The sequence below is a fragment of the Chiloscyllium plagiosum genome, unplaced genomic scaffold (genome assembly GCF_037043375.1).
Source record: "Chiloscyllium plagiosum isolate Xiang-an unplaced genomic scaffold, Cpla_swu_hap1 HiC_scaffold_8, whole genome shotgun sequence".
NCBI lineage: Eukaryota > Metazoa > Chordata > Chondrichthyes > Orectolobiformes > Hemiscylliidae > Chiloscyllium > Chiloscyllium plagiosum.
This window is the reverse complement of record NW_028270146.1, coordinates 50441899-50586077: the sequence shown is the minus strand read 5'-3', so window position 1 is coordinate 50586077 and position 144179 is coordinate 50441899. Positions and strand designations below refer to the sequence as shown.

Here is a 144179-nt window from a genome sequence, read left to right as displayed (position 1 = left end):
AGAAACTTGGTGCTACAGGTTTGGCTCTTGTCGCATTCTTTCAAGGCTTCATCACCCTGACCAGGATCCAGAATGAAAAACTGGTCAGTGCACATGATCTCTGAAGATTTCTGCACTACCTGTCTGCTTCTCTAGGACGTTCTGACAGTCACCCACTCCCTATGTGCCTGATTGCTTCTAACTTACGGTGTGACCAGCTCTCTCAACATCTATTCACATCTTTCTCTGCCTCCCTAATGCACCTCAGTGATTCCAGCTGCTGACTTGAGCTCCAAATCCCATAGCTCAAAGTTGTGCGTCCAACAACACTTTCTGCACTTGGGGTCATCTAAGTCTTATGAATTGTCCACGACTCCACAAATACATGAAAGCACCCTGTCTTTTGCTCCCTCTATGCTCTCACACTGTCAGCACATAATCAGTGCCAATGTTCCCATCCCTGAATTATCATCCAATGATATCTATTGGTAATAGCACAAGTACAGATGTCAATTGAACGCATAAAGAGGCTTGGTTGTGATATCTGAACACTACAAATAGCGAGCTGTGTCCTCGCAACTACAATGCGTCCTCACAACCAGTGAGTTATGTTAGCACTATTTAAAAATGAGCAAAGGTACAGCTGGAATATGTGGGCAGTTCTGGTCACTGCACATAAGATGGCACTGGGACTGGTGACATTGTACGCTTTTCACTGTACTCAAGTACAGACGTACATGAGTTAAGTACATGTGACAATAAAATCTAATTCTAATTCTAATTACAGGGTAATGTGATCACATATGACACTTATAAATATGTTTGGAGAACTGAAAAAAAGTGTTTGATACATTGGGATTGTTTCTCTTGAAACAGAAGAGGCTGTGTGGAGATTTAATTAAGATTTAGAATTTATGAGAGGCCAGGATAGAATGGATTGGAACAACTTATTTCTCTTTGCAGAGAGATATAGATTTATAGTAATTGGTAGAAGGGCTAGAAGTCTGGAAGTCTCTGTCTGAAAAGAAAGCAGAAATCCCTTCATCTTTAAAATGGATTTGGATATGTACTTGAACACTTACAAGGTTATGGATTACAGAGCAATCAGAGAAAGACTATGAGCTGTTTTCCAGTTGGCACAGGCAAATGGTCTCTCATGTGCTGCAAATTTCCATGATTTTATGATGCAGTGGAAAATTTCTCAAGAAATCATTGGTGGCAGGATATTAGATAATTTACTCTTTGATATCCGGACTCAACCAGGCATATAAACACCAGAGATAAAACTGGGACTGTACCCCAGTGAGAAACATTATGCTCAAGAATGAGGAGTGAAGAAGTAACCATGAAGACTCAATCATTTCTGCTTTAAAATGAGTCTAATTTTATTTTTCCCTTTTTAGTTGCTTATTGGTCATATGGAGGGGGATGTGTATTTCATAACCGAGGCTGTGGCTTCACTGATAAGATAACATCTATCATGAACAATCTAAATAGAATTATTTTCATTCCTTATCTTGGCAAAACAGAACATCTAGCTATTTCCTTTTCATCTAAGCACTGCGGGAAATCACATACTGAACAAGCATTCCTTTGACAACTAGACTGATATGAATGATCAAGTGATTCAAACTATAACCAATTAACAAATACTCCAACATTTCCAAACATGTCAACTAGCATAGAATCATTTTCATTCTTGCATTAAGTTTGATGTGCTTTGAACTGACTGAGGTGATGTCTGTATACTAGCACCAGAAAATGAAACAGCTCCTGATTTCAGGCACTGCAGTCAGCACTTCCCCAGTGGTGGAGCTGAGTAGAGATTAGATTTGCCTTAATCCTGAGAAAAATCGACTGCTTAGTACCTGGGTGGCACAAGATGCAAGAAGCCTCCTCAAAAAGAGGCAATGTGGTGGGTTCACTGGCCAGACAGCGGCTGCAAACCATTTTGTCTCCACAAGATTCTGCCCATCAGCTAGGTCGATTTAATGAGAGGTTGGTTGATTAGTGGAAGGTATTCATCACTTGTCTTGAACCAAAAACCATTCGGGGCCCACATTCACATGGGGCTGATGAACTTCACGTGGTAACAGCCTGCCTGGTTCAGCACCTGAAAAAATTAGATCACTTCTTATACCAAATTGACCTGTAGATGAATTCTGAATGTGCAGAGAAGTGAGTCACAGGGTTGACAGGAGAGGACAATGAACTACAATATTGTGGAACCAGAAGGAGTATTCCTGTTCTCTGTCACAAAGCCAGACTTGTACAATCAAGAGGTCTAAAACCTGAAGCCAGTGTTCTGCTCACTTTAATGAAGAGCCAATTCAAAATGATGACAATTTTCTGTTGGAATTGTACAACTGCCAACCAATTTCATCTTGTAGTTATTGCAACCCTATCATCAATGATTTTGGCCAATTGAAACCAGTCTGATTGAATTCATTATTTGTTTAATTAATTCTTTGAGCAGATCAGAAAAGGTCCATTCTGCCTCCACATCTTCCTCAGTCTGAAGGTACCACAGTACTATAATCTTTAAATAAAGGTAGCATTTCTATTGTATAAAGTATCTGCTGACATTAGTAGTTATATTTGTTGATTGCCATGCCAAATAATTCAGTTTAACACTTGAAAATGACAAATAGTTACAATGGACAGAATCTTACAGGGCTATGGTTAGCTTGGTGGCAGAATCAGACTAGAAGTATCTTGCTGCATCATTTAGGTATTTTTAATCAACCTGTTCAAACAGGTTTATGACACAATTATGGGGGGGATGTGGCTTGAACCCAACTGCTTCCCACATACTTGTGTGCTGCTCCTGTTCTTCTCTGTGCATTTGGATCAAGTCTCTGTTTGTTAACAAAATGGATCCTCTCCTGACTGAACCTGAGCAGGGGCCTGGTCTCAGGCAGTCATTTTCTGACTGGGCATGAGCAGGGGCCTGGTCTCTGGCAGTTGTTTCCTGACTGGGCATGGCAGGGACCTGGTCTCAGGCAGTCATGTTCTGACTGGGCCTGAGTAGGGGCCTGGTCTCAGGCAGTTGTTTCCTGACCATGCCTGAGTAGAGACCTGGTCTCAGGTAGTCCTCCAAATGCCAGCAGCCTGGAGCATTTCCTCCTCAGCTAGCTGCGGAACAATTACAGTGAAGTGCTCACAGACTGTGCTTCCACAATTTCCGAAGCTGACGTTCCCACCAAGGTATCAGTACCTAAGCTGATGGAACGTGCAGGATGCAGCCTTGCTGGTGCTTTCCCTGAGGCCTCGGTACTTTTGCCCGCAAAGGTTGAGGAACTAACTTCTGGGGGAGCTGGATGTTTGATCGAGGAGGTGGTAGACATGCTAGTAGTACCTGCCAGATATAAGACAGTCAAGGCAGTATAGCCAATTGGTGGAGGTGGTGTGTAAGGGAGCATTCTTCCTGCTGAGTTAATGTGAGAATTACCATGGAGTGAAGAGTGGTTACTACACAGGTTGGTGGGACATGGAGTTTTCAGCACCCCCCACAGAGTGGTCTCTCATGTAGGATGAGTAACTTAATGTAGACAACAGTACAGGCCCCTCACTGTTACGGTCTGTCTTCTCCTGTAATGAGAGAAAGGGAGGAATTGAGTGAGGTGAAGATGGGTGTGTGGCACAGCAGCTGGTGCAGATAGTGGAAAGGTGGTGATGTTTCTGAGGGAGAGAGTAGGAAGCGCAGAGGGCATGAAGGATAACTGGTGTGGATCGTTAGAGTGGGTGACAGCAACTGAGGGAAGATGTTGTAGGCAATAGTGAGAGTGACAGCATTGATGCATGATGGATAAAGCAATAAAGAAAGACTAAATATGAGGTGACAGAAAGAAGGTTGTGGCACTTATCCTGGTGTAGCGAAGAAGTGGCAGTGCTGGCCTGGTTGGTGACCTTGGACTGAGCTGCGAGGTCTGGTGGGTGGCCTCCTCTGCTGGTCCTTTCCTTTGCACTACTTGCTCAACCAGGACCAACAGTTCCCTGTTGGAGAATCATGATATCATCTTCCCTTTCTCCAATGTCTTCTGGAAATAGCCTTGACTGATCAGGGCAGCTTTGTAATGCCAATGCTTGTTTGGGTGCACAGGGGCCTTTTAAAGATGGCTAGGCCACAAGGGATTCTGTGCTTTTTGATGGCTATCAACAGAGTGACAAATTGCTCTCGGAATGGCATGTGATAAGATGGAATATGACAGGAGCCATACAGGTGAGGTAGGTTGTTAATGAGGCAGCTTGGAAAGATATCTTGAGAAATCCAATGATAGAAATGCCTCCACACACTCAATACAACTTGGACCTAGCCAAATAAGTAAATAAGGCAATATAAGTTTCAACCTAATCTCTACTTTATTGCAAAACAGCAATTTACAAAAACAGCAAATAATGCTTGATAAACGCACTTCTTGACATTTGGAACAAGATAGCAATGAAGACATTTTGACAAAAATAATTGGCACTGAAACCCTTTAGGTATTCAAAGTGTATATAAAAACAGCTGTCTTATTCCCAAAATGGAAGTTAACCAAAGGTAAACATTAATAAAACCAATGAACTATGATTCCCAGAACTATAATTACAGAATACTGTTTGCTAAATAAAGCCTGAGGAACACCCCCCACACAGACTCTCACTTCAAAAAGCCAGCTGCAATACAAGATACAGACGGACTCTGAGCATTAAACAATGTTATCAATGAAAATTGCAGACTCTTGATAAAGTTCCTTATTTCTAAAATTTTGAACATATAAATTAATTTTTTTTCCTTCTTAAATAAAGCTAATATCTAAAATAAAATCACGATCATGTATAAGGATTACATTTTAATATGTAGCCAAAATATTTGACTTATTATTAATGGAAGTAATAATTCAATATGGAATGAGAATGCATATATATACAAAAATATAACATATATGCGTGTTACATATAATGCATATTATAAATGAGGCTTTTGTTGTTTACCTACTTCCTAACAAATTTGAATTTTCTCCAGGTTAGAAAAATAAAATCCCTGAAAGAGGTGGTGCCACTTTCATCACACTCTCACCTAAACCAGTGAGATTCTCAGAATAGATTGGTCAAAAAGAAAGTTAGGACAAGAACGGTCTACAGACTTAGAGTGTTTTAAACTCTGTTTATCATACATTAATAGTAAATAGCCAGTAATATCTGCAAAGAATATCACTCAGGACTGGAGGAAGCTAATGCCAACATTGAATGCCAACTCTCTCTAACAGTTAGCAGCCCAAGTCATTCTTCTACTTCACCAGGATCAGGAAAACTTATCCTCTGTACACAGCTATTAAAACTATTACACTTATAATCCTTTTAAACCAAAACTTATATAATAGTCCACACACTACACTCTGGTTTAAGAGTACATTGGGAATTTGCACTTTTGCTATCCAGCTGTCTTAGATAGAATTATTTCCATGTAAAATTTCAAAGATTCCCTTCTGAAGAAGAATGACATCAGACTCAAAATATTAACTCTTTCCTTTCCAACATATGGCCAGGCCTGCTGAGTTTCTCCAGCATTTTCTGTTTTTTTTTCTTTCAAATTTCCAGCATCAATGGTATTTGCTTTTATTCTAAATACCTTTCCTCATACAGGCTCATACCCAAATCTCTTCCTTACCATTTGGCACAAATGTGACTACCGAAAGGTTCCTTGTTTACCCTATTTTCTTACACAAGATATTGGTGGACAATGCCTGCCAGATATAGGTCTCTAAAGGTGGACCAAGCTCATCTGTACATCATATAAGAAGACCTTGGAACACAGGGGTGCACTTGGGGGTAAATGGTAAGGTTGGCAGCATGTTGCCAGTACCAAGAACACCTGCACCATACCTGACACAAATGTCAATCCCCTTCTTGCCATCATCATAAGCAGCAGGCAGAGCATGATCACTCATGTTCATTTCTAGAATCCTTTTAGGCAGAATCTCCAGAGCAAAGGCAAACACAGGAGAAGGAGCGAGAGAGTGATAAATAACATGCTTGCAATCTGTGGAATTTCTTGCCCAGTGAAGCAGGTGAGGCTACCTCATTAAATATTTTTAAGGCAAAGATAGATTTTGGAACAGTAAAGGAATTAAAGGTTATGGTGAACGGGAGGGTTAATGGAGCTGACTGCATGAAAACATCAGCCATCATCTTATTAAATGGTGGAGCAGGTTCAAGGGGCCAGATGGCCTACTCCTGCTCCTATTTCGTATGTTTTTATGTTCAATGTCACAACTCAGTGTGCAGCAGGAACTCCCATACAGCACCCATGTTGGTGAATTCCGTTCATCAGTTCAGTCACCAGTAAAATGTGGGATATTCTGGAATTCGGCTCATATGTGCGGCACCATGTAAAGATCACTAACATCAGCTCATTTTCACTTCCCTTCTAAACCTAACAGGGCCTCCGTCAGATGCAATGGTAGGCTAATGGTGGTGGATGTGTGCCACACCTGCTTCACTGGGCAAGAAATTCCACAGATTGCAAGCATGTTATTTATCACTCTCTCGCTCCTTCTCCTGTGTTTGCCTTTGCTCTGGAGATTCTGCCTAAAAGGATTCTAGAAATGAACATGAGTGATCATGCTCTGCCTGCTGCTTATGATGATGGCAAGAAGGGGATTGACATTTGTGTCAGGTATGGTGCAGGTGTTCTTGGTACTGGCAACTTGCTGCCAACCTTACCATTTACCCCCAAGTTGCATGCATTAGAAAGTATTGAGGCTTTGTATCTGCCCATTCCTCATGCTTTTTCGGCTCTGTCCCTTGTGTTGCTAACATTACTGGTCACTTTTAAGCTAAGAATTAAAAGACTTCAGCAGCTTCTATTCTTTCTTCTCCAACAATCCGACTCCACCCACCTCAATCTCCTCGCCCAATATGTCTTGGGAAGAGATACTGGAGCATACTTTAGATATAGTCTGAGCTGAATTCAGGAAATAATAAAGATTTAGCAGCTTCTCATGTAGCACTTCAGACATCCCTCCCTGATACACTCATGACTGATGAGCACAATACAGTCCATTTTCTTTGTCTTTGTACAATCATTGGACTATCATACCTTGTACTGGCCCAAAGTAATGGATGACAAGAATCTTCTCTCCAATTACTGTGACATCTATCACAATTCAGACAGTCATATTTATTTTATTTGAATTTGTTTGGAAATTGCCGGCCTCTTACATACTAAGATCATTAAAACAGATCACAAGAGCGAAGGATATATTTTAAGAGCCAGTAAGCCTAAAGCTGAGATGTCATTCTCATTACATCAACCCAATCTAGATGTTGTTAAACAGAAGGAGCTGGAGGAGTGGAATCTATATTATTACAAGGAAGAGTCCCACAGGCTGTAGCAATAAATTATAGAAATTCTGTTGGTCGATTATGAGCGATGTATTGCTGCCCTCAAGGCATGCTCTCTCACAAGTTGACCATTTGCTCAGAAACCATCGTTTCCCTTGATGCTACTGCCATGAGAATTGAAATAGTTCTTCAGAGATTCAATAGCTCAATAATTTAGTGACATTGGCCTGGGGTAAAAATATTTTTGAGAGCATCATACATTTGTAATTTCGAGTAGCTAGCCTTCTCTTCCTTCACTTACCATTGGGAAGTGGAAAAGGCAATCAAAGATTCACAGAGCAGAAGAAGACCATTCAGCCCTTCATATTTGGAACAGCTTTATGACTCGGTGCCATTCTTCTGCATTTATCCCATAACCCTGTGTATTCTTTCTATTCAAATAATCCTCCAATTCTCAGGGTCTCAATCAAACTGATTTCGACCACACATTCAGGCAATGATGTTGGACCCTTACAACTCACTGTATATGAATTTTTTTTCATATTGTGTTTGCTTAATTGTCAAATCACTTTATAACTCTGTATTCTTATTCTTGATCCTTTTACAAGTGGAAATAATTTTCTACTTTTCTACCCTGTTCAGGCTATTCATGATTTTGAAAACGTCTATTGAGTAATTGTAAAGGGCTCAGCCAGGTGGGCTTCGTAGCATGGGAGTTCCCTGATCGGGGCTGTTAGTCTGGTCCAATCAGGGAGCCCTGACTGACAGGTATAAACAGGAGTGTCTCCGTGGACCACGTGTATATTGGATGTGGGCGTTTGCACTCCCTTTTTGATTTTCTCAAAAACCTCCTCCTCTGCTTTTGGTTGCACTTCAGTCCCACGCTCCTGATCTTTGGGCACCCGGTACGGAGGAGGGAGGGCAGGTCTGAAGACCTCCTCGTGGGTCTGCTCCTGGGCCTGGCCAAACTGGCCATCAACAGGTCCAGGCAGCGGGCTGTGGAGGGGGTGGTTAGGGCTGACTGCCTGCCCCTCTTCCGTGGTTACGTTAGGGCCTGGGTGTCCTTGGAGAAGGGGAATGCGGTGTCCATCAACACCCTGGAGTTGTCCAGGGAGAGGTGGGCGCCGCAGGGAGTGGAGTGCATTATTTCCCCCTCCAACTCTATTTTGATTTAGTCCCTACCCTCCCCTTCACTGTTTGATCACACAGCACTGCCCTTTGATGTGAAGGGCAGTGCCTGTCACTGGCCACTCAGGTGTTTCCTATCTTCCTGGTGGTGGAAATTGAATAAAGATTTGTGCACCTTGTGTCTCTCACTGTGTCTCACACCTACACACACACACACACCATGGGTGCTGGGAAAAAATAAGCACTACCGCAGTTCGGCAGTAGTTCGGGGGTTTAATATAAAAAAAGAGCAGGAGTAAGAAAAAAAAGAAAAAACAAAAAAAAAAGAAAAAATAATAAACAGGAGTGTCGGACATCCTGCTCACTCTGAGTGCTCATTCTGAGGGGATTGGATCAGTGCCAAGGACTCTCCATGTATAATTAAAGGGTGTCTTGGATATTGGCCTCTGTGGAGTTATTTCACTCTCAACACAGACTGAGTAGCAATCATATACAAGATGCACAAGAGACACTGGCAAGGCCAGAAATAATTGCTCAACAGATATCACCAACTTGGGGGAAATGCAAGATGACGGCGATCTGAATAGATCAGCCTTGCTGAGATCTGCACCCCAACCCATGATAGTAATATTTTTTCACCCCCCCCCCCACCGCTTTTGCTTTTTTTTGGAAAGAATTTGTTAATACAACCATTTAAATCCTTTCTCAAGTGTGCGAGAATGACTAAGGAGAAGCAAATGGCCAAGTCTCAACATTCGGGACCCTCGAAAACATAGGGCGAGCCCAAGACTGCTACAGGGGAAGCAGTGCAGCTCCCCCTGCAGCTGTGAAAGAAATGCCTGTGCAACAGAACATCGTGGAGGAACTCGGAGCAATCCTAAGGCTGATCCAGGAGATGAGGGAAGAGACTCGTAATCAACTGGAGCCCATCTCAGCCATGCTGTAAAAGCACAAGAGGGAGTTGAAAGGGCTCGGGAAGCGAGTTGAAGAGGTTGAGACTGAGGTCGAGTCCTCGGCGGGGCATATCCAGGCCTTTGAGAAACTGGTTCGATAACCTGGAAAATAGAGGTAGGAGGAAACGTATCCGTGTAATTGGCCTGCCATAGGGAGTAGAAAGTAGGCAGCTAGCAAGCTTTTTTGAAGACTGGTTGCCACAATTTCTTGGCTGGGATGCTGAGGTGCACCGGGTGAAGGTTGACAGAGCTCACTGGGTTGCGGTGCGCAGATCCGGTCAGGGTCAGCATCCCCATCTGGTTCTGATACGGTTTCAATGCTGCAAGGACAAGCAGAGAGTCATGGAAACTTCGAGAAAGTTGGGGAGACATCTGCATGCACTGACCTATCAGGGCACTGAGATAATGTTTTTACAGGACTTTTCTGTGGCAGTGATCCACAAGAGGAAATTGTTTGATGAGGTAAGAGAAGGCTAAAGGACCTCAGTATTCAATATTCGATAAGATACCCAGCAGTGCTTCGTATTACTTATGAGGAGACTATGCGGTCGTTTGATTCCTTGGAACAAGCCAAAAACTTCCTAGACACTTTAAAATAATGTAGATGTATTTATGGACATGGACAATAGTGTCTTTTTTTTTGTCTTGCTTTGATTTCTTGTACTTCACTCTTGTCCCAAAGAAGCTGTTTTTGGTGGGTTTTTTTTCTCTCTGAGCTGGAGTGGTATTGATATATTGTGGGGGGTGAGCAGAGTGCTCACTGCTTTTGTTATACGTTTGTGTTTACAATGTCCTTTGTTTGGTTTCTTCCATTGCTTGGGTTTGGGGTGCGGCTCGAGCTGGAAGGGGGGATGGAGGTGTGTGTGGGAAATGTAAGCACCCTCTATGGGCATGGGTTAGAGTCCCTCACTAAATACCTTTTGTGTTTTGTAATTAAGTTTTTTTTGGTTTTTTGTAAATAGGCTCTATGAGTCTCCTTTTGAGTGTGCTCAGCATGTTGCAAGAAAAACTGTTCCCCTCGGCAGGTCAAAGGTGATTGCAAAGGATCATGGTTAGCAGCATTCTTAAATGGTGCACCTGGAATATCAGAGGGATTCATTCGCCAGTTAAAAGAAAAAAGGTGTTGTTGAGCCTTAGAAAGGAGAGGGTGGATGTTACCCTGTTGCAGGAGACTCATCTTAATGACAAGGAATAGTTGAAGTTGCAGCAGGATGGGTTTGAGCGAGTGTTTTTCTCGTCTTTTAGTACGAGGAGCAGAGGAGTGGCAATACTCCTCCAGAAGGGTCTCCCATTTAATTTTATACATTGTGTTAAAGATGAGTAAGGTCGGTTTGTTATTCTTAAGGCCCTTATACATGACCAGGGATATAGTATTTTGAATGTCCACTGTCCTCCAGCCCATCCTCTTAAATTTCTGATTGATGCATTGTCTAAGCTGATGGGCTTGGTGTCCTACATATTATTATGGGGCGGGAGGGGGAGAATTTAATTGCCTTATGAATCCTGTGCTGGACAGAATGCCTAAAGGCCCCCCGCAAAGCTTTCTTCATAATCCAAGCATTTGGGTCATCTATGTGTACAACTGGGATTGTTGACGTTTGGAGATGTTTACACCCTACGGTCAGAGATTTTATGTTCTTTTCCAATCCTCATAAATGCCACACAAGTATTGATTATTTCCTAACTCCCGTGGATTTTTTAGATTTGGTGGTATCCTGTTTGATTGGGAATATTGCCAACTCTGACCATGCAGTGTTGCATTTAATGGTTAAGATTAAGGGTGATGCAATGGGCTCACGGTACTGGTGAATGGATCCCTTCATCCTCAAGGACAGCAGGTATGTAGAATACTTTGAGGGAATTTGAAGCTTTTTTGGCCATCAACTCAGGTACAGCTAGTAATCCGTCCATTCCTTGGGAGATGGCTAAGGCCTATGCTAGAGAGATAATTATCTCATACTCGGCCAGTCAGAAATGACAGAAGGGAGAGCAGCAGCGTCTGCTCGAGACACGACTGAAGGCAGCTGAGACGACATATTACAGTAGAGCGTCGGTGACTAAGCTGCAGTGGATCACAGCTCTCCAATCTACCTTAAACTCCATGCTAACGCATAAGTCAAGGAAGAAACTTTTCTTTGCGAAGCAGAGGCTTTTGAGCATGGTGATAGGCTGGGTAAATACTTGGCATATTTGGTCGGGAAGAAAGATGCCTCCCAGTCTATTGCTTCCAAAAGGGAAGGGAATGGAACTCTTACTTTTGATGTTAAAGAGATCAATGAGGCGTTTTGGAGGTTTTACTCTGAACTTTACCAGTCTGAGGGCAGATGGGATAAAATGGAGTCTTTTTTTGAGAATTTGGATCTTCCTGGTGTGTTGGCTAAACAGGTGTCTCTTCTTAATGCTCCGTTAATAGCCCAAGAGATACAGGAGGCAATGAGGCAACTTCAAAATGGTAAGGCACCAGGCCCTGATGGCTTTCCCAGTGAGTTTTATAAAGAATTTGTAAACATACTGTCAGGGCCGATGATAGACATGTATAACTATTCATATAGTCGGGATTGCCTCCAGCCATCCTTGAAAGAGGCTAATAGCTTTCTTATCCTCAAGATAGGGAAGGCCTCAGAAGACTAAACTTCTTACAGACCCATCTTGCCTTTAAACTCTGATTTTAAAATTTTATCGAAGACTCTGACATTGAGATTGGAAAGGGTATTGCCCTCTATTGTTAAGGAGGATCAGATGGGCTTTACAAAGGGTCGCAGATCTTCTAATAATGCTAGGAGACTGCTTAACATGATTCAAGTGTGCCAGCAACGTTCAGTTCAAGGGTTGGTGGTTTTCTTGGACGTGGAGAGGGCATTTGTCTGGGTGGAATTGCCATATATTTTTTATACTCTGGAGCGGTTTGGTCTGGGTGAAGTGTGTACTGGATGGGTAAGGGTCCTTTACAGTGATCATCTGGCAGCGGTTCTCACTAATGGTATAAAGTCTGATAATTTTAACATTGATAGGAGCAGTTGGCAAGGCTGGCCCCTCTCACCTTTGCTTTTCACATTGGTGACTGAGCCGCTGCAGAAGCCATTCGTGGGGACCCTGATAAATCTGCCCGAAGGGTGGGGTCAAAGGTACATAAGATCACATTATATGCGGATGATGTTCTCATTGTTCTTTTGAACCCGGCAGTTTTGGTGCCCTGTTTGATACAATGTATTCATTCACTTGGCTTTTTCTTAGGTTAGGAGATCAATTTCCAGAATCGGAGGCTATGCCTATAGGGAGTCTTAGGGGAATACCGGACGTTGAAGGTGGGTTCCCCTTTATGTGAGCAAAGGGAGGCTTTCTTTGTTTGGCCTCTCTGTTCCCCCTAGTTTTGATCAATTATTCAGGCTAATTTTGTTTGACAAAATTAAACAAGACCTTCTAAGATGCGGGCCCATCCAATATCATGGCTAGGTCGAGTTGCTCTTATTAAAATGAATGTTCTTTCCTTGCTTTTTCCTAGACAAACGTTTCGGAAATTAACTGGTTGGTTTAGTCCTTCTATTTGGCGCCATAAGCAGCCCTTTATCAAGCTTACAATATTGCAAATGCCCCAGGGTTTGGGAGGAGTGGATCTCCCGGATGTCAGACAATATCAATTGAGCTCCCTTCGATCTTTTGAGTGTGATTGGGCCTGTGAGGACTCAGCGTCGATATGGTTGGACATTGAGGCCTCCCAGGCAAAATGTCCTCTTATTAACCTGTTGTTTCTGGACACAATGAGGATAGTTGCGGAACATTGCCGCAATCCAATAGTTATTAACACTGTCAAAGCATGGAGGGCAATGAGACAGATGGAGGGTAATATGTCTAAAACGTCTTTCCATACTCCCATAGTTGGTATGCCAGGTTTCCGGCGGGGACAATGGATCCCGGGTTTAAGTCCTGGGCGAATAGGGGAGTCTTTTGTTTGGGTGACGTGTTTGAAGATGAAACGTTAATGTCATTTGATCAAATAACTCGTAAGTATGGATTATCGAATAGGGACCACTTCCGTTTTTTTTAGATCAGTGATTTTATCCGAAAAGAGACTATGCCTCTTACTGAGTGTTACAAATCTGATACGGAAAGGAGGGTGCTTCAGGCTAAGAGCACTCCTTCAGTGAGGACTCTCTATCGTTTGTCAAGGGGAGGTTCCTTGGGCAATATCGAGCGATTCCGGGAGGTCTGGGAGAGAGAGTTAGGGGTGGAGATCACTCTGGAAACTTGGGGGGACATTTGTGAGAGTGTGAAGAAGATTTCGATATGTAGTAGGATGCATGCTATGCAGTTAAAAATTCTTCATAGGGCTCATCTGGCCCCAGATCATCTTGCAAAATTTAAGCAGGGAGTGTCTTCAACGTGCTCCAAATGTAAAATAAACACGGGTACCCTCACTCATTGTGTATGGTCCTGCCACAGGTTCCGTGCATACTGGAGCTCTGTGGCAGAATAATAGAGAGGGTCTTGGGGACCAAAGTCAAGGTGGACCAGATTTCTCTTCTCCTCAGTTTGCCGAATTTATCTCCTTTAGATGTAGATGGGAAAAAGCTTTTTAGCATCCTCAGGTTTTGTGTGAGGAAGAACATTCTGATATGCTGGAGGTCTGAGAACCGGCTGGATCTGTTGGGGTGGCATAAGTTAATTATGGAACACATTCCTTTGGACTGTCTTACAAAGGTAGTGCACCTGAAAATGGACAATTTTTATAAGACGTGGCAGCCCTTTTTGAATTATTTGAAAGCAGATCGGCCAGCCATTTTAAATTAGGGCTTTAGTCTAGTTGTGGTGGTTTGGTTTAATAAGCCTACTGTCCTGAAAAGAAGAATTTCTAGCAAACGTGGGTTTAATAATTGATGCTTTCAAAGGTTGAGAGGTAAGGTGTTGTTACACTGAGAGGCGTTATTTATTTACATATTTATTTATTGATGTGTAATGAGTGTAATTGTGAGTTCTTTTGTAGAGTAGTATAATAGTTGGTTTATTGTTGTTTTTGTTGTTATAATTTTACATTTTCATATTTTTGTAATTTTATAAATTTGTAAAGAAAATTTTTTTCAATATTAAAATATTTTCTAAAAAGATAACAACAACTTCAATATTTATGTACCACCATTAATGAAATGGAACATTCCAAAATGCTTCATACATGTACTATAAAATAAAGCACAACACCACATTGTATAAGGGAATATTGGGTCTGATGAACAAAAATGTGGTGTCGGAGCCATGGGAAGGGCCCTGCATGGGTAAAAGGCATGATCGACACAGAGTCAAAGTCCAGTGATGTACAACGTTCGGCTAGGAGGCGACAGTCCTGAACAAGCATGTGGACCATATGAAAGCTGCAACCTCACAAACAATGCAGGAGCAAAAGCTGCCTAGCTCCTCGACAGCCTTTCTGATTGTTCTGGAAACTATACTTTCTCCCAATCTGTCAAGTGTTGAAGATCAAATCCAAGATGGAGGATGGGAAAAATTTCTGGCTGTAACAGCTCTCCTTTTTTGAGGTATTTTATGTGTTGGGGGAGATTTCCTCGAATTCCAGGAGCAGCAATTACTGCTTTATATGCTATTGCATTTTTTTGGAACTTTGGAGAAAAAAACAAGTCTAAACAACGACACTTTTAAAAGGGAGGGGAACAGGCAAAGGAAGCACATGGTGAGGTCAGTGTAGGAGAGAGAGAGAGAAAGAAACCTATACAGCTAACTGACTGAGGAATGAACCTGCACAGTTGCTGTCTTTGATGTTTGAATTCATGTATCGCTGGACATTGGAGTGCATCTGGGAAAATTAACCTAAGGAACAACTTTTCACGTAGAGGGTGGTGCATGTCTGGAATGAGCTGTCAGAGGAAGTGATGGAGGCTAGTACAGTTGCAACATTTAAAAGGCATCTGGATGGGTATATGAATAGGAAGGGTTTGCAGGGATATGGGCCGGGTGCTGGCAGGTGGGACTTTGCACCTGTACTTTATGCCCCTATTCATAAAATGTAGGATACAATGTGCTTTATTTACAGCTCTCTCCACCTATCCTGCAACCTGTAATGACTTGCTTAATCAAGGTGTGGATTACTAATAGATTTTACAAAAAGCAAGGATACCAGTTATGACCCCATGGGGAACTCAGCCCAAAAAAACCCATTAGCCATTATTCCATGCTTCTTTTCAGCCAATGTTTAGTTTTTTTTTAACCCCCACACTACCGCCTAACTGCGGTAGTGCTTATTTTTTCCCCAGCACCCATGGTGTGTGTAGGTGTGAGACACAGTGAAAGACACAAAGTGCACGAATCTTTATTCATTTTCCACCACCAGGAAGACAGCCAATGTTTAATTTTTTTTTATCTTTATCATGTTGACACTCCTGTTTTTTTTTATTTTAACCCCCCCCCCCCCCACACTACCGCCTAACCTCGGTAGTGCTTATTTTTTCCCCAGCACCCATGTTGTGTGTGTGCAGGTGTGAGACACAGTGAAAGACACAAAGTGCACGAATCTTTATTCAATTTCCACCACCAGGAAGACAGCCAATGTTTAACTTTTTTTTTTCTTTTTTTCTCTCCCACACTACCGCCTAACTGCAGTAGTGGTTATTTATTCCCCCTGCACCCATGGTGCATCTCTTGCTTATGTTTTTTTTAACCCCCACACTACCGCCTAACTGCGGTAGTGCTTATTTTTTCCCCAGCACCCATGGTGTGTGTGTGCAGGTGTGAGACACAGTGAAAGACACAAAGTGCACAAATCTTTATTCAATTTCTACCACCAGGAAGACAGCCAATGTTTAATTTTTTTTTTTAGGCAAGCCTCAGGCAAGTCCCAGGTAGGCCCTTGGTCGCAGCAGTAGTGGGGCAGACCTGTTTGGGGAGGGTCCCCAAGGCAAGTCCCATGCAGCCCCAAAATTGAGTCCCAGGCAGCAGCAGTGGAGGTCCTGGGGAGGGGTCCAAGGCGGGTCCCAGGCTGCGGTGGTGGAGGCGGGCCTCAGACAACAGCAGCAGTGGAGGCAGGCCTCTGGTAAGTCCTAGGCAGGCCCTTGGTCACAGTGGTGGGGGCAGACCTGTTGGGGAGAGTCCCCGAGGCAAGTCCCAGGCAGCCCCAAAATTGAGTCCCAGGCAGCAGCAGTGGAGGTGGGCCTCTAGTAACAGCAGCAGTGGTGGAGGTCCTGGGAGGGCCCCAAGGCAAGTCCCAGGCAGCAGCAGTGAGGTAGGCCCCAAGCAGCAACAGCTGAGGCAAGTCTGGGCAGGGTCCCAGAGACCAGCAGTGGGAGTGCTGGTCTCTCCTTCTCCTTCTCCTTCTCTCTGTAGGGCAGCTGGTCTAGGGATAGTCGCCTTCAAGGAGAGTCCTTACACATACACTCACAATAGGCAGACACCCGGGTGGCCAGTGACAAACACTGCCCTTCACATCAAAGGGCAGTGACACTTCCCTTTTTTTTAATTTTTTTTTCTTCTTTTTTTTTTTTCTTTTTTCTTTTTTTTTCCCCACACTACCACCTAAGTGCGGTAGTGCTTATTTTATCCCCAGCACCCATGGTGTGTGTGTGCAGGTGTGAGACACAGTGAAAGACACAAAGTGCACAAATCTTTATTCAATTTCTACCACCAGGAAGACAGCCAATGTTTAATTCACTCATGGGACATGAGCTCATTGGCTGGCCAATATTTATTGCCAATCCATAGTTGCCATTGAGAAGGTGGTGGTGAACTGCTTTCTTGAACTGCAGCAGTCCATGTGCTGTTGGTAGTCCCTCAATACCTTTAGGAAGGGAATTCTCAGAACAATTTGCCACTGCCTGGATACCCCAGAAATGACAGGTCTCCCTGGCCCCAGCACCATTTTTAAATAAAGACAGCTGTACACCCATATTCCTGGACAAGCACTGTCAGTCTAGAGCCGCCCTGTGTGGGGTTCCTGACATTTGCTCTAGTCATGGCAGCGAAGGAGAAATCAATGTCCTGCTTTGTGGGCATAGCCTAGAGTCCTAATGGATGGAGTGTGTAGATACAAGACACACTCTTACCCAGACCTGTAGTGGAGGCCATAACAACAGACCATGCCAGCTTGATCCGAGGGTACCACCAGGTCAATGCATTCTCAGCCATCCGGAGGAATGCACAGTACTGTAGGAAGGTGATCAATGGCCTTCTCTGCTTTGCCAGGGTATGTGCCACCATCTTATCACGATACCTCACACTCCTTCCAACTCAGCTATCACACCCATCTCCCACCAAGTATCGTGCTCTACCACTTTCACTACTGAGTGCAAGACCTTCCCACTCTCACTCATCCCAGACTCCAACATCACTCATCCTGCATGCCCTCTGAGCTGCCTACTCAATCTCTCGTGACATCTCCCCACTTGCACTGACATTAACATTTGTGTCACGCATTTTCATCTCCTTTAATACTGGCCTCTATCTCATTCCAGTAGGCAAACACACCAGCATAGGAGAGAAAGTAACCATACAGCTGGTGAACTAACTTACATTGGGCGCCCCACTCCTTAGTGGATTGGGAATGTGTCATGAGGGGTCTTAAATCTAATGTCTGGCAACATCCATCAATAATGATTTTTCAGATTGTGTCATGCTCTCTCCGATTAAACACTTGATGGTAAAGTCCTAGGGAGTATTGCTGAACAAAGAGACCTTGGAGTGCAGGTTTATAGTTCCTTGAAAGTGGAGTCGCAGGTAGATAGGATAGTGAAGAAGGCGTTTGGTATGCTTTCGTTTATTGGTCAGAGCATTGAGTATAGGAATTGGAAGGTCATGTTGCGGCTGTACAGGACATTGATTAGGAAACTTTTGGAATATTGTGTGCAATTCTGGCCTCCCTCCTATGGGAAAGATGTTGTGAAATGCGAAAGGATTAAGAAAAGATTTACAAGGATGTTGCCAGGGTTGGAGGATTTGAGCTACAGGGAGAGGCTGAACAGGCTGAGGTTGTTTTATCAGAGACTGAGCATTGACCTTATAGAGTTTTATAAAGTCATGAGGGGGTAAATCGACAAGGTCTTTTCCCTGGGGTGGGAGAGTCCAGAACTAGAGGGCATATGTTTCGGGTGACAGGAGAAAATATTAAAAGAGACCTAAGGGGTAACGTTTTAACGCAGAGGGTGGTGTGTGTGTGTGGAATGAGCTGCCAGAGGAAGGCTGATGTAACTCAGCACATGACTTTGTCATTGGGAAGCGAGAAATCGAGAATGAGGCTGCGAAGAGATAGATTTCAGACATGCCCAAGAGAGAACCTGCTATGTCCAGAGGTATACAAGAAAAGAAGCAAAAGTTAGCAAACATTTTTTCAAAATTAATGATGTACACCTGACACATAAAAAGCCATTTTAACACCTATAATAGAGTCATAGAAATGTACAGCACAGAAACAGACCCTTTGGTTTAACTCATCTATGCAGACCAGATATCCTCACCTAACCTAGATGAACGATGTTTGGACATTCCTGTAAGGAATGCTAGTTAGGTTACTTAAATCTGGTTGAATTTCAGGATGATGTAACTCAGCACATGACTTTGTCATTGGGAAGCGAGAAATCGAGAATGAGGCTGCGAAGAGATAGATTTCAGACATGCCCAAGAGAGAACCTGCTATGTCCAGAGGTAAATAAAGGAATGTAACAGTATTGTAATTGAAGAGTCTTAATGAGAAATAGCAGCCTCAGGACAATATAGGAGCAGATAACACAGGCCAGAGATACTCTAGATTGGTAAAGCATATTGCCAGCTTGGGGGATAAAAACCCTCTAGAATCAGGATCTGAAGTTAAAACAGATCACAAGAGACATGACTAAAACAGGAAGACTCCAAGAGTAAGACAGGACCAAGGATAACTTCAAAAATGTGTAGCTGAGAAAAAAAAAGCAGGCAAATTTCCCTAGCAAATGGAGAACTTCAAAGGACTTTAAAGCCTAGTGACAAACTGACAATGCCCATGGAGAGTTAAAACATGGAATTGGAACTCTTATAGTAAAAAGGGAAAATCTAAGAACTCACTCAGAGAAAGAGTCTGTGAGGATGGAAACCTCAATCAGTACAATCTAATAAACCTTGCCAGCGCCTCAACCACTCAATGATGCAAACGACCCTTAACAAGGCCAGTGGGAGCACAAAAAGTAGCAGTTTCAGTGCAACATAGAACAACTTCAGGATTTTACTTGAAGCAGTGCCATCAACCATTGCATTTTTACACATTGTAAGTCTCATAGCTGATGATATTCTGGAAAGGCAAAGTTTAGAAGGAAGTTCTTCAGAGTTTCATGTAGGTATTAAAGCATTCAGCATTTAGCCCCAAAGAAATGCAGTGATAGAACAATAAGACTTTATCAGTGCTTTCAGGGTTTTGGAGAATCAAATTAAGCATTTGCAATGCATTTATATGATCTAACAGGATGTCATCTGATCTATGAATTATGGATCTTGAGGAGTGGGCAGCACGGCGGCACAGTGGTTAGCACTGCTGCCTCACAGCGCCAGAGACCCGGGTTCAATTCCCGACTCAGGCGACTGACTGTGTGGAGTTTGCACATTCTCCCCGTGTCCGCGTGGGTTTCCTCCGGGTGCTCCGGTTTCCTCCCACAGTCCAAAGATGTGCAGGTCAGGTGAATTGGCCATGTTAAATTGCCCGTAGTGTTAGGTAAAAGGGGTAAATGTGGGGGAATGGGTGGGTTGCACTTCGGCGGGTCGGTGTGGACTTGTTGGGCCGAAGGGCCTGTTTCCACACTGTAAGTAATCTAATCTAATCTAATCTAGATCATGGAGATAATTGTAATGATGATGTTCATAATGACATTAATGACTATAAAGGCAATGTAAGTAAGTAAAAGGAAACTGTTAGAATAATGTAAACCAGGTAGAGAGAGAGAGAAACTTACGGGTGATGTGGCATAATGAGATGCCTGTAAATCATGATGATGTGACTAATCTCATGTCTCTGAAATCCAGTCCAGAATGAACATGTGAAGACAGAGGTCTTAGACACCACACTAGAAAATTGTTTTGGAAAACCTACTAACTACAAATTTAGATAAAGTAGAGTTACAATATATAAGATATTGAAGAGCATTACATAGAGATAAGAAGCAAGCAGCCTTGGGGACAGTGTAAAAACAGAGATATACAGCCCAGAGATATATTAAAGTGGTATCTAAAAGGGCAGGTAGTCGTACTGGCCCAAAGCACAAATGGCAGATTTAGGTAGCTTTCAAATTGTACACTTGAAAATTCCATGAGTTGTCAATGGGACAAATGATGTGCTTCTTTGAAATTTCAATTACTGGCTTCCCAACTGATGCACTAGAACTTCCCCTCTGACCACCTACTTTATCCATCACTCTTCTTTTATGATTCTTCTTAAAATCCATCTCTTTGAATGCCTTTGCTACTCCCTCCTTACGTCTCCTCCTTTGAGTTGGCATCCATTAAGGTTCAGCATATTGCTTGTGATATGTTTCTATATTAACAGTGCAGTAACAAGGTGGTGTATTTATTAAAAATCATAACTGTTTATCTTTCAGACTTCAATTAACATTCACTGCTTTGTCTCTCATTGTTGTTCCACATCTTGTCGGTGGATAACTGTCGTTTAGGGCATTTGCCTGGAATCTGAGACATGTCATTACATCAGTAAGAACAATATAGTGTTACAGGATTCCAGATGACATAATGGAATCCGTAAGTGGTTAATAGTCATATATTCAAAGAATCATTGCATCATTACTGATAGCATGAAAATGAAATGAGGCTTTAACAGGCAGGCTCATGCTGTTACTCATCCCGAAATGCACAGACTGTAAAGAATTAAACAACAGTAGATTTGCGTAATAAGGCTATAGCTAATGATCCATCAGTTCAATACTGAAATGAGAGCTTTAGCTGATTAAATGATGAGGCAGCAGCCAATGAGTTCAATTAGGTTCAAGTTACCTAATTTTGGTATTGAATCTGCTATATTATTCAGTGTAACTACTGGAATACAGTCCATGACAAGTTGGTTATAAGGATTTGCCCTTTTAGTTATCCTTCTTATTAAATTGTGATTTCTTAAGAGCAATTTTTCTTCTGATATTTTATCTTTACTTTCCATGAATTTAAAATTTGTTCAATCTAACTAGTATCTGTTTTGAGCTAAAGTATATACTGGTCTGCAAAGCCCTACCCCAAGCCTGCCTTGTCATTTATTTTTGTCTAATTAATTCTATCTTTCTGTTAGCGACTACTTGATTTGATTAGACCATGTTATACATATTTAAATTAACAGATTGCTCTCTATAGAAGTGAAAGTATTTGTCATTTATTAATATTAAAAATTAAAATTCTTGTCATCTTTGTTGTAGAACAAAAGGACAATTGTAAAATGTTAGTTACCATCGTGTGTGGTGACTGACACCAGATGCTATTTGTTTAACACATTTGCAGTTAGCACGACAGAAGTCTTTAATCTTTGTAACATGATCAATGGTTTGCTGGAGTCAAAGTCATCCTCGTGGTATTTCTACAAAAATAATCTGTACATTTGGTTATTGTTTAAAAGGCCATGGTTTTACTCAATTTTAACTTTCTTGTTTAACTAGTCAAATCTCCTTAACGGGAAAAAATGATAAGATCCAATTATTAATTCATAGTACACACAAATCTCATACCACATAATCTGATAAATTGAACTGTCAGTTTAGTTAATTAATAAATTATTTTAGTATTTTTAACAACAGTTGACGTAAGTGCTGCTGATAATTTAAAATGATTTTGAAGTCATCTCATTAGGACAACTGGTAAATGCCTAAAACTGACTCCTCCTATGATGTTTTATCTTCTACTAAAAGTGTCAAATGCAGTCAAATTGTCATTTACTATTGATCTGTTCCTTCTTATGGGCTCTATAATTTATCCTTCAAATATTCATTAGCTTTTAAGGGACTTTGTTTCATGCTCAAGACTTAAACAGGCCAGTGGGTGATACAAATCTGTTTTGTCCCAATCTATGTTATATTGTTGAAAGGTGGGTGGAACTGCAAGCTTGAGTAGATAAATGCTTAGCAGTAATGAATGTTTCTATTGTTTCTATTAGCAGTTATATATTTCTAGAATTCTGGATTTAATGTATGTTGAAATCCTTTCGGATTTGTCTTGAATATTTCCTGGGGCTCAAATCAGCTGTATGTTCAGTAAGTGACTCTGTTCTTTCAGATCAGGAGTTCAGTTTTATGGTCCAATCCCTAGAAATGTAATAGCATATCAAGCGAACTTTAATAATGAAATGCGTTTTTATGTGGGCTAAATCACACAAAGATCCAGGTATGAGTGTTTCCTCTTTTCCATAAGGCAAGTAGAAAGAAGAAAGAATAAAAATGTACATTTATTGAGACAAGTTATGCTAATGAAAGGCACAAGGAGCTTACAGCACATGGTGCATTTTCAAAGTGCCGTTTTCATTATAATGTAGGGATATAATAGTCAATTTGTACGCTGCAATTCCAATAAACAGCTGAATACCAAATGATCTTATTCAGGCTTGTTGAAGAATAAGTATTGCGCATCAAACTATGGAACATTCCCTTTCTTTGAAATAGTGGTCTGGGATGTTTAATGTCCCCTTAACGTGACAGGCCCTGGCTAGCAAAAATGTAAAGGCATAGTGCTAAATATGGAGGGATGATGGGAGGGTGGGGATGGTAGAAATTGGTTATCATTTGCATTATTATCTGAATGGGTTCAAAATTCCTACTTATCTTCAGGAAGCAGCTGGCAGGGCATAAGATGAATGAAGTCCTAAAAGTCCCAAACTATTCAGTCCAAGAGCTCTTGACATCCGCACTGGATTAGAATTGACTCCTGTATTCTATCATAGTGTTGGCAATGTTCTGGGGTGATTTTAAATAAACTATATTCACAGAATACTTAATCTTTGAAAAATGTTTAAAATATCAAAAAAATCACGAAATACAAAACATTGGGTTGATTTAACCTTGTATCATGCGGTATTAAAGGGGCAGTAATATTTTTAAACTGAAGCCAGGGGACTTCTGTCAGTTTAAACTCAGTGCAGTTTGTCCTGAAAGGAGCAAAAAGTATCTATTTCAGATAATTCTAGAATTTGTTTTGCCATTCTAGATGAAAATGGAAGGAATCTGAACCTTGCCTTCCACTTCAGTTTCATGAGTGTGAGATAGAAAAGTCTCAAACGAGGTAGCATCTTTTCATAGGGCTGGGAGGGGTTAGAGTCATCCCCAACAGCATCTGCTCTAGGATCACAATCATCTTTCTTACACACCTACCTACCATTGTCACAGCAGCTGCTTTTCACAAGCCAGTATTAGTAGGCCTCGAACTGGTGAACTCTTTAAGATGGATGTCTGCTGATCCCATGACAATAAAGCTGAACCTCAAAGATTACTTCAACATTTCAAGAAAAAAACGTGTCATGATACCCAATATTTTTTACAAATTTAGAATTCAGCTTGAAACTCTCTCCCCTCTTGGAAAGCTAGATTTTTTCCTTTTTCAGAGACTGTCTCCATCTCCCCACTTTCTCACTACGTACTCAGTTTTCTCTCTCTTCAGCAATCTATCCAATTGAACCTTACACAATGGTACCCTTCTTCACTACACTATCTCTATGGTCTTTTTTTGTGTCCTTCCTTTTCTCTCCTTCCTCCTGAGTTCCAAACATATTGTTTCACACTCTTTGTAAGAACAAAGTGTGTTGAAATGAAGTCTTGCTTACACTACCTCATTTTGTCTCAGACTTATAAACTGCTTGAATGAATTAATAATATTTACTTCAATTATAAGCTGCTCAACAGCACCCTTTGGTTAAATAAAAACTCCTGTTCAACTTCCTTTTTAATTGTTTTTATTTTCCACTTCCCCATAATATTTGAACTCTTCAATAGACATCAGGTTGGGGAGGGATTTGAGGCTTAGGGAGAGATTGAATAGGCTCGGGCCGTTTTCCCTGGAATGTTGGAGGGTGAGGGGTGACCTTACAGATGTTTATAAAATCATGAGGGGTATGGATAGGTAAATAGCCAAGGTCATTTTCCTGGGATTGGGGAATCCAGAACCAAAGGGCATAGATTAAAGGTGAGAGTGGGAAAATTTAAAAGGGATCTAAGGAACAACTTTTTCACACAGGGGGTGGTGCGTGTATGGAATGAGCTGCCAGAGGAAGTGGTGGAGGCTGGTACAATTACAATATTTGAAAGGCAGCTGGATGGTTATATGAATAGGAATGGTTTAGAGGGATATGAAGCAAATGCTGGCAAATGGAACTCGATTAATTTAGAATATCTGGTCCTGCAAAGAAAAAGCCCAACTTCTTCAAGCTTTTCTGCGAACTTCAGTTTCTGATGACCCCAATGATCTGTGTTGCTGTAAACAGCAACATGTCCTTTTTAATGATTAGATGAATAGCGCTGTGTACAACTCTCCAGATGGGGCCTGGCCACTGCCTTACACAGAAACCACACAACTGCTTTTGATTTGTGCTCTTGCCCTTTGCTAATGAAATACAGTACCTTATTTTCTACTTTTATTACAGCTAAGGGGCTATATTTTCCTGATTGAAGAAAAACACAGGAGAAATGTCTGCTTTTTGTTTAGAATTTATGATCCTCTGATGGAATAATATGAATGTGCCTGTTTCGAAATGGATTATTCCAGAGAATGTGGTTTCATTAGCAGGAACAAAAAGAATAGCAGCCAAATAAAATGTAGCCAGAATAATGAACTGATAAGACTTTTCAAGCAGATAACAAGCGTGTAAATGTGGAAGTGATCATTAATCTAACACTGAGTGCATTGGATTTGTGTAGATTGGCAGAATGAAATGCGAGAAAAGCTCGGTTTCTAGACGAGACCCTTGAGACGATATTTAATGGCTATGATGGAAAAATGTGTGCACATATTTGCTGGGAGAGAATGGCCTCAAATGTGCTAAGCAATTTGTCATGGAATCTGCATACTCTTCATGACTCAAAGTAGTTCGTAGAAGGTTCAGAACAAGTTACGTATTTTTGAAAGTGAACAAATGTTGTTATTATGTTGCAGCAACAAAGATGTCATGGTACGTTTGAAAATAGAAAAATTATGAAAGCTATATTATACAAGGTGTAATAAGATTGGCAACCTACTACAAGAAGGAAACTTTTGTGTGGCTTATCAACATATCTCAATCTCTGTTCATCTTTATGGTTAAAGGGGAAAATGGTATGAAAGTAGAAGACACAGAATAGGCCAGATAACGGATCATTTGAATAGCTCTTCTATTTGTTTTAAAATAGTGATGGAAAAGGATAGACCAGATCTAAAAGTTGAAGTTCTAAATTGGAGAAAGGCCAATTTTGACGGTATTAGGCAAGAACTTTTGAAAGCTGATTGGAGGCAGATGTTCGCAGGTAAAGGGACGGCTGGAAAATGGGAAGCCTTCAGAAATGAGATAATAAGAATCCAGAGAAAGTATATTCCTGTCAGGGTGAAAGGGAAGGCTGGTAGCTATAGGGAATGCTGGATGACTAAAGAAATTGAGGGTTTGGTTAAGAAAAAGAAGGAAGCATATGTCTGGTATAGAGAGGATAGATCGAGTGAATCCTTAGAAGAGTATAAAGAAAGTAGGAGTATACTTAAGAGGGAAATCAGGAGGGCAAAACGGGGACATGAGATAGCTTTGGCAAATAGAATTAGGGAGAATCCAAAGGGTTTTTACAAATATATTAAGGACAGAAGGGTAACTAGGGTGAGAATAGGGCCCCTCAAAGATCAGCAAGGCGGCCTTTGTGTGGAGCCGCAGAAAATGGGGGAGATACTAAATGAATATTTTGCATCAGTATTTACTGTGGAAAAGAATGTGGAAGATATAGACTGTAGGGAAATAGATGGTGACGTCTTTCAAAATGTCCAGATTACAGAGGAGGAAGTGCTGGATGTCTTTAAACGGTTAGAGGTGGATAAATCCCCAGGACCTGATCAGGTGTACCCGAGAACTCTGTGGGAAGCTAGAGAAGTGATTGCTGGGCCACTTGCTGAGATATTTGAATCATCAATAGTCACAGGTGAGGTGCCGGAAGACTGGAGGTTGGCAAACATGGTGCCACTGTTTAAGAAGGGCGATAAAGACAAGCCAGGAAACTATAGACCGGTGAGCCTGATCTTGGTGGTGGGCAAGTTGTTGGAGGAAATCCTGGGGGACAGGATGTACATGTATTTGGAAAGGCAAGGACTGATTCGGGATAGTCAACATGGCTTTGTGCGTGGGAAATCATGTCTCACAAACTTGATTGAGTTTTTTGAAGAAGTAACAAAGAAGATTGATGAGGGCAGAGCAGTAGATGTGATCTATATGGACTTCAGTAAGGCATTCGACAAGGTTCCCCATGAGAGACTGATTAGCAAGGTTAGATCTCATGAAATACAGGGAGAGCTAGCCATTTGGATACAGAACTGGCTCAAGGGTAGAAGACAGTGGGTAGTGGTGGAGGGTTGTTTTTCAGACTGGAGACCTGTGACCAGTGGATTGCCAAAAGGATCGGTGCTGGGTCCTCTACTTTTTGTCATTTACATAAATGATTTGGATGCGAGCATAAGAGGTATAGTTAGTAAGTTTGCAGATGACACCAAAATTGGAGGTGTAGTGGACAGCGAAGAGGGTTACCTCAGATTATAACAGGATCTGGACCAGATGGGCCAATGGGCTGAGAAGTGGCAGATGGAGTTTAATTCAGATAAATGGGAGGTGCTGCATTTTGGGAAGGCAAATCTTAGCAGGACTTAAACACTTAATGGTAAGGTCCCAGGGACTGTTGCTGAACAAAGAGACCTTGGAGTGTAGGTTCATAGCTCTTTGAAAGTGGAGTCACAGGTAGATAGGATAGTGAAGAAGGCGTTTGGTATGCTTTCCTTTATTGGCCCAGAGTATTGAGTACAGGAGTTGGGAGGTCATGTTGCGGCTGTACAGGACATTGGTCAGGCCACTCTTGGAATACTGCGTGCAATTCTGGTCTCCTTCCTATCAGAAAGATGTTGTGAAACTTGAAAGGGCTCATAAAAGATTTACAAGGACGTTGCCAGGGTTGGAGGATCTGAGCTACAGGGAGAGGCTGAACAGGCTGGGGCTGTTTTCCCTGGATCATCAGAGGCTGAGGGGTGACCTTATAGAGGTTTACAACATTATGAGGGTCATGGATAGGATAAATAGACAAAGTCTTTTTCCTGGTGTCGGGAGTCCAGAACTAGAGGGCATAGGTTTAGGGTGAGAGGGAAAAGATATAAAAGAGAACTAAGGGGTAACTTTTTCACGCAGAGGGTGGTACGTGTATGGAATGAGCTGCCAGAGGATGTGGTGGAGGCTGGTACAATTGCAACATTTAAGAGGCATTTGGATGGGTATATAAATAGGAAGGGTTTGGAGGGATATGGGCCAGGTGCTGGCAGGTGGGACTAGATTGGGTTGGGATACCTGGTTGGCATGGACGGGTTGGACTGAAGGGTCTGTTTCCATGCTATACATCTCTATGACTCTTACAATATATAAAGAATCACATTTTGCAGTAATCTTCTGTTGTTATATGACAAAAAAACTATAGTTCAATTGTTATGGTCGCAATGGGACATGTTATGGAGTAATTAGGAGGCTGGAGTTATGTTCCAAGGACAGGGATTTAATTTCAGTTCAGTAAATAAGTTTGGAATATGAAGCTGGCCCCAGTAATGGTGATCAAAAAACTGTTAGATTTTCATGAAAATTTATCCAGCTTACAAATGCCTTTTAGGGAGAAGGAACCAGCAATCCATACCCAGTCTGACGTATTGTGACTTCAGACACACAGCAATATAGTTGGTTCTCAACTGTCCACTAAAATTGATTAGCAAATCAAGCTGTTTCAGAATGCTTGACAACAATGGGAAGTATGCTAGATGGATCACTCATCATCAACCTAACCACTGGACTTGACCAAGACATAAACATAAACCCCTTGACTCTGCAAAAATCCTCCTCATTAACATCTGAGAATTAATGCTAAAATTATAACAACTTTCCCACACACTTATACCAACAAAAGCATTCAGCCAATATCCTAGACTGTTCCATTACCAACTGTGGGTGTGTCTTGTCCCAACAACAAGACAGACACTGGACTAAAGGAAGTGTCAGTGAATCAGGTCAACTGTAGACAAGGAAACTTTTGTTAATTTCAACTATAACCCTCTAAACTGGTGAATCATTATTCCTCCATGTTCAAGTTGGAAATAGTACCGAGAGAGGCAGAGATACAGAGTACACTGTAGATAGAGGACTTGAGTGTCTGTCGTGAACGACATCATGACCGACTGATTTGGCCTAATCCTGAAAGACTGAGTTCACGACTGGGCCAGGTGGTGAGGGAAGCAATGCAAGGAGAACCTGACTTGACTTTCTCCTCAACAATTTACCTGGTACAAGATATGCCTGTTTGTGACAGAAGTGGTAGCAATGACTGCCAAAAATTTTTTTTGTACAAGTTTTGTCTTCACAATTAACACATCCTCCATCTTGTGGTGTGGCTTTACCAATGCACTAAATAGGATTGACTCAGAAAAAAGTCAGCAGCTTAAAACTGGATATCCATGGATACTGTAGATCATGAGAAGCAATATTTGTAACCATGGCCCAGCCTATCTCTCATGCTATCTTTTTATGAGGCCAGGTTTCCAACTTGACTTAAAGAGAAGTATCAGATAGAAGCAGCACCAGCCTATGAGGATTGGAAGGTTTAGAGAATACAACAAAGGCGGACCAAAAAACTGATAAGGTCAGGGAGAATAGAATATGAATGCAATCTAGCAAATCAAACATAAAAAAGGACTGTTGGAGTGTTCATAGTTATACATAAAGGAAATATTTCACTAAAATAAATGTTGGCCCATTACAGGCAGAGTCAGGTGAATTTACAATGGAAAATAGATAAGATGGTAGAGAACCTAAATGGTTACGTTGTGACTGTCTTTACTGAGGAAGATACCAGATCTTCCAGAACTAGAGATCTAAGAGATTAGAGAGAATAGGTAGATGGAAAAAAATAACTTGAGTAAGAAGATTATGTTGAAGAAATTGTTGGAGCTGAAAATTGGTAAAACCCCAGAATCTGATGGTCTACCTCCCAGAGCATTGAAGTAGATAGCTATAAATGTTGTTGACGCATTGGTGATTATCTTCCAAATCGCTATAGATTCTGGAATGACTCCTGTGAATTGGCAAATGATAAATGTCATCCATCTATTTAAGAAGAGACAGAGGGAGAGAAAATAAGGAACTACAAACCTACTAGCCTTACTTCAGTAGTAGGGAGATGACTAAATCTAAATCTAGATAAATGGAAATTTGGTTGATAATAACTTTATTGGGCATGGATTTGCAAATGGGAAATCAAAGTTTGACAAGCTTGGAGTTGTTTGAAGATGTTATAACAAAATTAATAAAGGAGAATCAATGGATATAGTACATTTAGATTTTCAAAAGGCTTTGATAAATGCCTCCAATAGATTGGTTAGAAACATTAAAGAATATGGGATAGGAGGTAACGTACTGGTGTGGATTGATGATCAGCTAACAGGTAGAAAAGAGAGTCAGAATCAATAGGTCATTCTCACGTTGGCAGGCTGTAACTAGTGGGCTATCACAAAGATCAGTACTTGGGGCCCCAACTGTTTATGCTATATACTAGTGACTTGGTGTTGGAGCCAAATGAAATATTTCCACATATGTATTAGATACAAAGCTACACAGAAATGTGCATTGCCAGGCAGATTTGGAGGTTTTGGATCAGCTTAGTAAATGGGCAAGAACATGGCAGCTAGAATATAATGTAGAAAAATATAAAATTATCCACTTTGGTAGGAGAAACAGATGTGCAGAATGTTTCTTAAATGTTAAGAAGTCAGAAAGTGTAAATGTAGAAAAAGATCTCGGTGTCCTTGTCGATACATCACTGAAGGCTGATATGCAGGTGTAGCAAGCTATTAGGAAGGTTAATGGAGTGACAGCCTTTAATGCAAAAAGAGATTTTAAGTACAGGAGTACTGAAGTCTGAAACAAACACAGAGAATGCTGAGAATCTCAACTGGTCTGGCAGCATCAGTGGAAAGAGAAACAGAGTTAACATTTCAAATCCATTGTGACTCTTCTGCTTCAGTTGTATAGGAGCTTGGTAAGATTGCACCTCAAGTACTGTCTGCCACTTTAATCTCTTTAACTCAGGAAATATTTTATTGCCATAGAGGGAGTGCAACAAAGGTTCACCAGATTTGTTCCCCTGTTGGGGTACTGTCCTTTTGTTGGAGATTGGGGTCCCTTTAAAGTTGAACCTACCTAGTACTTACTTTGTAACATGAAATTTCATTTAAATACTATTACAGCAGTAGCTAACTTTTCAAATCTCTAATATACGAAAGAAAGGAAAGACCATAAGGATCACCAATGTCATGGTTGAGGTTAAAGATTTATTTAGCACCATACTACCCTATTCTCAACATATTGTTTGGCAAAATAAGTTTTGTTATTAGAAAGAATGGTATGATAACTCTCAGATGAAGGTAGGCAAGTGACAATGGTCATCCTTGCACCATGAGTAGCTGGCAATGGTCATTGGCTAAGAGGGTTTAGGTAAGTGATTGACACAGACTAGACTGCCAGCTGACAAAATAAGGTTTATCAATAGAAGTAAGTGGGACAAGAAACAGGAGAGAGAAAGAGGAAGAGGCAAACGGAGAAGACCAGGAGTGAGTATGATATCAGTGTGAGGGAAGAATGGAAACTCTCACTACCAAAGCCTATCACCAAAGACATCAGGACATGAGGGATGAATATGTCATCACTCCCAAACCACCACCCCTGCTCCTCCATTCTACAGAATGACATCAGGATCAGTAACACATTCATGTCTGCAATCTCAATAAGCAACAGCACAGGCAAAATGTGTTAAATATACAGTGATTACCCATGTTCAATTAACTTAAAAAAAGTTCATTCTTCTGTTATTTTAAAGCAGGTTCTTCTTTCATTGTGTTAAAAAGATTACATGTGCAAAAAATGAACAATTTGTATGTAATTGCACAATGTCTCCTGCAAGTGTATGAAAGATCTCATGAAGGAGAATGGACAGTGATGCTGACTCCCTATCAGTCACAACATCAGCTAGTGTGGGTCGGAGAAGGGAAGTTGAACATGAAGGCAGCCAGAGCAGCACAGATAGTCTCAATCTTGGAGAGAAAGAAATTCATAACCTCTTTGCAATTGATTTTAACGTGAAGTAGAGGCTACTGGGGTGAAGATTTTAAAGGAAGTAATTTGGAGTAGAAGAAAAACTTGATTAATTCTGTTATATTAGATACTGTTGGCAGGAGATGGAATGATGATTCTTTATCTGATAACGTTAGGTGTGATGATGGATGGTTTTGGGTAGCATCATAAAAATAGATTTTAAAAAATCACATTCCATGTTGGCTTATTTACAACAGCTTATTCTGATTTTCTATTAAACTTCATTGTACGAAAAGATCTGGCAATCAATTATCAGAGGAAATGAAACATTTATACAGAAATTGAAACCAAAAATATAACAAAGACAAGTACTCATATTTAGATATTTATCTGAAGTAAATATTATGTATCTAAATAAAGGTAATTTGTTCTTTGCCTAATCCTTTAATTACTATGCAGAGCTACTCAAGGGACTCCTGTTGGTTCTGTAATAAAGACAACAGAATGCATCAAATCTCTAAACATGATACATTTTCACTAAAGAGTCATCAGCCTTCTGCCTTAAATCTGTAAAGGCAGTTCTCTTAATCTATATTGATGATGCTACTTGATTATGTTACTTGAAAGCAGGCTGCTGAAATTTTATGCACTTATAAATTTTAAATCTTTATTACTGGGAAATATTGCTTGAGGCCACGGATAAACATATACATATAAACTAAAAAGAGCTTTCAGACCAAAAAGACAGGTTCAATTAATCTGCAAGGTTGGTATAAAAATATCAAAAGTTCTCCAATATCTTCAAAATCTCTTGATGTATTTCAACTGGTTGGTGAGTCAATAACTAGAGGCATATAATTAAAACATTCCCAAAAGATTAAAGTGCACTATTCATGAGTTGTTTGGATATGAAATGCTTTTCCGAAACAATGATGGAAGAAAAATTCATAACAGCACCAAAAAGGAAATAGATAACTTCAAAAATTTGGTAAGACTGTAGGGGAAGCCGGGGCTAAATTGGTAGTTATATCAATGCAGGAGCATTGGAGCAAAGGGTTGAATTAATTTTCTAGCACCAAAAGAAACCAATGATTAGCTTCCAGTATAGGAATTCAACTGAATAAGGTAAACTGAACTTTAGAACAGCATAGAGTCATAGAAATGTACAGCATGGAAACAGACCCTTCGGTCCAACCCGTCCATGCTGACCAGATATCCCAACCAAATCTACTCCCACCCGCCAGCACCTGGCCCATATCCCTCCAAACCCCTTCCTATTTATATATCCATCCAAATGCCTCTGAAATGTTGCAGTTGTACCAGCCCTTCACCACTTCCTCTGGCAACTCATTCCACACACGTACCACCCTCTGTGTGAAAAAGTTGCCCCTTAGGTCCCTTTTATATCTTTACCCTCTCACCCTAAACCTATGCCCTCTCGTTCTGGACTCCCCCACCCCAGGGAGTCTATTTATCCTATCCATGCCCCTCATAATTTTGTAAACCTCTATAAGGTCACCCCTCAGTCTCTGAACCTCCAGTGAAAACAGCCCCAGCCTGTTCAGCCTCTCCCTGTAGCTCAGATTCTCCAACCATGACAACATCCTTGTAAATCTTTTCTGAACCCTTTCAAGTTTCACAACATCCTTCCGATGGAGACCAGAATTGCATGCGATATTCCAACAGTAGTCCAACCAATGTCCTGTACAGCCGCAACATGACCTCCCAACTCCTGTAATCAATCCTCTGGCCAATAAAGGAAAGCATACCAAACGCCTTCTTCACTATCCTATCTAACCGTGACTCCACTTTCAAGGAGCTATGAACCTGCACTCTAAGGTCTCTTTGTTCAGCAACACTCCCTCAGACCTTACCATTAAGTGTATAAATCCTGCTAAGATTTACTTTCCCAAAATGCAGCACCTCGCATTTATCTGAATTAAACTCCATCTGCCACTTCTCAGCCCATTGGCCCATCTGATCAAGATTCCAATGTAATCTGAGGTAACCTTCTTCGCTGTACACTATACCTCCAATTTTGGTGTCATCTGCAAACTTACTAACCATACCTCTTATGCTCACATCCAAATCATTTATATAAACAATTTCCCAAACTATTTGCCAATGTGATCCCATTTTAAATGAACATTAATAAACCCCAGATACCAATAAAAACAAAGCAGCAGCATTGTAAACTTTCATACTTAATTACCAAAGGTTGCATTTTAAACATAAAAATGTCCATGAAATACCTAAGAAATTCTGTGTTTTTAAAGTATCTTATAAAAGTGCTGGTGGTTTATGTATTCATTGGGCTTAATGACGATTCACATGCATTTGTGACAGTCTCAAAATCAAGCAGGGTAGATATTCTGGACCTCCAAACTCTGACATGACATCCAGAGTTGCTCAATATAAAGATTTGATATGGACAAGTGTGCTAAATCCAGCTTCACACAGGTGTGTGCTGACAAAAGGAACCAATCACTTTCAGAGCATATGGTACATTGTCAGGATAATTGACCTTCACACTGAACCAAACTTCTGACAGAGAAACTCCAGAACTTGTTCCTTTTTCAAAAATCAATTGATTAAAATTTAAATAAGCTGCTCAATTTCCATTGAGCACATCCATATCACCAGCTTTGTACCCAGTTGAACTTTGACACATTTAAACTGGGGCTGAGGTAGGGAGAGCAAAAGAATGTAAAGAGTGCTTCCAGGTGGTTGAAATGGTTGTTCATCACAGGAATGGGACACTGTTTCATTTTGTTGTCTAATAGAAACTTGGGAAGTTATGGAAAGAAGTAATACGCTGGTAATAAATAGAAGCAGGAACAGGTCATTTGGTCCATCAAAACTGATCTATCAATCAATAAAATCATACTGATTTGATTCTGGCATTAACTCTACTTTCTTGCCTCCCACACCGTCTGCTGGCATTCGCAGCAATCTCCAGCCAGAAATTATATGTGGACGATCCATCTCAGTCACCTCCAGTGGTCCCCAGCATCACAGATACCAGTCTTCAGCCAATTTGATTCATTCCACATGATATTAAGAATTGGTTGGAGATACTGGATACTGAAAAGTCTGTGGGCCCTGATAACATTCCAGCGAGAGTATTAAAAACTTGTGCTCCAGAACTTGCCATTCCTCTAGCCAAGCTGTTCCAGTACAGTGACAACACTGGCATCTACCAACAATGTGGAAAATTGCCCACATATGTCCTGGATACAAATGACACACCAAACCCAATCCAGCCAATTAACACTCCATAAGTCGACTCTCAATCATCAGTAAAGTGATGGAAGGTGTCATCAACAGGCTATCAGCAATGTCCAGCTTGGCTTCTGCCAGGGCCACTCAGTTCCTGACCTCATTACAGCCTTGTCCAAACATGAACAAAAGGTGTGAATTCCAAAGGCGAGATGAGCCCTTGACACCAAGACCACGTTTGACTAAATGTGACATCAAGGAGCCCTCGAAAAACTGGAATTAATGGGCATCAGGGAATAACTCTCTGGTCGAAGTAATACTTGGCACATGGAAGGATGATTGTGATTTTTGGAGGCCAGTCATCTCAGCCCCAGGATATCTCTGCATGAGTTCCTCAGGGCAGTGCCCTAAGCCCAACCATTTTCAGCTGCTTCATCAATGACCTTTTTTCAATCATAAACTCAGAAGTGGGGATATTCACAGATGACTGCATAACGTTCTGCACCATTCATGACTCCTCAGATACTGAAGCAATTCAAATGCAACAAAATCTGGACAATATCCAGGCTTTAGCTGACAATTGGCAAGCAACATTTGTACCCCACAAATGCCAGGCAATGACTATCTCCAAGAGGAGATAATCTAACCTTTGATATTCAGTTGTATTACCATCAATGAATCCTCTAATAACAATATCCTTGGGCTTAGCATTGACCAGTAACTCAATTCGACTCACCATGTAAACACAGTGGCTACAAAAGCAAGTCAGAAGCTCGGAATATTGTTGAGAGTAACTCACCTCCTGATTCTCCAAAGCCTGTCCGTCATCTACCAGGAGGAGAAAGTGAGGTCTGCAGATGCTGGAGATCAAAGTTGAAACTTTATTGCTGGAACAGCACAGCAGGTCAGGCAGCATCCAGGGAACAGGAGATTCGACGTTTCGGGCACAGGTGCATTCCTGAAGAAGGGCCTGTGCCCGAAACGTTGAATCTCCTGTTCCCTGGATGCTGCCTGACCTGCTGTGCTGTTCCAGCAATAAAGTTTCAACGTCATCTACCAGGCACACGTCAGGAGTGTGATGGAGTATTTCCCACTTGCCTGGACGGGTGCAGCTCCAATGATAATCAAGAAGTTTGATAACATCCAGGACAAAGCAGTCTGCTTGATATATACCATATCCACCAACATCCATTCCCTCCACCACCAGCACTCTGTCACAACAGTGTGTACAATCTATAAGATATACTGCAGAAATTCACCAATGATCCTTGGACAGCACCTTCCAAACCCACGACCAGTTCAACCTAGAAGGAGAAGGGCAGCGGATACATGAGAACACCACCACCTAAGTTCCCTTCGAAGTCACTCATCATTCCGACTTGGAAAGATATCAGTGTTCCTTCACTGTTCTTGATCAAAACACTGGAATTCCTTCCCTAAGAGCATTGTGGGTCAACCTAGACCTACAGCGGCTCAAGAAGGCAGCTCACCACCATCTTCTCAAGGGCAACTAAGGATGGCCATTAAATGCTGGCCAGTCAGTGACGCTCACATTCCATAAGTGAATAAAAAACACAGACTCATAACCCTCATCTCACATGAGGATCAAAAATTCATTAAACTCAGCCTTGAACCAGAATCCACTTTTCTCCGGGAAAAGGAATTCCAAACACTAACAACTCACCCAAAACAAATTCCTCCTCACCTTAGTCTTAAGTGGCAGATTTCTTATTTTAAATTATGCCACCTAGTTCATGATTTCCCTCATCCACTCACCATCTACCCTGTTCAATTCCCTCTGCATCTTATATGTTTCAATAAGAGAACATCTCATTTTTCTAAATTCCAATAGATGCAACCTGCTCAAATATTCCTCTTAAAACATGTCAGGAATCAGCCTGTTGACCCTTTTCTCAACTGTTTTGAATGTACATCTCTTTTCTAAAAGAAACTAAAATTGTACACGAACAATAGATAGAATGGAATAGCAACTTATTATCACGTATTTTTATAAAAGAAAAGTGAAAAGTTTTATAAGTCACCATACCACGGCAACTGTAATAATGACAAAAGTCATGGATAAGAAGAAGAGAGAAAAAGTGAAAATTAAGGCAAAGTTCATCTCACATCAATTTCAGCTCGGGGAAAGCCAATTAAAATTATGAATGTTGCTGCAATATCACCTCATCAATGCCCTGAATAATTGTAGTGAGACGTGTCTACTTTTTGAACCCCTTAAAGGCCAAAATTCCATATGCCTTCCTGATTATTTGCACGCTAACTTTTCAGATTCATACACAAGAATCCATCAGATGTTAAGACCTTAAGACATTGGAGCAGAAGTAGGCATTTGATCTGTTCTGCTGTTAATGAAATCGTTGCTGATCTGACAATCCTCAAATCCATTTTTCCTGCCTTTTCCATCTAATCCTTGGTTCCCTTAATGGATGATCATGTGCTGCTATTGTAATATTCCAAAATGAACAGTCTCACATTTCCCCACATTACACTCAAAATCATGTGCACTCGCTTAACTTACTTGTATCCTTTTTCATATTTTTATGTTCTCTTTACAACTTGATTACCTACCGATCTTTGTATTGTCAGCAAATTTGGCTACAATACAATTTGTCCCTTCATCTGAGTCATTACAATATAATGTAAATTGTTGAGACCCCAGCACTGATCCCTGTGGCATGCCATTATTTACAGTTCACTAAGCTGAAAATGACCCATTTATCCCAACTGTCTGCTCTGTGTTCATTAGCCAGTCCTCTATCCATGTTAAGATATATCATGATCAACAGCATGACCTCTATCTTCTGAAGTAATTTTACATGGCACTTTACCAAATACTTTTGCAAGGCACAGTCCCACTTTAGCACTTTGTTCTTCCAAAATGAAATTTTCTTCATGAATGCTATGATTTAATCTCACACTTGAAGAAATTTTTGCTTTTTTTTCCTTCAGTTAATTCCAGTTTTTCAAATATGTCACAGAGAATCAACAAATCTCTTTTATTGCAGTCCACTTAAATGCAAGCAGCGGACCCCTCAATTCAAAAACATATTTTAGCTCCTTCCTCTTGACAATCAGTTTATCCCTGTGAGAAACCAGAAATCATGTTCAGATTTCATGCCTTTACGGGTTTACAAACAGAGATATATGATATGGATGAGGTTAATGGGTAGTTTATAATTGATGTGACCAGCTACTTGTTAATTGTTTCCTATTAATTTAGAAAAGCTAGTCTCATTCATGGTGCCACAAATCTAATATCAATTGTCATAAAATTGTCCTTTTTAAAAATGCATTCATGGGTGCCATTAGCTATGTCAACATTTATTATCCATCCCTAATTACCCAGAGGGCAGTTAAGAACAGCCATATTGTTGTGGTTCTGAAGTCACATATAGGCCAGACCAGGTCAGGTTGGAAGATTTCCTTCTCCAAAAGATGTTTATGAATCAGATGGTTTTTTATGACAATTGACAGTGATTACATGGTCCTCAATAGGCCAGTTTTATATTGAATCAGATTTCACTGTCCACCTCAGGGGGATTTTAACTCATATGTCGAGGGGATAGCCTAGGGCTCTGGATTATTTGTCTAGTGATATGATGACCATCTCCCCTCTAACCCGACTCACTAATTTCTCTCAAGGAAGGAAATCTTACCCAGTCTTGCCGACAAATGGCACTAAGGTAAAAACAAGGACTGCAGATGCTGGAAACCAGACACTAGATTAGAGTGGTGCTGGAAAAGCACAGCAGTTCAGGCAGCATCCAAGGAACAGGGAAATCGACGTTTTGGGCAAAAGCCCTTCATCAGGAATAGAGGCAGAGTGCCTGCAGGGTGGAGAGATAAATGAGAGAAGGGTGGGGGTGGGGAGAAAGTAGCATAGAGTACAATAGGTGAATGGGGGTGGGGATGGAAGTGATAGGTCAGGGAGGAGGGTGAGGGAAGGTAGCAAAGAGTACATTGGGTAAATGGGGGTGGGGATGAAGGTGATAGGTCAGGGAGGAAGTTGGAGTAGATACGTGGAAAGGAAGATGGGCAGGTAGGACATATGACACTAATCCCATTGTAATATGGCTAACTCTTACCTGCCCTCTGAATTGATAGAGCAATCTAATCAGTTCAGGGGTAATTAGAAATAGGCAATAAAAGTCTTGCCAATGATATGCTCATTCCATGAAAGAATAAAGACATATGCCCTGACATAGATGGATTAACATTAGTAGAAACTCCAGTCATGTGATCCCAGGGAATTGTTCTGTCCTCCATGTAGCCTGTAATACACTGAATATTCCATGGGCTTTTTTTTTGGTCTGAAATTGGAAGAGTAAACATAATGTTAAAAGAATACTTCTACGACATGTAGCACACAAAAGTCACTGTATGTTTGCAATGTTGTTGCTACTCGTCAATTTGAAGAGCAAAAGTGAGTATCTATTTCAGATACCCTACAAATATAGTTTCCTGATTAGTTGCCATTGCCTCAACATCTCATAGTGTTGTTTCAGAGAAGGACTTAAACTTCAAGTTCATTTGCCTTCACTTCTCCAGACATTAGTCTAATTATATTGAAAAGAGTAGTTAAAATAAAATAAATAACAGTTTGCAATTGCAAACTGATAGCTCATAAAGTTGAGAGATGGGTAAGGTACTTTTAATCTGAACTAGTTTCTACGAAAGCTCCTTATTTCAATGTGAGAAAAATGATTCTGTTTTCGATATTTGAAAAGAGTCTTCAAGTCTTGCTTACACTTATTTGACTTCATGTTCTCGTTAGACAGCACTCGGAGATATTTCACCTGCAATGGAGTCATGTGACTCAGCAGTGGAGATAAAAGTTCTGCATAATAATGTGTCAATGGCATTAGAAGCAAATTGCTATTAATTATCAGGTTGACTATCAGTCAAGACTGTTGAGCTCAGAGGTAAAAAGCAGAGTTCAAAATAAATCAGGAGGTTTGGAACTTTCAGTAATAGCTTGTTCCTGGTCCCACCTTTCCACCTAAGCCTCAAATCATACATTCCCCTCTTTCCCACCATTTGATTGGACACATGTGCACTTTCCTACTGCCCAATCTTCAAATTCCTGTGCAGAAACTGCATATTGACAGAGGCAGTGCATTGTAATGACTACCTCAATATTTTGGATTTATTATGATCCATTCAACCCAGCATGACCCCTGAGTGACCCCAAATGAAGTCAGAACCCAAGGTTTGGAAATCACAACATCGATTGCAAGCCACCCTCATTTTAAATAGTACACATTTCAAGATATTTATCTTAAACATTTATGAGCAACATAATTATCTGCACTTTCCAACAAAAGATTTGATTTTCATATTCATTTTCATATGATCTTCATGCACAATTCCAAATGAGAACTTATGTATCAGCACAAAAATTGAATTCACAATATGATTTGGTCCATGGGAAATCATGTCTCACAAACTTGATTTGAGTTTTTTGAAGAAGTAACAAAGAGGATTGATGAGGGCAGAGCAGTAGACATGATCTATATGGCCTTCAGTAAAGTGTTCGACAAGGTTCCCCATGGGAGACTGGTTAGCAAGGTTAGATCTCATGGAATCCAGAGAGAACTAGACGAATGGATGCAGAACTAACTCAAAGGTAGAAGACAGAGGGTGGTGATGGAGGGTTGCTTTTCAGATTGGAGGCCTGTGACCAGTCGAGTACCACAAGGATTGGTGCTGGGTCCACTACTTTTCATCAGTTATACAAATGATTTGGATGTGAGCTTATGAGGTACAGTTAGTAAGCTTATAGTTGACACCAAAATTAGAGGTGTAGTGGACAGCTCCACTACACCTCGGATTACAACAGGATCTTGATCAAATGGGCCAATGGGCTGAGGAGTGGCAGATGAAGTTTAATTTAGATGAATGCAAGGTGCTGCATTTTGGGAAAGCAAATCTTAGCAGGACTTATACACTTAATGGTAAGGTCCTAGGGAGTGTTGCTCAACAAAGAGACCTTGGAGTGCAGGTTCATAGCTCCTTGAAAGTAGAGTCGCAGATAGATAGGATAATGAAGAAGGCATTTGGTTTGCTTTCCTTTATTGGTCAGAGTATTGAGTACAGGAGTCGAGAGGTCATGTTGCAGCTGTACAGAGCATTGGTTAGGCCACATTTGGAATATTGCGAGCAATTCTAGTCTCCTTCCTATCGGAAGGATGTTGTGAAACTTAAAAGGTTTTAGAAAAGAGTTACAAGGATTTTGCTTACAAGGATATTGCCAAGATTGGGGGATTTGAACTATAGAGAAAGGTTGAATAGGCTAGGGCTGTTTTCCCTGGAGACTGAGTGGCGATGTTATAGAGGTTTATAAAATCATGAGGGTCATGGATAGAGTAAATAGACAAGAATTTTTTCCCTGAGGTGGGGGAGTCAGAACTAGAGGGCACAGATATATGGTGAAAGCGGAAAGATATAAAAGAGACCTACGGGGCACCTTTTTCATGCAGAGGATGATGCATGTGTGGAATGAGCTGCCAGAGGAAGTAGTGGAGGCTAGTACAATTTCAACATTTAAAAGGCAACTGGATGGTTATATGAATAAGGGAAGAGTTTGGAGGGATATGGGCCCGGTGCTCGCCGGTGGGACTAGATTGTTTTGGTTGGAATGGACGAGTCGGACTGAAGGGTCTGTTTCCGTGCTATACATCTCTATGACTCTATGGCTCTATGGAATAAAGAATTAGAGTCATGGAGATGTACAACACAGAAACAGACCCTTCGGTCCAACTCGTCCATGCCAGACCTGATATCCTAAATTAATGTAGTTCTATTTGCCAGCACCTGGCCCATATCCCTCTAAACCCTTCTTATTCATGTACCCATCCAAATGTCTTTTAAATGTTGTAATTGTACCAGCCTTCACCACTTCCTCTGCAGTTCATTCCATACACACACCACCCTCTGTGTGAAAAAGATGGTGCTTAAAGGTTTACTGTTATCATAAAATCGAATCAATAGCAGAAGCTAGGTTAATACAAAATGTTCAGTGTTCTGGCTGTAATGTGCTGATAGGCTGAGCTTTCTTTGCATTCTTCCAATATTCTTGTACTTTAAGAGCTGACATAGTGCACCCTTCAAGTGAACAACTGAATTTGAAGATAAAACGGATACACTCTTAAATTCTGTGCTTTTGAAAATGCTACTGTAGATTCTACTGTCATCTTAGGTCCTGCAGATGGACAATACTTACAACGGTAACAGTAACAACAGATCCACACTGTCACTAGAATCATTCCTCTTTAGCAAACAGGAAAGCAATTCTGTTTTGCATACCAATAGTTTACTAGACATGTAATAATATTCCAAAAGAGGGCGCGTTATTAATTCATAGATCTAATCCAGATTCTATTTAGGTCACAAATATTCACACTTAGTCCACTTAGAGGTTGTTTAGACTTAAATCTAAAGTTGCTATAAAAATTATGTGACAGGATTAAAATTCAAGTACGGGGGGTTTTCAATATGACGGTGATCCAGTAGGTCTGCCCTGCTGAGCTCTAAACCAGAACCCAGACAAAGTGGTGCACTCACCCTCCCTTTATTACCCAATGTGGTAGAAATAGTCATTTTTTGACCCTCAGAATTGTTCAGTGTTAGATTAAAATATGAAAATGACCAAAGGGAAGGGACCGCGAGGATTGCAGCAAGCCAGGCACCATCCCTCCACCCCCCGCAACAACGGACATGCCCATGGCTGTGGCATCAGCCTCCGTGATCGCTGCAGGGACTTACACGTGGAGCAGAGCCTGGTCTCAGAGTTTGTGAAACTCCAAGCGAAGATCGATTCAGCAATGGAGGAGACCTGGGCCAGGCTTGAACCGATCTCAGTCAAGCTGCAGAAGCATGACCAGGAGATCCAGCATCTCGGCCAGCTTGTCATGGAGGTGGAGCAATGGGCCACAGCCTCCGAAACCGCGGCGGAATCCCTGGCGCGTCGGGTCCAGGCCCTGGAACGGCATGTATAGGTCTTGAAGTAGCTGGTCAACAACCTTGAAAATCGAGGCTATTGAAAGAACATCCATTTGGTGGGGTTTCCAGAATGGGAGGAGGAAGGCCAGCTTGTCAGCTTCTTGCAGCAATGGATCCTACAGTTTTTGAAGCTGGAAGTCCGGGCTGGCCAGGTGCGGGTTGAGCGGGCCCACCAGGTCACTGTGTGCAGGCCTAGATCAGACCAGCACCCCCACACAGTCCTAGAGCAACTACAGCACTACAGAGATAAGCGACTGATGCTGGAAGCCTCTAGAGCACCGGGGAAGGATCCTCAGGCTCTGATATATAAAGGATCACAAGTTATGTTTTTCCAAGACTTTTCTGTGGTTGTGATTCATAAGAGGAAAGCCTTTGATGAAGTAAAAAGGCAGATGAGGGACTTGATATCCAGTATTCTGTAAGATATCCACAACATTACGTTTCATCCACAGAAGGTCCGTGTTCAATTTTGACTCACCGGAAAAGGCAAAGGAGTTCCTGCATGCTTTAAAATAGACTGCCTGGCTCGAATAATATGGACATTAATGTTTATTTTGTTTTTCTTTGTAATTTGCCTGGTTTACCTGGTTGTCGGGGGGCTTTTTTTTAATATACGTGTGGGTCATAATTTTTTTTTCTTTTCTTCTCCTGTCTCTTTCCCTTCCAGTCATCTTTTGTTTTTATTTTCTTCTGGTATGGGATGGGGTGTGGGGGGGAGGGGCACACGGTTGGGGGAGGCGGGGGGGGGTGAGGTTATATATTTCTGTTCTACAGGGAGTGCCTAGAGTTACAGTATGGAGGGACGGGTTGAATGCCCACTTTTAACTTTCTTGTTATAAGATGTCTGTAATTTTTATCCTACTTTATGTTGTCTGGGGTGGGGGTACATTTTCAGCTAGAAGGAGCCATGGAGGGGTTAGTAGGTAGTATGAACACCCCCTGTGGGCAAGGGGCAAGTCTCCTTTCATTTGTGTTATATGTTGGCATTTTGTAGAAGTAGCTGTTAGAAGTTTTGATTTGATAGTTTTGGAAGTTGTATTTTTAAATTTATACGAACTGTTTACTGTTTTCACTTGGCGCGCTGAGTGGGGTTCTTCCTCCCGGTGGGGTGGGGGTGGGGGTGGGGGGGTCACGGACTGTTTCAGATGGCTATGGCTAGCTATTCATTTAAATGGTGCACCTGGAATGTTAAGGGGAATCATTCACCAATTAAGAGAGAAAATATACTTTCTAGCCTTAGAAAAGAGAGGGCCGATGTAGCCTTGCTGCAAGAAACACATTTAGCCAATAAGGAGCACTTGAAGTTGCAGCAGGGAGGGTTCGGATGGGTGTTGTTCTCATCCTTTATTCCGAAAAGCAGAAGAGTTGCTACATTTATCCGGAAGAATCTCCCATTTCAACTGTTAGACAAAAGTAAGGATGAATATGGATGGTTTATGATTCTTAAAGCCTTAATATATGGGGAGGAATATGGGATTTTGAATGTATATTGCCCCCCGGCACATCTCTCAAATTTTTAATGGATGCGCTTTCCAGGTTGATGACCCTTGGGGTGCATCATATAATTAAAGGGGGAGACTTTAATCGGCTTACTGACCCCGAAGTGAAAAGGATGCCTTTGCGGGTATGTCCCTGCAATCCAGGCATTTGGTGGACCTGAACAGGGAGATGGGGTTGGTGGATATGTGGAGATGTCTTCACCCCAAAGGCAGGGATTTCACCTTTTTCTCTCATCCACATAAGTGCTATACCAGAATTGACATGTTTTTGTCTCATCGACCTTTTGAATTTGGTGCTGTCTTGCAGAATATGGAACATAGCTGTTTCTGATCATGTGGCAGTGTACATGGAGGTCAAGGCCAGTGGTAATGGGACAGGCTTGTGGCACTGGCGCATGGATCCTTTCCTCTTGAAGGATAGCAAGTTTATAGAGTATTTTTCGCGGGAATTTAAAATCTTTTGGGACATTAATTTGAGTATGGCCAGTAATCCATCAGTGCTCTGGGAGACTGCCAAGGCCTATGCACTGGGTTTGATTATTTCTTACTCAGCAACCTAGAAATGGCAAAGGGGAAAGCAACAGTGTTTGCTTGAGGCTCGGCTGAAGGCAGCTGAGTTAGCATACTTTGACAGACTGTCTGTAACTAAATTGCAGCAGATTATAGCCCTTAGGACTACTTTGAATGTTGCACTCACCCAGACAGCAAAGAGGGAAATCTCTTTTGCAAAACAGAGGTTATTTGAGTATGGTGCTAAACCAGATAGATATCTAGCGTACTTGGCCAGAAAGGAGAATATCCCCATCTATCACATTCATCAGAGAGAATGCTGATACTCTTACTTGCAATGCCAAAAAGATTAATGCAGCATTTAGGAAGTTCCACTCTGAGCTGTACTGGTTGGAGGGCTGTGAGGACAGATTGATGAAGATGGAGTTCTTTTTTTCCATCCTGCACCTTTCAGGGGTAACCTCAGAACAGGCGTCCTTTCTGAATGCCGCCCTGACAATCCAGGAAATACAGGAGGCGGTGAGGCAGCTCCAGAGTGGTAAAGTGCCCGGTTCAGATGGATTTCAAACTGAGTTTTATAAGGAGTTTATAGACATGCTGGTTGGGCCAATGTTGGATATGTCCAACTACTCATACCGTCAGGACTGCCTCCCATTCTCTCTGAGAGAAGCAAATATTTTTCTCATTCTTAAGGAAGGGAAAGCCCCAGAGGATTGTATCTCGGACAGGCCTATGTTGTTACTGAACATGGATTTTAAAATACTGTCAAAAATGCTGGCGATAAATTTGGACAGGATTTTGCCTTTCATTGTAAAGGAGGACCTCAGACAGGTTTTATTAAGGGTCGTATGTTCTACTAATAATATTAGAAGAGTATTAAACATGGTCCAGGTGTGCTAGCAAGGCTTGATTCCAGCTTGGTAGTCTCCCTGGATGTAGAGAAAGTGCTTGAACGGGTAGAGTGGCCGTACCTCTTTTATATACTGGAGCGGTTTGGTCTTGGAAGGGTTTTTGCCAAGTGGATGGCAGTGTTATATCGTGACCTGAATGCAGCGGTTCTCACAATGGTATACAGTCAAATAATTTTAGTATCAGCAAAGTTCTTTACTATCCTATGTGGCCTACTGGGCTTGCCAGGACCCGTGATCAATTTGGTTGGACATTGAGGTCTCCCAGGCAAAATGCCAACTCATCAATTTGTTGTTTACGGACAAGATGAGGACTGTTACGGACCATTGCAGAAACCCGATTGTCCTTAACATGGTTAAAGCATGGAGAATGATGTGGCAAAGTGAGGGCAATTTACAAAAAACTTCCCCTTTTACTCCCATAGTAGGAATGTTAGGATTTCGGCTGGAATTGATGGACTCTGGCTTTAAGCTCTGGGAGCCTCGAGGAGTCTCCTGTTTGGGAGATTTATTTGATGGGGAGGTCATGGTGTCTTTTGAGCAGCTGAGTCAGAAATATGAGCCATCTAGGAGGGATGTCTTTCGTTACTTTCTTTTTTTTTATTTCAAAAATATACTTTATTCATAAAATACTTTAATGGTCTGTACAGTTGGACATGCCATACATATGTAAACATTCCATTTACATTTACAGGAAAACAGAGTAATCATTCCTATTTACAGGTCTGAGGCGTCAGCAGAGCCCAAATGACTGCGCGGGCCCCCTGTTCTTCTTTAGGCAGGCAGATGTTACACGGTGGTCTTTCCCCACCGCGCCTTGGCGGCAGCTGCCCCGAGCTTCAGCGCGTCCCTCAAAACGTAGTCCTGGACCTTGGAATGTGCCAGTCTGCAACACTCAGTCGGGGTCAACTCCTTCAGCTGGAAGATCAACAGGTTTCGGACCGCCAAGAGAGTGTCCTTCACCGCGTTGATGATCCTCCATGCGGAGTTGATGTTCGTCTCGGTGTGCGTCCCGGGGAACAGGCCGTAGAGCACGGAGTCCCGCGTCACGGCGCTGCTCGGGACGAACCTCGACAAACACCACTGCATTCCTCTCCAGACTTCTTCTGCATAGGCACATTCCAGAAGGAGGTGTGTGACAGTCTCGTCCCCCCCGCAGCCGCTTCGAGAGCAGCGTGCGGTGCGGCTGAGAGTCCGGGCATGCATAAAGGATCTCACAGGCAGAACCCTTCTCACCACCAGCCAAGCCATGTCTTGGTGCTTGTTGGAAAGTTCTGGCGATGAGGCATTCTGCCAAATGGCTTTGACAGTCTGCTCAGGGAACCGCTCGATAGGATCCGCCCTCTCCTTTTCCCGAAGGGTCTCAAGGACACTACGTGCTGACCACTTCCTGATGGACTTGTGGTCAAAGGTGTTTTTCTTCATAAACTTCTCCACGATGGACAGGTGATACGGAACGGTCCAACTACTCGGAGCGTTCCGCGGCAGCGAGGCCAGGCCCATCCTTCGCAACACCGGGTACAGGTAGAACCTCAGTACGTAGTGACACTTGGTGTTTGCGTACCAGGGATCCACGCACAGCTTGATGCAGCCACACACAATGGTGGCCATCAGGGTGAGGGTGGCATTGGGTGTATTTTTTCCCCCGTTGCCCAGATCTTTGTACAGCAAGTCCCTTCGGACCCGATCCATCTTTGACCTCCATATAAACTGGAAGATGGCCCGGGTGACTGCAGCGGCACAGGTTCTGGGAATAGGCCAGACCTGTGCCACGTATAACAGCAATGACAGGGCCTCACACCTGATGACCAGGTTTTTTCCCGTGATGGAGAGCGACCGTAACTTCAGGGACATTATACAGAAAAAGACTATAGGTTAGTCCCAATAGTCAGCTTAGGGCTATGGGTGCTCTCTCGGTCAGCACCCTCTATCACTTGTTAGGAGGTAATGTTTCAAAGGACATTGAGTGGCTATGTGAAATCTGGACTCGTGAATTGGGGGTGGAAATCTCATCAGAGGTGTGGGAAGATATTTGGGCGAACGTAAGGAAGATTTTGATTTGTAACAAGATGCAGGCTATACAAATGAAGGTACTCCAGAGGGCTCATTTGGAACTGGAGCGGTTTGTGAAATTTAAGACAAGGGTGTCCCCAATGTGCCCCAAATGTAAAACAGATGTTAGTACTCTTACTCACTGATTGTGGTCATGCCACAAGCTTCGTCGGGGTGCCATAACAAGTGTTTTGGAAGAGGTCTTGGGAACAGAGGTTAAGTTGGATCCAGTGTCCCTCCTCTTGGGTTTGCCAAATCTCCCCTCTTTGGACGTGCATGAGACGAAACTATTTAATATTATTTTATTCTGTGCGAGAAAGAACATTCTAATGAGCTGGGTATCGGAGAATCTCCTGGGACTCTGGGGCCGGCGTAGATTAGTTATGGAGCACATCCCCCTGGACTTCCTTACAAGTATGCTGTACCAAAAAACAGAAATGTTTTATATAACATGGCAGCCCTTTCTGAATCATGACTTGTTGGCTATATTGGTCAGAGCCTTTGTATAGTCATGAGGGCTATGTTCGGCAGTCAGGGGGCCCCTGGGGAGAAATTCCTGAACAAATACAGGTTTGCTTACAGATGCTTCCGGTGGTGGGGAGCTTTGGTGGGATTGTGCTGAGTGCGGTAACTTAACTGAATATAACTTAATTTACCTTGGTTTAACGGTTTAATTTAATTTGTTTTCTTAGTAATTGATTGAATTGTTGTTTTGTAGGGTTTTTTTCTGTCTCTCCTCAGTGGTTTGTGGAGTAGAGTAGTAGTTTGTTTTCTGTTATTGTCATTATATTATAAAGTCGGTATACTATTTTGTAGTGACTTTGTAATTGAAAGTTTGTGAGAAGATTTGTAGCTCGGGTGCTCATTGCTGTGGTTCTGTTCGCTGAGCTGGAAGTTTTTGTTGCAAACGTTTCGTCCCCTGTCTAGGTGACATCCTCAGTGCTTGGGAGCCTCCTGTGAAGCGCTTCTGTGGTGTTTCCTCCGGCATTTATAGTGGCCTGTCCCTGCCACTTCCGGTTGTCAGTTTCAGCTGTCCGCTGTAGTGGCCGGTATATTGGGTCCAGGTCGATGTGTTTGTTGATGGAGTTTGTGGATGAGTGCCATGCTTCTAGGAATTCCCTGGCTGTTCTTTGTTTCGCTTGCCCTATAATGGTAGTGTTGTCCCAGTCAAATTCATGTTGCTTGTCGTCTACGTGTGTGGCTACTAGGGATAGCTGGTCGTGTCGTTTCGTGGCTAGTTGAAAGCAACCACCCCAATACACACAAACGAAGTTGCATCAAGACACTATTCAAAAGGGCCACAACACACTGCAGCACACCAGAACTGCAAAAAGAGGAAGAGGAACACCTATACAAGGTATTCCCCAAAAACGGATATCCTCGCAATTTCATCAACAGATGCCTAAGGGAAAGACAACGGAACGAGGACATGCCGCAACCCAAAGGACTAGCCACACTACCATACATCAAGAACATCTCTGAAATGAAAGCCAGACTACTGTGACCACTAGGACTTATAACAGCACACAAACCAACAGCCACTCTCAGACACCAACTCACCAGAACGAAGGACCTGATATCCAGCATGAGCAAAACTAATGTAGTGTACAAAATCCCATGCAAGGACTGCACAAAACACTATATAGGACAAACAGGAAGACAGCTAACGATCCGCATCCACGAACATCAACTAGCCATGAAACGACACGACCAGCTATCCCTAGTAGCCACGCACATAGACGAGAAGCAACATGAATTTGACTGGGACAACACTACCATTATAGGGCAAGCGAAACAAGGAACAGCCAGGGAATTCCTAGAAGCATGGCACTCATCCACAAACTCCATCAACAAACACATCGACCTGGACCCAATATACCGGCCACTACAGCGAACAGCTGAAACTGACAACCGGAAGCAGCAGGGACAGGCCACTATAAATGCCGGAGGAAACATCACAGAAGCGCTTCACAGGAGGCTCCCAAGCACTGAGGTTGTCACCTAGACAGGGGACGAAACGTTTGCAACAAAAACTTCCAGCTCGGCGAACAGAAGCACAACAGTGACTTTGTAATTTTGTAAAAAAAATCAATTTTTTTTTATTTTTACAAGAAAACATTCAAATATATGTTATTTGTGATAATAAAGCATTGGTTGAAATTTTACATGAGGGTGGGGGAGGATGTGTTGACAGGTTGGGAGATGGCGTAAAATTGGGCAACATGACATTGCCTCATTGGTCAATTTTCCATGCACGAATGGCCCTATTAGGTGCTACGGGGTCTCATTCACCCATGAGCTAATTGCGGCCTTTTAGTAATTTGTTAACCAATGATGTGCCTCCTTCCAGGGCTGGTGAGATTTTACCCATGATAGGAAGATGCTGAAACCAATTATTCAGGCTATCAAGGAAAATCCTTTGGCCTCGTGACCATGCCAATGTGTGGTCATCCTCTTCAAGCACACGGTGCTCGCTGAGATCTCCCAAAGGTATTCCACCCACATTCACCGCCCCCGCCCCCCGCCGCCTCCATACCCATCCCCCCCACCAATCTGTTGATTCCAACCCTCTCACTGAACCTGTCTTCCTGGCCCTGGTAAGACTCTAAACATATCTGACCAGGAACTTTCTTCTGTGGAGCTGGCTACTATCTCATCAGTGGCCATTGCCCCCAGGGACAAGACACCTTTAACCATTTAATTAGCCAGCATCTCTTGGGGATAGACTTCCTCTCAATTAGGGACAAATGTTAAATGGCAATGGTGCAGGTCCATCTCAATCTTAGCCCCAACGTGGAGAAGATGGATGCTCCTTGCTTCACAAGGTCAACATACGGAACAGTTAGAGTTGTGGTTATGGCTGTCCAAGTCAGACAATCACCCACATGTAGAATTTTGATCCTGAAACATCCTGGTCTGGTGGTGGCATAAACAATCATTGAGATGGCTGAAGCAATTGAATGAATTGTTGACCTCAACTATAATTTTTTCCCCAGCCATACAAAAGTGAATCAAAATCAATGGCAATCAAGTGCAAAACCTTCCACTGATTGGAGTATATCAAGCACAACGAAAGATTGTTGTGATTGTTAGAGGCCGATTATAGATTAAAAGATGGTGAACTAAAATGGTGGCATGGACCCAGAGAGTGGTGACAGCCGAGGCCGAGTGAATGAGAAGAGGTGTCTGGCAGCATTGGCAGTAGTAGAAGCAATGCCAGGATGATGCAAACATGACTCCACCCCAATGCGGGGTCTCCGGCGAGCAAGGAGCAGATCCTGGGCTAACTCTCCTGGCCTGGGCTCGCTGGCTGAGTCAAGACTCCAGATCTGCAGCTAGGCCCCGAACAAGTGGCAGCGTCGGCAAAGTGGATGGTGGGACCACTGCGAGCGAGGTCCGACAGCATTGTCTGGATGAGCATTGGTTGGGGCTACAGAGGTACGAGAACTTGCCCACAGCCCGAGCTCAGACCCGGCAGTCGCAGAGGCCTGTGACTGACAACAGGAGCCCATTACAGAGACCCTAGGCAATGCAAAGTGAAGCAGTGGAGGAGGAGCAAGAAGGGCAGAGAAAGATAAATGCTACTTCAGTAATATCTTTTAATATATTCAGTAACTCAAAATAGTGCCAGAGCTTGACAACACAACGCTTTTCACTGTTTTTTTTAAATACATGTGACAATAAATCATTTAATTCAATCTTTTCAGCCCCAGGGCATCATTGCAATAGTTCGTCAGCTTAGATATTTCTTTAATCTATCTGTTCAGAGATATTATTACACATTTCTTAAGGAAAGTGGGACTTGAGCCCAGTCCTCCAGGCTTAGAGATCAGGATACTACCACTGTGCCACAAAGGCCCCTAGGTAGCTCAGGATAGGTATTTTCTAACCGGCCTGATCAGAGATGTTACTGCCCACCTCTGGAGGAGGTAGTACTTGAAACTTGAATCTCAGGGTTTAGACACAAGCACTGCACCACACATAAGCCCCTAACTTCCATTGGATAGTGCCCTAGGCCCAACTATTTTCAGCTGTTTCATCTAAGGTTTGAAGTGGGAACATTCACTGATAATTGCTCAGTATTCAGTTCCATTCACAACTTCCCAGATTAAAAAGCCATCCATGTTCAGATTATAGTCAGAAATGTGGACAGCTTCAAAGAAAAGAAGGCAACTGGAAGGTAAGTCATGGTGGAGGCATCACCGTACTTCTCTTAACATTGTCTGTGGATGCATATTTAAGGCTGAGATAGATAGATTCTTGATCATTAGGGGATTGAAGGGTTGCAGGAAAGGGGCAGGAAAGTAAATGTGAAGAATGTTGGATGAGATATGGTCATATGGGGCAGGCTGGAGGGACCAAACGGCCTACTCCTGTTCTTATCTTCTTATGGTTGTGGCGATAGTTGGAAATGACTGAATATGAAAAAACTTAAGGTAACACTGATTTTTATCAAAAAGTGAAATGCTATGTGAAGCATATTAAAATATTAAATATGTCATGACAAAAGAAATTAACAATTTTCCAGATAAACTGATTAACCATAGTTTGTATAGATTTTATTCATGTCCCATTTCTGATGATTGGAATGTCAATGTGCAATAATGTCCAGTCAAATAGTTAATAGTTACAGTCAAATAGTTAATAGTTAATAGTATTGCTTCTATATCTCTTATGGGGTTAAGTAACACAAGAAAATTCCGAATGTAATTTAGTGTATAAATTTTGATGGAAATGAATGGTGGCTCAGTGGTTAGCACTGCTGCCTTACAGTACCAGGGACTTGGGTTCAATTCCAGCCTTGTGTGACTGTCTGTGTAGAGTTTGCATGTTCTCCCTATGTCTGCATGGGTTTCCTCTGGAGGTACCAGTTTCTTCCCACAGTCCAAAGATGTTCTATTAGGTGGATTGGCCATACTAAATTTCCCATGGTATCTAGGGATATGCAGACTAGGTGCATTAGTCATGGGAAATGCAGGCTTACAGGGATAGGATGGGGTGGAGGGGTGTGAGTCTTGGTGGGATGTTCTTCAGAGGGTCAGTGTGGGCTTGATGGGCCAAATGGCCTGCTTCCAAACTGTAGGGAATCTATGAATGGTAAAGGATCAAAACTCCTTCTCAGATCTGTTGTCTTATTTTCTTAAAACAAACCCTGTTAATGTATACGGAACATGTGGTTTCTTCACATATTGTTCAACCGTTTAATATAGCAAAAGAAATTTGTATAACAAAATATTAAAACAGGCCACATCATGGATGTGACTGGAATTTGCAAACATGGAAACCCAAAGAAAATGGAATTTTAGTTTGAATTTAGATGGATTAAAAAGTAGTGTAACATCAGGCAACCCAATTATTTAGTTACTTCAGTTTCTTATAAATATCCTGAAAGGTAAGCAATGTGAGACCAATGGGCCAAAATATTTTTCTAGAAGGAAAAAAGAATGCAAATGAATTGTTTTTAAAATATACTTGAATCATATTCTGTTTCAGAACGAGAAACCTACACTTTCATTGACATTGTGTCAGTTAAAAAACCAATGCAAATCTTTCATGAGATGTGGAAAGCTGTAGAATTCCCTCAATACCGTAAATGCTAACAAAGTTCTTACCTTTGTAGTGTCAAATCACAAAACAAACCAACATGACTCTATTGAAATGCGGTGATTAGTCAGATATGGAGCTTTCTCCAGAGACCAAGCTGTTTTAAATGCAAGCTGGTAGTTATAAACAGGCAGGAGCCTATTCGTTTTACTCAGTAATCCAAAATGTTTCCAGTAATAATGCTTTCTGTGTGGAAAATGTAAATGGCTAACTTATGCTTTCCCTAATTATAAGTACTTCAGTCTTTTCCATCAGGACTATCATTTACGAGGTGCATTAAAAAAGCAGGAGTTGATGTAATAGCTAGTAGGTGCACAAGTGAGCTCCCAACAGGGTATAAAACAGCTGAAAATGATTGTAACTCAAGCGCACACTGATGTAAGAGATTTGACAAGAGTCTTCCCTTTCCCTAATATGGTGGATGACAGATTAACCTATGAGGTCATTAACCAATCTGCACTTACAATGAAGCTTCTCTGTACATGAAATTCATGCAGCCTGTAAGAGGATTTCAACATATTACTTTGCCAAATGCATTGAAAACACATTCACCTCCTGTGAAATAGTTGGCTATTTTTGTATAGATTTAAGATATATAAAAAATGTCAAATTTTAATGTGGTTTTGAAACTGAGTGCCAAATACAACTTGCTTAGCCAAAATAGTGGGCTCCTGAAAATTGCTACAGGTGTTGCTTGCAATTTATCCATTTATGGAAAAAAGTACCAATTCAAACTATCTTTTTTGTTGTTAGGTATTTAGAAAGCCATTGAAACCACTCGGGCCAATGTTACTGAGATCATTTATTGTTGGTAACTACTAATAGTCTATGGCTAGAGAATAATTTTCATAAGCACATATTGATTTAAGTCACTTTACCACATATCCAGCTTTTCTATTCTAATTGCACAAAGTCAAGAATTTCTAAATTTGGAAGTTCCAGGTTCCTGGGCAATACTGCTATATTGTATGTAAATATATCACAACAGTGAAATGAATATTATTGTAAAACAGCTAGTAAGATGCCAACTATAGATATAGTATGTTAAAAAGTTGAAATACACCCACAAGAAATTATTTCCCTGTACGTTTTGTTTTGAATTTATATTTAATTTGTTCAATATTTCTGCATATTAGTTAATAAAAAAGTCTTGAAAACCATTAAACTGATCCATTTCCTCCAGAACTCTTCAAGCATTTGGCAACAGATAACTTAAAATTTTCAGCCAAACCTGGCTTAATTATCTAAAAATTGCTTTCGAGCTGGTTGAAGTTGTATGTCTTCGTCAATTTTCTGAAACTGCTTTTCAGTGATTTGTAAGTGGAAGAAGTGACAGATGAATGTTGGGTAATGGGATATCTTTGTTACCTGGCTTTACAGGTCAGGGGAAGTACAACCAGCTGCTGAATAAAGTTCATTTCATCCATGCTGTCAAAATGGTTTAGCTGTAGCCTAAGCAGAAAAGCACCAAAATGCATTTGTGCACTTGCCCTACTGGCCATTTGAATGGACTTGCTGAGGGACAGAGCTGACCTTGGACAAATTGGATGTTGCTAAGTCACAAATGTCACTAGGAAATAGACTGAGGTTGCATTTTAGACCAGACCCTCAGGAGCAAGTAGGAATAAAAGAGTACTATCCAAGCAGATTGGTGCTCAGGTTGATCTTATTTATTATTAAACAGCCAATTAGCATTCCAAAATAATATTTTTTCCAATAAATTAAGAATAGTGTTTAGGACTGTGATTAAAAACAATGGTTATTCACATGCCAGCTTGATCTGGTTCTCACTTATAGCCTGCAATTTCAAATGAGACCCTGTATTATGTGGGTTTCCAAGCAGCAAAAGTTTGTATAAAACATCTTAAGCATACTGTTTTGACTGAATCTAAAAGTAAGATCAACTAGGCAGACCACGAATAGCCTTGCAGAATTATCTCTATGGCTTTTTCAACATTAGCTCGAAATGTTTAATAGAACAGGCTATTGCTATGGCTATCAAGGCTATCAATGTGTTTTCCATTAGTTCAGTGTATTATTCATGTTGCATCTGTCTCGTTGTCAAACGTGAATACAGAACAGGAGTGCACAAGAATTGTTATTATTTAGGAAATAGCTCCTGACCGTAAATTGTTTCTGGCCTACAATTGCTATGTCAGATACATAGCCAGGGTTGCGCTCCTAAAATTATTCTGCAAATAGAATTATTTGAATTTTAAACAACTGTTTAATTTTCATTCATTTGTATTGTAGATTTATACAGATTCCTGTGAAAGCATTGGCATTATATTTCACATTTTGTATCTAAATTTCCACAACCCATCTCAATCAGTGACCGATCTCACAATCAGTCATATTCTTAGCTTTCAAATGACATCACTTACATTATGAAGCTGTCTTTGGCATTGCCTCTGATTGAATCCAAATTGAATGTTAATGAACATGAATTACATTTCAAGTTAAAACACTTTCAAAGAAGAGGCTATTCATCAGCAATCCAGCTACAAAATAAATTTGAAATGAGCATTATTATTTTGCTGATTAAAGAATTCAAGTATGTGATAAAAACAGATAATGGATGATGGTTAATTTAGCAGTTTTGTTGTCAATGCAAAACTATTTTAATTTTACTACCACAAGGTTTAAGAAGATCTGAACAAAGCCAGGAATGACAGTATGAAATTATTGTTTAGACCCTAAATGGTGAAGACCTTTCGACCAACTATGAATTAAGCAGAATTCACATGTTAAAAAGTTCATTGCCAGAAGCGGAAGGAAAGGTTTATCTCATTTGGAATGTTACTAATGTTTTTAGATTTAATAATTGTATACCCATTTTTAGTGTAATAGTGTCTCAAAGCAAATACTATTCCTGATCATTCTGATCCTGTCCATTCCGATACTTATTGGGTGATTACTTACAATCAGGCAGTCAGCTCCAGGCACTGAATGGTCTTTTCCTGTTCAAACTGTTCCTAAGAGTAAAGTGTCATGGTATTTTCAGAGCTTGTTGTAAAACAATATTAACAAAGAATCACAGAAGTATTATAGTTTGCATCATCTCTCAATTTCCACATTGAACTTTATCTGCCAACTATCCGCCAACTCCACCAACTTATCTATGTTTTTTGGAGGTTTGCACTGTCCTCTTCACAGAATACAATGCTTCCAAGTTTCATATCGTCTTCAAACTTGGAAATTCTCCCCCCTACACCAAGACCTAAGTCATTGACATATATCACAATACCGATCCTGAGAAATTCCATTTCCTCTGGCCTGAAAATATATCCATTGACCATTATTCTGTGGTTCCTATCGTTGAGCCGATTTTATATCCGTCTCGCTGCTGTCTTTTTTATTTCATGAGCTACAACTCACAGCAGCATGGTGTGGGCTGGGATAACCCAGAGTGGGTCACTCACAGCAGCATGGAGTGGGCTGGGATACCTGGAGTGATTCCCTCACAGCAGCATGGTGTGGGCTGGGATAACCGGAGTCGTTCCCTCACGGCAGCATGGTGTGGGCTGGGATAACAGGAGTGGTTCCCTCACAGCAGCATGGTGTGGGTTGGGATACCCGGAGTGGTTCCCTCACGGCAACATGGTGTGGGCTGGGATAACCCGGTATGATTCCCTCACAGCAGCATGGTGTATGCTGGGATAACCGGAGTTGTTCCCTCATGGCAGCACGGTGTGGGCTGTGATAACCCGGAGTGATTCACTCACAGTAGCATGGTGTGGGCTGGGATACCTGGAATGGTTCCCTCATAGCAGCATGGTGTGGGCTGGGATAACCGGAGTGGTTCCCTCACGGCAGCATGATGTGGGCTGGGAAAACCGGAGTAGTTCCCTCACGGCAGCATGATGTGGGCTGGGATAACCCGGAGTGATTCCCTCACGGCAGCATGATGTGGGCTGGGAAAACCGGAGTAGTTCCCTCACGGCAGCATGGTGTGGGTTGGGATACCTGGAGTGGTTCCTTCACGGCAGCATGGTGTGGGATGGGATACCTGGAGTGATTCCCTCACAGCAGCATGGTGTGGGCTGGGATAACCGGAGTGGTTCCTTCATGGCAGCATGATGTGGGCTGGGATAACCCGGAGTGATTCCCTCACAGCAGCATGGTGTGGGATGGGATAGCTGGAGTGATTCCCTCACAGCAGCATGGTGTGGGCTGGGATACCTGGAGTGATTCCCTCATGGCAGCATAGCGTGGGCTGGGATAACCTGGAGTGATTCCCTCATGGCAGCATAGCGTGGGCTGGGATAACCGGAGTGGTTCCTTCATGGCAGCATGGTGTGGGCTGGGATACCCGGAGTGATTCACTCACGGCAGCATGGTATGGGATCGGATACCCGGAGTGATTCCCTCACAGTAGCATGGTTTGGACTGGGATAACCCAGAGTGATTCCCTCACGGCAGCATTGTGTGGGCTGGGATAACCCAGAGTGATTCCCTCACAGCAGTATGGCGTGGGCTGGGATACCCAGAGTGATTCCCTCACAGCAGCATGGTGTGGGCTGGGATACCCGGAGTGATTCCCTCATGGCAGCATGGTGTGTGCTGGGATAACCGGAGTGGTTCCCTCACGGCAGCATGGTGTGGGCTGGGATAACCGGAGTGGTTCCCTCACGGCAGCATGGTGTGGGCTGGGATAACCGGAGTGGTTCCCTCACGGCAGCATGGTGTGTGCTGGGATAACCGGAGTGGTTCCCTCACGGCAGCATGGTGTGGGCTGGGATAACCGGAGTCGTTCCCTCACGGCAGCATGGTGTGGGTTGGGATACCCGGAGTGGTTCCCTCACGGCAACATGGTGTGGGCTGGGATAACCCGGTATGATTCCCTCACAGCAGCATGGTGTATGCTGGGATAACCGGAGTTGTTCCCTCATGGCAGCACGGTGTGGGCTGTGATAACCCGGAGTGATTCACTCACAGTAGCATGGTGTGGGCTGGGATACCTGGAATGGTTCCCTCATAGCAGCATGGTGTGGGCTGGGATAACCGGAGTGGTTCCCTCACGGCAGCATGATGTGGGCTGGGATAACCCGGAGTGATTCCCTCACGGCAGCATGATGTGGGCTGGGAAAACCGGAGTAGTTCCCTCACGGCAGCATGGTGTGGGTTGGGATACCTGGAGTGGTTCCTTCACGGCAGCATGGTGTGGGATGGGATACTCAGAGTGATACCCAGAGTGATTCACTCACAGTAGCATGGTGCGGGCTGGGATACCTGGAGTGGATCCCTCACGGCAGCATGGTGTGGGCTGGAATAACCGGAGTGGTTCCCTCACGGCAGCATGGTGTGGGCTGGGATACCTGGAGTGGATCCCTCACGGCAGCATGGTGTGGGCTGGGATAACCGGAGTGGTTCCCTCACGGCAGCATGGTGTGGGCTGGGATACCCGGAGTGGTTCCCTCACGGCAGCATGGTGTGGGCTGGGATACCTGGAGTGGATCCCTCACGGCAGCATGGTGTGGGCTGGGCTACCTGGAGTGGATCCCTCACGGCAGCATGGTGTGGGCTGGGATACCGGAGTGGTTCCCTCACAGCAGCATGGTGTGGGCTGGGATACCCGGAGTGATTCCCACATGGCAGAGCATGGTGTTGGCTGGGATACCCGGAGTGGTTCCCTCACAGCAGCATCGTTTGGGCTGGGATACTCGGAGTGATTCCGACATGGCAGCATGGTGTGGGCTGGGATACCTGGAGCTGAACTCTTGAGGCAGCGTGGTGTAGCAGTGGAGAAAAAAAAGTTGAACTCTCTTTATTTTTTAAAAAATTTTTATTCTAAGTTAAAGTGAATGGCATCGATGTATGGCAATGGTGCACACTTTTCATTGTATTTTATATTGGATACACATGACAACAAAGGATATTGTATTCTGTAATTCTTCTTAGAAGTCTGTTGTATAGCATTGTACTGAATGCCTTTTGAATTTACACTGAATCAAAAGCATTACCCTCAACCAAGACAGGGTGTGTTGTTTGCAATCCACCGGTCCTCTATTACCGCCTCTGAGTCAGTGCCTTGGCAATTTCCTCTCTTACATCCTCAATATCCTTTGATACAATTCATTTGGTCTCAGCATTTTGTCAACTTTAAGTACCATCAGTCAAAGCAACACTTCTGCCTTAATGATTTGGAATCCTTCTTGTGACAGGATTCTTCCTCTGTCACCATGGCTTGGTAGCTTCCTTAGTAAAACCATTTGCAAAGGTCATCTAACACCTCAGTAATGTGTCAGATGTGTATCTTCGCTTTTAGATCCCCAACTGGCCCTATTCCTTTGACCACCTTTTCACAGTTGATATGCCTCGCAAACACTTTGGGATTCCTCTTTATGTTGGCTATCAGTCTTTTCTCATAATCTCTCCTTACTTTTCTAATGTACTTTTTCACTTTCCCTTTGAATAGAATCATAGAGTCATAGAGATGTACAGCATGGAAACAGACCCTTCGGTCCAACCCATCCATGCCGACCAGATATCCCAACCCAATCTAGTCCCACCTGCCAGCACCCGGCCCATATCCCTCCAAACCCTTCCTATTAATATACCCATCCAAATGCCTCTCAAATGTTGCAATTGTACCAGCCTCCACCACTTCCTCTGGCAGCTCATTCCATACACGTACCACCCTCTGCATGAAAAGGTTGCCCCTTAGGTCTCTTTTATATCTTTCCCCTCTTACCCTATACCTATGCCCTCCTCTTGATTGTCAATTATATTTTCTACCAGAAATCTGTTTTGAGCACACTTTTCTCTTCCTTATCTTAAGTTCTGTCTCCTTTTTCATCCAGGGAGTTCTGGATTTCTTTGACCGATCATATCCTTTGGAGGAAATGTACCTCGACTGTGCAAGAGCCATTTCTTTTTTGAACATAGCCCATTGTTCAATCACAATTTTTCCCACCAACCTCTGTTCCAGTCTATCTGTTGCAGCTCCGTTCTTGCCCCATTGACATTGGCTCACCCCTAATTAATTTCTCTTGCTCTGAACTGGTTATTGTTCTTTTCTATCATCATCCTAAACTCTACAATGCACTCTGGACATTGCAGGCCTTACCAAATAGCACTCAAAGATTGGTAGTGGTGTCTCTAACCTCCTCATAGTGACCATGCAGAGGATGAGGCATTCAAACTTGTCAAGCAAATCCGATGTTTAGCTGTGGATGGTGAGATGGGAGTTTTAAGACAGACAAAGTTAGAATGTCGCCAACATGGAGAACTGAGCATGGAGGAGACATGTGACATTGCAATAAAGAACTGCAGGTGCTGGAAACCTGAAACAAAAACAGAAATTGCTGGAGACACTCAGCAGCATCTGTGCAGAGAGAAACAGAATTAACATTCCTCTCTTCAGAACATCTAGGCAAAAGCAGAATTTATCTTGATGATAGAGGCTGAAGGGAAAAAGGGGAGAGCAGATAGATAGAGATGGAGTCCAAAGAGAGAGGGAAAAGTTGATAGTGAGCAAGGGATGAAGAGAAAAATGATAGGTGATAATGGGGCCTATGAGGGTGAAAATGGGTTGGCTGTGTTGAAAGCAAACCATCTTATGACAGGAACTGGAGTGCGGTAGTGGGGGAGGAGGGGGGATGTGGGGGAGGTGGGGGGAGTGGGTGGGAACATAAAGGACATGGAAGGAAGTGTTCAGGTTCTAAAATGATTGAACTCAATATTGAGTCCTGAAGGCTGTGATGTCCCCAGACAGAAAATGAGATCCTGTTCTTCGAGCTTGTACTGAGTCTTACTGGTCGCTGTAGCAGGCCTTAGACAGAAAGGTTGGTCCGGGAACATGGTGGTGTATTGAAGCGGCAGGCAACTGAGATTTGGGGGCAGTTTTACAATGGAATGCAGATGTTCCACAACATGGTCACCCAGTCTGTGTTTCATCTTCCCAATGTAGAGGAGACCACATTGTGACCACAGGAGACTAGATTGAGTGAAGTGCAGGGAGATGAAGCAGCAAAATCTGAAAGGTGTGTCTGAGACCTTGGATAGAGAGGTGAGAGGAAGAAAACAGGTAGATGCTGCATCTTCTGCAATTGCATGGGAAGGTAATGTAGAGGTGTGCAGAGGTATTGGGGTTGGGAGAAAAATGGACCAGAGTCTCCCAAAGGGAACAGTCCCTGTGGAATGCTGTCAAGGAAGGGGAATGGAATGTGTGTCTATTAGTAGCATTCCACCAGAGGTGATGGAAATAGAGGCTTATGATTCCTTGGATGTGGGTGCTGGTGGGTTGGAAGGTGAGGACCAGGGGAACCCTATTGGTGTAAGAGGGAAGAGAGGGGTGACAGCAGAAATGTGGGAGATGGGTCACACACAGCTGAGGACCCTGTGACCTTGTGTTGGGAAGGGTATTGAGCACAAAATGCCTGAAGTGAATTGTGGACTAAAGGCCAGCAAATATCTGGTCAGCATTTGGATTATGATTAGTGTTTGCCTATTTGAATCTCCATCTCATTTCCAAACAGTGGACTAATAGGTGCCCCTCACTGTTGACCATACCCAGATCTCCACTCATCCGCTGTGACCACCCCTCCTTAGCTCACTCTCTAGCCATATCTTACTGACCCTCATCACTATTCACCCTTCCTCAGTCAGCTTTGACCTACATTTCAGGTAAGAGGCTTAGAAGGTGAGTTGATTTAAATTTTTAAGATCTTGAGAGGTGTTGACAAGGTGGATGTGGAAATGATGGTTCCTCCTGGACAAGAATCTAGAATGAGGCTTTCACTGTTTCAAAATAAAGGATTGCTTAAGACGGCGATGAGAATTTCTTTCTCAAACAGGGTTGTGAGTCTTTGGAGTTCTCTTCCTCAAATCTGTGGAATCAGAATATTTTCAATACAGAGATGGATGGATCTTTGGTGAGGAAAAGATGAAAGGCTTTTGTGGGTGGGTGGTAATATGGAATAATTAGATCACCATAATCTAATTGAATAACCAGACAGGCTCAAGGAGCCGAAAGACCTATCCGTGCTCCCATTTCATACATTGACATGACCCTCAACACTTTTCCCATCATCCTCGCATTGCCTTTGGTGATCCTTGAGCCACTCACCATCACCCTTCATCTTTATCAATCACTTTAAAGCAGCCCCACCATCACTTTTGAGCTGTTCCCTGAACCTTTGAACTTGTCCCCATCAACTTTAAACTGCTGAACACCGTCCTCAATACTCTCCCTATCAATTTTGACTTGTTCTCAATTACCCTTGCCTCTCCCAACCTTTCCAATGACATGCCCTCAGTCATCCATGATTTCCTTTTATCAAATATGAACTGCCTTTGGTATAATTTGACCTTTCCCGTGTCATCCAATTCCCTTCTTTCGTCAGCTACAACATTTGTTTGGAAGTACCATAACCTGCCCTCCCTATCTTGAACACTTAAACCACCAACTTAACTCCAAATTTTCATCTTCCTCCTGGGCAGTTGATAATTTGCCTCCACTTGCCTGATTTATTGCTCCTGGAGCTGTACTGGATTCTTTGAATCTAGGCTTCAGTGCAGTATGTTGACCTCACATCAGCAGACACCTATTTAGACATGTTAATTATGGTTTCTGCTTGTTTTCCAATTCAGCTGTCCTTTTCATCAGGTCTAGCTTTTGTCAGTTCGAAATCATTCAAAAAGGCCTTGATTTCCATTTCCATTTAAAGAAACCATCAACTACACTCCAGTAAATTATTGGTTGGTGTTCTTTGGAGAGCTAATGTGCTGTTTTTAATGATGTTGGAACCATTGGCTTGCTGACCTGACAATAATAATGCCTGGAAGTAATTTGATGAGTTCACAGAGGGGTTTTGATCAGGAGTTGCTGTCAGACATCAGATTGGCTTCAATGTGTTCACTGTGTATGCTGTCACAGAATCATTGAATGATAAACCACAGCAGAAGGTCATTCAGCTTATCTGTTTGTGTCGGGTGTTTGGAAGATTTGTTCAACTGAACCCACTGCCCTGCTTTATTCCCATAACGCTATAAATTTCTTCTGTTCAAGTAGTTATTCGGTTTTCTATGAAAGCCACTATTATGCTACCTATATCCTTTCATGGTGCCCAATTCAGACTTGTTTAAGAAGGGTGGTAAAAACAAGCCAGGGAACTATAGACCAGTGAGCCTGACGTCGATGGTGGGCAAGTTGTTGGAGGGAATCCTGAGGGACAGGATGTACATGTATTTGGAAAGGCAAGGACTTTTATTAGGGATAGTCAACATGGCTTTGTGTGTGGGAAGTCATGTCTCTCAGACTTGATTGAGTTTTTTGAAGAAGTAACAAAGATGAGGGCAGAGCAGTAGATGTGATCTATATGGACTTCAGTAAGGCGTTCCCCATGGGAGACTGGTTTGCAAGTTAGATCTCACGGAATACAGGGAGAACTAGCCATTTGGATACAGAAGTGGCTAAAAAGGTAGAAGACAGAGGGTGGTGGTGGAGGGTTGTTTTTCAGACTGGAGGCCTGTGACCAGTGGAGTGCCACAAGGATCGGTGCTGGGCCCTCTACTTTTTGTCATTTACATAAATGATTTGGATGCGAGCATAAGAAGTACGGTTAGTAAGTTTGTAGATGACACCAAAATTGGAGGTGTAGTGGACAGTGAAGAAGGTTACCTCAGATTACATTGGAATCTTGATCAGATGGGCCAATGGGCTGAGAAGTGGCAGATGGAGTTTAATTCAGCTAAATGCGAGGTGTTGCATTTTGGGAAGGCAAATCTTAGCAGGACATATACACTTAATGGTAAGGTCCTAGGGAGTGTTGCTGAACAAAGAGATCTTGGAGTGCAGGTTCATAGCTCCTTGAAAGTGGGTCACAGGTAGATAGGATAGTGAAGAAGGCATTTGGTATGCTTTCCTTTATTGGTCCAGAGTATTGAGTACAGGAGTTGGGAGGTCATGTTATGGCTGTACAGGACATTGGTTAGGCCACTGTTGGAATATTGCATACAATTCTGGTCTCCTTCCTATTGGAAAGATGTTGTGAAACTTGAAAGGGTTCAGAAAAGATTTACAAGTATGTTGCCAGGGTTGGAGGATCTGAGCTCCAGGGAGCAGCTGAACAGGCTGGGGCTGTTTTCCCTGGAGCGTCGGAGGCTGAGGGGTGACCTTATAGAGGTTTACAAAATTATGAGGGGCATGGATAGGGTAAATAGGCAAAGTCTTTTCCCTGGGGTCGGGAAGTCCAGAACGAGAGGGCATAGGTTTAGGGTGAGAGGGGAAAGATATAAAAGAGACCTAAGGGGCAACCTTTTCATGCAGAGGATGGTACGTGTATGGAATGAGCTGCCAGAGGATGTGGTGGAGGCTGGTACAATTGCAACATTTAAGAGGCATTTGGATGGGTATATGAATAGGAAGGGTTTGGAGGGATATGGGCCGGGTGCTGGCAGGTGGGACTAGATTGGGTTGGGATATCTGGTTGGCATGGACGGGTTGGACTGAAGGGTCTGTTTCCATGCTGTACATCTCTGTGACTCTATGACCTGTTGAATTCCTCTGCTGAGATCTTCAGATGTGCACAAACATTTTCTGGGTAAATGATTTTCCTTTAACTTTGTTCTTTTTTCTCTAGACTCAAGAAATGTTGTTGTGCTTCATGTTTTTTCTTTAATTGGGAGGACCACAAACCCAGTTTTTAACAGCACTGATCCTATGTGCTGAGTCTCCGTCCATTTCCATGTAGTTCACAGTTCAACTCGTTCAGTTTTGATGGTATATCTGTAAGGATCCCAAAACTGAGCAAACAGTTCACCGCATGCGTTGTTCCTTCATTTAAGAAAAGCATTGATTTCTGGCATCAGATCAAAAAATCTTTGCAGGACATTCCCTCAAATTAACCACCTCCATTAAGGATGGAGGATTATTTTACGACAGACAACATTGAGTTTGTGAATTAAGGATTTAAACAAATGGCGTTGAAGGGGTCTTGTTGAAATTGAGGTTATAATTCCAACAACAATGTTCATTACAAGTGAAAAGTCCATCACTTTACTCACCAATATGTCCTGCTGGATTGTACAATGGTAAAAAAGAGGGGAAATCATTATCACTCTGTAAAATGCACCAAAGCCCATACTTGTGCCAAGCATTGCTGGTGCACTCTCAGCTGTATTGGAATCTGGTTGCTTGATTAGAATATTTTTTCAAGCACAGATCTTTTGAATTTGTTGTATCTGTTTTAAAGAATCTGTCTTTAAGGAACAAAGGAATGAGAAGATCCCCATTAGTTGTTATGTCCTGAAAAACCATGTGCACAAAACAATCAGCTGGGTAGTATTGGCCATGTTGATGGGTTCATCAAACTGCAGTATGAAGCATTCAGTCTTTCAGATCCTGCTGTAGTTGCTGCAAGGTATCTTTGGACAAAGATTCCACATGTGTTGTTACTGTGGAGGCAACAAGTAAATATTGCTGTGAGACATAAGAGAGGAAATCACAGGGGCCCTGATCCAACTTTTTGAATTTCTCTCTGGTCACAGGGAACATGCCAGAAAAAGAGAGGAAAAATGTGGTTCTATTTTACAAGGAGCGTGGTAGAGATAGACCAGAAAGCTACAGGATACATCTTACATCAGTAGTAGGGAAACGTTTGGAGAAAATTCTGAAGGAGAAAATTAATCTCCATTTAGAGAGGCAAGATTTGATCGGGGATAGTCAGCATGGCTTTGCCAGAGGGAGATTATGCCTAACAAATCTGGTTGAATTTTATGAGGACATGACCAAGCATATAGATGAGGATAATGCATTGATGTAGTTTACCTGGATTTCAGTAAGGTCTTCATATGAGAGACTGATAAAGAATACGAAAGCACATAAGATCTTTGGATTGGCAAGTTCAATCCAAATTTGGCATATTGGGAGGAGACAAAGGGTAGTGGTAGAAGGGTGCGTGAATAAAGGGTGAGGTCAAGTGGTGTATCGCAGGGAATTGTGCTGGGTCCCTTAAATAATGGAAATGAGAATGTGGGGTGGGGGGATGGTAAGTAAGTTGGAGAGTGACCTGAAAATTGGTTGAATGGTTGACAGGAGGAAGTAGGTCTTAGGATAGGAGGATATAGACAGGGTGGTCAAATGGGCAGCTTAGTGGCAGTTGGCATTTAACCATAATGGGATTTAACCATTACTTTGGAAGAAGTAACAAGACAAGGAAATGCTGAATGAATAGCAAGACACTAGGAAGCTCAGAGGAAGAGAGAAATCTTTGGGTGCTTGTCTACAGATTCCTGAAGATAGCAGGGCAGGTTAACAAGGTAGTTAAGAAGGCATATGGTCAGTCACAAAATAGATTACAAAGAAACAGAGGTTATGTTACAGCTGTACAGGACTTTGAGTTCAGTATGCAGATCTGGTCACCACATTATAGGAAGGATCTGATTATGCTGGAGGGGTGCCAAGGAGATTCACCAGGATGGAGCATCTTAGCTCTGTTTTCTTTGGAGCAGTCAAAGTTGATGATGGACCTGATAGGTGTGTACAAGATTACGAGGGGCATGGACAGGGTGAAAAGAAAGCAGCTTGTTGAATGGTCAATAACAAGGAGGCATTATTTTATAATGGTTTAGAGGAGACTTGAGGAAAAATATTTTCACCAATGAATGCTGGGGTTCTGGAATACACTACCTGGGAGGGAAGTTGAGGCAGGTAACCTAAAAACCTTCCAAAGGCATCCGAGCGAGCATTAGCAGTTTCGTAACATTCAAGTCTAAGGACCAAGTGCTGGAAAGTGGGACTGGTGAAGATTTTGTATAATTTTTAGTGGTACAGCTTCAATGGGCTGAAGGACCACTTCTGCTCTGTATGATGTCATGATTCTATGACATGCTTTGGATTGCTGTTATTATTTCGTTAAAAATCATACAACACCACGTTATGGCCCAACAGGTTTATTTGGAAGCACTAGCTTTCGGAGTGCTGCTCCTTCATCAGGTGATTGTTATTATTTCCGCCTAGTTCTTAAAACTTGTGAATAAATAGTAAGTGGCCACAGTCATTGTTTCTTTCTACTTCACCATCTGTGAAAGATTTCTTGTGTCTTGTCAGAAGTTGGCAAATGTGAAATGATGCTTCAATGCAAGCCTTATGGTATTGTTCCAAATTCCTCCTTTTACATAAGGATATTATTTTGGTGACATATAAGGCAAATGCTCTTTGTGTTTACAGTAATGAACAGGAATTCATTTTCCCATTCCACGTGGAAGTTGACAATTTCAGGCTTTTCTTTCATTTGTCAAGAAGGCATTTTTTTAGTTCAGATGAATGCATTTTTCAGATACGGTAAAAATCAAGTTGGCACTAGCTACTTGCCTACAACTAAGGACACACCTTTGGCTAGAGACATGAAGTGTACATGATAAACAATCAAGTGTACAGGCTTTTTTTAAAAACTGAACTGTTTGAACTCAAATGGACATTTTGTACTTACAACTGATCGTGACTTTTTAAATTTGGTCTGGAAGGCACTTTTCCCCAAACCCATTTTATCTTGTATTTCACAATGCCATGTTGTGGCTGGTCATGCTGCAGGTAGGCCTCTGGATCCACATCCCTGGAACATCTGGAATGTTGCTGGGTGCTTTCAGAACTGGAGAGACAGGAGGTCACTACGGTGGGTACGATTGACTTCCAACACTCAGATATTGAATGCAGTACACTGCAGCAGCCCCATAATCTTTCTTTGACCTGAGCAGATGTCCAAACTCTGTGCAAACAGCAGCGGATTCTGGAAGTGGATGTCACACACAGCTTAGAGAGAATACACACAACGCATGAGATACAGAGACTGAGATCCACTGTCAGATCCTGCACTGAGCTAGGTGGTCTGTGAATACAAGACCCAGTATAGCTGGGAGAACAGCAGGAGGGTGCAGAAGAGCAGGAAATAAAAGCAAGGAATTAGAGCTGTGAAAAGAGGAGATCGGAGGGAATATTTCTCAGGAGGCCTTACCTCACCAATGTATGAGCCCAAAACTTCTTTACTCAGATCGCTGAGGAAGGCTTTGTGGGGTTGGTGTTAGTTGCTTTGTAGCAGCTACCAATAGAATACTTGAGGATTGACATTCAATTGCGTGACACAGTGTAGCAGGACCTACTATAAGATCGTCTCTCCTAGTTATCTGTATGTAATGTACATATTCCAATAAGAGGACTGGCTACAAAGTCCTGTTGCACAACCATCCCTGTGCATACATGCAACATAGTGTATCTTGGAGGGTGTCTTGCTGTATCAAATGCAAAGGTGCACAAATCCTTGCCTCTTGCTGTCAAAGTTACTGTGGGCAGGAAGGTTTCCTGGTTCTCTCCAACCTGCAGCAACATCACTCCAGGCAGCAACACAGGCCTGTGATTCTGAGAAAGAGCAACATAACCCCATCCATCGTAACTATTCCTCTGACAGGGGTAGCAACTAAGCTTTGGAAGTTTGAATCCATCAAATTTAACAGAGGCACAAACCCAATAATGTAGCTATGTGCTGACACCTTTAGGCATGCAATATAATTGGCCACAAATCATACTGATGCAAACTGAGTGTTCTGCCAATAGCATCTGCCCAAAGGTTCATTGAAGATTATAGACTAGTTCCTGAGCTTTTCAAACAACTTATGACCATGATTCAGCCTATTTCACCTCTTTATTTGCATCTTCGTCACTTTCTTTTCTCAAAGAATTGTACTTGCTTCATACATTACTTCTTTCATTGTTTTATGTAATTAATGCAGCAGTATTACCAAACTGAAATTGTGTGACAAGTTAATCAACTAATTACTGCTCAGAGAATTTCAGCATCTCTGTTTATCCACTCGGTCAAATGTCGAAATAAATAATTATGGATTAGATCTATGTTTATTGTTCTTTAAAAAGCTCCAATCATCAATCATTCGCCTGATCTGAAGAACAATTTCTGACTGGACTGATGCAGTGTATACTGAGCAGAGTTGTGTCAGTCTTGGTACAATTGGTACCACTCCTTTCTATGAGTCTCAGTCCAAAACTGATTGATTCAAACCCTCCTCCAGAGATTTCAGCACATAATCTGATCTGCCACTTCAGTGCAGTGTTGATGGAGTGCTGTATTGTTGAAGCTGTCGCCTTTCTGCTGAGGAATTAAACACTGGCCTACCAGATAGATGGAAAAAATCTGAAACCATTTATACAAAGAAGAGTGGGGGAATTCTATCAATGTCATGGCCAGAACTCATCCCTTAACTCTTATAAGTGAATCAGATTTCTTGGTCAATTATGTCATTGCTCTTTGTGGCTCTTTGCTGTGTGAAAATTGTCTGTCTCATGACCTTCAGTATACTCATGACATCACCTCAGCAGTACATCAGTAACTGCTGTAAAGAGATTCAGAGAATACTTACAAGAATGTTGCTAGGGATCGAAAATTGCAGCCATGAGGAACGATTGGATAAGCCAGGATTGTTTTCCTTTGAACAAAAGAGGCTAAGGGGTGACTTGACGTGAGGAATTTCTTCAGCCAGAGGTACTTAATCGATTGCCACAAAGAGCTATGGAGGCTAAGTCATTGGGTGTATTTCAGACAGAGACAGTTAGGTTCTTCGATGAGTAAGCAGATCAAGGGTTACAGGGAGAAGGCAAGAGAATGGGGATGAGAAACATATCAGCCATGATTGAAGGGCGGAGAAAACTCAATAGGCCGAATGGCCTAATTCTGCTCCTACATCTTCCTGTCATTTGGTGCAAAATAATGAACGGCTTGGATAGAGTGGATGGGGAGGAACAATTTCCACTGGTAGGGCAGCCAGTTACCGGGGACAAAGATTTAGAGTGATTGGTAGAAGGATTGGGGTACATGAGGCAAACCTTTCTCATCCAGAAAGGGGTGGGTGTTTGGAATTTGCTGCTGAGTTTAATGGTTGAGACAGAAGCTCTCAACTTATTTAAAAGGAACCTGGATCTGCATCTGAAGTTTTGTAACACGTAAGGTAATGGACCAGGTTTCGGTAAGTCAGACTAGAATAGGTGGCTGTTGTATTCAGCCGCTGCAGATGTGATGGGCTGAATGGCTTGTTGTGATGTAATGTTATCATAGTTCTGTGGATTTTAAAGACTCGCATCTGTTTGCTGCCTGATTTACTTACACCCAGTGGCCCTGATATTAACTTGGACATGTTGTAAGAGCTAATATCTTGTGGGAAACCCAATCAAAAGCTCCGTTGTCTGTTAGTGGCATTTTAACATGGCTGCTACTTTATCATTTGGCTTCTTATTTCAGGATCTAATGTGCAGTAGCATCCAGGAAAAAGTTATATTGTAATTTCAGTATTTCAAGTTCCAATTTAGTGATGGCATTTGACGGCGCTTGAAATTGAAAACTAGAGAAGACGAAGTGTGACAATGGTTTTAAGATAGTCAAAGGCTGCACCTCACTTAAGTGATACATCCCTTGATGTGCTGTTCGTGGCTGTGAGAAGCCAGGAGACAGACACCATTCCTCTATAGTTGAAGGCAGTAACCTGCAGCTACCATGAGGCTGGAGATAGTTGAGCAGGTCAGCAGCAGCAGCTTCCGATTAGGTGCTGGACATGTTTTCATGACCTAATCAGGTCAGACAGGGTGAGTAGAGTGGCACATGCAGCTATATTTTGCTAGGTGCATCACCCCATACACTTATTAACTCAGATGGTTAGAAAACAACTGTGACTGCTGAGTATTTATCATCTTATTTCAAAGAGATTTAATCAGTCACCTCAACATGGAAAATAATAGAATATAATAAAAATTAGTATTTTGTTTCCACATCCTAGACAGCAATGGAGAAAACCTAAATGAAGCCTGAAAGAATGGGTCTCATTATGCACTGGCACATTTCCAGTATGTAAATTATAGCTGTAATATTCTGCGTAAGACAAGACCCTGCCCACTGTTTACCTCTGCCCACACTGTTCACCTCAGCTCAAAGGACAGGTCAATCTGAAAGACTGATTTCTTCAGGGCAACTGTCATTTTTGGTACATGTCAGTAAATGTTTTTCAGCAAAGCCATATCAGTTCTTTGAAGTCTTTTCTTTCTCTCTGTGTGTGTCTCTCTTTCTCCCGATTTGGGATAATGGACTGACACATCGGGTCCTCCAGTGGTTTGATTCAGAATTGACAAGATGGGCAGAATTTTCCCTTCCCTGCTGTGGCGTGGATAATAGCTAGGAAGTTGTCAAGAATGAAAAACATCAAAACCTCAACAATGAGAAAAAGGCTTGCAACCGTTTTTTTTTCACTCAGACCTAAGTAGCAACTGCAGAATCTTGCTATTGAGTGGTGACTAACTTATTTACATGCTTTTGCATCTCATTAATAGTCCAATGCACCTTACTTATACTCCACTTTCAGTTCTCCTTTCCTTCCTCAAGAAACTAGATAGTCCAAATTTCTGAAAATACGTCAGAGTGGGGACCTGGTGGCTGTAGCTCACATTTACTTGGACCAATCATCGTCCAACTCTCTACTCAACACCATGTCCCCGCTTCATGGTCACAATCCTCCTCAATCTTATGGTTTATGACTTGCTTTCTCACTCAGTCACTCACTCACTTTTACATTTACTTGGTGCTGCCAATCTTTGTGTGCTAACCTTACTTTCTTAGAACATTTTCACTGACTTCAGCCCTGACTCACAGTTTGCCACGCTCTGTGGCTTGGGCCACACTTTTAGCATCAAAAGCTTAGACAACATACAGAGCTGAACAATAGGGTGGACATGTTGCTGTGTGGCAAGTCACAGAATTATACAAGTTTTATAGCACAGAAGGAGTTTATTTGGTCTGTTGTGTCTGCAGCAACTCTCCAAATGAGTTAATGTGATTTGTCCAGCCTTGTACCCCATACCCTTGCCTCCACTATATTTCTGGAACATGCATTTCTGAACCAAACCATTTACAAGAAAAGGTTTATTTGTTTCCTCACCTCACATTTGCTTCTTTTTCACTGACTGCATATGACAGCCACAATAACTGCAATACAAAATGATGAAGGATGGGCAGGATGTTCTTGTGTCTCAATATTAAAATGTGAAATGTGCCATGTTGGATCAAAGGCAATGATTATCAAAATGGATGACACTACATAGAAAGTGGACAGGGTAAATTTCTGTGTTTCTTCTTCAGGGGCTTCATAAAGGTCTTAGAATTTGCTACACCAACTTAGTAATGACACCCTTTTGGCTTCAATTTGCACTTCATCAGCAGGACATTCAGTATCCAAAAAAAATGCATATTCTAAATTTTAAAGTCATAGAGCAATAGAATCTACAGATAGAAAAAGGCCCTTTGCCCCTCCAAGTCTGCATTTATCAAAATTAACCACCAAACTATTCTATTCATATTTTCAGGACTTGGCCCATAGCCTTGAATGTGTTTGGAATTCAATCAGGATCATCACATTGTATGCTCTAATTAATTCTGTGTCACATCAGTGAAACAACTGTCAAAGCATAACCTGACATTCCAGTTTCCCAAACACATTCCACAGGTAGCACTGGAAGACAAATGCATCACAGCTGTCAGACACTCACACTGAACTGGAAATACACAATACTGCAATCCTCACTTTCACCTTGTAAATACGCAAGGTCATGGTCTGTGTTGCACAAGGTAGGATTCACTTTGGGGAAGGGGTGTAGATAGTGGCTTGCTCGCAGAATTCTACTGCTAATACAGCATTAAAATTTGGTGCTGCAAAGTTCAATTAGATAAGGTCACAAATCTCAAAGTTTCTTATGGGGGCATTACAATGATCTCTTTGGGAAGGCTACATGCCACATGTCAAGATGCTTCATTGTGATAGAAGTGAAGCCTAAGGAGTTCCTTTGTGAAAGAGGTTAAATAAGCTCGGACTTTTCTCTCTGGAGAGGAGGAAGAGAGGTGACTTGATTGAGGTATATAAGATAATGAGAGGAATGGATAGAATCAATAGCCTTAGATTTTTCCCCAGTGCAGAATTGACTGGTACGAGGGTCATAGTTTAAGTTATCAGGAGAAAGGTATAGAGGGGACGTCAGAGGAAGGTTCTTTACGCAGAGCGTTGTGAATGAATGGAATGCATGTGCCAGCGGTGGTGGTGGAAGCAGAGTCATTAGAGACAGTTAAGTGACTGCTGGACATGCACATGGATAGCAGTGAGTTGAGGGATGCGTAGGTTAAGTTTTTTTAATTTACATTAGGATTAACCCTTGGCACAAAATCGTGGGCCAAAGGGTCTGTTCTGTGCTGTACTTTTCTATGTTCTATGAAACCTCTGTTGTATTTCTGACATTCTCCACAGATCTCAAGCGGGGAATCACTGTGGCTGTAGACAAGGACTCCTTTGTGGGAGATGAGCTCGGCAATTAGAACTTCTTTCATCGCTGGAACGTCTGAAAAAACATTTCAGCATAACCAAGTTTGACAGTGAAAATGACCCAAGAGCAGATATTTTAACTGTGTATGTCATGCAAAGGCAGTGCAACCTCCTCTGAAGGGAAGGCGAAACCACGAGGAACTTGCTGGGTGCCTTTAGTGCCTGCATTAGAGAGAGGAAGGGATTGACTTCTTTGGAAATAGATGAAACAGCAGTGGGTGGTGAGGTGTCCCCAGTAAGTGAGCATATGGCAGAAAGAATAGTTGGAGAGGCTGAGGTGGGTGAGAGTCATTGAATAGATACTATGAATGTAATAGTGAATGTTGTAGTCCATGAACGTTGCTGAAAGATTCATGCAATGACAGAACTAGAGGGAGTGATGACCCTTTGAGTCATAGAGTCATAGAGATGTACAGCACGGAAACAGACCTCCAGTCCAACTCGTCCAGGCTGACCAGATATCCTATATTAATCTAGTCCCATTTGCCATCATTTGGCCCATATCCCTCTAAACCCTTCCTATTCATTTACCCATCCAGGTGCCTTTTAAATGTTGTAATTGTATCAGCCTCCAACACTTACTTTGGCTGTTCATTCCGGACATGCACCACCCTCTGTGAAATTGTTGCCATTAGGTCCCTTTCGTGTCCTTCCCCTCTCACCTTAAACTTATGCCATCAATTTTTGGCTTCCCCTATCCTAGGGAAAAGACCTTGGCTATGCACCCTATCCATGCCCTTCATGATTTTATAAACCTCTATAAGGTCATTCTGCAGCCTCTAATGCTCCAAGGAAAACAACCCAGTCTATTCAGTCTCTCCCTATAGCTCAAACCAACAACATGCTTGTAAACGTATTCTGTAGTCTTTCAAGTTTAACAACATCTTTCCTGTAGCAAGGAAACCAGAATTGAACTGAGTTTTCAAAAGTGGCCTAACCAATGTCCTGAACAGCCACAACATGCCCTCCTAACTCCTATACATGCGAGATAGCAGAGATGAGATGGTGATACCTACCCTTGCAGAGTATAGGTCATTGACTTCCCTGCATTGCTGTGTATTCCTTTTAACCTGGGGCATAGTTTTGGTCTGAGTCACTGCCTATGTCCAGGCTGGCTGTGTCTGGTGGTGTGCCATTCTATCGCTGGCAGTCAGCCAGATAGAGGATGGTCTTTCTCTCCACCACCTTGTCTGCAACATGGGGAGTCAATTTGCCTTTCTGAGCCATGTCTTCTGTGATAAAGGTGCAGCACCACAGTGTGAAGGCCAGTTCCTGGGTTGCAGTATCTGAAGTGGCATACACAATTCAGCTTGATTGCCACAGTTGCTGGCAATGACAAACCTGTCTGATACACAATTCCATAAGAAAGTCGCCAAGGAGCATGGTTGACTGATTAATGAGGTGAAGGCTGAAAGATTGCATGAGAAAGATCACTCTAAGTTGGATTGGGCACAATGAATCTCACCTGACGCAACACTTGAAATAGGAAAATTCCATCCAAAAACCTCAGGCAGTAAGAAAACGAGCACCTTTAATACCCATTCCTGCATTTCAATAATCTTTTACAAGGGTCTTAACTGATTGCATTAGACCCCTACCTAAAACAAACACTCAGCATTTGTTAACAATAATGATGTGTCCACTAGATTTCCAGACACTATTTCATTATGCAATATGTTAAAATGATTGTAGAAGAGTTACTCAAACTTTTCATGAGATATGGACTGACCACAGAGATCCAATCAGATCCAGGGTCAAATTTTATGACAAAATTATTCAGGGAAGCTATGGATAGTTTAGGAATAAAACAATTCAAATCCACTACGTACCATCCAGAATCGTAGCGAGCGTTAGAAAGCTGGCATCAAACTTCAAAGATCATGTTGAAGACTTATAGTCAATATTATCCAAAGATGTGCAGGTTAGGTGAATTGGTCATGCTAAATTGCCCATAGTGTTCAGGGATGCATATTTAGCTGCATTAGTCAGGGGGTCGGCCTTTTGGCTCGGAATATGTGTAGTTCCTGAGGACCAGAGGAAGAGATTCTGCTCGAGTGCTGCAGGTTCGACGCAGCGGACGTGTGCTGGCGGGGGAGAAACCACGGGGATCGTGTTGCGAGTCGACGGAGCTGCTGGAGACATCGCTGGATCGTGATTGGACGTTGGAGGATCGTTTGGTTGTGCTGACCTGCTCTTAGTGGATCTTTATGCTGGCTTCAGCCTAACTCCAATACAGGTATCAGCCAACCTCAGAGCTATGGCCTCAGCAGCCGCTCGCAGCCCAGGCCAGGGCATTCGCAACACAGTCAGGGTGACTGTGAAGAAGGTGGAGGAGCAAGCACTGGTCGATCGGACGGTGTTCGCGAAGAAGACTTTGCTGGAGTGCTGCAGGTTCAAAGCAGAGGATGTGGCAGACGGAGCGCAGCGTAGATACACCTGGTCATGGGCAGACGGGTCTATCCGCTCAAGGATAGATTACCTGTTTGTGTCCCGAACGCTCTCGGTCAGATCCACCGACATCAAGCTGGTGTTCTTCTCCGACCACTGCCTCCTGCTGGCCGACTGTAACCTACAGGACGAGCAGCGGGCTGGTAAGGGAACGTGGAAGCTGAACACAAAGCTGTTGACCCCGGGAAACATTGAGGAGCTCAAGAGGGACTACGCAGGTTGAAGAACCGTGAAGCCCCTCTTTGAGTCCCCAGCGGACTGGTGGGAACCAGTAAAAGGGAACATCAAGAGGTTCTTCATCCTCAAAGGTGTTCAGGAGGTGAGAGAGAGGCGGGGAAAACTGTCCCAGCTCCAGGGAAGTATGCAGAACCTGCTCCTGCTGCAGACAATGGGGGTGGATGTCACGGAGGACCTCAAGGAGGTGAAGGGCCAGCAAGCCTCGCTCTTTGCTTCGGAGGCCTCCAAGATAATCTTCCGGTCCAGGGTCCGCTCGGTGGAGCAGGACGAGACGTGCTCACGTTTCTTCTTCCAGAAGGTGCACAAAGAGAGCTCTGTGCTCAGCAGCCTGAAGGAAGAAGATGGCTCGCTAACGTCATCTCAGGCTGACGTCATGAGGATCAGTAAATCCTTCTATGCCAGTCTGTATGACGCGAAGCCGACCGACAGCGCGGCCTCCCAGTCGTTCCTGTCCTCTATCACGGAGGTCTTAGACGACAGAACATGGGTGAGGCTGGACCAGCCGCTATCTCTGGACGAGCTGACCAAGGCCCTCGAGTCCTTCGAAAGGAATAAAACTCCCGGAAGCGACAGCTTACCGGTCGAGCTCTATTCCGCTCTGTGGGACTTGATTGGCCAGGACCTGCTGGAGGTGTATGTCAGTATGATTCGGACAGGTACCATGAGTGAATCCATGAGGAAAGGCATCATCACCCTCATCTACTAGCGGAAGGGGGAGAGGGAGGAACTCAAAAATTGGAGACCAATCTCACTGTTGAATGCAGATTACAAAATTCTGTCAAAGGTAATCGCCAACCGGGTCATGTCTGCTCTGGTGTCGGTGATTCACCCTGACTAAACCTGTGCTGTACCGGTCAGGAAGATCGCTGAGAGTCTCGCACTCCTCAGGGATACGATCGCAGGACAGAGGGTTGGACACCTGCCTGATCAGCCTGGACCAGGAGAAAGCCTTTGACAGGATGTCACACATGTATATGAGAGATGTTCTCTCCAAAATGGGCTTTGGGGAGGGAATCTGCAATTGGATCAGACTGCTCTATACCAACAATGTCAGTGCAGTCTCAATCAATGGGTGCGAATCAGGTAGCTTCCCAGTCAGATCTGGAATCAGGCAGGGCTGCCCCCTCTCTCCTGCCTTGTTTGTGTGCTGCCTAGAGCCATTTGCCGAGTCCATCAGGAAGGATGCGAGCCTGAGAGGGGTGACTATCCCTGGCAGCGGGGGCCTGCAGGTTAAGGCCTCCCTGTACATGGATGACGTCGCCGTTTTCTGCTCGGATCCGCTGTCCGTGCGCAGACTCATGTGCTTTTGTGACCAGTTCGAACGGGCCTCGGGGGCCAAGGTAAACCGAGGCAAGAGCGAGGCCATGCTCTTCGGGAACTGGGCCGACCAATCCTCGACCCCCTTCAGCATCAGGACCGACCACCTGAAGGTGCTGGGTATTTGGTTCGGAGGGACTGGGGCGTGCGCCAAGTCTTGGGAGGAGCGTATCAGCAAAGTGAGGCAGAAACTGGGCAGATGGAAGCTACGGTCGCTCTCCATCGCGGGAAAAAACCTGGTCATCAGGTGTGAGGCACTGTCATTGCTATTATACGTGGCACAGGTCTGGCCTATTCCCAGAACCTGTGCCGCTGCAGTCACCCGGGCCATCTTCCAGTTTATATGGAGGTCAAAGATGGACCGGGTCCGAAGGGACTCACTTTATAAAGATCTGGGCAACGGAGGAAAAAATACACCCAATGCCACCCTCACCCTGATGGCCACCTTTGTGTGTGGCTGCATCAAGCTGTGCGTGGATCCCTGGTATGCAAACACCAAGTGTCACTACGTACTGAGGTTCTACCTGTCCCCGGTGTTGTGAAGGATGGGCCTGGCCTTGCTGCCGCGGAACGCTCCGAGTAGTTGGACCGTTCCGTATCACCTGTCCTTCGTGGAGAAGTTTATAAAAAAAACACCTTTGACCACAAGTCCATCAGGAAGTGGTCAGCACTTCCTTGAGACCCTTCGGGAAAAGGAGAGGGCGGATCCTAACGAGCGGTTCCCTGAGCAGACTGTCAAAGCCATTTGGCAGAATGCCTCATTGCCAGAACTTTCCAACAAGCACCAAGACATGGCTTGGCTGGTGGTGAGAAGGGCTCTGCCTGTGAGATCCTTTATGCACGCCCGGACTCTCAGCCGCACCGCACGCTGCCCTCGAAGCGGCTGCGGGGGGGACGAGACTGTCACACACCTCCTTCTGGAATGTGCCTATGCAGAGGAAGTCTGGAGAGGAATGCAGTGGTGTTTGTCGAGGTTCGTCCCGAGCAGCGCCATGACGCGGGACTCCGTGCTCTACAGTCTGTTCCCCGGGACGCACACCGAGACGAACATCAATTGTGCCTGGAGGATCATCAACTCGGTGAAGGACGCTCTCTGGGTGGTCCGAAACCTGCTGATCTTCCAGCTGAAGGAGTTGACCCCGACTGAGTGTTGCAGACTGGCACATTCCAAGGTCCAGGACTACGTGTTGAGAGTCCTGACTACGCGCTGAAGCTTGGTGCAGCCATGGCGCGGTGGGGAAAGACCACCGTGTAACATCTGCCTGCCTAAGAAGAACAGGGGGCCCATGCAGTCATTTGGGCTCTGCTGATGCCTCAGCTAATCACATGGGCATATGATCAAAAAATGTACAGACCTGTATAAAAATGATAAGTTTTGATCTCTGTATGTACATGTTTACATATGTATGGCATGACCAACTGTACAGAACATCAAATTATTTTATGAATAAAGTATATTTTTGAAATAAAAAAAAAGATGTGTACTGTCTGTAGGATTTCCCTGCGGCAGGCTATTTCGATGTGACCTTCAGGAGTGTGAAGAATTGCGAGCAGCTCCTGAAGGTCCTCAAGGAGAAGGAAGGGGAACCTCTGTTCTCCACCTTGTCGGCGGTCCCGTTATGTGTGCTTCCTGCACAGAGGAGTCGAGTTGTAACAATCCAGATGTACAACCCTCACGTCCCAGCAGCAGATGTCCTGACCTTCTTGAGAAGATACGTCCAGGTCGAGGGAGAGAGTACCGATGTGGTCGATCCTTTCGGGATCTGGACCAGTAAACGACAGGTCAGGGTAACCCTGAGGGTCGATGCCAGTGTGAACATCCTCCATCCACCCTCCAGCTTTGCCATCGGAGGAAGCAGAGGTTACCTGACATACGCAGGGCAGCCGAAAGTGTGCTGAACCTGCAGGAGTCAGGCCACATGGCGGCAGATTGTAAGGTGACCATCTGCCGAAACTGCAAGCAGGAAGGCCACCCGACCAAGGAATGTAAGGAGGCCAAGAACTGTAATCTGTGCGGAGAGGCGGGCCACATGTACAAGGCCTGCCCAAGATGAGGGGCCGCCACCTATGCACAGATGGCCGGAGGTGGCAACACGAGCCGTGGACCGCCTAAGACCAGCAAGGTACCACAAAACAGCACGGGAATGGTGTCTGGGGGCACCCAGAAGGAAGGGCAGGCTGTAGCGGAGCAGACGGCAGACAGCGGGGAGATGCAGCAGCCGATCCAAGCTCCTTCAAGACAGACGGAGGAAACGGAAGAGGAGGGATCAAAGGAGGCAGAGGATTGGATTACTGTCAAAAGCAGGAAGAGGAAACCTCCCAAAGCCACCCAGCGAAGGGGGAAGTGACACCTACACGACGAGGATACAGGCAGCTCTTCCGACAGTGAGGACAGGTGCAAGGAGGGTCGTCACCAGAGGAAGAGACAGAGCGCCGCGGGGAAAAAGGAGGGCAGCACCGCCCAAACAGGAAAAGACGATCCCTCTGAGGGGATGGGTAAAGACCTCCCCCCACCTGGTGAGAACCAAGAGGTACCCACCAGCCCCAGCTCCAGGTAACTGGGAGCAGCGGTCCTGTGACAGCCCCACTGTCAGATGGAGAACTGGACTGTGTGGACCCTGGGCCCTACCCGAAGACACCAGAGCGGGGAAATGGCCCCAGCATGGAGCCGGACAGCTACCTCAGCCTTGGGAGGGTCCAGCAGTTTGCCGTCACCATGGGGATGCACACAGCTACCCCAGAGAGGCAAGACCAGCAGCAAATGGACAGTGTCAACCTTGTAAACTGTTAAAATGGAGTTAAAAATTGCCAGCATCAATGTGCATAGCATCAAATCGGCTACGCGATGTGTTTCTACGATGGCCTTCCTGGCCAACATTAAAGCCGACGTCCTGTTTCTGCAGGAGTGTGGGATACCGCACCTCAGCAGTTACAGGAGATGGTCGCGCTTGTGGGCCCATGGGCCGTCAGTTTGGTCGGGGAGCAACGATAGCCGTGCCGCCGGCCTGGGTATCCTGTTGCGAGGAGGCAACTTCACCATCTCCGAGGTTAAGGAGGTGGTGGGCTGGCGCCTCCTCGTCGCCGACATCATGTACAGGAATGTTCCCCTGAGACTGTGTACGCCCCAGTGGGTAAGAGTGAACGGTTGGCCGTCCTGCAGCAGCTTCCACTGTTGCTGGCTACGTCCAGGCCGGTCATTCTGGCCGGAGACTTCAGCTGTATCATCGATGCAGATGGACGATCCGGCGGGGGGGACAGTAAACTGGACGCCACGTCCAGAGCCCTGATGGACATGGTAAAAGATGCCAAGCTGCACGATATCTCCAGCACCCCTGCAGACGGAGCGCAGCGCAGATACACCTGGTCACGGGCAGACGGGTCTATCCGCTCAAGGATAGATTACCTGTTTGTGTCCGGAACGCTCTCGGTCAGATCCACCGACGCCAAGCCGGTGTTCTTCTCTGACCACTGCCTCCTGCTGGCCGACTGTCACCTACAGGACGAGCAGCGGGCTGGTAAGGGAATGTGGAAGCTGAACACCAAGCTGTTGACCCCGGGAAACATTGAGGAGCTCAAGAGGGACTACGCAGGTTGGAGAACTGTGAAGCCCCTCTTTGAGTCCCCAGCGGACTGGTGGGAAACAGTAAAAGGGAACATCAAGAGGTTCTTCATCCTCAAAGGTGTTCAGGAGGCGAGAGAGAGACGGGGAAAACTGTCCCAGCTCCAGGAAAGTATGCAGAACCTGCTCCTGCTGCAGATGATGGGGGTGGATGTCACGGAGGACCTCAAGGAGGTGAAGGGCCAGCAAGCCTCGCTCTTTGCTTCGGAGGCCTCCAAGATAATCTTCCGGTCCAGGGTCCGCTCGGTGGAGCAGGACGAGACGTGCTCACACTTCTTCTTCCAGAAGGTGCACAAAGAGAGCTCTGTGCTCAGCAGCCTGAAGGAAGAAGATGGCTCGCTAACGTCATCTCAGGCTGACATCATGAGGATCAGTAAATCCTTCTATGCCAGTCTGTATGACGCAAAGCCGACGCACAGCGCGGCCTCCCAGTCGTTCCTGTCCTCTATCACGGAGGTCTTAGATGACAGAACACGGGAGAGGCTGGACCAGCCGCTATCTCTGGACGAGCTGACCAAGGCCCTCGAGTCCTTCGAAAGGAATAAAACTCCCGGAAGTGATGGCTTACCGGTCAAGCTCTATTCTGTTCTGTGCGACTTGATTGGCCAGGACCTGCTAGAGGTGTATGTCAGTATGCTTCGGGCAGGTACCATGTGTGAATCCATGAGGAAAGGCATCATCACCCTCATCTACTAGCGGAAGGGGGAGAGGGAGGAACTCAAAAATTGGAGACCAATCTCACTGTTGAATGCGGATTACAAAATTCTGTCAAAGGTTATCACCAACCGGGTCAGGTCTGCTCTGGGGTCGGTGATTCACGCTGACCAAACCTGTGCTGTACCGGGCAGGAAGATCGCTGAGAGTCTCGCACTCCTCAGGGATACGATCGCCTACGTGCAGGACAGAGGGTTGGACACCTGCCTGATCAGCCTGGACCAAGAGAAAGCCTTTGACAGGATATCACACAGGTATATGAGAGATGTTCTCTCCAAAATGGGCTTTGGGGAGGGAATCTGCAATTGGATCAGACTGCTCTACACTAACATTGTCAGTGCAGTCTCAATCAATGGGTGGGAATCAGGTAGCTTCCCAGTCAGATCTGGATTCAGGCAGGGCTACCCTCTCTCTCCTGCCTTGTTTGTGTGCTGCATAGAGCTATTTGCCGAGTCCATCAGGAAGGATGCGAGCCTGAGAGGGGTGACTATTCCTGGCAGCGGGGGCTTGCAGGTCAAGGTCTCCCTGTACATGGATGACGTCGCCATTTTCTGCTCGGATCCGCTGTCCCTGTGCAGACTCATGTGCATATGTGACCAGTTCGAATGGGCCTCGGGGGCCAAGGTAAACCGAGGCAAGAGCGAGGCCATGCTCTTCGGGAACTGGGCCGACCAATCCTCGATCCCCTTCAGCATCAGGACCGACCACCTGAAGGTGCTGGGTATTTGGTTTTGGGGGAGCTGGGGCGTGCGCCAAGTCTTGGGAGGAGCGTATCAGCAAAGTGAGGCAGAAACTGGGCAGATGGAAGCTACGGTCGCTCTCCATCACGGGAAAAACCTGGTCATCAGGTGTGAGGCACTGTCATTGCTATTATACGTGGCACAGGTCTGGCCTATTCCCAGAACCTGTGCCGCTGCAGTCACCCGGGCCATCTTCCAGTTTATATGGAGGTCAAAGATGGACCGGGTCCGAAGGGACTCGCTGTACAAAGATCTGGGCAACGGGGGAAAAAATACACCCAATGCCACCCTCACCCTGATGGCCACCTTTGTGTGTGGCTGCATCAAGCTGTACGTGCATCCCTGGTACGTAAAAACCAAGTGTCACTACGTACTGAGGTTCTACCTGTCCCCGGTGTTGCGAAGGATGGGCCTGGCCTCGCTGCCACAGAACGCTCCGAGTAGTTGGACCGTTCCGTATCACCTGTCCTTCGTGGAGACGTTTATGAAGAAAAACACCTTTGACCACAAGTCCATCAGGAAGTGGTCAGCACGTAGTGTCCTTGAGACCCTTCGGGTAAAGGAGAGGGAGGATCTTATCGAGCGGTTCCCTGAGCAAACTGTCAAAGCCATTTGGCAGACTGCCTCATCGCCAGAACTTTCCAACAAGCACCAAGACATGGCTTGGCTGGTGGTGAGAAGGGCTCTGCTTGTGAAATCCTTTATGCACGCCCGGACTCTCAGCCGCACCGCACGCTGCCCTCGAAGCGGCTGCGGGGGGGACGAGACTGTCACACACCTCCTTCTGGAATGTGCCTATGCAGAAGAAGTCTGGAGAGGAATGCAGTGATGTTTGTCGAGGTTCGTCCCGAGCAGCGCCGTGACGCGGGACTCCGTGCTCTACGGCCTGTTCCCCGGGACGCACAACGAGACGAACATCAACTGTGCCTGGAGGATCATCAACTCGGTGAAGGACGCTCTCTGGGCGGTCCGAAACCTGTTGATCTTCCAGCTGACGGAGTTGACCCCGACTGAGTGTTGCTGACCGGCACATTCCAAGGTCCAGGACTACGTGTTGAGGGATGCGCTGAAGCTTGGGGCAGCTGCCGCCAAGGCGCGGTGGGGAAAGACCACCGTCTAACATCTGCCTGCCTAAAGAAGAACAGGGGGCCCATGCAGTCATTTGGGCTCAGCTGACGCCTCAGGTAAAAATGTAATTGTACAGACCTGTAAATAGGAATGATTACTCTGTTTTCGGTATGCAAACAAATGGAATGTTTACTTATGTATGGCATGTCCAATTGTACAGACATTAAAGTATTTTATGAATAAAGTATATTTTTGAAAAAAAAGAATAGGGAAGGGGAATGGGTCTGGGTGGGTTACTCTTCAGAGGTTCCGTGTGGACTGCTTGGGCCAAATGGCTTTTTTCCACTTTCGGGATTCTATGATTCTATAATTCTATCTGTTTGGGGTATAATATTTCTGAAGCTACCCGTTTGTGCATACACTATAGATCATGGACACAGCTTCTTACGCTAAATAAACAAATAATTTAGCTTTGAGCATTTTATATTCCATAACGTATTAGAATTTTCCATACAAAACAGACTTCAAACAAGACTCAGGATCCAAATGGCTGCTTTTTCTTAACTTATTTGTAAAGGCTTTACCCTCTTGCATCAGTCACAAACAAATTGGCAGCAAGCTGCAGAGAGCCCTACTCACAGCAGGGCATCACAGAAATTAATCTGTGTGGTTTGAGAGATAAGAAAAAATGTTACTTCTAGTATTCAAAAATGACATATCTAAATTGCAGTGATGTGCAGAATGCACCTTCACAAAAGACCACTGTTGTTGCAGTCTTTCATGAAGTATGGCCTATGTCAGTTAATTTCCTCTACTGGGAACAGGCATTAGCTGTGAGTCTCTGCTTAGCAAAATCCACACGTTACAAAATGGATTTGCCCTCAGAAGTCTCTATCTACAAGAGTACAATGATATTCTGCATTACTGAGAGAGCTACAGAAAGAATCAGTAATGAGACTGAACTGCAGTAATTAATCAGAAACATTTTTCGAAAATAAAAGTGTACAGAATTTGTATGGGCATGGGGATTCATAAAATAAATAACATAAAACATTGTTGCTGCATGCATTGACATCTGAAATATTTATAAGTTGAGCAGAGCTGCCATATGGGGTGAGTATAGGGGTTAGTTCTTGAAGCACCTTCTGTCTTCCGCCTTCCTTTGATTCTTCCCTCCTATTTAAATCACAGATCGTACACGGGGCTTAGCTACTCCCCAAGGATATGGAATACAGTTCTCACATTTTACTTTAAAATTTCTGTGGTTTGTATTGGCATACAGTGCAAAATCTGTTTAACGAATGCTGCTCAGGTTTGTCAACTGCAATATCTCAGTGAATTCAATTGAAAAAATAATGGGGGCAATTTCAGCCTGATCTATGAGCAGAATCTTGTAGTGGTACATGGGTCTTGCTGCCAACTGGACAACCAGTGAAACACCCTTGCTGCTTCCATCCAGGAACTACAAATCAATCAGGCAATGGCGAGGGCACCAAAGGATCTTTCCCTGGAATCAAGACCCCAGGTAGAGATATTTCACCTAGCAAGTGTCAATCAGAAGGAGGCAGCTCCTGTACTCAGTGGTGACACTAGGGAGATGGTGGTTGCTGCTGGAAGGACACTCTCCAGAGTCCTGAGGCCTCAGAGTGTGCCAGAATACAGATGACTAATATGGGTGAGGCAGTGGTGCATTTGTTCATAGGGCAGTGGGAAGGGAGGGGTGCACAGGTTCAGTAGTGAGGGCAGAATGTCAGTCAGTGGGTCCTCTACTCCCTGATATCCAGTCTGCCAAACCCCTGCCCAGAGGTGCTTCGTGGCCCACGTAGTTTCAGATGCCATAGCAACAGTCTGTTCTACAGCTGGATTAACTCCAGCAGCAGTTAGACGTGGCCATTAAGTGTTCTTTCATTGACCACTGTGATAAGATATGCATTTAAGAGAAATTTGCTCTGTCCCTTTTCTCTTGAAGGGGTGTATTATAAACCTCATGGTGAGGTGTCTGATCCATTGAAAAAAGAGCAAGTAGCTTTGGGTTTTTTAAAAATTAGAGAAAAGAAGCATATGTGGGTGACATCAGGCTCACCATGGACCCAGGGTTTTGGTTTTCCTTTCAGTCATTGAAGTTGAGGTTTTTAGAGTTGAAGCTGTTGGATACAGCTTTGTCTCGCTGTTGCTGCAAAATGGTGGTGTTCTGTCTCTGCTGCTAGATTCATACTTTCAGTTTTTCTTTTCTCCTGGACTGGAGATAGCATTTGAATGAATCTGTTTTGCTGAATTTTCCTTTGTTTATGGAATGCTGCTATATTGGAACTGTTGAATGTGCCTTAAAGTTACCTTTAAATAAAATATCAGTTAAGGTCTGGGCTATGTACTCGATATATTTCTGATAGTTTTTGGTTTGGTCCATAACACCACTTAACCTCAGTTGGCAGTATGTTGGGATGTTTGGCCATGGGCCTTTCTGCCTGGAAGTTGGAGGCAGAAGATGGCAAAATTCAGGTATGCCACTGCCAACTGAATTAAATACCCATCCCGCCTCTGAGGTCACCACAAGGAAGAACAAAAGATCCCATCCATTGGGTGGGCAACTCTCAGAAGTTAGTGGAATATAAGTTATTACACCCAGCTAATGTTACTCTCATGGACAGGTTGTCAAACCAGCAGCACTCCCAATTTGACCTGATTTCTGACAAGTGAGAAATCACAAGGCACAGTAACAAAGGCTTCCAACTAGTCATGTCCCAGAACTTCAACCAATCCCTTTTCTTTTCAATTTAACATTCCGTTAAAATGCTCCCTTTGTATGTTCAAACACCTTCAAGACAAATAGCTTTTATTTTATATGTTACATGCAAATTGGATAATCATATATGTGAAACTGTAGTGATGTGTGGGGTGCATTGTAATTTGGCTACATTATGGTACAGCAGTAATATGTTATGTATTTGACCTAAAATTAAATGTAAATGTTCAAATAATACTGCGATGTGCTTCTGCTATAAGTATAAGGCATCATATCATTCATATTAAGGAAGTTGGTCAGTTTTAAATACCCAAAGCTACTTGCTCTTCTGTATAACTCTGTTGTGATATTGGCTCATTTGTGAGAACCTGCTGAATAAAAACAATTTTTTAAAAGTGTAAATTACTGTGATCATGAAAGTCATTCTGTCATTGCACCATATGGCCCCAAGGTCAAACTTTCTCACATAATGGACCGGGAGTGGAAGACAGGCCAGATGGCCACCTTCTATGCTATAGAGTTCTACACATTTATAAAATGTAGTCAGACTGGGTAAGGAAAGCAAATTTCCTTTACTAATAAAAGGCATCAGTAAACCAGATAGGTTTTTCCAACAATAGCCAGCTTCATAGTCACCATTACTGAACCTAGCTTTTTGTTCCAGATGGTTTTAATTCATATCATTTAAGTTCCGCATCTATCATAATAGAAGTTCAAATGCATGATTTAGACCATTTATCCAGACCTTTGGATTACTAGTACAGTATTGTAACAGTCCTTGAACATACATCTGTTATTATCTTTTCTATTAATTACAGGACACAATGACAAAGGCCTTCAACTAGTCATGTCCCAGAACTTCAACCAATCCCTTTTCCTTTCAATTTGACAAAGTTACTAATTATTCAGATCGCAGAAAATATTCTTTTGTTAAAAGGAGAACCAAAATGTGGAAAATGCTCAGCAGGTCAAGTAGCATCTGTGGGAGAGGGTTAATAATCTTTCATCAAACCTTTATGGTTAATTAAATCAGTCATATTTTACCAGCGTCCTACACTGTGCCTTGCTATGGCAATGATAATTATTCATCTCATCATGCACCACTGAAACTCATCTTTGTCATTATAATTAGCCAGAAATGTAATAATCAACTCATTATAACATAAATATACCGATAAATCTCCTTGACTTGCTTGCAGTCAATATCATTTCCCCTACCACCAAGCAAAGTAAACAGTTTTGATGTCAGGTTCAGCCACAATATGATGGGCTGAATGGCCTTCTTCTGTGGTGTAACCATTCTAATAGTCAATTACATTCTGTTTAGCTATTCAGGTACCTTCACTCTTTGAAATGGAATACTGATCAGTTATTTACACAAAATGATAACATATGGATAGTTAATTATACAGAATATTATGTTGCGCTAATAATTTGGAAAAGCTCTAAAGGACCCATTTATTTGCTTTAACATTCATTGGTATCTTAAATAATTTATAAAAAGTGGACATATTACTCCTCCCCATTTCTAATAGACTTCCAGAGATTAGATATGCTCAACAACACACTCCCAATACTTCTAAGTAAGAGTATTAGAGATACGTTGTAATGGAAATAGGTGTATTTGCATTGCCAGGCTGCCAGAAAAGAGAGATGTGGCTTCGCTAATCAAACTAAAGAGAAATGCATATTCCCTCAAATGATTCTGAACCTCCATTCCATCACAAGAGATGGATTGATGATTTGCAAGCTGAAAGAACTTACAGGATACAGACCAAGAACAGGTTCAAGAACAATTCTATTAATGGTACCTTTTTGATAGGAAAATTGGATAAAGGGACAATATACTTGCTATTGGCCATCTTACTGCACAGAGTATTTTACAACAGAGAACTAAATTGCTGGACCATGGCAAGCTGACAAAGAATGTTAAAATGTTTAAGAAATCTTAACATAAATTTCTCTATTGGTTATCAATCATTGTCAGATTATTAATGAGTCAATTAATTACAATAAGATTTATTGTGCAGTTATATCCTAATGTCTGTGCTAGCATTTATTAAAGATTATGAGATTTATGCTATTATTTCATTTTCAGAGTACTGCAATGCATGGGTGAGGTACAGAAATCCTTCTCAGGTGAAGGGAATGCATTAGGCTGAAAAATGGGAATGCTTAAAACTTTTGAAGGTAGTAAAAGTACTTAGCATATAAATCCCATGAGATAATAGTTATTAATATCCTGTTGTCTAAAAGTCAGGTTCATGGTCAACTTTTGATATAAACTATAAAATTAAGTTTGCTCAGCTGCTAACAATAAATCTCCTCTACTGGCAGTTCTATTTAGCTGAGCTATTGTCTTCTGCTCTGTGTATCAGGATAGGGATTACAGTTGGTAATTTGTTTTCGAAAGCTTGCAACACTAATGGTGCATGTCTGATAGCGTTCAAAGTTACTGATTAGGCGCAGTTCAAAGAAGTCTAGACTTTAACAAATACAATGTCCACATATATGTTGGGAATATCTGAATTAAAACAAATCAATGAAACTATAGAAACTCGTTTAATTACATATTTGCAGTATTTACTTTTACTTAAATTCAGATAAATGAATCTCTTAGTCACAATTTGCTGTTTCTATTTTTCCTTCCCACATAGGGAGCTTGCTTGGAATTTTTAAATTGAATAACACCCTTTGTTGTTCTATTCTTCTTTATATTCTCACACCCCATTGCCTCTTTGTACATGATCTCTCTACAACCACACTCGCCTTTGTGAGTAGCTGGGTTATATCTTTCTGAAGAGTTATCTTATTAAGTGAAGCTCCAAAAAGCCAATGATATCCAATAAAGCAGTGAATAACATTAGGAAATGTTTAACTTTGCAGACTCAGCACATATTTAAAAAATGTGCACCTCACATGATTGAAGAATAGAGGCAATGATCTTTTCTTTTTCCATGCTGGGCAGTGTCAGTACGTTGTAGTTATAAAAAAACAATCCCAAGTAGTAGGGTTATCCTTCAAGATCAACACAGATCAAAATAAGTTATTATAGACCATATTATTTCAGTCAAGAGCATCAGTCTTCAGATTGCCGCCGTAAATGACTAGTTATGAAACTTAAATAAGGAATTAGAAATAAGAAAGTGTCACACAAGGATCACAAGTGACAGTGTCACTGATTTACATCAGGGAAGGCTTATGGCCTAAACACAAAGTGGAGGAGGAACTTCAATACTGTTTCACCATCACCTTCACACGTGATTTCAGCAGTTCCACCAGGGGAGTGGAAAGTTGTCATTGAATATGCAGCTAAATCAAGTCTGCACTTTGCCATGTGACAGGTTTGTTGCCACTATCCTCTATGGAACCTACTAAGTCCAGCGTGGTGAAAGAAAATAACTTGCTGGTCCAAATAAAAGAGGCTTTTATGTTGAACAAGATGTGTTTATTGTTTGTTAGCAACTAATTATATGTTAAAGTTGTATTGTAGATACTGTTAAAGAATCTATGAGACAGACATGGCCATTGAGTCTCATTTCTCCAAGATCCTAAGCTGTTCTGCCCAAAAGTCCATATGTAATTGTTACAATGTGTGGTGCTATAGCACTCCTCAGTATTAGTCCTTTTAGATTCATTTACAACTGTTGAGCAGAGAACGACAATGCTCTAATATGATGCAGACTAAGTGGGCATCCCAAGCTGACATCTCCTTTCCACATTAAACAAAAAACAAAGAGTTGCAGATGCTGTATATCTGAAAAAAAAATCAAAAATTGCTGGAGCATCCATAGAGAGAAAGCAGAGTCAACATTTCAGGTCCAGTGACACATCTGAAGGATAGTTTCTCAAAGGTTTCATATGTCTCCCCAGCCTCACGCTGGAATCCAAACAAAAAAACAGAATCCATTGAGATTAGCTATGTTAGAAAAAGAAATGCATTTCACACCGCCAATGAGATTGGAACCTGTGACTGTCAATCAATGAGCTGCATACCCCACTGGGGTCAATTGTTGAATCGAGAACTGGCAGAACTCAGAATGAAATACTGCTTGGTGAGTGAATTCTGGTGTTAGATATGGAGGTGACTCAGAAGAGGCAAGTTCAAACAGAATATTTCACTTCCTTATCTTGCCAGAAACAATCCTCAGTAATTGTGACAGAGAATATGCCAAGCTAGAAGCAATCCTCAAATGGGGGAACTGAAGAAGTGAAGATGTTGGTTTCACCAATAATATGATTGCTGAGGTTGAAGAGAAGAAGCTGCAAAAGTTAGAGTAAAACGTTGCATGCCTCAACACAAATTAACAATGGGTTTGAGAATAAAAATCTGCTGACACAAAATTGAAAATGTGGTGCATTCAACTCTATGGATGTCTCATCTGAGAAGAGCTGACAAATGTCCAACAATTCAAGGTACTGAAAAGAACAAATTGCATGAAAATTTCAGCAGGAATCAGGTCTGTCATGAAGGAAATTTAAAGGGATATGTGGATCTCAGACCTTCAGGATGTGAACCAAACAAAACTGCCAGGCATCCAAGTCCAGGAGAATAATGAACCCTCCAGATCACAATGGACTTGTATAGTCAGTGACTAATGCACCTAACACTACGGGCAATTTAGCATGGCCAATTCACCTGACCTGCACATCTTTGGATTGTGGGAGGAAACCGGAGCAAACTCACGCGGACATGGGGAGAATATGCAAACTCCACATTGACAGTTACCCAAGGGGGGAAATTGAACCCAGGTCTCTGGCGCTGTGAGACAGCAGTGCTAACCACTGAGCCACCATGCCACCCCCACTATGAATTAATCAAATTGCTGTGAGTCTGAAGTCAAATGTAAGTCAGACCAGTAAGGATGGCAATTTCCTTCCCTAAAGCACATTAATGAACCAGATGGGCTTTTCCTGAAAATGAATATGGTTTCATGGTCATCAATGGACTCTTAAATCCAGGTTCTTATTGAGTTCAAATTTCACCAACTGTTGTGATGAGAACTGAAGACAGGTCCCCAGAATATGGCCTGAGTGTTTGGATTAATAATCTAGCAATAATACAACTAGGCCATCATTTCCCTGATAAATATATCATGAAAGAGAAGTGGAGGCCGTGGGCAGATTTTGTTGAATAGCTTACTCATGCTTCTATTTTTAACATGTTATCATAGAATCCCTACATTGTGGAAACAGGCCATTTGGCCCAACAAGTCTACACCTACCCTCCAAAGATTATTCAATCCAGACCTATTCCCCAACCCTTTTATTTTTACATTTTGTCTTCACTAATGCACCTAACATACACATCCCAGAACACTATGGGTAATTTAGCATGGCCAATTCACATAACCTGCACATCTTTGGACTGTGGGAGGAAACCGGAACACCCGGAGGAAACCCACGCAGACTTGGAGAGAATGTGCAAACTCCACACAGACAGTCGCCCGAGGCTGGAATCAAACCCAGGTCCCTAGTGCTGTGAGGCAACAGTGCTAACCACTGAGCCACTGTGCCACCCAATCATATGTGCAGTAATGTTATCTTTGAGAGACTTTTCAAGTTGGACAAGAAAGTGATTTTCCTTTATCACTTTAAACTTCTTCATGAACAGCAAGTCATGCAGTGTCGTGAGCCAGTCTGCCCATACAACATAAATGACCTCAAAGTGTACAAATTGAAACTGCAGGCCTACAAATGTAATAATCAATTCTTAACCTTGTATTTCCATAATAAAAAAGCAGTTAGGTTGCAAACTGAATCTCAGGATAGGACTTGAAGCTACAATATTAGAAAGAATGCTACCACTGAGCTGGTTTGATACTCAACCACATTTGTACATAAGAATGCAACAATAAAGAATTTCGGTGGTGAGTGTCTAGCATCAAAGGAGAACTTGCACATTGCTTTGTGCAGTAATGTGAAGCAAGACGGCAAGATGCAGTCACAGGGAATTAAATCATCCTTTTTTTTCAAAACAATTGTGGACCATAGGTAAGAGTAATTCTGATAAGATGATCATTGCTTTCCATGTTCAAAACCATTTTCATTCACTCCAACACAATTTATCACCTAGAAACTGAAGTACATGAAATCAAATCACAATTGTTCAATTTCTTCCAGTCCATCATTTCAGTTTAGGGTCATTGCAGTTTTTCCAATGCCTCAGTGCTTTACTAATGACTATATATTAGCTCTTCAACCTCTCCACTCACCTGAACATTAGATAAACAGTACAGTGATTTGGCCAGTCCTTGTTAATGTTTAGATAATTGAAGCACTAAAGATTTAGGGCTGTGCTTCCTGTAGTTTATTTATTGCATTACTTGGCCCTGATCATTTGTTAAAAATTGACAAAATTGCACTTAGCAGGCATATGTGCATTTTTGAAATATGTGACTTACTAATCACCTACAGAGCATACATGGCAATTTGAATTCAATGTGCTTGTTTAAAAACTCACTGACAGAAAGTTATATTTTTATATGAACAACCAACAGAAAAATAAATTCTAAACTGCATGATGAAATGGCTTTCACTTCAGATTTTTTAAAAATGAACATCACCTAACTTTTACAATGATAGGTTCACTTGTTTAATAGCATCTTTTCATTTTGTTGTAAATCATAACTTCAAACAGTATCTTTGTTACTATTAACGCGTGTTCTTTCAAGCTGTTAAGTTTATTTTCGATCTGATCTTCAATTCTGAAATACTGAACTTTTAATATGAGATTGTGTACACAAAGTGCAAGTGTAAAGTATCAGTCTATAAAACTACTAGATTAGATTAGATTCCCTACAGTGTGGAAATAGGCCAACTGGCCCAACAAGTCTACATTGACCCTCCGAAGAGTAACCCATCCAGACTCATTCCCCAACACTTACCCCTTACTAATGCACTTAACACTACCGGCAATTTAACATGGGCAATTCGCCTGACCTGCACATCTTTGGATTGTGGGAGGAAAGCGGAGCATCCGGAGGAAATCCATGCAGACACGGGGAGAATGTGCAAACTCCACACAGACAGTCACCTGATGTAGGAATCGAACACAGGTCCGTGATGCTGGGAGGCAGCAGTGCTAACCCATGCAAGACTACATTAAACCCAAGCAATCAGCTAATTTTTTAACTATAGGTCATAGAGTCCTTTCATGGCCCAATGTGAAAATAATTTTAGTGCAGATCAGTGCAACTTTAAAAAGACATAGCTAAATATTCTGTTGAAGGTATTGGGCATATTAGCATCCAAAGTCTGTGGGATGTTGAAGGAATACATGGAGTAACTTGATAACAAATTACAGTAAATGGCATAGCCACTCTATCCATAGAAGAACATATAATTCTTATGGCCAGTTGCATTCTATGCCTCATATTTGAGCTGACTTCTCTAATCTCTCTGCGGTCATGTAAATTCTACTTGATTGTCTGTTAGTAAGTTATATATTGTCAGGTATTGTTCAATGATTCTTCTCTTCAGCTACAGCCTCCTCAGTCCAGTTGCACTCATTGGTGTAAACTCTGCCAACATCACCATCTGCTCTTTTAAAAATATTTTTCTAATCGGCCTGTTCAGAGATATTATTATCACCCTTCTGGAGCAGGTGGCACTTGAGCATTCTGGCTCAGGAATTGGGACACTACCACTGTGTCACAAGAGCTCCAGCATCTACTCATTTTTAATATCAAGAAGTGCTTTTACACTGAATCCTTTCTTCCCATGACCAAATTACGTGTGTTTTTTTAAAATCCATTAACCCACACCTGTAAATCACTTGTCTTTCTGTTGATTAATTTACATGTAAAGCCCAGAAAAGATAATGCAGACCATCAGAGATACAGGGTAGGGTCTGACAGAAACAAGGGCAGAGGAGGGGCTGTCAGCTCCTTGTCCATTGTCCAGTCCTGAGATCAGGAATTGTTTGCCTTTGATTGCCTGCACAGGTTGTCTTGTCGAACATAATGCATGGCAACAGGATCAGGTGCAATGGGTTTATCCAAACAGAGATTTGGATATCATCTTGAATTGGCCACTTAAGGCCCTTGGATGCTATTGAGTAGATTGACCATGGACCTTCCTGCCTTGGACTTAATTCCAGGGGATTCAAGATGCAGCACTTCGGTATATCATTACCCCACCTGATATTCCTTCATGCCTCCAAGCTCCCCATCTCTGTCAGCAGAAGTTTTGTCCAATGTGTGAGCGATTGAGTCATCATATAAATGAGAGGTTCCAATTCTCCCATCACCAAGAATGCCATAACTCCACTTAGTTCTTGTATCTCCTACTCTGCAGCTGTGAGCAGAGGATGTCTCCGCTGGCAGAGCACTTGTTGAGAATGACTGACAGAGAAGCATGGCATTGCATAAGAATAAAGGTGAATGACACAGCTGGGTAGACAGATGAGGTTGTGAAGTAGTACATAGCATGAGAAAGATAGATGTGAGCACAAGTGATGTGATGAATTTGGTTTTAGCACAGCTGGGATGATGCACCAAGCAAAATGTAGACAGATGTTCCACAATATTCGCCTTTTCTAAGCTACTTTGATCATTAAACCACTCTCTGACACTCAAAGGGTGGAAATGAATGTCCTTTGGTGTTGAATTAGGAAGCTAGGCCAACTCCATCTCTTCCAGCGTGCATTTCTGGATTGCTCCTTTAAACACTGGAGTTGGATTGCATCATGTGAGTCCACATCAGGCCGGCTGGTGTGGGTTAGGTGGGAAACTGTGAAACAAGAGATCTCGTTGTGATCAGCTGAACACTGGTGGAGTAGAAATTTTCCCTTTCAGAACACTCCTGGATGTTCTCAGTGTGCCCAGATTCCCAGTGTGCACAGGTGAGGGTGACTTGCAGATATGGAAACCATACTCAGCTGGTACAGTGTGGGACTATCGTCTCCCAACACTGGAGCTGCTAGTCAGGAGGAAGGGGAAATATAGTTTTAAAGTCTAGACATGGAGAAACAAAAGAGGGTGCGAAACTCTGGAGAGTGGTTCCAACGTGCAGAAACCACCCTCCAGAGATAGTACAACCCACTCTTAAAAACTTAAGTACGTCTGGACGTCCACTCCCATCAACCTGCCCATGTCAATCAGATAATGGTGTGTGTGAGATGATATTAGGCTCTTAGATTGAGATTCATATTAGATTGAGTTTTAAACTCTTTTATTATGTATGGTTTCTTTACAGATTGGCTGAACAGAAAGCAAAGTCAATTTTATCTTCAGGCTTAAACTCTAAAGTACCGTGATGTAAGGTGTGTGATTTATAATCTATCTGTGTGGAGGCATTTAATTATTAACTTTTCAGTATTTCTGAGAGCTATAATACCTTGAAACAAGTATGAAACAGAGATCTGGTAGAACAATAATGAGAATTTGTCGCAGGTTTATGAGTGAACAGTGTAACAGTGAAGATCATTAGTTTGCTCTCAGAAGAATTTAGTATTTTTCTTTGTTAGCAGGAAAAGACTGTTGCTTGGAAATCTTTTATATTCAGTCTTCAGAAGTCCTGGTTGAGGCTAGATGTATGAAACCGTTTTTCCCAGAGGAACAAATTAATTCAGCAAAGTTAAGGAATAGATTACCTCAGTATAATGGTTTTATTTGAATGCTCCAGACCAGAAGTGCTCAGTTCGAACCCAGAAGGAGTTAATTGAAGTTGAGGAAGTCTAAGGCCAACTGAGTGAAGAAGAGGCTAAAAACACTCTCAAACTCACAAGACTGGGAATTGAAAGAAACAGTAAAGTCAAATCTGTTATGTATGTAGTTGGGTGTGTGTTGCCCTGTGTGTTGACATGCTGCTGTTGTCTCCTCCCTTGGTATGGCCGACCCTGGCTGAGAGACACATGACTCGGTCAATACAACTGGTCCCATCTGGACCTGTTTGGTATATTGCCCCCAGTCAGTGAGGTGCGGTGACCAACTGGTCTGCATGTCTCCTCCAGACCAGTTCATCTCCAGTCTGCACCATATATAACAACAATCCTGTTTGAGCTATCACCACTGGTATCCATTTTTCCCAAACATATAAATCCAGCCAACACAGTCTCTTGTCTTTGGAATACCCTTGACCACCAGCTTCCTGACTTTCTGACCACCTTTTCTCCTTGATTTAGCTGTACCACCTCTCTGGACTTTTCCTACTACAGTAAGTCAAACATGGTTCTCAGCAGGTGGTTTAACATTAAGGATGCTGGTGAACCCTGAATTGTCACGTGTGGCATGTTCTGAGGAACTTGTTGAGTTGCTGCTCCAGTGAACAACTATGTAGCTGCGAGGACCTACAATAAAGTATTCCTTGTTCATGTTTACCCTCCGTCTACCCAGAGTTCTACTTATGGTTCTAGTAAGCAACAAACATAATAACATCTATAGATGTGAAAGCTGTTATGTACCAGGCCAGACCCCCTCATAACATTTCAAGAAAGTAGCCAAGACCCTAACTTTGCTATTTGTTTTAAGGAGGTGTAAGTGGATATTCCAGGAGTGATGCAGTTGGTCAAAACACATAGTTTTAAATAAAACAGAATTTATTTACAAGATTGCTGGATGAAACACAAACAAAAGAGAACAGAATACAGAATAATTTACATTATCCGAAAATCCAACAGATCATCCCAACTTGATGATGCTGTTCCAAATATTTGCAACAATCCCCACAAAAACCCTTTGACACAAAAGGTAAAATCAGACACAAGGTTTGACGGGAGAGAGAGAGGTAGCAGCATGGAACACCCTCTTCCATGTAGCTGTTTCTTGGATAAGCAGCCTCAGAACTGCCTGACTGGTTTCAATGAACAGCCAAACCAAACTAAAACCAAACCAAACCAAACCAGGGAAAACTGAGCTGGGAGAACTGACTACTCCCCTTTCATTGTACAAGTTTTCTTTAAAAAAAGCTTAAAAGCCTTTTGCCTGAGATAATATCTGTTAGCAATAGTCAAATTGGCTCTAAAACCCTTCAAACCTAGACTTTTGGAACCTGTGTTTTTACGACCTCTTCAAAAAAAAACCAAGGGCAACATGACCTTGTCAAAGGAGCAGCATTTTCACAAAGTGAAGGGAATTCTCTCTGATGTTGGTGACATGACAGCATTGAGATCGCTAGGATTGTATTTTTAATTGTGCTTTGGAATATTTCAATTTGTGTTATGATTAAATGCAATTGATTTATTCTAATTTATCTGCCTTTCTTTTGCATAATAAATTTCAATTTCATTGTTAAAACTAAATCTACAGTATTGCATGCTTGTGTTTCAGTGGAAGATCACAATGCTAAATTCATACAAAATAAAATATGATCTATCAAGCCAGATCTCAATCTGGAATCTGACATGTTCAGTAATAATATCGGCTGGTATCATAACAACATATTATTTATAAATTCATACAAGATGGTACTTATGTGGTACTCATAGATATACCAAACTCTGACTTATAGTTAGATTAGTTATTACTTAATATAACCTTGTGTGTGTTCATGTGTTCTATATGTATCCTCCAGAGAACAAAGTGTTCTTGTAATCTGGTCTAATGTTCTTCCAGAGGACTCTACTTTTACCCACATTGTAGTATTTATATTCAGTGATGTGTGGCCCCATGACATTGTTGTAACATTGCTCCACTACCCTCATGCCCTTGCACAACATACATGGATGCAGAGACAAAAGTGTTAAGTCCATTAGTAACTTTGACAATTACTGGTACAGTGCATCCATCAAGTCCAGCAGACAACAGAGCTCCAGGAGACCAAGTGACATTGATATTCAAACATATCATAGAAACTGAATCTCTATCTAAAAATGCCAAAAAGAACTAAACATTGGAGCTAGTGCCTCCTCTGAGCTGCGTTTCTCTGCTGCTCAACTTTTCTACTGCTTGCAGTGTTGTCATTGGTGTTTTCGCTGGTTATCATGGCCCTCTCTGTAGTCAATAGAATAAACATCAACTGATAGAGAAAACCTGGATGAGTGCAACTCCAGCAACTCTCAGATGCTTGACACCATCTAGAGTAAAGCAGCCCATTTGATTGGCCCCACATTCACAAATATTCATTTCCTTCATCATCAACACTGCTCAGTATCAGAAGTGTGTATCATCTGTAAGATGCACAACAGAAATTCACCAAGGGTCCTTGTACAGCACCTACTGAACCCATAGCCACTGCTGTATAGAAAGACATGAACACCAGCAGCAAGTTCCCCTCCACTCTCACTATCCTGACTCAGAAATATATTACCATTCTGTCGGTATCTCCAGATCAAAATTCTTGAAACACCCTCCCTAATGGAATTTGGATGTTCTACACAAATGGACTGCGAGGGTTCAAGAAAGCAGCTAACCACTACCTTCTCCAGAGCAACTAGAAGTGGGGATTAAATGCTGGCCCAGCCAGTGATGCCTACTGCCCATAAATGATTCAAATTATCCCTCAAGTGTTGAAAACTATCTCTCAGCTAAAGTGATGTGAAGAAACTCTGACTGCTAAATAAGCAGTTCTGCGTGAATCATATTTATAAACACATTTGTTTGGGATTCAATCAGCCTGTTCAGTCACAGTCCAGTATGTTCCATACTTTGATTGAACAGCTTCAGAGAGCCTGCAAAATATACATGCTCAAAATTGACAATCCAGTTCTCCTGGGGTTTATTTAGTGAAATGCACAAGTCAGTGAGTTGGAGCTGGTTTCCTGGCCAATTGTCAATATTGTCCTAAACCCAGGAACTCCTGCAGATTAAAATTCAACTCATTAGTCTAAGGCCAGCCCTGCTTTTGAAGAGTCTGTGGAGAACGCATCCCTGCTAGAAATTGGCTGCTCCCCTAGGTCATTTGCACCTAGGGCGGCACAGTGGTCAGCACTGCTGCGTCATAGTACCAGGAACCCAGGTTCGAATCCAGCCTCGGGTGACCGTCTGTGTGGAGGTTGCACATTCTCCCTGTGTTTGCGTGGGTTTCCTCCGAGTGCTCCGGTTTCCTCCCACAACCCAAAGATGTGCACAGCTTGGCCATTTTAAATTGACAGCAGTGTCCAGGGATGTGCAGGCCAGGTGGGTCATTCGTGGGGAATGCAGATGTATGGGTGTGAAATTGGGTGGGATGATCTGTGTGGATTCGATGGGTCGAATGGCCTATTTCCACATTGTAGAAATGCTATCAAATTGACCATGGAATTGCTGGAGTTCCTCAGTCAGAAGGAAATCCTACCAATCAATCCTTAGATCCCATCAGGACCAGAAGCTGCAGTGGAGGACACTGAGAGTACAGTCTCCAGAGTGTATGTCCTGAGATTGAGAGGTAGCCTTATATTCAAAGGAGTTCGTTGAGGTGTTCCCATATCCTTTCTGTTTAAGGAGGGTCAGTTTCTGAACCTCTTTCCTGCTGTTTGGGATTCCATCCACCAGCTTTAAAATTGAGACTGGACTGTTATTATCAGCTGTGATAAAGAAATGACTGTGGAAAGTAAAACTAAACTTCCACATTCTGGCTTTTCCTTTGTTAAGACAAATAAGTGTCACATGACAAAGAATAATAAAAATGACCCCTATTCCCTCATGCTAATGTCAAAGACAAAATGATGCTAAGAACTTTGAAGTTCCAGCCGGAGTATTGTGATCATTTCTGGTGCCATACTTGAAAAAAGATGTCACCAAGTGAGGAGAGAGTACAGAAGAGATTTATTGGAACAACACCAGCGATAAGACTTCAGATTTGTTGAAAGAGCTGATGTTTTTCTCCATGTAGAAGAAAAGGTCAAAGGGAGATTTAGACCAGGCATTCAGAATTATGGAAGAGTGAATACTAATGAGAAGCTGTTTCGACTGGCAGGGAGATGGGTAAACAGAGAACATAGATTGAAGGTAATTGGTAAAAGAACCAGAAGGGAGATAAGCATTGATTTTACGGAGTGAGTTGTTATAATCTGGAATTCACTGCCTGAGAGGGTAGTGGCAGCAGGCTCAATAGTAAATTTCAAAATGGAATTTACTAAAAGGAATATTTTGAAGGGTTGTAGCAAGGAAATGGAAATGGTGAGCTCGTTCAAAGAGTCAGCACACTGAACCAAATGGCTTCTTTCTGTGATATATGATTATATCATCAGTGTTTGGTGAGAGAAATGGTCATTGTGACATTGTTCTGCCACAGTCATTATTGAACAAAATATTGATGGGCTTGTTAATTGTGAATTCTTGCCTTCTCTCACTCTTGGCAAAGATTAAGCTGATTGGCAAAGGTGAACAATAGAATATCACATCTCTATCTCGTGGAACTGAATCGTTTGCAGCATGTATTGTAGTGCAATTCATCTTGTTTCCCATATTGCAAAAGGAATAGTCCCCTGCCCCTAATGTGAACTTGTCAAAGTGTCCATTCACACCACAACATAAAGGACTCAAATCACTGATAAAAGGGTTACTGGTGTTGTTGATCTAATCCTACTATAAACAGACTTTCTGCTGGCAAAATGAAACTTGTCTTAATTGCATTTTCACCCTTTCCACAATAAAGTTTCATTTTGACAAATTAAAGCTGTTTTGTTGTTTTGTGCTCTGCAGGTGTTTTGTTTCTCAGGAATTCCTTTATGTTTTCAGCTCTGACACAATGTAAGTGAATAATTATCCTATTGAACTCTGACTAAATGTTCTGTTTCTATCCATGTGTCAATGAAGGCTACTACGGCATCACTGCTAGGTTAACTTCTGTTGTGCTGAAAATGTGTTGCTGGAAAAGCGCAGCAGGTCAGGCAGCATCCAGGGAACAGGAGAATCGACGTTTCAGGCATAAGCCCTTCTTCAGGAATGAGGAAAGTTTGTCCAGCAGGCTAAGATAAAAGGTAGGGAGGAGGGACTTGGGGGAGGGGCGTCGGAAATGTGATAGGTGGAAAGAGGTCAAGGTGAGGGTGATAGGTCAGACTGGGGTGGGGGCGGAGAGGTCAGGAAGAAGATTGCAGGTTAGGAAGGCGGTGCTGAATTCGATGGATTTGACTGAGACAGGGTGGGGGGAGGGGAAATGAGGAAACTGGTGAAATCCGAGTTCATCCCTTGTGGTTGGAGGGTTCCTAGGCGGAAGATGAGGCGTTCTTCCTCCAGCCGTCGTTTTGTTGTGGTCTGGCGATGGAGGAGTCCAAAGACCTGCATATCCTTGGTGGAGTGGGAGGGGGAGTTAAAGTGTTGAGCCACAGGGTGGTTGGGTTGGTTGGTCCGGGTGTCCCAGAGGTGTTCTCTGAAACGCTCCGCAAGTAGCCAGCCTGTCTCCCCAATATAGAGGAGGCCACATCGGGTGCAGAGGATGCAATAGATGATGTGTGTGGAGGTGCAGGTGAATCTGTGGCGGATATGGAAGTTTCCTTTGGGGCCTTGGAGGGAGTTGAGGGGGGAGGTGTGGGCACAAGTCTTGCACCTCCTGCGGTTGCAGGGGAAGGTGCCGGGAGTGGAGGTTGGGTTGGTGGGGGTTGTGGATCTGACGAGGGAGTCACGGAGGGAGTGGTCTTTACGGAATGCTGATAGGGGAGGGGAGGGAAATATATCCTTGGTGGTGGGGTCCATTTGAAGGTGGCGGAAATGACGGCGGATGATGCGCTGTACATGGAGATTGGTGGGGTGGCAGGTGAGGACCAGTGGGGTTCTGTCCTGGTGGCAGTTGGAGGGGCGGGGCTCAAGGGCGGAGGAGCGGGAAGTGGAAGAGATGCGGTGGAGGGCATCGTCGACCACGTCGGGGGGGAAATTGCGGTTCTTGAAGAAGGAGGCCATCTGGGTTGTACGTTTTTGGAACTGGTCCTCCTGGGAGCAGATGCGGTGGAGTCGAAGAAATAGGCAGAATGGGATGGCGTTTTTACAGGGGGCAGGGTGGGAGGAGGTGTAGTCCAGGAAGCTGTGGGAGTCGGTCGGTTTGTAGTAGATGTCCGTGTTGATTCGGTCGCCTGAGATAGAAATAGAAAGGTCGAGGAAGGGGAGGGAGGAATCTAGGACTGTCCAGGTGAATTTGAGGTCGGGGTGGAAGGTGTTGGTGAAGTGGATGAACTGTTCAACCTCCTCGTGGGAGCACGAGGCGGCGCCGATACAGTCATCGATGTAGCGGAGGAAAAGGTGGGGGGTGGGGCCAGTGTAGTTGCGGAAGATGGACTGTTCCACATATCCTATGAAGAGGCAGGCATAGCTGGGGCCCATGCAGGTGCCCATGGCTACTCTTTTCGTTTGGAGGAAGTGGGAGGATTGGAAAGAGAAGTTGTTAAGGGTGAGGACCGGTTCAGTCAGTCGAAGGAGGGTGTCAGTGGAAGGATACTGGTCGGTACGGTGGGAAAGAAAGAAGCGGAGGGCTCTGAGTCCTTCGTGATGGGGGATGGAGGTGTACAGGGACTGGATGTCCATGGTGAAAATAAGGTGTTGGGGACCGGGGAAGCAAAAATCATGGAGCAGGTGGAGGGCATGGATGGTGTCCCGAACGTAGGTGGGGAGTTCTTGGACTAAGGGGGACAGGACGGTGTCAAGGTATGCGGAGATGAGTTCGGTGAGGCAGGAGCAGGCGGAGACAATGGGTCGGCCGGGGAAGTCAGGTTTGTGGATTTTGGGCAGGAGGTAGAAGCGGGTGGTGCGGGGTTGTGGGACTATGAGGTTGGAGGCGGTGGATGGGAGATCCCCCGAGGTGATAAGGTTATGGACGGTTTGGGAGATGATGGTTTGGTGGTGGGGGGTGGGGTCATGGTCAAGGGGGCAGTAGGAGGAGGTATCTGCGAGCTGGCGTTTGGCCTCAGCGGTGTAGAGGTCGGTGCGCCAAACTACTACCGCGCCTCCCTTGTCTGCTGGTTTGATAGTGAGGTTGGGGTTGCAACGGAGGGAGTGGAGGGCTACGCGTTCCGAGGGTGAGAGGTTGGAGTGGGTGAGAGGGGTGGAGGAGTTCAGGTGGCAGTTAATATATCGCGGCAGCAGTTGGCTATGAAGAGGTCGAGGGCAGGTAGGAGGCCAGCATGGGGTGTCCAGGTGGATAGGGTGTGTTGGAGGTGTGAGAAGGGGTCGTCAGAGGGTGGGCGGGAGTCTTGGTTAAAGAAGTAGGCACGGAGGCGAAGGCGGCGGAAGAATTGTTCGATGTCACGCCGCGTGTTGTGATCAGCCTGTTTATAATAAGCTTTCAGAAAAACCGTCATAGCTGCATTATGTGTCTATGATTATGTGATAGCAGCAAGTCGTCTTGTCAACAGCAGTCGACATAGCCACTGCAGGCAATGTCCTACTAACAACATCTACTCATTAGGAGTGGCACAGTGGCTCAGTGCTGCCTCATAGCGCCAGGGACCTGGGTTAGATTCCCACCTTGGGCGACTGTTTGTGTTGAGTTTGCACATATTCCTTGTGTATGTGTGGGTTTCCTCCGGGTGCTCCAGTTTCCTCTCACAATCCAAAGATGTGCAGGTTAGGTGAATTGGCTTTGCTAAATTGCCTATATTGTTAGGTGCATTAGTCATGGGTAAATGTAGGGGAATGGGTCTGGATGGGTTACTCTTCGGAGGGTCAGTGTGCGCTTGTTGGGCTGAAGGGCCTGTTTCCATACTGTAGGAAACCTAATCTACTCAGTATATCCCTTATAACATCAAACACCACCTACCACCAGAAGGAAAAAAAAACAACCTAAAGCCAAGATCACAGCATTTGCAGCTCTTTAGTTCTGTGATTTAGTACAATGTCTTTAAGCAGGTTAATTTTAAAAATGATTTTCCAAACCTCTAGTTATAGACACATAGAGTCAGAGAGATGTACAGAATGATGTTGCAACTGTACAGGACTTTGGTTAGGCCACATTTGGAGTACTGTGTGCAGTTCTGGTCACCTCACTTTAGGAAAGATGTGGAAGCTTTGGAGAGGGTGCAGAGAAGATTTACCAGGATGTTGCCTGGAATGGAGAATAGGTCGTACGAGGATAGGTTGAGAGTGCTAGGCCTTTTCTCATTGGAACGGCGAAGGATGAGGGGTGACTTGATAGAGGTTTATAAGATGATCAGAGGAATAGATAGAGTAGACAGTCAGAAACTTTTTCCCCAGGTACAACAGAGTGTTACAAGGGGACATAAATTTAAGGTGAAGGGTGGAAGGTATAGGGTTGATGTCAGGGGTGGGTTCTTTACCCAGAGAGTGGTGGGGGCATGGAATGCGCTGCCTGTGGGAGTGGTAGAGTCAGAATCTTTGGTGACCTTTAAGCGGCAATTGGATAGGTACATGGATGGGTGCTTAAGCTAGGACAAATGTTCGGCACAACATTGTGGGCCGAAGGGCCTGTTCTGTGCTGTATGTTCTATGTTCTAACGGGAACAGACCCATTGGTCCAACTTGTCCATGCCGACCAGATATCCCAAAACTATCTAGTCCCACCTGCCAGCACCCAGTCCATATCCCTCCAAACCCTTCCTATTCATATACTCATCCAGATGCCTTTTAAATGTTGCAATTGTACCAGCCTCCACAACTTCCTCTGGCAGCTTATTCCATACTTTAGCCTCTCAGATCTCTTTTAAATCTTTACCTTCTCACCCTAAACCTATGCCCCCTAGTTCTGGACTCCCCAACCCAGAGAAAAGGTATTTTTTTACTCTATCCATGCCCCTCATGATTTCATAAACCTCTATAAAATCACCCCTCAGCCTCCTACGCTCCAGGGAAAACAGCCCCAGCCTATTCAGCCTCTCCCTATAGCTCAAGCCTTCCAAACCTGGCAACATCCTTGTAAATATTTTCTGAATCCTTTCAAGTTTCACAACATCCTTCTGACAAGAGGGAGCCCAGAATTGCATGCAGTAATCCAAAAGTGGCCAAACTAATACCCTGGATTAGTGGTGCGCCTGAAACATCGATTTTACTGCTCCTTGGATGCTGCCTGAACTGCTGTGCTCTTCCAGCACCACTAATCCAGAATCTGGTTTCCAGCATCTGCAGTCATTGTTTTTACCAAACTAATATCCTGTACATCACAATACATGACATCACAACTTGTATATTCAGTGCTCTGACCAATAAAGGAAAGTATACCAAATGCCTTCTTTACTATCCTACTTACCTGTGACTCTACTTTCAAGGAGCTATGAACCTGCACTCCAAGGACTCTTTGTTCAGCAACACTCCCCAGGACCTTATCATTAAGTGTATAAGTCCTGCCCTGATTTGCTGTCCCAAAATGCAGCACCTCACGTTTATCTAACTTAAACTCCATCTGCCACTCCTCAGCCCATTGGCCCATCTGCTCAAGATCCTGTTGTAATCTGAGGTAACCCTCTTTACTGTCCACTACACCTGCAACTTTGGTGTCATCTGCAAACTTACTAACTATACCTCCTATGTTCGCATCTAAGTCATTTATATAAATTACAAAACTTGATAGCTGAATAAAAACAAGATTTTATGTTTGAAGATTTTTTTACTGTAACAAAGAGATGAGAATCACTATTGACTAAACAACTTTTGTAGGCATCTAATGCCTGAAAGTACTGAGCATAAGTATCCTATTTTCTTTGTAGCCAAACCAAAAACTATATCACAAGAATACTTTACATTGTCCCTTATGTAAATCTTCAATTTCCTGGATCCACACCAAAACAATCCTTCGCTCCTAAGAGATTGCTTCTATTCTATTCCTTTGCTAGCTTTGTAACTTTTAATCCTAGAACAATCTCCCGTGATGAAATTTTTTCCTGAATATTTTCCCTCCACAGCATGTATGATGCAACTTCCAGCTTTGACTAAGATCCTAAAGATTTGAGACTTTTGAATCAAACCACAATTGCCGACCCCCATTCCTGCACAGTGAACCATAGAGTTTTTAAATCTTTGGCTGTCCCATCTCTCCCACGGTCGAGAGTGTGGTGCTGGAAAAGCACAGCCGGTCAGGCAGCATCCGAGGAGCAGGAAAATCGATGTAATGGGCGTAAGCTCTTTTGCAACACCACACTCTTGACTCTGATCTCCAGCATCTGCAATCCTCATTTTCTCCCATCTCTCCCAGTTCTAATGGACTGATTCTATCTGGGAATCCATGAATAATAGAGAAGTTCTCCTTTCAAAACTTATCTCTGTGGCAATATGAATCACTTGCAGGTAGAAATGCTGATTAGCTATCATTAGAACTCTGGTTCTGCTTTATCTTTGAAATTTACAACCAACATTTCTCATCACCTTCCTGAGATTTTGGAGACCAACAGTCCCACAGCTATAAATATAGATGCTGCTGACACTGCCTCCAAGTCTAAATCCTTTACATCTTATCATCAGCAAATAAACCTAGCCTGCTTTTAACCTTGAAGTGAAGGTGCTGGTGTTGGACGGGGGCATACAAAGTTAAAAATCACACAACACCAGGTTATAGTCCAACAGGTTTATTTGGAAGTACTAGCTTTCAGAGCGCTGCTCCTTCATCGGGTGGCTGTGGAGCTGAATCATAATTTATTGGAAAAGACTATAGTGTCATGCAACTGAAACAATATATTGAACAAACCGAGATTGCTGTTAAGTCTTCCATCTTTTAGAATGGGTTGCAGATTTTGGTTCATTAACTTGTTAATCCCAGAACTTCTTTCAAGTCACATTCTTAAGATAACTTAAGGTTTTATAAAGAAAGGTGATATCTCAGCTCAGACAATGCATTAAAAATGTGAGTTGAAACTTTATTGCTGGAACAGCACAGCAGGTCAGGCAGCATCCAGGGAACAGGAGATTCGACGTTTCGGGCACAGGCCCTTCTTCAGGAATGAGCAGAGAGTGTTCAGCAGGAGAAGATAAAAGGTAGGGAGGAGGGACTTGGAGGAGGGGCGTTGGAAATGTGATAGGTATCACATATCACATTTCCAACGCCCCTCCTCCAAGTCCGTCCTCCCTACCTTTTATCTTCTCCTGCTGAACACTCTCTGCTCATTCCTGAAGAAGGGCCTGTGCCCGAAACGTCGAATCTCCTGTTCCCTGGATGCTGCCTGACCTGCTGTGCTGTTCCAGCAATAAAGTTTCAACTTTGATCTCCAGCATCTGCAGACCTCACTTTCTCCATTAAAAATGTGAGGTTAGAGTCTGTCTGTATCCCAATCTTGAGTCAGACTGGTTCTGTTTCTAAAGTAGAATTTATAAAATGTTACATGGATTGACTGTCTGCACTGTTTCCTAATGAAGAGCTTATGCTTGAAACGTCTATTTTCCTGCTCCACAGATGCTGCCTGACCAGCTGTGCTTTTCTAGCACCACTCTCTTTGACTCTGATCTTCAGTATCTGTGGTCCTCACTTTCTGCCTGCCTGCACTGACTGCCTGCAGATAGTGTGCTTTTTGAGCAAAATAGAATGTATCTGCAAATACCATTCAGCAAATGCAAATTCACCCCATAGTCTTCTATGTGTGAATGTGTGCTTGAGAGAGATAGTGTGAGTGTGTTTGCTTGTGTGCATGCTTGGTAGTCTGTGTGCATGAGTGTAATGGAGTATAAGTCTGTGAGAGGGTGTGTGCGTGTGTGTGAGTGTGGGGCTTGTACATGCGTGTGTTAATGGGAGTGGGCATGTGAATGAGAGAGAGTCTGCATGAGTGTATGAGCTTGTAATGTAACCTGTTCTGATGTCTGCCTAACAATATGCTGTGTGATGTAGCTGTTCAAGATTAAAGTTAAAGATCACATAACACCAGGTTATAGTCCAACAGTTTTATTTGGAAGCACTAGCTTTCAGAGCAATGCTCCTTTCTCAGGTAGCTGTGAAACAGAGTCTTAAGACAGAAAATTTACAGCAAAAGATTACAGTGGTCATGCAACTGAAACAATATATTGAATAAACCTAGTTTGCTGTTAAGTCTTTGTAGGGGGAGGAAGAGAGCTTCTTCAAGGAAGGCATCCTTGTAAGAGGATTCGCAGTAGGTTAAAATCTTCGAGGAGAAAGTGAGGACTGCAGATGCTGGAGATCAGAACTGAAATTGTGTTGCTGGAAAAGCGCAGCAGGTCAGGCAGCATCCAAGGAACAGGAGAATCGACGTTTCGGGCATAAGCCCTTCTTCAGGAATGAGGAAAGTGTGTCCAGCAGGCTAAGATAAAAAGTAGGGAGGAGGGACTTGGGGGAGGGGCATTGGAAATGCGATAGGTGGAAGGAGGTCAAGGTGAGGGTGATAGGCCGGAGTGGGGTGAGGGTGGAGAGGTCAGGAAGAAGATTGCAGGTTAGGAAGGCAGTGCTGAGTTTGAGGGATTTGACTGAGACAAGGTGGGGGGGGGGGGGAAATGAGGAAACTGGGGAAATCTGAGTTCATCCCTTGTGGTTGGAGGGTTCCTAGGCAGAAGATGAGGCGCTCCTCCTCCAACCATCGTGTTACCATGGTCTGGCGATGGAGGAGTCCAAGGACCTGCATGTCCTTGGTGGAGTGGGAGGGGAGTTAAATTGTTGAGCCACGGGGTGGTTGGGTTGGTTGGTCCAGGTGTCCCAGAAGTGTTCTCTGAAACGTTCTGCAAGTAGGCGGCCTGTCTCCCCAATATAGAGGAGGCCACATCGGGTGCAGCGGATGCAATAGATGATGTGTGTGGAGGTGCAGGTGTTAAGTCTTCCAGCATTTAGAATGATGTGGAGGTGCCGGTGTTGGACTGGGGCAGATAAAGTTAAAAATCACACAACACTAAGTTATAGTCCAACAGGTTTATTTAGAAGTACTAGATTTCAGAGCACTTCTCTGAAAGGTAGAATTTCCAAATAAACTTGTTGGACCATAACCTGGTGTTGTGTAATCTTTTAGAATGGGTTCCAGGTTTCAATTCATTAATATATAAATCCAAGAACTTCTTTTAAGTTACATTCTTGACATAACTTAAGGTTGCATTACAACCTTCATTTTATCATTAATTAATGACTTAGGCTCAAAACATAACAATTATATAGGCCTCAAACACAGAGTTTGATCCTCAGATCTCTGTCGGTTATTTATCACAAGATCCATCCTGGTATGTCACAGCACCAGGGACCTGGGTTCGATTCCAATCTTGGGCGACTGTCTGTGTGGGTTTCCTCCGGATGCTCGAATTTCCTCCCACAATCCAAAGATGTGTAGGTCAGGTGGATTGGACTTGCTAAATTGCCCATAGTGTTCAGGGATGTGTAGGTTAAGTGCATGACTCGGGTAAATTTAGGGTGGGGGAATGGGTCTGGGTGGGTTACTCTTCGGTGGGTTGGTGTGGACTTGTTAGGCCAAAGGTCCTGTTTCCACACTGTAGGGATTCTAATTCTAAGGTGCAGGTGATTGATGACTGCTGGATAAACTATTGACTGATTCAATTGACATTGTTCTCAACATAGTATAGTGGACTTACACCAAACACCTTCAAAACATTCAGAAGATAGTCTGGACCCTACCTTTTTCTTATTTTAAAGGTAAATATAAGGTGTTGCATTCCAGATGCATTTCGATTGGTCAAACTATCAGGTTTAAAACAAAACACACTTTATTCATTCATTATAGTTAAAATACAACCAAAGTAAAAAAGAATTGGAATAATATAACTCTGTTGGAAAACTTAACAGAACAATACATACAGTACTAATTAACTTTTCCAATATTGTAACACCACATACACACAACCCTAGGCAAAAAGCAAGTTCAGAAAACATTGTCTCACATGCAACTGCAGGAGCAGGAAGAGATTTCCCAGCTTTTGGCTGTAACCAAGAGTATGGAAAAATATCTTTCACTTCTTCAAGACCCCAATAACAATTGCTGAAAACTAAACTGAAACATCCTGGTTCTGTGGGAGTTTGACAACCATTCAGTCTGCTTCTATTGTTCCAACTTCTTAAAAAAACCTCAAGGTCTCACAAGCTGTTTACTCTAGTGGCACCGGTAGACTGACAAACACCTCTGCCTGAGAACCTCTCCAAAAAAAACCAGGACAAAATATACCTTTTAAAGCTTTAGGATCGTCACAAGACATCAAAACAAGACATTGCAAGTCCAAGAGGAAGATGACCCTTTAAACAGCCCAGCCAAAAAGAAGACATCTAAATGCAGCTTACAACCAATCTGGAATACCTTTAGACATCCATGTCAATTTCAGAAGTGAACAGTTGCATTGAGTAAAGTCTCTCTTATAAAATCAACTTTGATGTATAGCCAGTTTGTCCAAATGACTGAAACACTCTCCACCATCAAGTCCTATTTTCCTAACTCTCTAATGGCCCATGGGCCAAAGGAGGACACAGAAAGTGCTTCAAATACATTGTCAAGCTCTTTCTGAAGGACAGCAACATTGACATTAATGACTGGAAGGAATTTGCCACCGATCCAACAGAATGGTAATAGTTTGTCCATCAAGCTGCATCACATTTTCAGGCATAAAGTTTCAATGATGATGTACCACACACATCAAAGAAAAGGAAGCAATTCCTGCTCTCAATATCCCACTATTTTTGGAATCCCTGTCCCATGTACCCAATTATTGTGAAGGATTACATTGAAATACTGCAGTCCATGTGGTCTAAGTGTACCCACAGCATTTTTAGGAAGGGGGTTCTTCAATTTCATCCAGTGGCAGTGAAGTAACACTAATATAGTTCCAAGTCAGGATAGTATATTACTTGGAGGGGAGCATATGGGTGATCATTTTTTTCTATGTCTTTGTGCTTCTACCTGGTGGAGGATGCTGCAAAAGGAACCTTGTTGAGTTCCTTCAGTGTGATTTCTTGACAGTACCCACTGATGGTCTGGAGTGCCAATTAAGTGGTTTGCCTTGTATTGATCTGTGGTATTGATCTGTTTGTCCTGGATACTGCTGAGGTGCTTGAGAATAGTTAGAGCTGCACTCATTCAAGAAAGTGGGATATTAGATTACTTACAGTGTGGAAACAGGCCCTTCAGCCCAACAAGTCCACACCGCCCCGCCGAAGCGCAACCCACCCATACCCCTACATTTACCCCTTACCTAACACTACGGGCAATTTAGCATGGCCAATTCACCTGACCTGCACATCTTTGGACTGTGGGAGGAAACCAGAGCACCCGGAGGAAACCCACGCAGACACGGGGAGAACATGCAAACTCCACACAGTCAGTCGCCTGAGGCGGGAATTGAACCCGGGTCTCTGGTGCTGTGAGGCAGCAGTGCTAACCACTGTGCCACCATGCCGCCCAAATGGATATATTCCATTATAATCCTGACTTTATCTTGGAGATTGTGAGAAAGCTTTGAAGAGGTAGAGTTGAGAGTGTGGTGCTGGAAAAGCGCAGCTGGTCAGGCAGCATCCGAGGAGCAGGGGAAACAACATTTTCGGCATAAGCCCTTCATCAGGAATTTCGGTGTAGATGAGATTCTCTCTACAAGGGTCCCAGTGAATCTCTCTCTCGCTGCACTCCCCAGGTCACCTCCTCTGCCCTGAAGCTCTTCAGCCACACCTTGAAGCAGTTTCACCACCACAGCCACATCTCCTTCCTCAGTGCCTACCTATAGAACCAAAATCCAACTTTGAAGAGGTAGAGGTGAGTTTCTCTTTTGCCATAGAATGATCAATCTCTAAGCTGCTGAGATAACCACATTATTCATATGACTGATTCTGTAATGTTTCAGGTCAATGATAAACCTACACATTGATGGGAGGCTCAATGATATGAGGTAATGTTGAATGTCAATGGGAGATTTTTAGATTCTCTCACATTGGAAATGCTCATTGTTTGGAACTTGTGTGATGCAAATATTTTTTGCTCCTTACTAGTCCAAGCCTGTTTATTGCCCTAGCCTGGCAATTTGCACATTTCAGCTGCTGTATTACTTGAGGAGGTGCAAATGAAATTGAACACTTGACTGCTGTTTCCTAGTTCAGTTCCATTTCTCCTGGCAATATTATAGTACAGTGAAATAGAACTGAAGACCTGTGCTCCAGAATTAGCCAGACCTCAAGCCAAACTGCTCCTGTCTACTTACAATCTGGCATCAGCTGCATGCTCAGCAGCCTGAAGGAAGAAGATGGCTCAATAATGTCATCTCAGGCTGACGTCATGAGGATCAGTAAATCCTTCTATGCCAGTCTGTATGACTCGAAGCCAACCGACAGCACGGCCTCCCAGTCGTTCCTGTCCTCTATCACGGAGGTCTTAGACGACAGAACACGGGAGAGGCCGGACCAGCCGCTATCTCTGGATGAGCTGACCAAGGCCCTCGAGTCCTTCGAAAAGAATAAAACTCCCGGAAGTGATGGCTTACCAGTCGAGCTCTATTCTGTTCTGTGGGACTTGATTGGCCAGGACCTGCTAGAGGTGTATGTCAGTATGCATCGGGCAGGTACCATGATGAATCCATGAGGAAAGGCATCATCACCCTCATCTACAAGCAGAAGGGGGAGAGGGAGGAACTCAGAAATTGGAGACCAATCTCAATGTTGAATACGGATTACAAAATCTTGTCAAAGGTGATCGCCAACCAGGTCAGGTCTGCTCTGGGATCGGTGATTCACCCTGACCAAACCTGTGCTATGCCGGGCAGGAAGATCGCTGAGAGTCTCACACTCCTCAGGGATACGATCGCCTACGTGCAGGACAGAGGGTTTTACATCTGCCTGATCAGCCTGGACCAGGAGAAAGCCTTTGACAGGATATCACACAGGTATATGAGAGATGTTCTCTCCAAAATGGGCTTTGGGGAGGGATTCTGCAATTGGATCAGACTGCTCTACACCAACATTGTCAGTGCAGTCTCAATCAATGGGTGGGAATCAGATAGCTTCCCAGTCAGATCTGGAGTCAGGCAGGGCTGCCCTCTCTCCCCTGCCTTGTTTGTGTGCTCCATGGAGCCATTTGCCGAGTCCATCAGGAAGGATGTGAGCCTGAGAGGGGCGACTATTCCTGGCAGCAGGGGCCTGCCAGTCAAGGCCTCCCTGTCCATGGATGACGTCGCTGTTTTCTGCTCGGATCCGCTGTCGGTGCGCAGACTCATGTGCATATGTGACCATTCGAACGGGCCTCGGGGGCCAAGGTAAACCGAGGCAAGAGCGAGGCCATGCTCTTCGGAACTGGGCCGACCAATCCGCGATCCTCTTCACCGTCAGAACCGACCACCTGAAGGTGCTGGGTATTTGGTTCGGAGGGGCTGGGCGTACCAAGTCTTGGGAGGAGTGTATCAGCAAAGTGAGGCAGAAACTGGGCAGATGGAAGCAACGATCGCTCTCCATCGTGGGTAAAAACCTGGTCATCAGGTGTGAGGCCCTGTCATTGCTGTTACATGTGGCACAGGTCTGGCCTATTCCCAGAACCTGTGCCGTCGCAGTCATCCGGGACATCTTCCACTTTATGTGGAGATCAAAGATGGACTAGGTCCGAAGGGACTCACTGTATGAAGATCTGGGCAAGGAGGGGATAAAACACCCTCACCTTGATGGCCACCTTTGTGTGTGGCTGCATCAAGCTGTACGTGGATCCCCGGTATGCATACGTACTGTCACTATGTACTGAGGTTCTACCTGTCCCCGGTGTTGCAAAGGATGGGCCTGGCCCCGCTGCAATGGAACGCTCCAAGTAATTGGACCATTCTGTATTACCTGTCCTTCGTGAAGAAATTTATGAAGGAAACCAACTTTGGCCACAATTCCATCAGGAAGTGGTCAGCACCTAGTGTCCTTGAGACCCATTGGGAAAAGCAGAGGGTGGATCCTGTTGAGTGGTTCCCTGAGCAGACTGTCAAAGCCATTTGGCAGAATGCCTCATCGCCAGAACTTTCCAACAAGCACCAAGACATGGCTTGGCTGGTGGTGAGAAGGGCTCTGCCTGTGAGATCCTTTATGCACGCCCGGACTCTTTGCCGCACTGCACGCTGCCCTCGAAGCGGCTGCGGGGGGGGGACGAGACTGTCACACATCTCCTTCTGGAATGTGCCTATTCAAAGGAAGTCTGGAGAGGAATGCAGTGGTATTTGTTGAGATTCGTTCCGAGCAGCTCCGTGACATGGGACTCTGTGCTCTATGGCCTGTTCCCCGGGACGCACACCGAGACGAACATCAATTGTGCCTGGAGGATCATCAACTCGGTGAAGGACGCTCTCTGGGTGGTCCGAAATGTGCTGATCTTCCAGCTGAAGGAGTTGACCCCGACTGAGTGTTGCAGACTGGCACATTCCAAGGTCCAGGACTACGTGTTGAGGGATGCGCTGAAGCTTGGGGCAGCTGCCGCCAAGGCGTGGTGGGGAAAGACCACCGTGTAACATCTGCCTGCCTAAGAAGAACAGGGGGTCCACTCAGAAATTGGGCCCTGCTGATGCCTCGGCAGAATATCTGGATGGTCAATGTACAGACTTGTATATACGAATGATTAATTCCGATCTCTGTATGTAAAGAAATATAATAAGAATGGCATGACCAATTGTATAGATATCAAAATAATTTTATGAATAAAGTATATTTTTGAAATAAAAAAAAATCAACCTGACAGTGTAAGAAATTGACCAGATACAGCCTGCTGCCTGATCAGTCACCTCTCAATCATCAATCAAACAGCAGAAGGGACCATTGACAGTGCTGTAAAGTGACTTACAAAGGAATAAACTGCTCACTGATATTCAGTCTTGCTTCTTCCAGGGTCACTCAGCACCTGACATCATCACAGCCTTGGTCCAAATCATAGAATCCTTATAGTATGGAAGCAGGCCATTCGGCCCATCGAGTCCATACCGACCATCCGAACAGCATCCCACTCAGACCCACACTCCCTACCTCATCCCTGTAACCCTACATTTCCCATGGCTATTCCATTTTACCTGCACATCCTGGACACTATGAGCAAATTAACATGGCCAATCCACCTAACCTGCCCATCTGTGGTCTGTGGGAGGAAACTATAGCACCCAGAGGGAACCCATGCAGACACAGGGAGAATGTGCAAAGTCCACACAGATGGCTTCGATTCCATGCCTAAGGGGGGAATTGAACCTGGGTCCCTGCTGCTATGAGGCAGCAGTGCTAATCACTGTGCAACCGTGCCACAAAACACAAAAGAACTGAACACCAGAGTTCAACACCACCTTCTCAAGGGCGATTAGGGATAGGCAATAAAAGCGGGCCTGACCCATGATGGTCACATTCCATGAAGAAATTAAAAACTGCTGTGTTCCCTTGTCCCATCCACAAATAGCTGCCTTCAGCCCTGATCACTAATACCGCTCTCCACACATTGCACTGTAAAAACAAATCATTCTGATCCACGATCCATATTCCAGTCTTAGATAACTCATGCGCTTTCTTTGTGTGTTTAAGTAATGATGTACAGCATTTTATTAGGCTTGAATGTTTTTCAAAATGTAAAATTGCTTGTAGAATCTAAGTAATAAAGAAAAAAAAAGCTGTTAAAATAATATGACACACAGCAGATGGAGCACTTTGCATGCTAGCTGCAAGGAATGCAGGAAGTTGTAGGTTGTTCCTATCGAACATGTATCTGTTAAAGCAAGGTGCAGCAGCAAATGGAAGGTGAAAAGAACAGTAATTAAATAAAATGCAAATTTAAGACCTCACAAAACCAATATTGGAGTTGGTGACAAGTGGCAAGTGGTATGCAATAGTCTGTATGAAAGGGATAAACAGCAGAATGGAGGCTGCACTGTATATGTAAATTATTACAAATCCAGTGATAACGCTGCTAACATGGCTGTCAGTGTGTCTATTGGGGCATGTGGTACAAGCAGGGGGAGACAGTGCAGTTTGGGAGAGAGGATGCAGATTGTAGGGCAGGGTGAAAGTTGGAGTACGGCTGGAGGTTGGGGGACAGGGTGAAAGTTGGGGAACAGGATCGAGGTTGGGGTTGCGATACAGGTTGTGGGATGGGGTCCAGGTTGGGGAATGGGGCACAGGTTGCAGAATGAGATGGTAATCATCTTCTAATTTCAAACCATTCAGTGGACAGCCTTGTTCTATTTTTAATACCTTTCACATAAATTCAGCTCACAATTGATTCCTTTACAACAAAGGACTGCGAAGCTTTAAGCATTCAGGAAAAGTTCCTAAATACTTACATCTGTATTATAATTACAAAGGGAAGCCACTAGCTGGCATTTATAATGTTGCTTCATTGACAGCAAATATCCTTCAAGTCTATTTGCATTTTCTGCGGTTCTGATGACTGAGAACTTGCTCCAGGAAATGGTTCTGTAATATAGCTCACAGTGGTGTAGGAAACAGACTGCTTCATAATTAACAGTGGACTTTCAAAGCTGGTTATAAAGATCAGAAGCCATCTCATGTAATAGTGGCAGTAGGGCTGGCTGTTGATTCAGAAGTTCAAAACCTGGTTACGAACAGAATCTTATAGAAGTCTGATATCAGTAAAAGTTGGCAATGAAACCACAGTGGATACCTGGGATATTCAGCAAATCACTTGCTGTGAGCAATCACCATGTTCAATGCTGAGCAAGACATACCTTTCACCTAGAGAAGTTGGCATTCAGCATTTGACAACCTGTCAGATCATCCTGCCACTGCTCTGATACAGTAGCAGGCTGTTCACAAGGCTCAGTCTTACACTGCCCTGTACGTCGGCAAATACCATGAGAAGACTGCAGCAGGGACACTTTACACATAAAGACTGGCATTCCACTCAAGGATTGGACCAGGCTGCATCTCAGGGCTGCTCACTTTCTCTCTTACTTTGGGGCGGCTAAGGTGGCTCAGTGGTTAGCACTGCTGCCTCATAGCACGAGGGACCCGGGTTCGATTCCAGCCTCGGGCAACTGTCTATGTGGAGTTTGCACAATCTCCTTCCCGTGTCACCGTGAGTTTCTTCTGGGTGCTCCAGTTTCCTCCCACAATCACAAAGATGTGCAGGTTAGGTGAATTGGCCATGCTATATTGCCCATAGTGTTCAGAGATGTGTGGGTTAGTTGCATTAGTCAGAGGTAAATGTAGAGTAATAGGGTAGGGAAATGGGTTTTGCTGAGATACTTTTCAGAGAGTCAGTGTGGATTTGTTGGGCCAAAAGGTCTGTTTTCCACACTGTAGGAATTCTGTGATTCTATCTGACAGTGAGCACCACAGTGGTCTCCGCAAGGAGCAATAAGGAACAAGGTGGGCATTGACATCAGTAAGGTGTAATGCTAGAGCTCAGGGGATGGGGAGAAGTTCAATGTGGTGGCTCTTTACACTGGGGGGAGCGGATCAAAATGGGCTGTTGGAATAGTGTATGGTAACAGGGGACATGTTAGCTGTGGGAGTGGGAGGGTACATGCATCTGGTGACTAGGAGGAGCCCAGTGCTGACAATATCCAACATAAGCTGTGTTCCTTGCCATCGCTTCTCCTTCTCTAGAAATGAAGTGCTCCTAGAAAATGTCTGAAGCAATGCCCAAGATGAGTCAGTTTGATGGCCAAAAGCACAGGATCCACATTTGCTGGACAGCACAAATTTGTCACAACAAAAAGATGAAGCAGCCATTTGCAAAGCACAGCTACACTAGAGTTAAATTCAGTGCATTGTCCATTTCACATGCATTCTGACTGAGGCTGCTTAGGGCTGAGATACTGGTCACAGGAATTTGTTACATGCTATTGGTGCTTACAAATTGAACTTGGCCACCTCAGCAATAAGTTGGCAGCAATGATGAGACAAAAGGCCAGAGTCAACTGAAGTAAATCCACTACTCATTTCACTTCCCGTGTGAGCTAACAAGTTCGAGTCCTGATCTTTCATGGAAGCCTAATAGTTGTCTACATGGAATGCAGTGTGAGATTTAGTGTTTCACTAACATGTTTCACTAACAAGTGAACTATATACACTGAGGCGCCATGTGCATGTCCAATGCAGATGTGTGCTGAAAATGTGTTGCTGGAAAAGCGCAGCAGGTCAGGCAGCATCCAAGGAACAGGAGAATCGACGTTTCGGGCATAACCCCTTCTTCAGGGCTTATGCCCGAAGAAGGGCTTATGCCCGAAACGTCGATTCTCCTGTTCCTTGGATACTGCCTGACCTGCTGTGCTTTTCCAGCAACACATTTTCAGCTCTGATCTCCAGCACCTGCAGCCCTCACTTTCTCTCAATGCAGATGTGTCCCCTGTCACCCAGCTCCAGCATGTCTCACTTGATGGTGAATTGTACCCAGCCCTCATCTGCAGGGTACACCATTGTTCTGAGATCTAACAAACTCTTTTACTTCTTCTGTGCCCAATTCAGGTCCCTTCCTCTGAAAGTGATGTTGGTAGCTGTGGCTGCCTACATAAGAGCAGGACTGACAGCGTGTCCAAGAGCTGCTGTAGGCTCCATGTTGGAGGACAAGAAGCATCCAGCTCAGGGAGAGGCCACTTCCTCTCCGGATGTGTGAGGTGCACCCTGATGCCATTTCCTGGCCATAAGCGAGGCACAGTGCCAACAGGGGTACTGACATGACTGTGCTGGATATTGCAGTGGGACCTGAGAGCTGCAGAAGTGGAAGACCATCCTGTCCTTGTGGCTGTAAAGGTCACTGCTATGTGCCAGCTCCTTCCGGTGGGGGGGGGGAACAGGTGACCTGTGCAGGACCTCTCAGCCATGCTCCCAAAAACACATCAGGACAGTGACTGATGCCATCTGTGCAATATCGCACAGGTCATTTCATTTCCCAAGTTCAGTGCTGCAACCTGGGCAGTCGGACTGAGAAACATAGCTAGCTTCTGTGATGGTACGTGGTGCATTCATCTACGCCCACATGGCACTAACAGGGCTGTACCATCAGGCTGCACAATTCATCAACAGGAAGGGTTCTTCTCTATTAATGTGTAGGTGATCTATTATCACTGTTATCACTTCCTGGAGGTGTATGCCTGCTATCCTGACAACTGCCTTGACTCCCATTTGTGTTTGAGGGTTCAGGTGCCTTTCAAAGCTGGTTACTGAGAGATCATGACACCATTGACTATTCCACAATCTGATACAGAGCACAGATACGATGCAGCCTGTGACTCGATCATGGCAATAAAGGAGAAAAATATAGGATGACTGAAGGTACAAGCTCCTGCTTGGACCAGGCTGAGGGTCTCCAGGACAGTCTGGATGGAGTGTACTGCATCATTCTGGCGTGCTACATTCTGCACAACTGGAAGAGACAATGAGATAATGTCCTGGATGCAGAGGTGCTGAGGGAACTGGAGCAGTCATTTGAGGACATTGAGATTCAGGACCCTGATGTTGTCCATGACAGAGCTCAGCTTTGTTGGGTGCTACACACCAGACCGAACCTCATTGAGTCCCTCTCCAATAGAAGGCAGCTGGGTGCCGCAGATAATCATTGACCAGAGCTTCTTTTGATCAAGACACTGAAATCTGGTTGACATTGTGGGGGCACAGTTCATTGGCTTTATTTCTATTCCATTTTCCATTTTTTGAATAAAAACTCATTTTTATTTGCAATTGTCTCTTGCTTAACTGTATGTGATAATTCCCTACTGGACAATACGGGTCTCTAGCGAGCATTGGGGGCAGGATAGTGCTGACTTAGAGGGTGTTCGGCAGGATAGCTATGAACAGGTAAAGTGTGCAGCCTGGTGGTTAAATAGAGATTTGAGTAAGACAATGGATTTGTGTGTATGAATCGTATCAGCTATGTGGCTATGTGCTGTGGGCAGTGCGATTGTTGTTGCTCTGCTGTGACAATGCTGCTGACAGTCAATGCTTGCCCAGATGCATGGTGGTCTTTTAAAGATAATATGCATACAAATGATGCCAGTATTTCATTGGATATCTATTGAGTAGTGAGATGTTGTGGGAACAACATGTGGTAAGATGGGGTATAAATCACACGAGAGACACCATCGGAGCTTAGTGGACTGTTAGCATGGTGAGTTCGGTAAGATGGTGGGTGTGACAACTTGCTAGGCCTCTTGGCAAAAAACCCTCCAAAAAATTCAAAGCAATTCAGCCTTAACCAAAAAAAACCTAAGATTCAGCCCTCTATGGCAGGATTAACCAGAACTAATTTTAAGGTAGACTCTTAATTTCTTGCAAAATAACTACAATATAAAAGCTGAACATTGCTATGATGCATCCTTACACAGTCAAATAGCTACAGGCAAACCCTGTTCAGAATAAAAGAACCATTTTAGGCCAATAATCATAAAAATATTTTGAATTTTCCACCAGAATTAGTGACTTAGGAAGATATTGTTTGCTTTATGGCAGCTCTCCTTAACCCCACTAGCACCTGATGAAGGAGCAGCGCTCCGAAAGCTCGTGCTTCCAAATAAACCTGTTGGGACTATAACCTGGTGTTGTGTGATTTTTAACTTCTAACCTCAACAAGGTTTCATTGTGATGTTGCAGTTTAGCTGATAATTAGAATGCCACAGAACAGAACATAGTATCTCAGCAGCATATCACATTATTGTTCATGTTACTTTCGAATACTGTCACGTTGTTTGTTTGTTTAGGTAGCAAGCCTGTGAAACTATAGCTGAGAGTGACTCAGAAGCTTCAGGCAAACGAAGAAACATGTTGAAACAAGAATTTCAACAGAAAGTCTACATTCAAAACTTACAGAGTGTATTGTGCTGGGTGTCAGTAAGACAGAATACATAAACCATGCTTGAACTTTAAGATCCTGAACACTGTGATGCTGAGGGGGGTTTGGAGTTCCTGAAAATTTTGGGTAAAGAATGCACAAGAACTCCAAACTATTTACTAATTAAGTGTTACAATAATCTTCTTGTAACTTAGAAAGATTAATGTCCGTGGCTAATTAAGAAATCCAGGAATGCCGTTTGATAGGTCTGCCAAAGATTTGGCAAATTATCTCTTCAAAACTCTAACACTTTATTTACTTCTATTTACAAGCTAATATGCTACAAGGTAATGATATACTTTTCCAATCCTGTTTCATGCAGTCTAACATTGAGCTATTTGAGATTTTTTAAAATAACCTTCAAATTTACTCCATGCTTCAAAATTAGAAATTAGCAGATTACTAATCAACATTTTTGACAGTATTGTAGTTTTTAAATAGAGGATCACAGATTATGTTGGGTCCAGTAAGTGATTTTTATTCTCTTTCTCTGCTACATTGAGGTTCCCCAGGGTTTAGTGAGTGCCCACATGAAATGACTGGCTTCTAAAACAACAGCTTAGGGTTGTCCACAAGGGACCATGGGTAAAGCAAGTAATTCGCATTCTGCTCCTGTTTTGCTTTCATCACTCTCCTCATATCACACCACTAGCTATGCTCCCAGGACTTTTCATTAATCTTAATTCTACCCCAATATACTTCAAGCTATGCCTCAGAGCCATTTCTTTTTTCCTTTTTGAAGGACACTCAATCTCTCCAGATAAAGCTATATTCATCAAATCAACAACATGGCCTCAACTGCCTGGGAATATTGTTCTTACCTGATCCTTTTTTGAAAAAGAGTTTCCCTTCAATCTCTCCCTGGCTCCCTTTTGCCTCGTGTTTCTTGGTTGTGTTAATAAAGGCCATAAGAGCTTCATTAATTACCAGTTTTGCCGCTGTTGCTGTATAAATCTCTAGTCACGAAAGTACAGGCATATTGTTGTGAGGAAGGCTGACTTGTGATTCTGTACGCTGTGTCACATGCTCATTCATCACGCTGAAGTGCTTGCTATTGAATTCCTCGTTGGCAGTGTCACTCATTTTTCAGGCCTTTTGCTAATTTATAAAAGCTTTTAAAATGCTGCTGGGAGGAGGTGTCCCTTGAACTCTGATCCTGTCACTAAATGGTTTGTGTGTATTCAGTGCACTGGGTACATCAGTTGCTGTTTTTCCTGTTTTTCATTGAGTTACTGAACAATAAAGTATCATTGTCTTTGGAATAGTGCTGTTTATCATACCGGCTAGCATTTGAAATTGTCAATATTCTTCATAATTACCTCACTTTTCTCATTTGTTTCTCTTCTCCAAACAGCTTTCAGAATTCTCAAAAAGTTCAGTATGTGCGTTAAGGACTTTGTGGTTCCAATCTGTCATCATGACAAGAGGTAAAAGATCAATGTGAAAATCATTTCAGTCAGACCAACTTAGCTAATAGTTTAAAAACTGCAAAGTTCTGTAACCAAAACATTTTTAGAAGTGTAAACATTTTATTGAATGAGACATTAAATAAGGCCAATCTATCATCTCATCGGACATAAAAGGTCTTATGTAATAATTCAAAAAGAAGCAGACAAATTATTTTCATTGTCCCACCCAAAATATATCACTCAATTGAGCTCATTAGCAGATTGAAACATTGTGAGCAGTTCTGGAATCTGTATTTAAGGAAAAAGGTACTGTCCTTGGCGGGGGTTGGTGGGGGGGGGTGCAGGGAGGGGAGGAGATGGTTGGGGGGAGGTTTCAAGAGTGATCCTACTCATGAAGATCTTGTCATATAAGGAGGGGTTGAAAACTCTCGGTGTGTACTTAATCAAGTTTAGAAGGATGAGGGGGAATCTAATTGAAACTTAGAGCCCACTGAGAGACCTGGATATGTCTGGATAGAATAGACATGGAGATGATGCTTCCACTAGTTGAAGAGACTAGGACTGAGGACACAGCATCAGAGTGAAGGGACAACTGTTTAGAACTGAGTTTACGAGGAATTTCTTCAGTCAGAGGGTGTAGAAGGTTGTGGAGGCTAAGTCATTGTGTGATTCTAAGACAGAAATGGATAGGTTCTAGATTAGTGGGGGGGATTCAAAGTTATAGGGAAAAGAGAGGAGAATGGGTTGAGAAATATGTCAGATTCTGGATCAGTGGTGCTGGAGGAGCACAGCAATTCAGGCAGCATCCAACGAGCAGCAAAATCGACATTTCGGGCAAAAGCCCTTCATCAGGAATAAAGGCAGAGAGCCTGAAGCGTGGAGAGATAAGCTAGGGGAGGGTGGGGGGTGGGGAGAGAGTAGCATAGAGTACAATGGGTGAGTGGGGGAGGAGATGAAGGTGATAGATCAGGGAGGAGAGGGTGGAGTGGATAGGTGGAAAAGGAGCTAGGCAGGTCGGACAAGTCCGGACAAGTCAAGGGGACAGTGCGGAGCTGGAAGTTTGAAACTAAGATGAGGTGGGGGAAGGGGAAATGAGGAAGCTGTTGAAGTCCACATTGATGCCCTGGGGTTGAAGTGTTCCGAGGCAGAAGATGAGGCGTTCTTCCTCCAGGCGTCTGGTGGTGAGGGAGCGGCGGTGAGAAATATGTCAGCCATGATCAAACAACAGAGCAGACAGAGTCACAGAGTCATAGAGATGTACAACACAGAAACACACCCTTTGGTCCAACTTGTCCATGCTGACCAGATATCCTAAATTAATTTAGTCCCAATTGCCATCATTTAGCTTTTATCACTCTAAATCCTTCCTACTCGTATACCCATCCAAATGCCTTTTAAATGTTATAATTGTACCAGTCTCCTCCTCCTCTTCTGGCAGCTCATTCCATATGCACACTACTCTCTGCGTGAAGAGGTTGCCCCTAAGGTCCCTTTTAAATCTTTACCCTTCTCATCTTAAACCTATGCCCTCTAGTTTTGGACTTTCCTAACCTGGTGAAAAGACATTGACTATTTACCCTATCCATGCCTCTCATGATTTTATAAACTTTTATAAGGTCACCCCTCAGACTTCAACGCTCCAGGGAAAACAGCCCTAGTCTATTCAGCATCTTCCTAAAGCTCAAAGCCTCCAGCCCTGGCAACAGACGTGAATGTTTCATTGCTCTATGACTCTACATCTTTTGTGAACCTTTTCAAGTTTCCCAACATCTTTCCTTTGAGTATTTCTTAAAGATACTTTTTATTCTTTTCTGGACTTTGAGTAGTTCAAGTACTTTTGAAAACTTTGTATTCCTATGCTAGACTTTTTTTCACTCTTTCAATTCAGTAACAAACATTGTACTGAGCTACCATGCACCTAAGATGGCCCCAAAGCAGTGATATTACAAACTTTTCAGTGTACCCATTCCAATGCATGTGACAATAAAGGATATTCTATTCTATTTTTTGACAGGCAGTCTTGATGGGTTGAATAGACTAATTCTGCTCCTATATCTTATGGTCTTAATAGTCTGGTCACAATTACATCACTGTTCATGGCTTTGCTGTATATCAATTGTCATTTTCCTATGTGACAACACTTCGAAAGTAAACTCCTTTAAAAACATCTTGATTTTGTGAAAGGCATTGTATGAAAGTAAGTTATGTCCTTTCTTACTTAGTGTGTGATGAAGCAGTGTGCTCACCTGGTTGCTTCAGTGTTTCACTTTTCTGATCAAGCAATCATACTTTTACATCAGATGGAAATAGTTCTGGAAAATATTTCTTTAGTATTGAATCTTTCCAGTGTGGCACAGTTTCACCTCACAAATTTTCCCGATATGTTCCATTTCAACAACCAATTCCCTTTCTTCTTCTGAGAAATTAAAATATTGGAGATTTTGAGGACAATCTTTTACTCTTAAACAATTGAATTGAGTTTAACAGCCTTTTTTTAAAAACTGGTGAATGAGCAGACATCCTGGCATCCTTCAGTGTTTGTTCAAACCTTGTCAGACTCTGTTATCTCTAGAACTGGCTAGAAGTGTCATTAAAATGCAAAGGCCCCTGCAGGGATGGCCAGTGAAGCTTCTCAAAGGTGTAAAAAAAACCCTTGACTTCTGAGAGAACAGGAGACAAGATGGACTTCAAAGGACATCAGCATAATTGGCTCTCTTGCCTTTTTAGAGCACTAGCTTCCTGGAGCTGTGTTGAGCCACTTTAAGGTCTTTTTGAATTTAAGACAGAATTGAAAGCCACTGAATGTACAGAACCCAGGAAACCTCAGGATGATAGCTGTGAACAGTATTAAAAATCACACAACACCAGAGTGCTGTTCCTTCGTTAGGTAACCTGACGAAGGAGCAGCACTCCAAAAGCTAGTACTTCCTAATAAACCTGTTGGACTCTAACCTGGTGCTGTGTGATTTTTAACTTTGTCTAGCCCAGTCCAACACCAGCATCTCCTCATCATGTGAACAGTTTGTAAGAACTAGTTTTCTGTCTGTCACCAGGAGGCACAGAACAAACAAATCCTAAAAACCCAAGAAATGTGAATGCTGCAAATCGGAAAGAAAAACTGGAATTGCTGGGAAAACTCAGCAAGTCTGGCAGCATCTGTGGAGAAAAAGCATATTTAACGTTTTGGGTTCTTCATAACGAACTTGAAAAGGGTCACTGGAGCCGAAATATTAACTTAACATGAGCATTAACAAAAATATTGCCCCTCTTTTTCCCATTTATTATGCTTTTCCTCCGTATTATATTGACTCCACCCTCCTTAAAGACATTTGAGTAGATATTCGTGATATTTTACAAAACCAACATTAATTGGATGCAGGGAATCTCCACATCCAGATGCTAGGCCCAATATTCAATCCATAAGAGTGCCCAGGACTCATTTGCAACAAGGACAGAATGCCAGCCCTGGTCCTAACCTTCCACCCCACCAACCTCCGTATACATCACATCATCCTCCACCATTTCCGACACCTACAAACAGACCCCACCACCAGAGATACATTTCCCTCCAACCGAGCTTCTATAAAGACCATTCCCTCTGCGACTCCCTCACCAGGTCCAGAACAACCCCTACCCCCTCCCCCACTCCCAACCCCCAACCAACCCTCTCTCCCCTCCCGGCACCTTCCCCTGCCACTGCAGGAATTGCAAAACCTGCACCCACACCTGCCCCCCCCCCTTACCTCCATCCAAGGCCACAAAGGAGCCTTCCACATCCATCAGAGTTTTACCTGCACTTCCACACATGTCATTTACTGTATTCATTGCTTCCGATGTGGTCTCTTCTACATTGGGGAGACAGGACGTCTACTCACAGAGCGCTTCAGAGAACGTTTCTGGGACACCTGCAAAAACAAATCCCACCACCCCATGGCCGAACATTTCAACTCCCTCCCCCTCCGCTAAGAACATGCAGATCCTGGGCCTCCTCCATCGCCACTCCCTTACCACCCAACTCCTGGAGGAAAAACGCCTCATCTTCCACCTTGGGACCCTCCAACCCCATGACATCAATGTGGATTTCAACCGTTTCCTCATTTTCCCTCCCCCGACCTTATCCCAGTTCCAACCTTCCAACTCAGCATCGCCCTCATGATCTGTCCTGCCTGTCCATCACCTTTCCCATCTATCCCCTCCACCATCCACTCTGACCTATCACCATTATCCCCACCTCCATCCACCTATCGCACTCTCAGCTACCTTACCCCCAGCTCCCCCCCCTTCCATTTACCTTTCCACCCCCTCGGCTCACAGCCCCAAGACTGATGAAGGGCTTTTGCTTGAAACGTCGAATCGCCTGCTCCTCGGATGCTGCCTGACCTGCTGTGCTTTTCCAGCACCACACTCTGGACTCTCATTTTAAGAAGTCTGGTGAACTGGTGACACTGATCTCACATCCCCAGGCATGTCACCAATGAAATGCAAGTCACTTTGAGGCTGCTGCAAAGACAGCAGTTGTCCTGATATTCTCCGGTATGTGGCTGGGTACGTGGAGTAGAATTGAAGTGTCATCACTTCTGCAACTCCTGGGCCTGCATGGAGATTACTCTTTAAAAAAAGAAAAAAAAAACTTTACTTCTCACTGGAGGCTGCATGTTGGGCCAGATCTGCTTCTGGGCTGACCACTGACTACTCCACTCCTCATCTTTTGGTGGAGACAAAGTCAAGGATGAGGCAGCTGAAGATGAATTTAAGCCAATAACACTTTTTCTGAGAAATTCTTGCAGTAATATCCTACGCAGCAGGTCTCCAACAACCATAACAATCACTTTTATGTCTGACTGGTTTTCTGTTTGTATTCGGGGCTTGCATGACAGGAAACTGATTTAATGCAGCTTAGATAAAGTCATTTTGGTCAACTGGTAGACAAAAGTGTGCGAAGTTGGTAACTGGTTGTGGAGCGTAAACTGAAAATGTGTGCAAATATTGTAAAACAAAACTAATCTAAGTGAAGGCTTCCAGTCAGTTATCAGCAATTGTCAACTGATCAGGTAAAGTAAATAAACAGGGTGTGATAGGAGAAGCCCTGTGTTGTTTACTCATTGTTACAATGCTGCAATCATCCTTTTAATGCTTCATCTGCTTCTTTTCCCTGTCAATGCTTATAACATAGCATGTTATTATGCCAGAAATGTCAAAAGAAATTAGTTTCTTCTGCAACAAATTTAAATCGTTGATATTATTGAAGAAATCCTCAGTCTTAATTTGTTCACATATTTTGGCACATTCAAATAAATGACAATAAAAATTAGGTGGAAAAAATAACTAGTGAAGAAAGGGCAAACCAGCTGCAAAACAAATATCATCACCCTCCCCACCCCACACACACTTTCCCAAAGGCACTCAGGAATTTTTGCGTTACGTTTTGGTTTTCAGGGATTGCGTTTTCCTTCTTACTAACTCCGTTGTTAAGTGATGCAGCCATTAGTGTGAAGCTTTTGGATTCGCAGACAATCGGCACGAGAATTCACTAATGTTCTCAACAATCATCACAGTCCCATTAAACTTAAAGGCAACACCCAGGAAAGCATTTATTTCTGTGACAGCATAGCATTTAAACTGGCAGAAAGCAAAAGGCATAGCTCAACATCAAGAATGCTTTCTCAAAGTAACCTGCAGCAGTGGCCGAGCGGTCAAAGCCACTGGATTTAGGTTTGCAACCTCCGCAGAGTCAAGGGTTCGACTCCCTCTGCTAGTAAGATAATAGGGTGGTTATGGGGGGGAATTTAACTTTCCAAACGTAGACTGGGACTGCCATCGTGTTAAGGGTTGAGATGGAGAGGAATTTGTTAAGTGCATACAAGACAATTTTCTGATTCAGTATGTGGATGTACCTACTAGAGAAGGTGCAAAACTTGACCTACTGTTGGAAAATAAGGCAGGGCAGGTGACTGAGGTGTCAGTGGGGAAGCACTTTGGGGCCAGCGACCATAATTCTATTAGTTTTAAAATAGTGATGGAAAAGGATAGACCAGGTCTAAAAGTCCAAGTTCTAAATTGGAGGAAGGCTAATCTTGACAGTATTAGACAAGAACTTTCAAAAGCTGATTGGGGGCAGATGTTCGCAGGTAAAGGGACGGCTGGAAAATAGGAAGCCTTCAGAAATGAGATAATGAGAATCCAGAGAAAGTATATTCCTGTCAAGGTGAAAGGAAAGACTGGTAGGTATCGGGAATGCTGGATGACTAAAGAAATTGAGGGTTTGGTTAAGAAAAAGTGGGAAACTCGTGTAAAGTGCAGACAGGATAGATCGAGTGAATCCTTAGAAGAGTATAAAGGAAGTAAGAGTATACTTAAGAGGGAAATCAGGAGGGCAAAAAGGGGACATGAGATAGCTTTGGCAAATAGAATTAAGGAGAATCCAAAGAGTTTTTACAAATACATTTAAGGACAAAAGGATTACTAGGGTGAGAATAGGGCCCCTCAAAGATCAGCAAGGCGGCCTTTGTGTGAGGCCGCAGAAAATGGGGGAGATACTAAATGACGATTTTGCATCAGCATTTACTGTGGAAAAGGATATGGAAGATATAGACTGTAGAGACATCTTGCAAAATGTCCATATTACAGAGGAGAAAGTGCTGGATGTCTTGAAATGGGTAAAGGTGGATAAATCACCAGGACCTGATCAGGTGTACCCGAGAACTCTGTGGGAAGCTAGGGAAGTGATTGCTGGGCCTCTTGCTGAGATATTTGTATCTTCGATAGGACTTTGCCTGTTTACTCTATTCATGCCCCTCATAACTTTGTAAACTTCTATAAGGTCACCCCTCAGCCTCCAACGCTCCAAGGAGAACATCCCCAGCCTATTCAGCCACTCCCTATAGCTCAAATCCTCCAATCCTGGCAACATTCTTGTAAATCTTTTCTGAACCCTTTCAAGTTTCACAACATCCTTCCGATAGGAAGGAGACCAGAATTGCATGCAATATTCCAAAAGTGGCCAAACCAATGTCCTGTAAAGCCGTGACATGACCTCCCAACTCCTGTACTCAATACTCTGACCAATAAAAGAAAGCATATCAAACACCGCCTTCACTATCCTATCTACCTGCGACTCCACTTTCAAGGAGCTATGAACCTGCACTCCAAGGTCTCTTTGTTCAGCAAAACTCTCCAGGACCTTAACGACAAGTGTACAAGTCCTGCTCTGATGTGTCTTTCCAAAATGCTGCACCTTGCATTTATCTAAACTAAACTCCATCTGCCACTTCTCAGCCCACTGGCCCATCTGATCAAGATCTCGTTGTATTCTGAGGTAACCTTCTCCATTGTCCACTTCTCCACCTCCTGATGCTACCCAGCTTGCTGTCTTCTTCCACCCTCCTGCTTGTCTGCCTTGGATTCCAGCATCTGCAACTTTTTGTCTCGAACAAAGATTTTAACCTGGCAGCGTTTTTTTAAACTACATCTCAGATCTCAATCTCACAATTGATCTAGCAGCACTTGTTGTTTGTAAAAGGGTGTTCCAAACGTCTACACCACTTTTGTGCAGAAATGTTACCTAATTTCACTCCTGAAAGATCTGGTTCTAGTTTTTGTACTATGCTCCCAGTACTTGACTCCTCTAAATCAGTTAAACCTCATTGTACTTTCTTCAGTACAACAATAATTAAATTTCCAAAGTATTTCACTGACTGTTTAAGCACTTTAACATATCCTGAGGTTATTAAAGCTCAAAAATGCATGTCATTCATTGCTGCTTTTGATTTCAGATCAGAAAATTAGTTGTATATTTGTCTCTAATGTAGTTATTACCCCTTATGTAATTCACAGTATGCGAAGTACGTGAAATGCTTTGAGATGGGATAACACATAAATGCAGATTAGATTAGATTCCCTACAGTATGGAAACAGGCCCTTCGGCCCAACAAGTCCACACGACCCTCCTAAGAGTAACCCATCCAGACCCATTTTCCTCTGACTAATGCACCTAACACTATGGGCAAGTTAGCATGGCCAGTTCACCTGACCTGAACATCTTATGGACTGTGGAAGGAAACCCGTGCAGACACGGGGCGGATGTACAAATCCCACACGGACATTCGCCCGAGGCTGGAATCGAACTTGGGTCCCTGGCGCTGTGAGGCAAAATGTTGACCAAGATCTTCCTTATAAATTGTTCAGTATTAAATTATCCAGTTAACACAGTGATCATTACAATGTCAACTAGTACACTTATCCCATAAAGCAGTAATAGCTCCTGAACCTAAGCTGGTTTAAACTAGAGAGCACACATCCATTTGCAAGGAGTGCATTAGGTGACTTCATGTTTTCTTGTCTCCAGTTAGCTGAGAAGTCTTTTCTGACAGCTTTCTCTCTCACTTGAAGCTCTCCCTTCCAAGAACAGGGAAGTACCTCTTTAAGTCTGAAATAAAGAGACATTACTTTGCTTTAGATAATTTAAAAATCTTTGGAATGATCTATCCCAGAGAGATGTGAATGTTCGGTAAATAATTATAATCAAGATTGAGTCTGATAGTATGAACACTAAGGATGTGGTGATCAGACAGGTGTGTTCACTTGAGGGAGATCAACCGTGTTCTGATTAAATAACAAACAATAGGCTTGAGGAGCCATCCAGATGCATTTGCTCCTCTTCCTTATGATTTCATGTTTTCTATTCTTGCTTATCTTGAGTTCACAGCTGACCTTTGACTTCTTTTTCATGGCATAATCTGGATAGCAGGTTAAAAATGTTAAGGAATGTAAATACTTAGGGTGGAATCTTCTGTCTTGTCCTGTGGAGTGGGGAGGGTACAATTAATTAGGCAGAAGATTGTGGACACCCACCATCAGTCTGGGAAGTTCATGGCCCACAGCACCCCGCACCTACAATGGTATTAAGCCAGCAGTGAGCAAAGGTTCACCAAATGCACAGCATGATGAGCGAATCTGGGCAGAGCTGCTTGTGAGCTCTTGGGGAGTGGGTACCATCATTCAAACGCCTTCAGTGCTTTGATTGAGAAAGCCAATATTGGCAGAAGGCTTTTTTTTATTCACTCATGGTACCCAGCTGGCATTTTTTGGCCAGCATTTATTGCCAGTCCTTAGTTGCCCTTGAGAAAGTAGTCATTCATAGAATCCCTACAATGTGGAAACAGGCCCTCCGACCCAACAAGTTCACACCGACCCTCCAAGAGTAACCCATCCAGACCCATTCCCCTACCCTATTATCCCATATTCAGCCCTAACTAATGCACCTAATCTACACATCCCTGAACACTATGGGCAATTTAGCATGGCCAATTCACCTAACCTACACATCTTTATTTTGTGGGAGGAAACCAGAGCACCCGGGGGAAACCCACGCGGACACGGGGAGAATGTGCAAACACCACACAGAAAATCACCTGAGGCTGGAATCAAACCCGGGTCCATGGTGCAGTGAGGCAGCAGTGCCAACCACTGAGCCACCGTGCCGCCCAGGTGGTGAACTGCCTTCTTGAACCGCAGCAATCCACCTGCTTTGGGTTGTCCCACAATGCTCTGAGGGAGGAATTGCCAACATTTTGTCCTAATGAAATGAAGGAATGGCAATATATTTCCAAGTCAGGATGGTGAGTGGGTTGGAGGGGAACTTGCAGGTGGTACTGTTACCATATATATGGGATTCAGGAGCTGAGTTACTCATCACAGAATTCCTAGCCTCTGACCTGCTCTTGCAGCCACTGTGTTTATGTGACAAATCCTGTTGAGTTTCTTGTCAATGGTCTTTTGACTGAGTGTGGCATCAAGGAGAACTCCATTCATGTTACCATCATTGAATCCCCCACTATCAACTACCTGGGGGTTACCATTGACCAGAAACTCAACTTGAGCTGAAAATGTGTTGCTGGAAAAGCGCAGCAGGTCAGGCAGCATCCAGGGAACAGGAGAATCGACGTTTCGGGCATAAGCCCTTCTTCAGGAACATTCCTGAAGAAGGGCTTATGCCCGAAACGTCGATTCTCCTGTTCCCTGGATGCTGCCTGACCTGCTACGCTTTTCCAGCAACACATTTTCAGCTCTGATCTCCAGCATCTGCAGACCTCACTTTCTCCTCAGAAACTCAACTTGTTTTGCCATATAAATACAACAGCTACAAGAACATGTCATAGACAAGAAATACAGTGGCATGTAACTCACTTCCTGACTCCCCAGATTCTGTCCACCATCTTCAAGGCACAAGTCAGGAGTATGATGGAATACTCCTCGCTTGCGTGGATGGGTGCAGCTCCTACGACATTCAAGAAGCCTGACACCATCAAGGACAAAGCAGCCTGCTTGATTGACACCACATTCACAAACATCTACTCACTCCACCACCATTGCTCAGTAGCAGTAGTGTGTACTGTCTACAAGATGCACTGCAGAAATGCACTATAGCTCCTTACACAGCACCTTCCAAATCCATGACCACTTCCACTGAGAAGGACAAGGGCAACAGTGACATGGGAACACCACCACCTGCAAGTTCACCTCCAAGCCACTCACTATACTTGTTTGGATATATAATGCTGTTCCTTCACTGTTGTTGGGTTAAACTCCTGGAATTCCCTCCTGAACGGCATTTTGGGTCAACCTACAGCAAGTGAACTGCAACGGTTCAAGCAGACAGTTCATCACCACCTTCTGAAGAGCAACTAGGGACGGGCAGAGTGAATAAAAAAAATCCTGTAGTACCTGCTGTTATACATCCTGTAGTAATGTGGAGTCAGTGATTTGGCATTTAATCAGAGGATTAAAGAATATTTAACAATCATAGAATGGTATCTACACAAAGAGAATTAGTACCATTCATTGGACTCTGATGAATACACAATGGTGACTTGAACAATAATGAATTCATTCCTACTAGCTATGTTGCTCTTCCAGTGCCACCTTTTCTCTTGAGGAACTGCTTTCTTCACAGCAATTTGTTCTTGGATATCAGTCTGGCTGGAACTACATTAGAATGTTCATTTGTCCTTTGTACAACATCCCTTTTATCATTTAATCTCTGCTCCCTTCCACATTAACAGAACAGCCCTTTGGTTCTTCCTCCCATCTCCCTTTCTCTTCAGCCTCTGAGCTTGTTTAAAACTTATTGCATCTCGAACCTTTTTTTCCAAGTTAGTGGAATTGAATGTGATCATGCCCGATTGGTCAGACGCTGGTATGTGTGGGTGTTTAAAGAAGCAAAATTTGACAACATGACAGCAAGTCAGCAGTAATCTGCCAACCTCTGTATTCAACTTGTGTTTGTTTGTTTGTTAGCACGTGGGAAATCCCCATGGGCCAAGTGCGTCTGTCACCAACATATGTTATTAACAATTGGCCACATCGCTAGCCTTGGATTTGGCATTAACTACCAGTGTGCAGCATTTCCCAAGCTGGCTGAAATGTGCCAGGTTGGACAAGTCAGGATGGTGGCACTGTTAGGACTATGAAATGAACAGATTGAAAATCCTTTCAGTGCTGAGGTGTTTCAGAGCTGCTTCTTTATGTTGATGACATGCTTTTGCTCACAGGACTTGTTCTGAGTTTGTGCTTTTATCGCTTTATAGGTGAGTTCTGTAGTGTGGTAAAAAATGAACAATTTTGTTATCCGTAATGTCACAAGGATGTCAGATTAACATGGCGGGGGGACCTGAGTGTGTAGGGACTCAGGGATTCTCGATTCTCTTGATCTCTTCAATCCTGCATGCAAGAAACTCTTATTCTGTGCTTGGATGTCAAAATAAAACTCACACTTCACCAGTTGAATATTCCATCTCTAAATCATATTGAAGGAAAGACTTAGGGAATTGCCCCATCTCTCTCAAAAGGCCACTACTGACAAGCTGATCTACTACCAGATCAATTGAGCCAGTTCAGCCTCTCTCAAACTACAGCAATAAATGTTTGCTGACAAAGACCTCAGCAAGCCAGAAAAAAAGTTAATCCTAATGTACAGAGTAGGTCACCACGCTCTGTATATTAGATTACCTATAGTGAGGAAACAAGCCATTTGGCCCAACAAGTCCACACTGACCCTCTGAAGAGTAACCCACCTGGCTTTACCCTATATTTACCCCTGACTAATGCACCTAACACAATGGGCAATTTAGCATGGCCAATTCACCTGACCTGCACATTTTTGGAAGGTGGGAGGAAACCAGAGCATCCAGAGTCAACCAAGGCTGGTATCAAACTCAGGTCCCTGGTGCTGTGAGGCAGCAGTGCTAACCACTGAGCCATCATGCCACCCACATGAGACCTGACCTATGCATCTATGATGCATGAGAGTAGATGAGAAATTCCACCAGCAGTATTTCCTTCAGATTCAATGGGAGGTTGATTGAACAAACTCCAATGTTCTTGAAGCCAGCCCCATGAGCAGTTTGGTAAAACTCCTGAAAAATAAACTGGAAACTGTCTAAATGGCTGCAACAATCAACCTTCCCCCACTAGGTCCTGTTTTCTCAACTCTTAGATAGCCAGCATTCTGAAAAGGTCAACTAAAAGTTTACATAAACACTCTGCAGATCACCTTGAAGTGCAGCAATATTGACATTAATGAGTGGGAGAAGTTTGCATCCAATTGTTTCATAGACGGAAGTTTGTCCATGAAGCTGCATGTTGCTTTGAGTTACAATATCCTTTGAGTTACAAGCAGCAGCAGAATAGGAAAGAAACGGAAGTAGATCCTGCACTCCGGGGACCACTATCCCGTGGCACATCCTGCCCCATCTACTTAACGATCAAGAATCAGCCTGTTCAGTCACACAAAGATGCACGGTAGGAACCTACAAATGGAGCAGACATCATCTGCAAATTGAGTGACAGCTATTGCAGACAATTCCTTTTTGTCCTATAACTGTACCTTCAGCGGAGTTAGAGGCAGGCTTTTCCTTCGCTTGCTCTGGTATTTAAGATGTTTACGGTAGACAGGGACCCCTTGTTCTCACTTTTCACCCCACTAGCCTCCGCATCCACCGTATCATCCTCAAACGCATCCGCCAACTCCAACTAGACCCCACCAACAAGAACATCTTCCCCTCCCCACCCCTCTCTGTCTTCTGCAGGGGTCATTCCCTTTGCCACTCCTTGGCTCATGCCACTCTCCCCACCACGTCCCCAACCCCCGGTACCTTCCCCTGCAACAGTAAAAGATGCAAAACCTGTGGGCACGTCACCCCTCTCATCTCCATCCAGGGCCCCAAACAGTCCTTCCAGTGAGACAGAAGTTCCTCTCCTCTACCCTAGTTTACTGTATCTGATGCTCCCGATGTGGGCTTCTCTACATCAGTAAGATCAAAAGTAGACTTAGGAACGTTTCACTGAGATCCTCAATGGGGCCCGGAATGGTCAGCCTGACCTCCCAGTTACCACCCATTTCAATTCTCTTTCCCAATTTCTTTCTGATATGTCCATCCTCGGCCTCCTCCATTGCCACAGTGAATCAGACCGCAAATTGGAAGAATAGCACCTTATCTTCCGCAACATTGAGTTCTCCAATTTCAAATAACCTTCCCATCCATCCCTCGACTCCCTTCCCACCCATCCCATGACTCCCTTTCCTCCCCTGCCTCCTCCCTTCCATTCCACCTACTGACCCTTCCTTCCAGTTACCAACTGAATTCATTCTTCCCATTCACCAACCAGGTCGTACCTATCACTTGTGTTCACCTATCCCTGCCTCACCATTCTGACCCTCTTCCCACCTAAAACCCTAAAGGTCCCCACTTTATCTGCAGCTCCCCCTGTCCCCACACCCCAGTCCTGAAGAAGGGTTATCACCAAAACATTGACTTCTGCATCTCCTGATGCTGCCTGGCTTGCTGTGTTCTTTCAGCCTCCTGCTTGTCTACTACGGATGCAGTATCTGCAGTTTTTTAAATCTCTAACTATGGTAGACATCAGCTGGCTTTTGCAGCTGGTGACTGAGCAGCCAATGACAGCTCCACCTGTGTAGAGGCAGACTGGGCGATAGTTACTATGTAGAACCCTGGCTGTCAAAAATCACATCCATGTCCTACTTCTCCATCTTCCTTCACATGGCAGACCTGCACATCTCTGCCAGCCAAGTGTTGGAGAGCACTGCAGTGATGTATTGAATCTCCAAGGCAAGATTTAAACTGACAGGCTGACTATGCAGATCATTGGTGAGACCAACACAGATTCAGTGGCATCTGAGTTGCCAGTCTTTCCCTGGAAATGGCCATCAACAAAGGCCTGACACTCATGTGCAGATGGACTCCTCCAGTTTGCCTTCATCGATGCACTTCCTGGAAATATCCTCCCACATTTACTGCTGCTGCTTCCAAAATAATCCTCTTGGTCGATGACCCCTAAGGCTTAGAGTTCGCTGAATAGACCTTTGAGGGGCCTTACCTTTTGACAGGTACTCTCCACTGCTGTCCTTCTCTTCAACATCTGCACATGTTCACTCACGAGGAGTGCATTATTGTGTGAAAATCCAATTATTTGCCTCGAAGGTCCCACCGAGTGGTTTTTGTCTGAGCTGATAGAGGGTGTATGTGAGTCATGTAAAGGTGCAGGGAGCTCTGAACTTGTGTTTATTCTTCTCCAGCACCAATTCCTGAATGACACTTGAAGGACCTGTGGGAGATGAAAGACATGAATTAAACCTGACAGGGAGTAAAGGTTCAAAGTCATCATGGTGCAGATTATCATATTTCAGTCAGTGCTGACATCAATTCAACATGATTGATTGCTGTGTGCCATGTGGCTGTCTGATGTCTAATTCTGTCACTGGGTAGCTGAAAGACTCAAAGCTCTCCCATTTCCTGTGGCCAGGCACACTGACAGCTTGCTAATTTTAGTGCCTCCCCCTGGCCAGCAGTCAAGCTACCCCTTATCAGAGGGCAGAGCACTGTTCTCTACTTCCCCCTTGAAGGTCTCTTTTCCTGCAAAGCCAAAAATCAGAGAGTTGTGAGTGTGAGAATAGAAGGACAAGATTTGCAGATGGTGATTGTGAGGGATGGGTGTGAGACAGCAATAAATGAGGGTATCAGTGATGTGGATGTGAGGAGGTGCCTCAAGTGAGAGGATTGAGTGGAGCTGAGTCAGCCTGATGATTGTTGTGTAGGAGCAAGCTGCTGAAGTCAGAGCGAGGACCTTTGTACTTAAATACAAGAAGCCAGTCATCCTTCCAGCCCTGATGAGCTTCTTGAACCTCTTTCAGCACTGCGTTCCTGAATAAGGGACCACATTTCTCCCCCAGCCACTTCCAGCCACACTGCAGCTTCAAAGCTTGGCTTTGTACATCTTTCATTTCACCTGTTCTCTCTAAATGGATTCATGAGCAAACTTGCTGGATGAAAAAATACAGGGCCTGATCAGTTGGAAGATTCCAAAGCTAGATGCTAATACTGAGGTAAAACCTTTTCCACTCAATATGTTCTCAAATACTAGGCGAAAGTGAGGACTGCAGATGCTGGAGATCAGAGTCAAGATTATAGTGGTGCTGGAAAAGCAGAGCAGGTCATGCAGCATATGAGGAGCAGGAAAATCGATGTTTCGAACATCATTCCTGATGAAGGGCTTTTGCCCGGAATGTTGATTTTCCTGCTCCTCAGATGCTGCCTGACCTGCTCTGCCTTTCCAGCAACACTATAGTCTTGACTCTGATCTCAAACACTGTCGCTGTATTAGGCTGTGATTAGGGTGGCATGCTGGCTCAGTGCTTAGCACTGCTGCCTCACAATGCCAGGGACCCAGATTAGAACCTCAGGCAACAGTCTGTTTGGAATTTGCACATTCTCCCTGAGTCTGTGTGGGTTTCCTCTGGGGGCTCCGGTTTCCTCCCACAATCCAAAGATTGGTCGTGCTAAATTGCCCATCGAGTCCAGGGATATGCTGGCTTGGTGGATTAGCCGTGAGAAATGCAAGGCTGCAAGGACTAGGCAGTGGGGCTAGGATCTGGGTGGGGTCCTCTTTGGAAGGTCAGTGTGGACTTGATGGGCCCTATGCCTGGCCCCGATGTCTGCTTTTCTTTGTATTACTTTAAAGTTCACTTAATAGTCTGCCTCACTAGAAACAATTGCTGACAATTTGTTATATGTCTCACAAATTTGTTACTGTCTCACTATATTCACACTCCCATTTAACTCTCTGACTCACTCGCTCCTAAGCTCTGTCTTATTAGCTGCTCACTATTGCTGCCATGTTCTTTGGTGCTATGTTTCCACTTTGGTTATAGAGTCACAGAGATATACTGCACAGAAACAGACCCTTTGGTCCAACACGTCCATGCCGACCAGATATCCTAACCTAATCTAGCCCCATTTCCAGCACGTAGCCCATATCCCTCTAAACCCTTCCTATTCATATGCCCATCCAGATGTCTTTTAATTGCTGTAATTGCACCAACCTCCACCACTTCCTCTGGCAGCTCATTCCACACACCCTCGAGGCCCATTTTATATCTTTTCCCCTCACCCTAAACCTATGCCCTCTAGTTCTCCCCAACCCCAGGGAAAATACCTTGTCTATTTATCCTATCTTTGCCCATCATGATTTTATAATCCTCTATAAGGTCATCCCTCAGCCTCCGAAGCTCCAGGGAAAACAGCCCCAACCTATTCAGCCTCTCCCTATAACTCAAACACTCCAATCCTGGCAATATCCTTGTAAATCTTTTCTGAACCCTTTCAAGTTTCACAACATCCTTCCAATAGGAAGGCGACCAGAATTGATTGCACTATTCCAAAAGTGGCCTAACCTATGTCCTGTACAGCCTCAACATGACCTCCCAACCTCTATACTCAATGCTCTGACCAGTAAAGGAAAGCATACCAAATGCCTTCTTCACTATCCTATCTACTTGTGACTCTACTTTCAAGGAACTATGAACCTATGCTCCAAGGTCTCTTTGTTCAGCAACACTCCCCAGGACCTTACCATTAAGTGTATGAGCCCTGCTCTGACTTGCTTTTCTAAAATGCAACACCTCGCATTTATTTAAATTAAACTCCATTTGCCACTCCTCAGCCCATTGGCCCGTCTGGCCAAGATCTGAGGTAACCTTCTTCGCTGTCCACTACACTTCCAATTTTGGTGTCATCTGCAAACTTACTAACTATACCTTCTATGTTCATATCCAAATCATTTATATAAATTACGAAAAGTAGTGGACCCAGCACCGATCCTTGTGGCACTCCACTGATCACAGGCCTCCAATCTGAAAAGCAACCCACCTCCACCACCCTCTGTCTTCTACCTTTGAGCCAGTTCTGTATCCAAATGGCTACTTCTCTCTGTATTCCATGAGATCTAGCCTTGCTAACCAGTCTCCCATGGGAACTTTGGTTGTTGGGATGTTCTTTTTCATGATTTCACCCTCAAAATGTAACTACTAACAAGCACTCATTTAGGATGTGTGTGTCTCACTAGCTGACACAGAAACAGACCATTTGTCCCAACTAGTCCATGTTAGTCCCTATGGTCCACACAAGTCTCCTCCCACTGTTTTCATTATAAATGAGGTTAAAGGTACAGTAAACAACAAAGTAATTAAACATTGAAAAAAAGACCTTTAGTCAACAGAAGACTTATATCGCACTGGGAGCTGAGTCTTTGGACCCAAATTCCAACAAGCCTCAGGCATTGTTTGCAGAATTAACTTTCCTACCTGTTTACCCTCTGCTTCGATCTCGGAGGCTTGGCTGTTCTGTTAATCTCTTGGAAAGGCCAACAACATGAAACTCTGCAGTGAATAACATTTTAAAGAGCTGAATCAGAAAATGAAGTAAAACATGTCCAGGGTGCACATGCAATAGAACCACTGGACTGAAACTTACTTTTTTTTATAGCTAAGTCCGAGTTGTGTTAGTTTTTTAGAGAATTTTTCACCAGAAGGCCTCACTACTTTTCTTGCCCTATTTTATCAAACTCTCCTCATTAATTACTTACGCTGTTGCTATGGCGACTGTCACATTCAATTTCCAACACATCTTACCCATGTCATTCTCGAACCACTCACCACTCAGCATCTATCTCATAATTCACAAGTATTCCTTGCACGATCTTTCAAAGCTCATTGTGTGTTTGAGTAAGCACAGTCAGTACAAAGCTGCCCTGCACAGTTCCTGACATTTTCCCTGCACGTGGCAGCCAGGAAGAATTTGGCATTCACTCTACGAGCATGGTCCTGGAGGTCCTGCAGAACATATTGGTGCCAGTGTGGAACTATCTCCTCTCATAGGACTACCAGACACCCAGCCTTGGCAGATTGGTCTAAGGTTGCCATTGGGGTTAAAGCAGTTTCAGCCATCTGGAGAAGTGCACAGCACTATAAGAAGAATATCAATGTTCTTCTGCACTTTGCCAGGGTAAGTGCCACCATCTTCTCTCTGATACCTCACACACACTCTATCTCTGCTACTGTACCCTCCTTCCACCAAGGTGCTTGCTCCATCCCTCTAACTATTACCTACAATATGTTCCTCACTCACTTTCACCAACCCCAACCCACAACACCACTATTGTGAAATATCCTCTGCACTCCTTACCCCTTTGTTCAGGACACCTCTCCAACTATACAAAGTCCTACCACTGTGCCAAATGAATCTCCTGCAAGAGCCAGGAGGAAAACAACCCACAAGAGGACAGAAAGAATCAGAACAGGAGGTGGGCTGCCCGACATTGAGCTCCTTACCCCTCATCATGGGGAATTAAAAACCAGTCTAAGGATATGGGGCAAACTATTTAGGACTGACTTGAGGAGAAATTTCTTCACCCAGGTAGTGGGGAGCTTGTGGTATTCATTACCACAGAAAGCAGTCGAGGTCAAAACATTATCAGGGATATATAGGCTGGGTAGCTTAGCCATGGGAAATGCAGGGTTACAGGGATAGGGTAGGGTGGTGGGTCTTAGGAGGTGGGTGCTGCTCTTCCTAGGGTCAGTAGAGACTCAATGGGTCAAATGGCCCATTTCCACACTGTAGGTATTCTATGATTCTGCAATTCTATGATTATGTGATTTCAAAGAGTTGGGTATAATTCTTGAGGTGAAAGGGATCAAAGATTAGATCAAAGAGAAAAAAGTGGGAGCAGGCTATTGAATTGGGTGATCTGCCATGATCATAATAAATGCTGAAGCTGGCTTGAAGGGCCGAATAGCCTACTTCTATTTTCAATGTTTTTATGAGAGGCTGCTGACTCTGACCAGCCGTGCATTGGAAGCTACCCCTGACTTATTGTGCCAGGGACTCCTGAGCAAAGGTTATATCCCTTGGTTTGTTTGAGGCATGCTGACAACAATGAGAAGCTTCCTGGCTTTGTGTCTGCTCTAAACAGCATGATAATACAGCAATAATATGAGTCTTGTATCTCTGGGTGAGGGAAAAAAGCACAAAAAAAAGACAAGGCAATGCAAGGCAGAGATGCTGTGAGCATCCAGGTATGCTCAGAGTGAGCAAGCACTATTACAGCAAGCAAAAAGCCAACCAATACAGCCTGATCCAATCCATGAGCTAGATGTATGTCCCTGAGCACACAATCTCCTCACTGCAGTTTTACAGTAAGAGTTCTAGTACAGTGTGTGCTGCAGTTTTGAAATGCAGTGGTGGCCTATAAGTGAATTGAATGTGGGTCATGACGGTTCCCAGAGGGTGGCACAAGTCAGATGTCAATGTCCATGAACACGTGGTGCATGTGGTTGGTGCCCATAGGGTGTGCTGTAAGATGTTAATGCTCAGTTTTCACTATGGCAGTTGTCTGGAGCAAGTGGCACATTGAATCCATTAGCTTTCCATGTTGATGTTGAGCTTGTTTGATGAGTTTGATAAAATAAAAGTCTGTACATTAATGGAGTGAGTTGTGGCATTAAAGACTAACTAAAAAGTATTAATTTCCATCTTTTGGAATTTCACTTAGCCAGAATTCATCACACTGCTTGCAAAAAGCATAAAAGATGGAGTAGGATGATCACAATCTCGAGAGAGGTCTCATTGTACTTGCCACCTGATTCTGCTCCACATCTCATCATAGCCCACATCACTCAAATAAGTTTTAACCCATAGTCTTTCCTTTTCATTTCTTGATAACATTAACCTGCTTTCAACAGAACATATGTTATAAAGACAATACCGCATGTTTTACATAAAATAAAGTCTATGTAGTTGAAATTACACATGGATGTAATTCTGAAAAACTTGAGATTTACTACTTTGAGCAAAACTTTTACTCAACTGCATGTTGTTCTAAAATTAGCAAAGACAGGAATCTTCGTACTTTAACTCCAGAGTTGAAATGTAGCTTAAGGCATGTGATACAGCATCCTTTTATTTTTGAACAACATAACTCCAGACTGGATTTTGCTCTGTTTCTATTTCTGGCTATTGGCTATTTTGTGTGTCTGCTGACAGCCATCACTTCTCAGTGTTTAGATATATGGACAGCAGACCTTGAATTGTGCAGATGCCTTTACTATGAACATTGTTGACAGATCTCAGAATAATATGAAGAATAAGCTGTATTTGCTTTGTTAATTTTAAATAGAGCTTTGTAATGACATGAATCCCAAAGACAAGGAAATGATGCTGCTGCCCTTCTGCCTATTTCTGACATGGTCCACTTGGCCCTTGCAGAGCTTCAATTTCCCTTCAGAATTGTTGCAATAGAATTCAACAGCATCCTTCTGTGAATCAGTGCTGCTTGCCTTTTAAAAGGAGCAGATTGTGTATCGGAGCTGAAGTCAAGCCCGAAGATGTGATAACCATGCTTGTAAGAGCCCCTGTTGTGTCTACAGCTACCCAGCAACCCAGTTCAGCTGAGTTGGGCACTGAAACCATTCTGATGGACATTGCATACTGTCAGCCTCATGTTATGAACAAGTTTGCAATTTGTTAACCTGTGCCCCAAAACAGGCGCCAAGTCTAAAGATTTAATTTATGGAGAAATTTAAAACCAAGGCAGCCAAGCAGTGTTCAGAAATGATCATTTGTCCAGATCTGATGCACAGTCCAACTGCCTGTGTGTCAAGGAGTCAGAGAATGTTTTGAGACCATTTGGTCCAATTTGCTAAGCCTGTCTTTTGAAGCCTTACCCAATTACTCCCATTCCACTGCCCTTTCCCTATCATCCACCAAATGTTTTGATTTAAGTGTTTACCCAATTCCCTTTCGGAAGTTAAAATTGTACCTACTTGCACCACCCTTCCAGACAGTGCATTCCATTCCCGAAGATGTTATGGTGAGAAGACTCTACTGTTCCTAGCCATCCTCCCTAGGGACTGACTCCTGACTTTTTTCTTGTTATTCATTTTTGGGATATGGAACTATTGGTATTTTTCACATCCTTTATTGTCCATCCCTAATCACCCTTGAGAAGGTGGTGAGTGAGTCATTCAACCTTCTTCAACCACTATAGACTGTGTACTGGGGGTAACTGCAATGACTTCAGGGGGAGAGTTCTGGGATTTTGACAAAGAGACACTGATGGACCAGCAGTATATTTCCAAGTAAGAATGGTGAGTGGGTTGGAGGGGAATTACTTTAGAAAATCATCAAGACATCATAGACAGAACCGTCCAAACCCCAC

At 43.4% G+C, this 144179-nt stretch overlaps 1 protein-coding gene across 1 annotated transcript; it reads right to left on the bottom strand.

Annotated features, from left to right (window-relative positions):
• Window positions 1-46600: 46600 nt before the first annotated feature.
• Window positions 46601-47314, bottom strand: LOC148149396 (uncharacterized). Its single transcript, XM_087989481.1, has one exon. The coding sequence runs from the start codon at window positions 47312-47314 to the stop codon at window positions 46601-46603; it is 714 nt and encodes a 237-aa protein (XP_087845607.1).
• Between the last annotated feature and the right edge of the window lie 96865 nt (window positions 47315-144179).

Excerpts from the sequence above, each read along its gene's own strand:
- LOC148149396 (XM_087989481.1), bottom strand. The coding sequence starts at position 47,314 with ATGGGCCTGGCCTCGCTGCCGCGGAACGCTCCGAGTAGTTGGACCGTT.